Genomic DNA, 110,404 nt, shown 5'->3' on the forward strand with positions numbered 1-110,404 from the left:
CAATGTGTGCCGCCGTTTTGTTTTTTAAATAACCTGCACGTAAGTAAAATTATCACTATCATAATCTGCAGCAGTCTGCAGATAATCGAAATTGCGTTTATATAATAATAATAGTCGAACCGCAATTAAAATTTCATATAGTAATATTATACTATAAGTAAATGGTAGGTACACAATATTTTATAAACACAGTTTAGCTGTTATTATTAAACCATTAGTGGGTACCACCACCATTTTGACTTTGAAACAGTTGCGATAAAAATTGATAACTAATAATTTCAGTAGATTAAACGAAGTCTATTAATTATTATAATAAAGTATATTCTTAATATAATAAATAATTATCTACATATCATTCGTTCGCAATTGGTACGTGTTCCTCTGCTTTTTTATACATAGGTACTGTAATCAATTAAAATTATTGGAATAAATATCTACATTTCACTGTATAGAAATAGCTGATTATACAAGCTGGATTACGCGTTAGTATGTATAGAAACGCAATCACGACGCGTCGTTGAAAAAAATACAAAGTGTAATGATTACAAAATATTATTCCTGTCGAATGATAATCTCATCTATAACAATGTTATTTCTAAGCTGAAGTTGTCCATTTTTAAAATGGCCATTATTTTATATAGGAAAACAGTTATGGGACGTAATTATCAACTTCATTGGTTGCAGATAATGGAGGAATTAATAGTCCCATTAAAAAATATTTATTTTTTAAATTTAAATCATACATTCTATTACAAAATACACAACAAGTAGGTATACCTATCTGTTATAACTGATATCCGAGTGAATAACAATCATGACAAGAAATAAAATATTTGGCGATGAATTCTTGGCAATGACTCTTTATACACATTACGCGTATTTATTAATTATTAGGTACTTACCTATAGTTATTGTAGAAAAAGACGATGTATGGCACCATAATGTAGTAGGCATGATTACCATAAATATCCTATTTTTTTTTTTAATATGCTTGGAAGAGCCTATTATTAAAATTAAGACTAAGTCTAACTTTTTCAAACAGGTATAGGAGTTATATTCTTCTTAACTTTTAAAGAAAAGAAGCCATTTCCCAAATTGTTCACTCCCTCAACCCATAATTGTTGGGTCACGTCATGTTTACATACACTATTAATGATATTGCGCTAAAGCAGCCAGGCGTGACTGTGTTATGAACGTTAGTTTTATACTTTCGATTGATCGCTTACTTTTCGTACTCATATTGAGAAAGTTACTTGTAATTTAGTACTTACTAAATTTATAAATTTGCCATTTTTTGCATTAGACATTGAGTGCGCACTTCACGAGTATCAACTTGTGTTGCAGTGTCTCCATTTGTCTACTCCACGTAACAGGAGGAAACAGACTAATCTTACGTTTTTTTCTAAACTTATAAATGGCAAAGTCCATTCCCCTGATAAACTTTATTTATATTATCAACCCATAATTGTATACTATAAAGATATCATAATTGTGTTCTTTTGTTTCAAAATCAACGTCGAAGTCACTTAGTGCAACATTTTACAAATCTTGGCTATTGAAAAATGGAATTAAATTTGAATAGCAAATTGATTCAAAAATGTATGATCAAACGTTTGATCTTTAAATTTTGCAGAAAAAATACTGCTGTTTTAAAACCACATCCGACGCCAATCTTACGTTTTGCGTCCATCAAGACTGTGAACGTGACTACGGTCGATATCGTAGTGGATTCGACACATTTGTTGTTATAGGTGTAAACCACCGTTTTTATAAAAATTCATCATTCACGGACATGGCTGCTAATGGTGAAGTAGTCGTAGAATTTATTAAAGCCAAAGAAAACATTTAGCACAAGTATACAGCATTAAAACGCGGAAAAGTCGATATTCATTCACTGGTATCAGAAACTTATAGCCCGATTATCGAGCCATTAAATGAAATAAAAAATTATAATCCATAAAAATTCCAAGGTTCGCCCATTTTAACTGAAGACAAAAATATCCAAGATCCTATCAATGATGCAGACGAGCATCAAAATTCTGAAGTTATTGAAATAACCGAATTGATAGATTCTTTCAACAGAGACAAAACGTACGGGCCTAAACTTCAATCAAACGTTGCTGTAAATTTAAGCAAATAAGAAATTAAACTTATTGACAATAATTTAACAATTGAAAATACTTTATACCCGCTAACGTCAGGACTTGTTTATTTGATATTTTCAAAAAGTCCGAAATCATATACCGCGAACGATTTGAAAACATAGAAAACCATATTAACCAAGACATCAGCCCGCCTAAAAGCAAACGGAACAATTAAAAAGGTGGGAATAATTATAGTGATATAATCCTAAAACTATTTCTATCCGGTAGTGGATTATCTATGATATTACAAAAACATAATTTAGCATATTTGAATGATCCAAACGAGTTGGTTTGCCGTTTACAGTTACTTTTAGCATCAAAAGCAACTGGTAATACAGGCGTTTTCAACAAAATACTATCGATTTTCAAATAATTTAGTGAAGCAGAGATAATAAAACGTATTCCAATAATGTCGAACTATAAAAAATTTTACAAGACGTAGAGAAAACATATATACGGTATCATAGGTTTAAATTTTATGTTTTCACAGTTATTCGTTTTTGAATAACAACAAAATAAGAATATCGGTATAAGAGAAATTGAGTGAATATATCCAATGTTGTAATTCAACTGCTTATAAAAATTTAATTCGACTTTCCAGTAGATATTTTTATTTAATAATAATAGCTAAACAAACTTATGAAGAACCTATTGTAATGAATTTTTAAATCTTGGATTTAAAAAGATAAATTTTTACGAATTTCTAACTCAAAATCATTTGCAAATTTTCGTGATTTTTACGTATTTTGTCGAAATTCGAACTTTCAATGCTTATTGAAAATAATCATAACTATCTATTTTTAATATTTTTTTAACCGTTATTGTTACAATATAATGTGCCTTATGGAGCCTTGTATTAAATTTTGAAGCTTTTTTATTAAAAGGATAACATTTTATTGTCATTGAAAAAAAAAAGATCGAACAATTTAAATGTCTATAAATAACTTCAAAAGATTTGAAACATTTTGAAAGTGTTATCAAGTATATAAAATACCAGTATAAACAATCAGTGAAAATTGCAAGTGTCTACCGTTTACGGTAATTTGTTTTTAAGTGACATCAATATAAAAATTCGATTTTCTTAAAAATTTTCGTTTTTCCTTATATTTTTTTTCTGTTTTTCCCAGTACTTTTGACAACTACTGAGAAATTCAAAATTTGACCTCCCTAATGTACCAACTAGATTCACTTTCCAACTGAAATAGTTACTTAAGTTAAAAATCGAAGCATTATTTCGACAATTTATCGTTTACACAGACACACAAAAAAAAAAACACACACATTATTATAAAACCAATACAATCATCGCTCCGCTCAGAATCTGAAAATATAATAAATATATCAATAGGTTTGGTACTTTTTAAAGTTTATAATATAACATACATATACATAATTACGTACTAAAAAAATATACTAGGAATAATAAACACTGATATAATATTATAAAATTTAATTAATGAGTTTAATTTTTTATAAAGTTATAACATTGTCCATTATACAATTCGAACACAATAATTTTATATTTATCTTGTGGTTCGAATGATATATCAATATGTACAAACATACTATAGTGATGAAAAATATAAATTTTACTGTCGGTCCCGTTAACAGTGTAGACTGGAATGTGTCAATAATGGATTGGGATTCTGTATTTCTGCTAAATCGGATTTCACGATTCTTCGTACTGGGATGTCACCGAATTGTGATTCAATGAAGTGGGTATACACCTTAGAAACCATAAAAATATTATATTTACCGATAAAACTAATAAGAAAGGTTAACGACGGTTTTCTGGGGACGTACCTTTATGCTAAAATATTACTGAGTATAAGTATTCAGTTTATTCGGCTTTAAATTTATTGCAAAAAAATAATTATTATATACAGTGAAAACTCTGTATAACGAAACTCGTTATAACAAAAACTCTATATTACGTAAATAACATTAAGTTAACTTATAATGGTTGGTTTGATTTAAAACCTATTAATTACTCTCTATTACGAAAACTTTCAATAACGAAAAAAGTCACATGGTCCCTTCAGATTTGTTATAGAGAGTTTTCACTGTACTATTAATGGTTAAAAACCTTTTTTTCAGTCTAAATCAACAATATAATAACAGTACCTATACAGTATGATCACGATAAGTGGAAACGCTCAATAACTGTGTGAAGGCTTCATATTATATTCAATTCTGCTCTTTTGGCTAACTAATAAACATTATTATACACATTTTCAAATAATTAGACTATTTTTTTGGCAGTTAATTTTGCGCATGCTCACAACAACCATTTTTTTTAAATTACATGATTCATTTTTGACTACAAATCATTTTTTTTGTATTTTTTTTTGTATTTTTTTTTATGAATTTTAGTAGTTGAATTTAACGTAATAATGTGTAAAGTATTTAAATCAATAATGTTTTTATTTATGCATCATTGTTTCCTGACTTCGACGTTAGCACACCTCAATCTTGTATTATCACCAAAACATTTGAAGAAATTGCATTTAGATTTATTACATCCATAAGTCCCTGTTTAGATCAGAGAACAAACAGGTACTAGTTTCTCATCAAAAAACTAATAATAAGTTTTTATAATAGTAGTAAATATCAATATTCATTATTGTGTTATTATAAAACTAATTTAAAAAACAATCGTAAAACAATATAATTAATATGCGTATATAGCTTTAAATAATAACATCTTGTATCAAGCGTGAAATTTAAATTTTTTGTGATGGAATAATATTATAAACGAGTAAATATTAGGTACCTACTTAATACTTACGACACGTGGCTTATATTATTTATACGAGCTGTCGCAGAGCCAATAACAACGAGCCATGCACAATGCACATGCAACTGCACCAGTAATAGAGGTCCAGGCGGTGGTGGTGGCAGCGGTTAAATATGAAGCCGTAAAAATGTACCACCATCGTGGTGGCATCGCTAAGCCAAAAGAATTTTATAACCACCGCCAATGCACTGTGAAGGTAACATTGAAGAAATGAGAATATTTAAATCGCGTAGGAATTAATCAGTTTATTGTTACAGACAGGTAATGAAAAGTAACAAACAACAATAATAATATTATAATAATAATAATCATAATATAATGATGATGCGGTACGAGGCTATACACTTCTCCCACTATTTTATATCTCCGCCTCTAGACATACGCCTCTATACATTTGTCGCGTACACACACACGGGTGGGCCGTCCGTCCGTCTGCCAGTTATGTTAATTTAGATTTTAGATTTTGGTTATAACTTATAATTGTTTAGTATCGACTGCGCATCAGTGGCGTAATCAGGGATAGAGTTCTATTTTTTTTTTTTTTTTATTAAATTAAAGTGTTTCTGACATACAAGGTCATCTAACTTATTGATATAATAAGAGTTCTAGGGTTCTTAAACCCCCTGACATTTTTTCCTTTTAAATAAAATCTCATTAAACCAGCTTAGTCAATACACAGAATAGATTAATTGTTAGTCATTTTTATAGTTATAATATAAATTGTAAAATGGCAATAACATTGATAAACTGCATATCGTTTCAATTTTATTTCGGCTTATCAAGAACATTTTTAAACATTCAAAATTTACACACGGAACGCAAAATCACCGACATTCTCTCAAGTTTTATATAAAATTTAAACTCACTAATTAGTCCCCTTGTCTCCCTTCTTTCATCGGTCTTAACTGCACTCACAGCTAAGAGCATTCCATAATCTTATCGACCAGTATAATAAATAAATAAATAACCCAACCTTTAGTAAATAAATAAATAAAAATCTTATCTCCTTTCCTTTTTATATACTACTATTATTATCTTTCTCTAAAATAAGATATTCATTATTCTCATTCCACAACAACATCATTATTATTATTTTCTGTTAAGTGGACGTCGCACCCGCATGTGTTGTCTCCGTCTTACACACGTACGGCATAGGAAATGTTCGTTCGCTAGTTTCAACAGGGTATTGTCAGTTTTGATATTAGACCTATATCAAACTTTTAGGTAGCAACATTATCTGTGTTCTCTCGTTGGTTTTTTACGATATTTTAATTTTTAAGTGAGTTATGGGTATGTAAATTATGAATATTTTAAAATGTTCATAAGTCACTTAAAAATTAAAATATCGTAAAAAACCAACGAGAGAACACAGATAATGTTGCTACCTAAAAGTTTGATGGTAGGTGGATTCACTCTAATATCAAAACTGACAATTCTCTATTGAAACTAGCGAACGAACATTTCCTATGTCGTACGTGTGTAAGACGGAGACAACACATGCGGGTTAGACGTCCTCTTAACCGTATCATTATTATATAAATAATACCTTGTAATAACATGTAATATGTTGACACATTGTAAGTTTAATAAATAAAAAAAAAATTTTTTAAACATCTACCATAATTGTTATTGTCATAATAATATCAGATGAATAGTATCATCGATTATATAATCACGTGTATTGCGACCAGAAGGGGCTCTGCTGTAGACGACCTGGTTAAACTCTCTTAATGCCATACATTAAAATACTTAATTCAATACTAATTATGTAATTTGTTTTAACCAATTATTTCAAAACATTTTAGCAAAAGATAATGTAAAAGAGAGATTAACCACCGGTCTGATTAATATTATGTAAAACCCTAACCGAACTAAAATTGTTCGTACGTTACTGGTCGACACTATTGAATATCGTTGTCACGTCCGAGCATGGTCTGTTTGTATGAGTTTCAAGTAAAACTTTTGAGTTATATATCAGTATAAAAATATGTTTAAATAACCAATCTAAAAACATAATGCATTACCGACACAGGTCGCCATAACGCTTACAGTTAATATCAAATATTATTATACTTTATACTCGGTATATTTATGACCGTAGTCACTAATCTATGACAGAAACCCATTTTTAATTCTGTAATTTATAATTAAATGCCAACATAAATGTGTGTTGGATGTTGGATATAACAACAAACCTAAACAATTTTAGCACTGCCTAAGATGTTATATTAAAGTATTGGAAAAAAGTGAGCCGTTTCATTTGGCAGATGCAAAACATCGAAACTGTTTTGTATAGAAAATATGCATGCAAGTTGAAAATATGGTATACTAAAGGTAATAAACATTGCACAATCAAAAACAATGTATTCAGATTTTTCAAGAAAAATTATTCTTTATTTTGAAAGCGTATTCGGCGCTTAGCACGCGTGGCACAGTCGGTTTCATCAGTTACGTTATATATTTCTTTTGTCATAGTAGAATAAAATATCAAATTTATAATTTTTTTAAGATTATGATATTATTGATATCCAATAAAACCCTCCATGTATATAAAAAAAAAAAAAACTAAGTATAAAAATGTGATATAAGATAGAATCTAAATAAATAGTCTTATTTATAATCACTTATAATATATTCAATAATCATTAATCCAAATTGAATAGGAACAATTAGACTAATTTCAGTTAAAATAGCTCATGTAAAAGAAATACATATAAATAATTAATTTGCGGCTTTTATGAATTGACAAATATTGAATATATTTTATACACAAAACCATTTTATTAGATTCTATCTTATATTAGTTAGGTACGCATTTTATAAAGCAATTATTTTTATTTTTTGTTTTTTCCTTAGCGTGTATCATACGTCATTGACGAAGAGTCTTTGTTAGGATATAAATTAATAAATTATAATGTTTCGCCATGTATGTATTAGATCCATTGGTATATAAAAAAAAATCTATACACACGTATCACATTCTTCCTTCAATATTTCAAAAATTATATAGGCAGATATAAAAAAGTAAAAAATTTCAGTTTTTAAGTTGAGAGATTTTCAAAAATAATAGTTCCCAAAAAATTTAAAGGCACTTAGGTATATTACGTTATGGTGTTGCTTAAATTTTAGTCGCTGAATATATCTATCCACGGGATTGAATCTTATATATTTAAAGGGAGCTTAAGGATGAGCCGATAGAAATATTGATGAGTGACATATAATAATGTAATAAAATAAATATATAACTGAATGTATGCAATTTGATGTGGATCATGGGGGGGAAGGGGAAGATGATTTTTTTTTCAAAATAGCGTTTCCTTCATAATCAGATAATTTAATATGTGCAAATAGAAATAATATTCGAGTATATATATATATATATACACACAAGTATATAGATATACTGCCTATTTAAAAGCCATATGTTATCTGTGGGATACTCTTTACAAAATAAAAAAAACCTTCTTGGAAAGACCTTAATGAAATATTACGGATTCACGCAAAAATGTATAAATATGTAAAAGTGTATCTATAAAAATAAAATAGGTACCTATACTACATCATAATTATATAATATATGGTATTGCATACGAATAATGGCACTGTGAAGATGAAGTTTGACATCAAAACTGACAAAAAATTACTCTATGAATATGAGTATACATAGTTAAGTGCCAAGCGTTAGCTATAACTATATTATATGATTTAATAATATTGTGTACAATAATCATAATATCTAAATCACCAGTCGTTGTACTCGTTGTAGTTTGCAAAATTATTTTATGGAAAAAAATGCATGAACACCTGACCAGGTAAACTTAAATTCAACTTTAGCGACAAATAGGGTCTTCGTTTGCGGTACGCTGGGTACATATATTTACGTACCTAAAATTCTATATCATAATTTTTGGCTTCCTTGAAACACCCATGTCACAAAACAAAACAAAACTAATTAATAATATTTTTATTTTTATTTAGCTTCTAGCATAAGCTATTGTATAGCTCTACAACTAAAGTGACAATAATAGATGTACCTATATAGTTCGTGACAAATAAAATGTGTACACATAGTGTAGCTATACCTATATATTAATAAAGTATAGTATACTTACAAGCTAAATAAAATAAAATCTACAGTTTCTCCATGGCCATTCTTCTCATTACCGAGACGCCAGGAAGTAATTTTAAACAGATTACGGATAGGTCACACATGGGTGACCCATAAACACCTTATGAACAGATCAGATCCTGACCAATGTCAAACTTGCGGTGAAACTTCCACGGTTGAACATCTAATATGCCACTGCCGTAAATTCACCGACATCAGAACCAAGCTCAACATAGAAGATAATCTGGAAGAAGCTCTAAGTCCCCAGCCAAGCAACATTGAAAAATTAATCAGTTATCTAAAACAAACCAAAATATACCAAATTATTTAACCTAGATGTATCTCAATCCTTTTTTGTTCATATTATTACCTTTGTTTTGTATATATTATTGTTAATGACTTATTCTTGTTAAAAAAAAATATTTATGTTAAAGGCCAATAACCTTTGTTGTTGAGGCTCATTTAAAATTAAAAAAAAAAAGTATACTTACGTACAATTATTTAAATATCATCCCTCACCCGGGTATGGCAGAAACATACGGGTACTCACTAGACATTCTGTCAAACACTCATTGTTCCAAAAACCTACAGTCCCAATACCCAACAGTACCAACCAACCTACAGCTATAATGGCCTCACTTGCCGAAGCTTAAATACAAAAAAAAATATAATTTAAATAAGGTGTTTTAAGATAATAGATATGAATATAAAATAATGAAACTAATAATGTTAGCTAATAATTAAAATAAAACAATAACAATATTGATGGGAAGACGTACGACGGAATAGATAATAATGATTGACCTTTATGTAATTAAGTAGTTAACAAGGGCAGGACGGGCTTTATGATAGCAGACGGCAGTGAACTCAGAGATAAAAGAAAAAAATATGTTTCGATGCTTGAAGAAAAGTGGGGATGGTTTTGGTTATAGAAGAAGCCCCTCGAGCGTACAATTCTCTGGTTCAACAATTTATTATTTTTAAGAAATTATTCTTTAGAAAATACTCACGTCATCGCGACGTAACGTACTCGCGAGTACATTTATTTTAAATTCAAAAGTTATAACAGAAAAATGAGTAGGCTGTGTTTTTTAAGTCATTTACGTTTTTTTTTTTTGTTATATTAATGACCGAAAACAAACTATTATTGGTAAGTACTATAACTTAATTCTTACCACTTGTATATTTTTTTAATTTAATAAACTAAGAATATTTTAATGAGGTATTTACTATAATATTCATAACTGAAGCCCTAAATCTTTACTAAATAAAAATAATCTGACATCTAGTGCTTGATATTTGAATAGGTATGTTAGATTCTGCACTGCTTATCTCCTCATATTATTAGTAAAAAAATAATCTTTACACTGTCTATTTTTTATTTTAAAAGAGGTTAACAATTAATTATAACTGATTAATTATTACATTTTAAAATAATAGATGCTTTAATGTATTCCTTTTTTTAATGCATTTTTACATACAATCGAAATATAACGATCGTTAGACAATCATGCCGATGGGCCATAATGACGAGAAAAGACTTCTGATACCAAATTATTAGAATTCGTTGATATAATATTTATATTGAACCATTTTCATAAAATTGTATTCCTATACGCCTATACATTTTGTTTGAATATATAATGTTGACTATTTGAAATTTAAATTAAATACATTAAAATGTAGGCAAATCGACCTCAAGTAATAATGTTAAAAAAATTTAATTAGTTTTCAGAAGTCTTACATCTTATCTAATACATCTATAACATTGAAAAAAATAACAAACAAATGAGCATAATATTAAGTATTATTGTTTACCGTTCATGCTCGAAATGATGAAGTGGTATCTTGTACATGCACGTGGAGGAGCGCTTTGCTCTGCTATATTTTTTACGTACAAAAACACACACAGATACACATACTAATGATCATTTACAAGTTACTACGCAAACATTTCTAAGACCCTCATCCCGCATGCATGCGATTTGGAAATTGCCTACTTTGAACTCCTTAACAACTGTCCGTTTTTTCATTAAAACTTCCCTCTCTACTAATCAAGGTGAGTTGGAATCAATGCGTATTGTAATCTAGCCTCATATTAATTGTGCTAATAAAGCATTAATCGAGTTCAATATTTCGAAAAAAAAAAGGAAAAGGCGGCCTGCTCAATATTTATGCTTTCCAAAAATAAAAATAAAAACAATTGAAATTACAAGCCTGGGTACAAATGAACAAATTTTTAACAGAATTATCTGAAAAGTAAAATTACTTATTTTAATTAATATTTAAAAAGAAATGTGTAGACATTTGTAAGCGCACTACAACTATACTATATATATTTGTTTATTTTTAAGATGTTTATTTCAATTTTAAAAATTCTTTTTTTTTTAAATTTATATACCAACCACAAATGGTTTATTACGATAATTATTGTGAATTGCGTCAGGTGTATTTTATTACTACAGGTGAATTGCGCCCCTATCCCTGATTTGGCTTATTACCGTGATTTAGAAGACACCTCGAGGAGATCGGCCGCGTGCATACGCATACAAATCTTTATGACTATATTTATTTTTTCAAGTATTACCTAAAAATTATAAAATATTATTCGACGTATTAGTGTATATATAGTATTAATTAGTTTTTGTAAATAAGTAATCGTCAATCATTTATAAAAATAATAAAATACAGTACAAAGTCTATACGAAGAGTTGAAGCTTTGTTTACTGACTGCTATAGGTGATACTTTTTTTTTCTTTCAAAAAACCAGGAACAGGTGGGAAATGTTTAGCACAATACTGCCACCCGGTCCCGTATCGTGCTATTGGCGATGCTTATACAATTAGGTATCAAGTAGGAAACAATGCTCCGCTGAAGATATATAGTTTAGTGTTAATTTAAAAGAGAACACGATGATTATTGAACCAAACACCTACGTGAAACAAACGCGAGTATGGAAAGTAAATGAGTAGGTGGGAGGGCTTGGGTGGGCTCGGACCTCCTTAAATATACTCTGGCCTTAGATCAGCCGACCCACTTTTATAACTCCACCTCTTATCAATATGTTTTGAAGGAAAAATTACCGGTGGAATAAAAAAAGCAAGTACAATATTATTATAATTATACAATAAAAATTATATGTTAGAAAAATATAAAATACGTTTTTACAGAAATATAACCAGAAGATGTTTGTCTGACAATATTTTTTAGATATAACATGTACCTGGAGCTAGTGTTATATTATTATTCATAGAAAATAATTAAAATAACATAACAGCCAAAAATCAAGTTTTTACTGGTCACTGAACGGTCGTTACCATATTTCGGTAGACGTAAATACCAAAATCTGATTGTCGCGCCGGTCTGTCTGCTATTGATGGATCGTGCTGCAGCTACAGCGTCGTCTGTCCGCCACACGACGAGACACGACCAACGGGGGGCATTAAACGTCGCGTTCGGCAGTCTTGGGCGGTAAAAAAAACCGTTGTAAATAAAATCACCGGTTTATATTAAACCATGTATAGTTATTTATATTTTCGAATCGAAAAAAAGCGTGAAAGTTTTTCCAGATTTTATTCTTGTCACGGAGTTATATTATATACATGTATTTAATATAATATGAACAAATGTTTCTAGTAGTAACGAGTAAATAATTATAATTCAAATCGATTTGACTAGTAGTTATCACTTTGTTCAGCTACTGTCACACAAGATGAAAATATATTCGAGAGATTATGTGACAGGTATCTATGTTCGAATACTGTCTAGTCTAGATATCGTTTATACGGTTGCACCTGTTGGAATAGGTTGTGAGGAGGGTACTTGAATAGACATATAATATTATACATTATACATTATACATACAAAATTTATTTTCATATTCTATTATTTTAAATGTTTAGCCGTTTGCAAATTTTTTTTTTCATCAATTCAACGAGTTTTATTTTTCCATTAATTCGTATTTGTATAAATACAAATTTTGGATTGTAGGTATAGATAGGTTAGATATCTTTTAAGAAGTCCTAAACAATTTTGAATGACTGGCGTTAAAAAATTATTCAGTTAAAAGTGGAATGCCTTACAAATAATTGATGGTAATAATAACTAATCATCCAATTTTTGTAAAAATAAATTCAGCCCTTATTTTTGGGATCTGTGGTCTGTGTAGTCTGTTATATACCTATTATACATGTTTAGTTATAAATATTGTTTGAATGTATAACTAAATAGAACAAAATTAATAGCAAATATTTTTTAAAGATTCTTCCAAGACATATATATATAATAAAGGTGACGTAAAAAAAAAATTTTAATACTTAGGTACTACTTTTATAATTAAAAGTGTTGAAAACTTATTTTTTCCTCAGTAGCACACAAAGTGTCAATATGCCACATCATTCCTAATATTTTCAAATTCAATACTAGGCTCCTCGTAAGTTTATTTTGACGAACTTAGAAGAAGTTAAATTATTACATACATTTGAGTGATTGGATTAAAATTTTTGAAGACATGTCTTCTCGAGGTGGTTTTTGGTTCTTGCTCCGTTCAAGTTACATTTAACCCTAAAATTTTCAATGTATCATTCAAAAGCAACCATATCGATACAATAACTTATACTAACAATACTAACTGAAATAATATCGAACAGTAGTTTTATCAACATATTAATCGCGAAGATTTGATATTCTAGATTTCCGCGTAAAAATTAATATAAAATCTTGTTTACCAGTTAGTTTTTATTTCGCCTAATATACGTATAAATTAAATGTGTAAATCAAAAATACTATTCGATAGATTTGGATGAACAATATTAACGCGTACCTACGCGTTTAGCGGTATTTATAGAAATAACAAATATTATTTGTAATTAATACCACATTGCTATTTGTTACTGTTTCTACGCCTTTATTTTTAGTTAGACGTGAAAAGTTTTGATGATTTTTACGAAATATCGTCTATATGTATATTAAATAATTTATATATTTTATTTTCAAAGAACGTCGAACGTGCATGTTGATTGGGTAAAAACCGCTTGAGCTCTGCACCGTACATAGCGCAGTTCACAAATACCACAGACATTATAATATAGTTAGTCATATTGTTATTTCCCCCCTGTTGCGTATGAAAACGTTATGGCCCGACTATTCAGATATTTTATCTGGCCGCCATCCATAATTGAATGGTATTCATATAGCCTATCACGGATATTTATTACATAATATTATGGGACGTTTAAAGACTAATTATCATACCGATAAAAATAATATACCGTTCAAACATGAAACGGATTAATAATAATAACTGCACCGCCATTTAGCTACGTGATAATATTACACGTACCTACCTATAATGTATTATATTTGTTATTTACGTCAGAGTTTGGCATTTTATCGTCGCGCTAATGCTTCTGTAATAAACTCGTATTATATGGATATTTTGATATTATATATTCAAGATTAGTTACAATCACTTGCCTTCGTAAAATGGGTGCCTACGATATTATGTTATTGTTATATTATTGGTGGTCCGTTATTTCCGATATATTTACTATATTGTATAAATGGTGGAGATATAACAAACCAGTATGCTACCATGGTTGTAAAGCCAACAGAAATATCACGGATAACTTCCTGTACTGTGTTTGCTCAGCGAGTGTTTTTTAAACAATTATTTTGATTTGTACACGAAAGGAAAAAAATGAAGTTTTCACATTTTTTTTATTGCACTATACGAGACAAATAGTGATGTTCAAAGAGGCATAGTTTAGCTTTAGTTAACTTGGCTTCTTTCTAAAAAATCAAACACAATTCTTCTAATCAATTATTGAAGGAACTGCAGCCGCAGAGCGAATGATGGTTTTTAATCATCACGTGCTGTAATATATACCTTTATGGAACGTGTTATGGCCGGGGGTACGGGATCTAGGTACACATTTCTGAAGTACCCGCATAACTCACCGAAGGTTTATTATACCTTCGTCAACTGATAAAATTCCGGCATTCGACCCCTATTTAATAATATTGATCATGCGGGCGTATTGATATCTCATATGAATAGCGGTTTGGTCCGGTGCATTGATCTGAGAATATAATTTTCAACTAACAATAATTGTATTACACAGTGTCATGGAATTTATACTGTAAATTATATAATATACCTACTATACAACTAAATAACCTGCAGGCTTCCTCGTGTGCCGTTTTTTTTATTTAATCTGTAAATCAGGTTTTACATTACAGGTAGATAATTATATCGCCTTCAATCGCTTTAGGATGATTACAATTTATTAGATCACCGCTTGTTTTATCAAAAATAATGGTTTCTGTGGATATTTTTCTAAAACATTATATTATAGTAAGTTGTATTACTACATTGCTATATCATTATTACGTTATAGAGTTATAAATACGTGCTAAAATTTAAATTGTAATATTTTATTCCTACCTTTACCTCTTAATAAATATAGCGCTCGTGACAATGCCTTTTGGAACTGTAATAACAATAATATATTTAAATCGCGGGAACCTCTACAGGTCGCAGGTTGGATGTGGTTCGACGACGGCGCCGCAACGGCAAATCCTTTACCAAGTATATAAGTATAATGTTTTCACCCTTTTTTCCACCTTTCGAAATATCCAACCAAGAAAAGACGTTCTTTATTTTACACACTTTTTACAGTTTAGAACAATTTTTTCTCAGTGGGCATATCATCTAACGAAACTATTACTGACTAAATTTTATAGATACACACTTTAAGAGTGGTTCAGCAAAGCGACAATGATTTAGTCAGGAGATTATTATTTTATTTATATTTTAATATAATAAATTAATGACAAATATTATATAAATTGTAATTTGTTGTGATCGATCAAAGGATAGCGCACGTTATTAGTTAGTAAAATGTGTATGTAGGCACACTTTTTATTATGTTTTATTTGTATTTTTGACCGAGTCGGTCCAAAGTCAAGTACGACGGTCCAACAATAACCGACTAGGAATATTTTCCTTACGGCTCGTCCAGGCCCGTAAAGATCTCTAGTACACACCTATATAGTTTAGTTAGTATTATATTACATAATTGATTGTTTAAAAATTGATGACTATACATGCTCCGCGGTGGAAGTATTTCTGTACCAAAAAGTTTAACGACTTGGATGAAAAATCTAAGCGCCACAAAAAGTTATAGGTATCTATATAACATGTTCAACTGTGTATAGTGGTAGCTTAAATTTAAAAATTCGTGTACATGTAGGTACTTACATGAAATAATTAATTTTATAATATGATTTTGACAAAGCATTTTTTTTTTTTTTTAATATGACATTAAGTACCTAAGTAATATAAATTTGTTTTAATAATTATGGTTAATTTTATACCATGTTTATTTTCTTTGATGAACCATAAATTCAATGTCCATGCATATTTTTTTTTTTAAACAATATAATTTCGATGTTTCACATCTCGTGACGGCTGACGTTTAATTAAATTATACATCTAAAAGAAAATGTCTTAAGTACTCGAATTACTATGAACGATACCTATCATCATGATTATAAAAAAAAAACAATGGTAGAATTTACGCGTGTTCGAATTTTGTATGGACACAATACCTACGCGATAGACCATGACGAAATAACACGTTTTATGATCGCTGCAGTGTAATACGTAGCAATATCGAGGAAGAGGGGGGGGGAGACTTCCGGCGCATTTCATTGGATTTTGAAACTGTGGGCTACGATTTTATATTAATGTACAAATTAAAATATAAGCCGATCAAAAGACACGGAATTCTCCCACTTCCTTTATTCACAGAGTTACTGACTGAAATTCACTTCGCCGTGATGTAACCAGTTTGTTTCGTCATGTCACCGCCGACGTTCGTAATAAGCTACAGGTACTGGGCGTGGCTTAAACAGTGCTTGTCTCCAGGTCGATAAAACATACTAGTGTTGTATATTTATGTTCCGCTTTGGGTGTCGCGTCCGTGTCCGTTGAAGAGTATTTCTGATTTTGTGTTTTTATCATAGACATAATATTATAAAACAACTAGATAGCCGACTACGGGATAATATTGAAGTCGGCCGCCATTATGCCAACAGGGCAATGTTTACGAAATCGCATGGTTGATAAGAATATTTATTAATGATAACAAAATTAATATAAATATTTGTTCTGTAGTATATTATGTACTATTGTTACTACTTTATGTAATTTGATTTGTAGTTGACATTTTGACTATAGAATATGAAAAGAAATTCGTTTTTCCATTATTTGAATTATTATCACTTATTATCAATATAGGTATCTTATCTCTATTGAGTTTTTATGTAAACATTGCCCTGTTGGCATATGGCGGCCCGACTTCAACGTTCTTGTGGGAATGTAATTCACAGCCGGCTATCTAGTTGTTTTATATGTCTATGGTTTTTATCGATTTAATCTAGTTAAAGTTTAATGCTTTTCAGGTTGTTCTATTAGAGATTTAGAAACTATTTTCAAATTAAAAATAATATTTGGGTACCTGCAGATTTCATAGACAACGGCTCACACAACGTTAGGTATACTATTAGATATAGGTACTACCCATACCTACATCATATTTTAAATATTACGGAACAAAAACTTAAAAATTAATGCCACCATCAATTATAACATTGATTTTTATTTTTATTTTTGTTACTGAATTATTGCTGACGAAAATAAATCGTTGAATAAAACGTAAAACGAGTAGTATTTTTTATATTTAAAATATTATCTTCACTCTCTTACTTGGGAATTTTAATGCTCGCTACTAAAGTATACATACATAATAATAATAAAAATGGACGTGTGCTCAGTAAATATGCGCCACAGTGATTTAATTTAAATAAAGCACTTAATCATATAACGCGAAATATTTAACACGGAGAGATGTGCAGGCTGTCAATTTTCTGGTCTTAGGTATAGCTTTTACGTGATTGTTTTTGATCTCCACTGCAACCCAACAATAATTAAAAAATACTTCAATCCTCACGAAAATTTCCTGTTAAGTTACGTCTCGCAAAATATCGGTTGTATTATATAACTTATACTTTTTTCTCTGTAGGTTTATTATTTATGGACAAGACCTTTGGCCTTGGCATGGGTTTTACGCGAATCGCATTTGTACGGGAGTGGATCAGAACATGGTACCGGTCCAAAGGGTTGATAAAGTGGTAAGCATACATCACGGACAGACATAGATAGATAATATACTAGATTGCTAACTGCTCTTATCGGTAATGGGAAGATTTGAAGCCGGTGGCCGCCATTTTTTAAAAGGACAGCTAAACGTTAATAACACAGCCGAGTACAATGTCATATTAATTTATAATTATAATATTTATTAACATATTATTTTAGGTACTTATTCATATTTATAAGTAGATAGGTACATACGAAAAAATTGCACTTTGTCTCGCTTACCTCTATTAGAACCACCGAAAGCACAACATGAAGCTGGCATAATTAATTAAAAAAATTAAAACTTTGGAAAAAAATGGTATTTTACGATATAAAATGTTGATGTCCTCTTGACTTGACTTCGATTTATTATCACAGTTAGCAATCTAGTTTATTATCCATACCTGTGGTATTATACGCCATGTCAGTCATACAACACGGATGGTAATAATAGATAGGTGTCTATATTAAAATACTGTCATATTTATATTATATACTATTATCGCTTACCTATGCTATTTTTTTTCAAAAAAAGTTTAATCCATTTACACTCCAACACTTATTCTGGTGCCGATGCTTGAGCCGTTAAAAATTTTTACTAACGTGGCCTCGGAGGTATAGTACCTACTACCAAGGGGTGGGTGGCCGGACCTATAACGACCAGTTAAGACTCCAACATTAGTAGCCGAGACACTGCACGGTGGCCTATCTCCAAGTATGGTGTGAAAAAGGTCATTATATATTAATGAACGGATACCCATTATATATATATATTACATGTTAATATATAGGTTATGAACTAGTGACTACCTTTATATATTTATACAAATACTATACATATAGGTAATTGCTTGATTTGTGAACCTAAGTAGAAGTACCTACTGGGCGCAGAGACAGCGAAACAGCCGATTTTAAAAATATATTTTCCCAATAGTAATTAGGATAATAATTCTCACTCAATATTATTAGTTCAAAAACAACATTACGTCATTTATTAACATGGAACAGCGGAGTAGTGATGAACAACGTGGTTATGCGATAAGATCGTTTTACAAAAATAATAACATTTACGTAGCCGCACAGCGTTCATTTCGTCTTCATTTAAATCTTAAATGCCATGATTCGCAACCATCGGCTTCGGCCATTATAATATGGATAACTAACTTTGAAAAAACGAATTCAGCATTAAAAAAGAAGCCTGAACAAAAATAACTATTTACATTAATTTGCATATAATTATAGATAACTTTTTTATTAATTTCATTTGATTTTTCTGTTTTTCTATAATTTTTAGTATTTGAAATTTAATTTTTTATTATATTGGATTATCTTAGTTGCTTATTATGTATTTGATATATTTTATTCATGTATCTTTCTTGATATTTTTTGAATTTTTTTATTACTCTCTTTATCTTTTAGTCTATAGTTAATGTACAAACGGACTCAGTCCGTATATTATTCTAAAATAAAATAAAAAATTAATTGTGTCATTAAACTGCAACCACGTCTCCCGCTGTCTTAAATGTGATGGTGCGGAGCATCATAATAGCGAGTGCATCAAGGACCGGAAAACTCCAGCCAAGTGTGCACTCTGCTCCAGGGACCACACCATCAACTTCAGGGGATGCCCAGTTTTCAAAAGAGCTCAAAAAAAAAATAAGACCCTCAGAAGCAACTTCAGCCAAATTTCCGGAGTCAAACTCTCATTCCAGGCCAAAATCTTACGCTGGAGTCACTATAGGACTCAAGATTTTTCCACAGATCACTTTACTGTCATATTATCTAATTTTATCACTAACCTCAATCAGTCCAATAATTACTCTCCTCTCCTCTGTTCTTAATGCAATAATCTCCAAAACTTAATTATCTTCATTGCTATTTTCACAAAATTATCTCCATTGTTATATATAATAGTTTCATCTTAGGTCATATACAATATATTAAATTTTTAAAACAAAAGCAACATGTATGTAAAATATACATTGTATATATATCATATTATAATATATATTAAATATATTGTATCTCACTATTTTTACAAATATACCGATATTGTGTCTTTGTATCTGCCTAATAATAATAATAATAAGTTAGATATTTTTTTTTATCTCACGTATATATATAACAATAATATTATACCTAATTGTTGAGCTGTAATAGTTAAACTGAAAGCTAATAAAAAAATTAAAATTCATTAAACAATTCAATTAGCTACGTGTCCAGATAATTCAGAATGTTCTATGTAGGTACCTATTATAATATGATGCGTTAAAATTTTTTTTTTTTCTTATTATTATCATATTATTTTTAAGATTGTATGCAATAATATAATTTAATAAAGTGATACCTGGACACTCGAGTATAATAGGCAATAAAAAAGCTGATGAACAAGCGGCAATTGCCATCATTTATAATATAAAACTCACTTAACTAAAAAATTTCCAATGATTACTCGAAAAAAAAACACACGATTAAATGAAATAAGTAGAGAGACAAACCGATGGACAAGCCCATATCTCAACTCAAAGAATATAGTGTATTCAACACACTTCACATTGGTCATACCAGAAGCACCCACGGTTTCTTAATGGCTGGAGAGAAACCTCCCACTTGCCAAACACATGCCACATGTGAAACTGAACATTCCGTTAAAAATATTATAGCAGATGGCTGTTCAAATAATAGTCAAAACCGAATCGAGAAGTGCCATTGGCGCACACACCAGGGTGCCAGCGAGTGCTTAGCTTCCACCCCTAAATCTTAAATTAGCATCTGCAAATCATTTCGAGCTAAAAATATATTTTAAAGTGAAATTTTGAGTTTACGAGAATGAGTTAATTACACTTCATATTAGTAATTCACCAATTTTAACTTAACTTTATTCTTAGTGTTTATTACTGGAATACTTAAAAATATTTTGTATTTATATTCTATCTATCGGTATGATGGTTTGTTGATTTAAAATTAATGATATTATAATTATAAAAGTATTTAGTTTGATAATGTAGACATTTTAAACCATCTATTTTTATAGAATAGTATAGTGCAGTACTGTGAAACAAAAATAGTCGATTCATTAGTTTTTTAATATTGGGTATTCGAGTCAATGACAATATTAGGGTTTTATAAAATTACTTTATTTTATTATTCTTTAAATTTTTCAACACAATTAACATAAATTTATTATAAGTAATGGTGGGTATATAAAACAATTAGATAACCGACTAGATCTTATCATTGAAGCACGGCCCCCATATGCGAAGCTGACAATGTTTACATCATACTTACACTTTATCACAGAAAATATTCATATCATCATAATTCCTAAAAACAAACATTTTAAAATTAAATATTATGCCTTTACCACATACATAAAAAACAATATATTTTGGTTTTATTCTCATCTGTGGCCTTATTAGCTTTTTATGGTGACATTAATTTATGAATTTTAAATATTATAATCTATTTAATACGACATGGATATTTATAATGTTTATTACATATTAAAATTTAAAGTCAATGGTTTAGATCAGCGGTTCCCAAACTTTTTTTCCGCAGTGCCTTTTTTTGGACTATAAATACTACGGTTTCCTGTTGTGAATACCATGAAAGTCAGGACAAAAAAATACTCATTAATAATGAATTTTCAAAATATAATTCCATACATTTTAAATAATTTACTATAAGCTGATGACCGCGGTGCCCCTAAGGCACAGCGGTGCAGAGTTTGGGAACCTCTGGTTTAGATATCTAATTGATCTCAGCTACCTACTAATAAATATAGGTAGGTAGTCAACTTTTAAAAAACAATTCACTTTTTCGTACAAGTATTTGTATTTGTATTAATTTTTTGTTAATATATATATATTTTAATAAATGCAGAATCAGCTTATATCTTTGAGCACTACATCAAATGATAATAATCAATATATAATTTGTGGTCAAGAAATAAGAACTAAAATTTCATATTTCCATCTGACAAGTCTAAAATCGTTATTTATTAATTTATTATTTTAATATTTAACAATTTAACATTACGACATTACGCGTACATATCTATTCACGTTATCGATGTGCATTATCATTACAAAATATGTTCACATTGCCAGCGTATGGCGGCCATGATTCATTTCCACCAGTATATAGTTGCACAGAAAGTTGGCTATCTAGTTGTTTTATATATCTGTGAGTGTAGATGAGTGCGATATTTTATACCGCAAAATGCTTGTAGACTACTCTGATTACAATCCTTGTCCATCGAAGAATTATTTAATAATCGTAAAAAAAAAACGTTTTACTAAAAATCAGATTTATTAACTCGAGATTTTTAGTGTAGTAATTTCTAATTTTATTTGAAATGGTATATATTATAAATTTATAACCGTGTAGGTGGTATGGGGAAATCAAATCCTCCCACGAGTCATTTTTAGGTAAAACGTTTTAGCAGTTTAACACCTAATGGCGCCTATGAATTCCACTATCTGTGTCCTGAATTCTTTTTTATAGTTTTATACAGTATAATTTTAAACCAAGAAATAATTGCGCCGATTTCGAACACTGCAAGTTTTCACTTAACCTAGACTCCGCGCTGTGACCAATCTCGAACATAACTTTAACGTGATTAATTTTCTTAAGCGAACAAAATTATATAATTTAATTTAAACATATATGTATATTATACCTAAATCTATAATTATTTTATTAATTCGGCCGAATTCGTTTTTATATTAATAATATTAATATATAACTAATGGTTTTTGTCGGTGATTTTAAATTTATTTACCATCAATAAAAACAAATATATACACGTAAAGTCTTTTAAAACCTAAAAACTGTATAATTATCTGCTTTTTTATCTAGATAGTTTTCAATTAACTGCGTTTTCATATTTTACAGTTAACCTGACACTGCACTGTTAATAACATCACCTATACTTTAATACTTAACGTGACCAATGATCATACGTCCCACTTTTGAGATAAGTGTCCCGCTGTCCTCAAAGAACCTAAAATGTCCCGCTTTATGAAGAGTCGACTTGTGGAAGGTGTTTATTGATCACATATCACAATCATACATTTATACTTTTTTTTATTATTGAGAATAAGACTTCAACAGCTAGGTAGGTCATTAGCCCACGGTTGTAGATACAATATTATTAATGGATACCTTAGTTATGGTTGTACGTTTACATGATTACAGATTAAGTGATACAGTATTATACATATATTCACATTATATTTGGTATGCGTAGATTTAGTTTAATATTTAAATTTTTTTGTCGATGCCAATGGATTTGAAGAAGTTATGGATCAGGTGGGTGTTATATTTTACGTATACTGTAAAACACTAAAACCCTGCACAGCCCATAGATTGTTAGGATTCTATTATGATTAATATCATACCTATATTACCTGCGTTTTTCTGTTGTCATTTTTATACAAACAATTAATGGTTTTTTTTTTTTAAATGAAAAAATTAATATTTTATGGAAAATTTCAAAATTATATGGTTTTCTTATTAGAATGTACCAAAGTCCCGCTTTGAAGGGGAAAAATTATGGCCGCGTTACCCATAATAGGTTATGTTTATGATTACGGTATAATAATATCCACCCTATAATAGTGGTGATTCAAGATGTCTTTTTCGTGGCCTCGAAATCTATATAACTATACCAACTATACACTGTGAAATCTATTTATTTGATTCATATCAAAATTTGAAATAATTTAACGATTATACGGGAGGATTACGTCCAATTTAATGCAATAGTAAGCGATTGGATGTACTATGTACTCCCGTCGACCATTTTTAATGAAATAGGTGTTAAGTGGGGACAGTATAACTAGTATGGGTGTTATAAAAAAAATGTTCCATCCGAAAAGAGAAGATCTCGGCTAACCGGTTTTAGTCCATTACTGCGCATCTCGGTCGCTATAAACAAGTCATACAAGTTATATGGTACCTACGTTCGGCAACGTTGCCTTTGGGATCACCTGTAGTGCCGGATGTCAGCGGGAGGGAAACCTGTGGACACCCTCCCCCCACTTTGGATTTTCACCACCATTATACATTATTACAATATTGGCTACAAACATTGATATAAATAGATATTTAAATATTTATCTGCCGTTTGATTTTGCACGAACGTACAATATTATTTTTTTTCTCCTTGAAATTTCGCTATACAAGTGACTGATACCCCGTAGAATATCATTCTTAAGTCTGATAGCACGATTAAAAATAATGATGTTTATAGTTGGTGTCTGATGGTCATAATTATTGTTGTTTACGCGTAATAGTATCTCAGTTCTTGCATCTTGTATTCGTGTGTTACAGACTGTAACGCTGTTTTTAAACTATATATATATATATATATATATATATATATATATAGGTACCTACTGTAATACCACATTTATTAATATTTTTATCAGCGGTGGTCAAATTTGTACGTTTATGATCCATTAATATATACTTCACCTTTGAGGATCGACTTTCATAGAACATTTTTTTATTATTGAATAACTAAAATTATAAGCTACAATCTAGATTAATTTTCGTGCGCGTGTCTCTAAAATAAATTCTAACATAATCTACTTTGAAAATGTCCGCGATCGACCATTTGGCCACCCCTGGTATACATGTTATTTATATTTTTGTATTGATTTATAGTTATGTATTTCGAAATAAATAAAAAAAATTAGAGGAGTTGAACGTCATTATCTCTGTGGATTTAAAATTCACCCCCCGCCCCTCTGCCTCAGAACCTGAATATATCAGCCGCTGATCATCTGAGAAAATAGATGAATTATTTGCTGTAACTGTGAGACGCGATGTGAGATTAGTAGAAGAGTTCTACATGGATGTGGAACGTATACATTTCTTACAACGAAATTAATTCATCAATGCAAGATTTACCGAAAATCAATGAGATCAAAGAATTTTTAGTAAAGAGATTAAAATCAAAATAAATTAAGATAAAATATTTTTATTTTTATAGGTACCTACTTAAAATAATTATTGATTTATGAAGGTCGGTGAATACTAGATTGACAAAATATTTATATTAGCAAATACATGTCCTCTATACCTATTATTATATATTATTACAGATAGAATTTTTATTCTAAATACAATTTTTATTAGCAATTGCTTTTTCCTCCGCTTTATAAAGATAAAAAAATTAATTTTTTTAAAATTTTTTTCCAATCAATAAACAAAATAATATAAGTGTGTTTGATGTTTGATAAACATGGTTCATTGTTTGTATTAAATATTTTTGCCCTTTCCTACAACATTTTTTCTCAGTTCCGTCACTGACACTCTCTATTGGTCCGACTTCAAAAATATGAAAATCAGTCACCCATGAGAAGTAGGAGTGATCGACATCGTTTCAAAACGTGTTACGGGGTGTTCACGCCCTAAATATTACAGATGGGCGTGTTTCCGACACTGACTCAACCGATTTTTTACATATGTATTTCTGTCAGCATAATATGTTACTTTTACCACAGTAATAAATATAGAATCTAGTGTCTACCAATATTATTCTTGATTTGGCCTGTTTTAATTATAGGTACCACGATAAATCAAATCAAATAAAAAAGGTTTTAATACTTTTATTTTTGAGCATGAGGGTAATCTCACCAACATTATACTACCAGAACCATAACTGTATAGTTACCTTAACTACATTTTAATAAGAAAATGAAATCTAAAAGCATTAATGAACTTCGTAGAATATAAAATATTTCAATGAAAAAAATAATGTGTGTACAATTATAATTTTACATGGATTAATTACTACTGAAATTACCATATGTAGGTACTATTATTTCTTAGAAGAATTTTACGTACTGTGGAAGAAATTGGTGTGGTTAATGAGGTCTTAGCACTCATAAAAGTTGTAATTTGGCTTAAAATACAAAACGTTTACCCTTAGCTACATTTTAATAGTAGTTTTTCGAACTTAAAAATAAAATATATGAAGATAGTAATTCAATTTATTTGAAAAATGTTAATTAGCAGAATACTCGTAAAACCTTATAGTACGGTAGGTATCATATTTCAATATTCTTATACACTTTACAGTCATCTTTGTCTCTGCATTTGATCCCAACGTACCTTATATGTTAATTTTTAAATGGGGGTGAATTAATAAAAATATAATGATTATTCACCCACTGACCTTAAGTAATGTGATTCATTCTGCTACATGTGACCTAGAAGTTTGACTTTAAACGTGAACGCTGATGGCACATATAGATAAATAGTAAAAGGGGGATTTAATTCGTAACAAATTCACCTATGTATAAAAAATACAAATCCTTAAAAACTGCAAATGAGTTTTCTCGACATAAGTTCAATTTTGATATACATAAATCATAAGTCGGCTATTGGTGTTTAATTCTAAATTCACTTTGATTGAAGTATATATAATACTAGCTGATCCCGTGCACTTCGTTGCCCGTTAAATGTACTAAATTTATATGGCTCAAACTTTGTTCAATTCGTTATTTAATAATCGGTTTATGGTGTTCAAAACTTATCTTAACTTTTCATGTTACATGGAATAAAAATTCTGATTTGCAGAAGTATAATGTTATCAGGTAGGAAATCTACCTGCGGTAGATCGCGGACCTAGTGCTGTTTGTACGTAAGTGTATGATTTAACTCTAAGTATTAAAGTTATACCAAGTTTCCATTTTTACTGAATTCCACTAACGGTGAATTAATATAATCAATTAATACAAAATCCTTTTTTGTGTTACCTACTATTACTTTTATGTTATCATTTTTTTTTTATATTTATTACAGGCTGCTTTTAGATAAGTTGATCCTAGGTTGCCCATGTATTGTATAGAGGTTTCTGTAATATCTTTTAAAACTAATTAAGTTTTAACACCATAATGCATATAATAATGTTATAACGACGTTGTAAAACTTAATTAGTTTTAAAAGATATTACAGAAAAAGATAAATTTATATTGACATATTTTATTCATCTCAATATCTCTTTATAAACAGTATTGTTTGTACTGCCTTTTGTGGCTAATATAATCAAACTACTGGCAGAGCTAACTCTAACTAACTAACTCATTTAAGAATAATAATAATTATTATCCGTAATAATAAAGTAATAAATGTGTCAACACATAAATCAGGTTGTTATAGCAACCAATTATATACAAAATTTCCATCGTAAATCTCAAAATCCCAGTTTGAGCAACCCTTTAAAATGTGAATTTTGAAAAATCCCTCCTTATTGCACGGTGAAAATATGAGAAGAACCCCTATTCCAAATTTCAAGTCTGTACGTTGAGTAGTTTTTGAGATACAGTGATCAATGAGTGAGTGGTATTTGGATTTTATAAGTATAGATTATTTCACGTTTAAATTTTATCCTATTCACCAGGTCCTAAAGGATTCACCTATTCACCTGTATTTACATATTCATCAAATATTTGAATCAACTGTCTTTTTTATTTACAAGAATAATGTGATCTGAACGAAATGAAAATACAAGTCCAAAATTAATTTAATACAAATCTGATCACATATTTCACACAATTACATCTTAATGCAACGACGGATAATGAACGAATATATCAGCTAATTTTTTTACTATTATTGATTATATATAATATATACTAACATTATATAATATTGTACTCTCAGACAAGTTATAACAAACTGAGTTACATTTCAAAATCAAATAACTGTCTATCATTCATCATAATATATAATCAAATTAATTTTAAAATGTATTGTGGCCATAGGCGTGCGCAAACTTTGCAGGGGGAGTCCACATTAAAAAAGTCTGATCCAATTACCAAAGATTCTTGTACTAATCACTTACTATAGTATAGTTAAATAGTTAAATATTAAATTTTATATTTTATAAAGCACCTACCTATTTATTTAATTCAATTCATATGTAAATATAAAAGTAATTTAGTACCTTTTTTAGTATGATATCGATATCAGATATCTACGCATTCATTAAAGAAAAAGCCACATGAAAGACCGCGGCCTACCCCTCCACTCCATGCGTACGCCTATGATTGTACCTATTATTTATTGAAATAATATACTAAGGAAATATGCACTAGTTTAAAACTAGTATTTTTAACTTACTGAAGTTAATACTTTTTATATTAACATTAAATTTGCCAAGAGTCACTAATGACTAATGAGTGGCTGTTTAATCATACCATTCGTGCTGTTTCTTTTTTGTTTTGTTTTTTTCTATATTCTTATCAAAAAATAATCTTATTGTACAGATTGTTTAAGACAAAAAAAAACATTTAATTTATCATAGGTACATGTCATAGGTAATCATAAAAACTGTGTCTTCTACAATAACAATCGATAGAAAATGAATATATAATAAGTATAATTAGTAAAAATTTTTTTTAAAAATGAGTCAAGTATAATTATTATTGGAATTAAAAAATAAATTACACAGTAGCGGAACGACGTTTAAAAGAATTCATCTATTATGTGGGACCATGGCGGGCGATGCTTGCAATCGCCCGCATGTGCGTCATACCCGTCTGGCGAAAATATTAGATTGTAAATCGTTGTTAGGTCTGACTAAACGCAAATCTATGTGCAATTATATTACACCATACAATTATTATATCATATTATGTATAATATAATAATAATGCAGTTTATATTAATCTGTAATACGAAAGATTTATAATATTTTTTTCGGTTAGAAGAAGGAAGTGTTGATTTTTTTTTTACCATCGACAAACTCAAAATTCGCGAAAAATTCTCCAATTTAAAAAATAAAAACTAACAAAAAATTCAATACAGAAACTATGATAACTGTGCGAGCAAACCAACCATCTGTCATTTTCCGGTAAAGTATCTATTTTTGATCCTATATAGACATTATTATCCTGTATGATAAGTTCGTTTTTGAAATTTCAAGTAAAAAATAATTCCTACTATTATTATAATTTTAATGATAATGAATAAACAGATACGCCTTACACTAAAAAATAATTAATAATATAATCACTGGATATAGAAGACTAGGCAAACGCACCAAGGGGCAACAGACATCTCGAGGCTCCCAATTTATAACTTAAGATTTATTTTAAATCTTTATAAAATTATAGGTATTATAGTTGTATTTATTTTATTAAAATGTGAATTTTACGGTTTTTAAAATTAATGCAGTCGATACAAAATTAAATACAATCTTTAAGTATTCAAATATTAACTTTATGTTATAAGTTGACAAATTAATATAATGTAATAATTACATTCAGGCCACATATTATTTTAATATTTACATTTACAATTATTTTCAGAAATTTATCTTTTTGTTTTTGCGTCTTTTAAATCATTTATATTTGAAGAAATATTCATATTAATTGGTCTTTCTTTATCTAAACGTAGTACTCAGTGTAAAAAAATCTTTAACTTAAATAAATATATACATTAATTTTGAAAGATCTCAGTTTACATTGTATAATGTTTTCAAATGCCCAGTTTGTGCACGACTATTTATAGTTAGTATTATAAATAAATTTGTGATTTATGTCCATATTACACGTTTAATCAAAATACGATTGCAGATATTATTCTAAAACTACCTTTCAATGACGTTGATGGGAGAAGGCCCCTATATGCGGGTTAATAGACCTACCCGTATATTTTATTGTCAGTTCCGACTAATTTGTCTGGCAGTAGGCACGTGTTTTTACGCACATTTCAATTATGATTCGGTACATACCGGGTTTTCTAATTTTAATTTGTAAATTTTATGTCAACTTGATAATTCTGAAGTTGAACAAACCAATAATTTGAAATATTTGTAACTAGAACAACTGTGGAGAGTGTGGATATTATATAACATTGTTGGGTACTGAATTGTAAGCGGTTTAATATTTACAAGTTATAAATTATGGTTACTCATTTGGTGGGCCACTTTTATACATACATCATTCATATAAGGCTTCAGTATAATGCGTCCCTTAAGTCCCTTTTTATACACCACTGAATAACCCTTTTTTTTTAATTAGAAGACATCAATTTATTGACTATTTTTACAACAAGCACGTCTTGTAGATAGACAAACTAGTTGTCTTACGACCACAACACCGGGTCGTACACAATTGAATGGGCGACTCCTTTGAAACGTTATATGTACATACCGTTCTCCTAATTATCCTTTTCTTTTCTTTACACCAGTTAGTGAGCAGTAGAAGTAATTTCACGAAAATATTGTGTTCTGTTAGTCTTTAGAATACTAAAGAATTAATTCTATTTTTTCGCCTGTTAAATCAATCATCACTAAGTGGGATCTTAAAATTAATTACACAAAAAGTAAAATTTCTTAATAGTAAAGTATAATATACTTTAGTAGTTAACTTTAATTCACATTTAGTTATATCATGTGATTAAATTTTGCTATCAAAATATTACCTATAATAACTTGAGATAGTCAAGAAAATCTCATTATTTTTCTATTGTAGTTTACGACGGTAATTAATATATTCCTAAGACATCGATAACTCAAATATATACATATTATATATTTTTTTATTTAATTATTACAAAATTAGGCTGTTATTTTATTTTTTATTTGTTCTTATTATTTTTTATAAGACAAATATACACAAAACAATTAATGGCACAATAAGCATATGTGATGAAACTAGTTTTTTTTTAGATGAATAACTTAATAAGAAAGGTCATCAAATAGCAGAATTTAACTTGGAGGTCGAATGGCTTAGAACAAAATTATCTGTACCATTTCCTGTCTAGACGGTAATGGTGATTCTTTGGTAGTACCTAACTAGGTAACGAAATCCCTGATTATTAGGTTTTCGTAGTTAGCTAGATGTGAGTATAATCTCTTGTTTATTATACAGCAGATTTGTTTTCAATATTTTTGATGTGTAGCCGTGTAGATGATTGTGAAGTGTTAGATTTAAAATGTAAGGTGGAGCATAAGCAATTTAGCGTTAATTTGGATTTTGCTTATGTTTATTTTTTAACTGAGCTCCACAGTTGTAAGTCATAAATTCATAAGGGTTTTAGAAGACACGTATATTTTACCTATTAAGAGGTTTGGTTTTTAAACATGTAAATTATTTTATTGAGTCTTCCCCCCCCCCCCGTGGCCAATCACATAAATCACAAATTCAAAATAAATCATAATCGGCTATAGAAAATCATCTCATCTCATATAAACATTTATAAGAACATATGAAAATATTAAGCATGGAATTTTCGACTTAAGTTGAATTAATTATAGGCATATGCAATTTTCGATCATTATATTAGTTTTTTTTTTAAACTACCTAATATCGATAATAATAAAAGAAATACATAGTCACAATTTTTTTTTTACAAGCATTCAAAGTTTGAATTTTGACAAAATACGTAAAACTCACGAAAATTCGAAAATTATTTTAAGTTAGAAATATTCATAAAAATCTTCTTTTTAAATCGAAGATTTAATAATTTTTAATAATCTATATAATATATCCTAGACAGGTAAACCGTCTCCGCTCAGAATCGTTTTTCGTATACAATGATATAATATCATTGGATTCAAATTTAATTCCATCCATTACAGTAACCCACTTGTAACCTACTGTACAGCAGAGCGACATCCACGAATTAGCCGCTTTTTTGATTTGTAAACCAATAACTGATCGAAAATAAATATATTCCTGTAACTCGATCCTCCTCGACGAAAACCATGAATCTGGTAGCCAGCCACTGTAGCCAATATACCGCATTGGATAAATGTAGAAAAACACTATGAAATGAATATAATTTATGTTAACACTGTGTACCTTATAAGTTATAATTCTCGAGTATAGGTACTGTTTAGGAACACTATACGAGCATTGGCATCCTTTTTTTATTTAATCTTTTATCGGAATGCAAACATACCTATTATACAATGGCATTACAAATAGACAGAAAATATTCTTAAATTTATAGGTTTGAGTGCCTGCACACTATATTATATTGTCTTTAAGTGTGAGATAAAATTTCAAAAAAATTTCTTTCACATAATTATTAAATACATTTATTTTCCATTTAGCATGAATAAAAATCGTTTAAATTTGATTATAAAATGATTTCATGAACTTATAGATACACATAATATTTTAATAATAATTCATATGTGAATATTATTGGTTTAAAGAAAATTAAGTTAAAAAATGTCAGGTTTACAATCATATTAATAGTTAGTTACTCCTGAAATAAATGTAATAAATTAATATTCATATTGAAGTATCTGCATTCTGATCATACTGATTTCACTATAAAAAATATAACAAAATATTAATACTCGAGGTGAGGCATCTAAGATAGGAATTGTTAGCAAATCGTAATAATTATTTGATTATATTTTCATAATAATATGTTAAATGCACAACTATGTTATATTGGTCTCCTTGAAACGTGTATAGTATCGTCCCATAAAACATACAAAAAAAACATGTAAGTGGATAGGTATATAAGTGGTAGTGTTGTATATAATGTCTTTATAGATCAGTGGCGGATTTGAGGGGGGGGGGGGGTGACGTGGCGATTCCCCCCCCCCACACCACCCCCTGAGGAATTTTTTCACTTAAACTATAGCGCCGTATGATAAAAAGAATATAACATTTATAAGTCATAGCTATAACATTGAACTTATGAATAAATGACCCAAAAAAGGTATTTTTTTTAATATGAAAATCGGAAATGTGTATTCGGTTACGTCTTTGTTTTTACCTATCAATCTATGATACCAATTCGCCCCCTCATCAAATGATCTTCAGATCCACTACTGCTATAGAGTCACTATTTTCGATTCGCTATAAATATAAATTTACGATTATTGTATATGAAAAAAAAATTCTCATCGAAATTGATCTGTCAGTATATTAGATTATAATGTTGTGATTTAAGTAATTTATTTTACTATTAGGCATATTAGGCATAGATATTACAGAATTTTTGACAAAAAATTTCATTTGAAAATAAAAAGTAACAATGTACTCTAAACGTCTCAAGTACCCACGAATAATATTTTTAAATTACGTTAAATAACTAAAATCCATATTTTTGGTTTAATAATATGTAATATCCATTTAATTTGAACTTAAAATATGTATAAAATAAACTATGTTTACCTATGTATATTTATTTTTTTGGTTACAGTATGAATTAATTATGAGGAATTTTGTATTAAATTTTCAAGCTTTTAGACCCTACTAATACAATTTTATTGACATTATTTTATAGGATTAAAAAACTATAAAAATTCAAATTTCAAATTTCTATTTTACATATTTGAAAATGTACCTATATAAAATGATAAAATAAACATTTGATGAAAATTTCAAGTATCTTTGGATATTTTAATAATAGCAAAATAAGATAATCATTGTGTGAAGATTTATTAACTTCAAATGATCGAAAAAACAAATTTGTCTTTCCGGTAAACTTTTTTTTGTTGAAATTAAGAAAATTAAGAGGAATCTTGTTTTGGATTATCAAACCTTAGATATAAAAAAGAAAATTTTGCATGAATTTCAAAATCAAACATTTTTATAAATGTTCATGATGTTTACGAATTTTTTCAATATTCTACATTTAAACGCTCATAACTTAAAAAAAAAGCTAATGAAACTCGAAATTTTCTTATATGCTTATAAATAGGCAACACAAATATAACTGTAATATTTCGTAAATTTTATGGCGCATAAAAATCGCTAATATCAACATTCAAAGAAAATTTCATGTGTCAATTGTAATTTTTTTAGTTATACCAAACACCAAAATCGATTTGTTCTAAAAACGATTTTGCGTATAAAACTCAGTTTTTTGTTTATAATTTTTTCAGATGCTTTTGAAAACTATTCTGAATGTTTTATTCTTGCCACTCCCTCCACCACTTTACCGACTAGACTAACTTTCCTATCAGAAAAAATGTTATTGAAGCCATCCCAAAAGGTGATAAAAGACACAAAAAAATCAATACATTCTTTGATCTTCTCAGGATCTAAAATACATTCATTATTGTAAAATAATTTCATCTACCTAACCATATTTACCCAGGGCCTTGTACCCGATTTCACTCAAACCCCTACACCCATAAACACCTCTTAAAAAATCAAACACCGAAACCCATATAATCCGAATGATTCTGTTTTCAAAACACCCATATTAACCAAAACTCGAATAAATCATTCGGGTTAACCCGAAAATCGAATATATTTTTTTTTCAATCTTCATGTGACATATCATTTCGTATATTGTATTTCTTGTGATGAATTCGATTTTATAGAGTTAAATAATTAAAAATGATAATAACAGGAACAATCTTTCAATAAATCATATGTAAATTCAATAATCGTTTTCTTGAAAATAAAATCCATTAAAATATTTAATAATTTAATTGGTTCTCTTTCAAATATTAAGTATTAAACCAAATCGCCTAATACTTAAATATTTCTAATACCTATATTATATTATATAATGTATTGCTTTATTACTTAATCAGTATATTAGATTACATACTTCATAAAATAAATCCAAGTATAGCCAATAGCAATAGAAACTAGACATGGTATCCACAAAACTGAACGTACCTATTGACAGTCGGGACCAAAATACCAAACACTAACTTCCCAAGCGGTATTACTTATATCTAATTTAGTAATTCGAGTATCGTAATATTCGTGCCTTTATTTACCAGTTTTCAGGTAATCGCGAAATCATAATTTATATTTTATTTTATTTGTCCACGGCTCAACAGTCAACGCCCCTATTATGGCCACCTATTTTAAACATTTTAATATTTTATTATATCCATCGACTTGCAAGTAAGTGATAAATTGTACATTATTTTTTAATTTGTATCAAACTACGGTCTATGACGCACCTCTCACTACGTAGTCAATTGTCAATTTTATAATTAATTCATCGTACAATTTGTAAGTATATATTTTTTATATTACCTTTTAGTTATAATATAATAATATTATTCATAATATTTATAACGATTTAAAAAAGTCTTTTTAATTTTAAGTCATCATAAAATTATCAATATTCTGTCATATACATAATATTATGCAAAGTTAAAATATCAATCTGTTGTAACTTGTAACTGTTGATTTTGCAAAATGTATTCATTATGTTTTGGCTTTTCTTTTAAATGGGATGAGGCTCAAGCAAAAAAAAACTATTTTTTTTACTACAGGAAACCTTGTAAACATCATGATGAATATCATTATTGTTTGCTTATCAAATACAATTTTTTTAATAATTATAATTTTTTTTTAAATATGCGTGTATGTTATATAAGCCCAGCACTTATTTTGACATATCATAGTAAAAAGTTTAGTAATAATTAATTTAATATCAAGATTTGTTGTATTTTTAAGCTTTTCATTATTTTTTCAACAGTAATACGGTTAGGTACACATTAATTAAATCTATTGTTCTATATAAAATATAAGTACTTATATACTTTTAAATTATCATTTCACTGGTAAATGATCGTCATTATTAATTAATAAATATATACCTATTTTTTTTTTTTTTTTTTTTTTTTTTATTAAGAATAAACCCTCGGCGACATCGGCCATTGGGATTCCGTTATTTACATCTAAAATTTACAGTATTTACATTTGAATAAGTGTACTTTGTTTTTTTAAATTTTGTTTTGAAGTTCTGCCAAAGAAATAAAGTTGAATGTGACTGCGATTGAAGAGTTGTTGTGACCGAGTGATTCTGCCAGGTGTTCAGGAAGATTTGATTCCAGTCTTGAATCGGTATATGATAGACATTCAGTCATAATGTGTTTAACTGATAGGTACGTGCCGCAAGTTGTGCATATCGGGGGATCATTTTTACTCATTAAATAACTGTGAGTGATCTTGGTGTGGCCGATCCGTAGTCTTGTTAGTATAACTTCAAATTTTCTAGGAAGGTGTGTGGGATGAGGCCATGGGAAAACATCTTGTTTAATTTCGTGTAGTTTAGTGCGCGCGGAATTCCAGTTTGTCTGCCATAACTTGGTACAATGCTGGACAATTAAGGAAGTTAAATCTTGTTTGGACACGAGCTGAACTGCTGATGCTAAGGGGTTAGTAATTGCGTCTTTTGCTGCCTTATCGGCCATCTCATTTTCGATGATACCAGAATGACCCGGTATCCAATATACCTATTTTATATTAGTATACTTATCTATAAATAATTGTTGTATGGATGTGTCAATAATATTTGTATTAGGTATATTTTGATTGATTTAAATTAACTTATAGAAAACGCCAAGAGCTAAAAAATCACCGGTCAACAAATACTTTAAATTTAACATTCTTGTCTTTTTTAGTTTTTTATTCTATAAATATCGATAAAAATTTATTTGTTGGGTATAGAAAACCTTGAAAATTTAATTCAAGACACCTAACACATTGTTACAATAGCAGTTGAAAAATATTAAAATGTTCAAATTATCTTCGATAAAAATTCATAAAATTTTTTCTTTTTAAATCTAAGATTTGAAAATTTAATTCAAGATTCCTTATAAGTTTGAATACCTTTATCAACAAAAAAAAAAAATTTCAAACTGTTCAAATTGTGAACATTTAAACCTTGGGTTTGGATTTGAATAAATGACCTTCAAAGGTGGTCAAATATGGCTGATTTTTAAAAACGCGCTAGTATATTTCATTATAACTGTTAACTATTAATTATTAAAATTATAATTTATGATTATTAGATCTTCAACATTGAAAAATAATGTTATGAAAAGATCTATACTCTTAATCTCCTCTCCGTTTTACCACCACTGATGGCCTTGTTAATTCGTTTGTTCCAAGTTCAAATTTGTTGTTTTATCTCAAAAACGTATTTAACTGGAGTCATCGTAATTTCACAATATTCACCAATTTACATGTAGCTTTCAATAGATTTGAAATTGACAATTTACAAATAACTTACTATTCCATTTAATAGAAAAAAAAAAGTAAAACAAATCAAGTTTTGGTGATTTTATGATGCTTCCATAGTGTATGAAATCGTAATAAATTATTACCTGTATTAAATATTCAAAATTATTAAACGATGGCGGCGCTGTCAACAAAACATATGTTCAAAAAGTCCCTGCAGAAGCTTAGTCGATACTAAAAAAAAAAAAAGATGTTATGATGAAAAAATACAAAACATCAATTTTACACATTTTCGACTGTTTTTAAGTAATAAATACCCTATCTACAGGAACTGCACTACTCATCGGTATCGTGAACATAATATTCTAATGGAAATTTGTATTTAAATATTATTCGTTTGAAGAAATGTTATATTCAGGTTAAGAAGTTCATTACTCACTTTTCCGATTAATTAATTAATAATGATGGAATATTTATATTGATATTCAAGTACCTTCCTATCGTAATGATTCATTGCTGTATCATATAAATAGGTACTTTTTAACGGAAACCACGCTTTCAAGTGATTATTAGATAACTTTCGAGTGTTTTAAGTTACGGGTCTTTTCAATAAAATATCGTTTGTTATTCATTTAGGTAGGTACTCTCATTTCACATTTTGTTCAAATAACGTTTATAGTAATACAAATTATTTCAAACAAAATGATCGTTACAAAAAAAAATCTTCGACTTCTAGTAAATATTATTTTGGATTCCTTTTTTAAAATTTTAACTTTGGTTTTAATTATGTTTGTAATCGTAGGTCGGAGTATTAGTCATATACTGCTGTATTGAATCCACCGTCGGTGGATCAATTCGCATGATGAACGTGAACGAGCCGGTAATTAAACTTAAAATACCTATGCCGGGTTACATGAACAATCATTATAAATATTGAACGCATCGTTAGAATCTAATGGTGTCAATTGAACGCAATTCATTAGACCGCGATTGGTCCATTAAATGTTATTGAACCGTTAAATTAATAAATTGTTCATGCAACCAGGCCCTCTATGTTATTTTGTATATCATTGAAATCATAGACGCATAGAATAGGCCAGAAATCATATAAAATACGCTAAGCTAACTTGTCCACATAAATCCGTGTAAATCTGAGAAATTATCACAGACCGATCGGCAGATCGATTGATTGAGGATAATATTATAACTTAGAATATTATAAACATATATAATAGCCTTAAATTTTTCGTCTTTCGAGCACAAATGTTGGCTTCAAGGTGATACGCTTTACACGTAAACCGACTATATTATTCCTGATCTATTCTATTTATATGATATGTCTATGATTGAAATAATTTGTTTTTATCTCTCAGTATCCAAACCGCTGTAATTTTTAGTCATAAATTTAAAAATATTTTTCAAACTAACAATAGTTTAGACTTGTTTAGTACATTTGAATATTCTTATTAAACTAAATAAAATACATACCATTTATACGACTATGTAGGTATTTATAATATTACCATATATATTGGTGTCTATCTATTATTTTAAACAAATATTTATTATATTTAAGTTATTTAATAAATATATTATAATAATCAACTAACCATTTAAGAATTAGACAATTATACTGACATCAATACTAAAATATAAATGCAATGGGTTTAGAGTTTAGGGTTTATTCAATTCTATACGCATGTAGGTACCAAAATAAAATCTGACTCCTAAACCGTATTATGAGTTTATTACAATGATAACAATAGGTAACAATGGCATTACGTGTTTCAAAAATAGAATGACTATAATATTATAATAACTACGTTATGAACTATTTGAATATAATGGGACTATATTTCTTATGAATAATATTTATACTTAGGTACAATATCATATATATATTTATATGTTTGTAACATTTATGATAATATAAATGTCAGGAATTAATTAATGTAAGTTGAAAAATTTTCGTTTTAGTTTTGTAAGTATTTAAATAAGATTAGTGAAATATTTTTCATATTTAATGTCATTGATTATATTTTTATATACCTCGTCATTAGATGCAGTATCAAATACGATCACTAATCAGTGTCACTCTTATCACAAAACAGAGAGTATCAGTTATTTACCTTAGACAAAAGCGATTTTTAGTGCACACATGCACTTGAAGAAATAATAGAATGAGCAGGTGTTCACTTAGAATATAATTATAGTGGCCGGAGATATTATGACCTTGAAATGAATGATTTTGAAACTTGGTGTTTGTGTACCGTGTTATTTAAACAACAAGTCAGATACATTATCGGGTAGGTACTCATAGGCAGTTAATGATTTTTATGGAGAAAAAAATAGTTGAGTTGTTTATCAAGAATAATATTCTTAGTTACCATCAACGTGTTGCAATGGTATATTATTATACTTGGTGCATATTAGTTGTATAGTGTACTGTACAGAGTGCAATAGAAATTACTAACAGGTGTAATCAACACACTGTGAAACGACGACTTGTATTTTTGTTGAATTAAAATTTTTTTTTTTTTTGTACGCATATTATCATATACAGACCACAAGGAGTAACAGACAGACCTAATAGATAAAGATAAAAAAATTGATAGGTACTATATAGTTTGAAAAAAATTGTGAAAATTATACCTATGAGTTATGATAGTGATGAATAATTTTCAGTAATAAACGTATGTCGATAAATTCTCAAAAAGAATATTTTGAAAATAATAATTACGTTTAAAATCAATTTGCTCCAAACAATATATTGATATTTAAAAAATAAAATAAAAGAATTACTTACTTAACTTAAATCAACGTTTCTAGCATCAAAATTTTACTGAAAATAACATTCAAAGATAAGTTTACAACAAAAAGTGTATTTTAAGTACTTCCTACAAATAAATGTTCAAATATTGCAGGTTATTACAAAAGTTATTTCATTTTTCCTGTCTTTCTGTTACCCCTGTATGTATTATGATATGACTATTGCAGTCAATATTAAAATATGAAAAATGTAATGTTAGTGAACAAAAGTCAATAATACATCTTAGTTCATTATATTAGACAGCTATTAATGTTACACTCTGCGTATGATATATTTTATTATATTTATATGTTATAGGTAGGTAGGTTTATTGTAATTTGTAGGGATATGCGCATTGCACATACATAAACAACTCGAAACGAAATACCAGCTGTCAGCTGCAATATTGTGTTGTAGTTTTTTTATTACTCGAATTCTGCTTATCCTCAAGAAATAAATTGAGTTTATTAATTTATTAATTATTCGATTTACATTTTTAAGTATTACAAGTTTATTCACAATTGTAATTTAAAACGAAAATTCAACACTACTGCGCACGGCGTTGTCCAAGGCAAACCGTCGATATTTAATTTATACCGTGTACCTTGATTGAAAAAATGTTCAGTGTATTCGTGGCTTGGTGCCGACCTGATTGCGTTTATCTTAAATTATACCTACTTGGCGAGTCGGAGATAATAATATTATTTTATGTTAATTGACAAATACTAAATACCGAACAGTATCGTAAAACTATAATAAAACTGGCTTATAAACAATAACATTATAACGGAAAAATACTATGTACGCTTTACAATGTTACAACTGTAAGTGATAATAATAATTCCTAAAAATATTGAGATGAATGAAAAATTCGTTAGGTGTTTATTATAAGCCTAAGATTTTATATAATTATTTAAAGGTGCTGGGTAAGTTATAATGAGAATAATGAACTCGAGTTAAGTTTAGTTAGGACTTTAAGAGGATACATGATCGTTAAATTAAAAATTAACTAATTATAAATTTAATTCGAAAGTTAAAATAAATTAAATCTATTTTTTTTTTAAATTAATATGTGAATTGTGTAAAGAGTGACTGTGTAGATCTAATATAATGAAAAATTCATTTATCAAGTAAAAGAACAGAAATGTCTATGTTATAGGTATTATAACAGTATTGGATTATTTTAATTTTATATTAATGATTAGTGATTACGTATGACAGAAATATTTCAAAACGTTTGAATGATTTGTTTGATATGAATGATGGATTATTTTTAAATCAACTGAGAAACCCTAAGTTATTCCAACTGTCAATTAAAACTAGTTAAGTTCATAAGTTGATTAGGAAATAAACTAGCTAGATAAGTTTAAAAGTTAAAAAAATTAACTTTTTAACTTATTAATCCTCGCCTTTTTAATTACTATGGTATACATATTGTACCAGTGTACCACCATTATTGCTTATAAAACAAACGTACCTCTAACATAGATAAACGAGTAAACATGATGCTTCATATTTGTGACTAAAACCAAAACTAATCAAATTTGTTTAACAACAGAATGCTGATATGCCTGATACTGCATTTTCGCCTCAGGATGATCCCACTGAAACTAGCTCGCAAACTACGAAGAAAGTCCACACTTTTCCTACAATACCACATAGGTCAACGACTACAGAAAATTCATCGATGGCTTTGAAAGAGAGCCAATTGGTTGAGCTACATCAACTAAGTCTAAAACTGCTGAAAAACATCGATACAAATTAAAAAACAATTTATACAATATGTTACTATGAATATATATTATGTAAATTAAACCAAAATTGATTTCACTCAAAAATAAGAAGAAAATAAACATTTCGCGAACTTATATATTTTGTGCATCTCTATTCTCTACCTATGCTACGACAATCGATCCATAAAATGTTATATCAGTACTTTACTATACTGTCTTATTTCCTTGGTCCAAAAATAGTTTAAACTGTACTTACAGGGCCGCAGTGATGCATCTATATTTTATACTGGAAAGTTGTACCTATATGCAGTCGAGTAAAAAAAAAGCGGGTAAGTCGTAGATGTCGCTCCGCTGTACAGTAGGTTACAAGTGGGTTACTGTAATGGCTGGAATTAAATTTGAATCCAATGATATTATATTATTGTATACGAAAAACGATTCTGAGCGGAGACGGTTTACCTGTCTAGGATATATTATAGATTATTAAAAAATTTCAAATCTTAGATTTAAAAAGAAAATTTTTTATGAATTTCTAGCTTAAAATAATTTGCGAATCATCGTGATTTTTACGTATGTTGTCAAAATTCAAACTTTGAATGCTAGTAAAAAAAAAATGTGACTGTATTTCTTTTATTTTTATCGATATTAATTTTATAAAAAACTAATATAATGATCGAAAATTGCATATGCTTATAATTAGTTCAACTTAAGTCGAAATTTTTTGAAAATTACATGAGTGGATAGAATATACGTATATTAACATTCGGTGAAAATTTCATATATCTATGGTAATTTGTTTTAAAGTTACATCAAAAACCAAAATCGATTTTGTCGAAAACCGATTGTGCGTAAAATTTCTCGTTTTTTCCTTAATTTTTAGTTTGTTTATCCCGATAATTTAGAAAAATATTGAGAATTTTGATCCCCCCAAAAGTACCAACTAGATTCACTTTATGGTCGAACGAGGTACTGAAGTCGAAAATCGAAGCACTTTTACTACACCAAAACGTGATGACAGACTCAAAAAAAAAAAAAAAAACTCATCATGATAAAATAAATACATTCTTCGCTTCGCTCAGAATCTAAAATTTGAGTAAAATTCTTAACTTAAATATTATATCAGAATTGACTATAGTATAGACTATATTGACAATTTTTTACGCGTTTGCCTGATTCTACCTTTTTTAATCAGAATTTCTGAAAATACTAAAAACCAATGAACAAAAATTACAAATTACAACATAATAGAACGTATAATATTAACGGTATTTTCCTTTTTTTTTCTTGTGGGGCGGAAATCATAATATATACGCTATACATATATATTGGCTACAAAAATAGATACTCAATTATAGAGACATAGACTTTTATTACGTAATATTAAATAATGAATAAACTATGTTGCAGACATTCAGAGCCCTATATATTGTGATTTGCAGTGGTTGGGTAGAAAAGAAAAGGTTTCATACGACTGTGTATACAAAGGCCCTAGCCATTTTCCTCCAAAAAAATAAAAAATAATTCTTGACCATTTTTCTACAATAAATAAAATAATAAAATAGTTAACAAATAAAAATATTTGTTAGGTATTATGTTTAATACAAATAAAATATAGTTAGTCTCACTCAATGGTGCAATCATAATAATCGTCGACAATTTATTGATACACAATAATATAACATATTTAAGAGGACGCCACATCCTCATGTGTTTTCTTCGTCGTACAAGTGCGTAGCATAGCAAATTTTACGCTCAGCAAATCTCGTTTATCTCCTTCAATTTAAAATTTAGAGTGAATTGACCTATTATAAAAATTAAAGGCAAGATTATTACCGAGGGCATCTCATAGGCTTTTTATTATATTTTAATTTCAAACCGAGTTATGAGTATTTTTAGATATAAAAATAATTTTAAATTTTAAAATACTCATTACTTGCTTTAAAATTAAAATATAATAAAAAGCCTATGAGATGCCCTCGGTAATAATCTTGCCTTTAATTTTTATAATAGGTCAATTCACTCTAAATTTTAAATTTGCCATGCTACGCACTTGTACGACGGAGACAACACATGCGGGTGTGGCGTCCTCTTAAGTACATACGTATACATGCCCGTATGTTATAACTTATAAGACTTATTATGTAAGTATCTTTATTAGGCTTAATCGATAAATGATATAGATAGCCGACACCAGAATGTAATCATCAACTGATAGGCGAAAAATGTGGTTCTACTGATTCTAGCTTTACCTACTCTATATTTTTAAAACTGAACGTAATACTACGACAACAAATATTTGCTAAAATATAGGAGGAAAATAGACATAGCTTTAATCGAAAACATTATGGAGGAAAACGGTATCTGGATTTTGGAAGAAAATGGAACCGCCATATATAAATGTTCTTATAGGATTACCCTCTCCTATCAGTGGACCTATACCTAATGTTTTTGCAATTATGTGTACAAACCTGTTTTTTCAGTCAGTTTCTGTAATCACGTCTAAAAAAAGGAAATTTTCCATAATCTTATATTTTGAGATGGATTCAATTCGCTAATTTTATCATGATAACAAAGATTTTGTGGTTTTTTGTTGGAATTCACAATGAATTCACTGTAAAAATTCAAAATGATCACCATATATTTTGATTAGAATTTTCTAGACATAACATATTAAATATTTTCAAAATAGTTTAATTCATTTGACCTTCTTATAGATGTTACAAATTGTTTTGTTTTGTTTTTTTTTGTTTTTTTTGTTGATTTGCAATGATCTTGACAATTTTGATTCTCGTCAAAAATAATATTAACCGTATAGATTTTAATCTTTGATGCATTAACTATTATTTTCTTCGTTCAATACAATTTTCAAAATATTTAGACTAATTTTGAACTGTTTTGAAGCTGTTGTTATTCCACGGACCTATCCACACTAGGTGTTCTACATATCGTTGGTATTAACTTGTGAGTTGTAACTTATACGTGACGTTTTTGACAAAAATTAATGAAACTTACAGAATTAACAGAATACTAAAAATAGAAATAGAAATATATCTGATACAATGTAAAAGATAAATCATCTTCGGAAAGAAAATATGATGATTCACCAATCTCTTTCGCTAAAAACCGTTTTTCCTCTTACTCAGTGCAATTATCATCATTAAATTACAATTTATAACACATCCATGATTACGGCGTATTACTAGATAACTAATTGGTATTTAAAAGTTATAAATTTAAACTAAACAAAACATAATATATTGTAACATTCAATTGTTTTGTATTCCTTTATAATGCTAATAAACATATTACATGCCATGGAGACTATTATTTATAACGATAAAGGTGTGTATTCTGTCAAATACTATTGACTTGATAATCCCTATAAAACGTAGACTATAATATTTAAAATATATTTTAAACACAAATTCATCTACAATTAAAATTGTCTTGGAACAACCAAAATAACATGTATGGTAAGATAAATAGACGTCTTACACAATAGATTTTATGTACTATATATATATATATATAGCAGATAAACTATATATATTGTAGATCCATAACAAAGCATTAAGTGTGCGTTAAAAAAAAAAAAAAACAATTTTACACTAAATTGTTTTTAAGTAAAAATTAAGTTAAAAACTAAAAATAAATAATTATCGCAAATAGTGTTTAACATAGGATGGTCAATAATAATTGTAATCTTATTGTTTATTTGTACAACTAAAGGGTGCCACTCCAAAATTGGTATGCAATATGCATTATTAAATTAGTAATTGCAGTTTATTATAATTCATAATATATTCATAATTATCTGGTAAACAATAAAATATGTGATTATATTATTAATTATTATCTAAGTGTATTTCTCTGAAACCGTATAAATTTAATCACATTTCAAGACACGGTTTATCGGTTTATCGTTTTATAAACAATTGACGCGTATAAGAAATATATAACAATAAAGCGTTTTATAATAATTGATTAATAGGTACATAAGTATTTGCTCAGTAATTAAATTCCCATATTGTTTAGAAATTCTATACACACATTGTATTATATCAATCAATTTTCATGGACAACGATTGTCGATTAACCATATTTTGGTAATATACTTTTTAACAGGAGTGTAACGTGTAAGAACATATTTTGAAGTTAAAGTTAACACAGAAACGAAAAATATTGCGATATTATTCAAAACATTCCGTAGCAATGGTTTAATGACCTACAAGGATACTACGTATAAACAACACGCATATAGTTTTAACCGACCATAATATTAACACTATTTTTATTATTACATATAAATATATAATATATATATATATTTGAATGGCACCCTCCAACGAGTATTTTTCAGCAACACGATGAAACATCTCACTAATAATAACGGTTTTAGCAGATCATCTAATATTAATTATTTGTTCAGTGGTAATAACCGTTTTCTGCAAGTTCTTCATTGTCAATAATTGGTTTCCGGTCATCTTCGGATTTCACTCGTTTTCTAGATTTGTTTATAGCTCCCCACGGTGTCTTTCCCGCTTCAGAGGACGAAAGCAATACCGAATAAGATGTGACGTCGTTTTCTTTGCTGTGGTGCATTCCGTACAAGAAGTAAATCAAAAGACCTGTAACAACACATTATAGTCGAACATTTTTATTAAATATCATAAAATGTAAAAAAAATTGCGCACACGTACAATGAGCGTCGTTTATTTTATAACTTACCTATAACCATCCATATGAAAAACCGTATCCAAGTAAGCAAATTAAGATTAGTCATCAACACTATGTTACAAACAATGCTAAGCGATGGTATTAGAGGCACATGGGGTACCATAAACGGTAGTTCTGTTGAATTTTGCTCATGGGCTTCAATCAGGAGCAGACCTGAAACAATAATAAATAACGTTTGTATATAACCTATTTTGTTGTTGGTATCAGAACTATAACACTTATTTAATAATTTTTTCGTCGATTAAAGAAGGCCTTAATACTAATGGAAATTGATATTTTGATAAATAAATATATATAAAAATACTAATGCGTGAGTAAACGAATAAAAAATAATTTTTAATCCCTAATTATGGACTATGGTTTACTCTTTATAGTTAGATTTATATAGATATATATGTAATGCGATGTATTGCAATAATCTCATATATTTTATACGTACATAAAATTAAATCGGTGCCCAACATTGCCAACACAACGCCGTCGGTCCAACTCACATGTTCGATATTAAACCAGTATTGAATATAAACGCACAAGATGACGGTGGAACTTGTGAAGCAACCAATACTCACACAAACTATGTAACCAGGTTCGAATTCGCCAAAAAATGGTTCTAGAAACTTATAGGATGGTTTTAAGCGTCCTCCCATGTCCATTTCAAAAGACTGAAAATTGTAAATCAATAACAATAATCAATTCATGGCTATCCTGCAGAGTAAATTTAAAACTGTATATATAATACTATTATTTATATGCGTGCTTACGTCTGCCTGCGAAGTAGGAAGTTCTAAGAGACTACTAGAATCCCGTACTAGACCGCGGTTGGTAGGACGGTATCTTAATATTATTACTGAAGCACTGACAATAGTATAAGCCAACAATGTACCGATCGACATAAATTCAACTAATTTTTCCAAATCGAAGAATAAGGCTATCAATGCACACAAAAAGGCAGATATAGCCAAATTTATTATTGGTATCTGTAACATATTTTCGATTAGACAATAATGTAAACAATAAACAATTTTTTTATATTACACATTTATTACGATTGTAAAATTTAAAACGATATACTCACTAGAATATATTTTTAATCGTAAAAAGGATCTACCCATGCATGTGTTTTCCTCGTTTTACAAACGTAAAACAAATCAAATTTGAATTCAGCAAAACCAATTTACTGTTGTTAGCTATTTACCTTAATTATTAGAATGAATAAGCTTAAGTAGAATATTATCTTTCTTGAATATCAGCTTTTTCCGATATTTTAATTATGATATTTCACGTATAGTAGATACTCAAACGTATTTTCTATTTCAAACAGATTTTAACATGTACAAACTATTATGTACGTCAAACGGCATGTTTATTTATTGCTTGAAAGTTAAATTATCGAAAAAAATCTGACGCTTAAGCAGATTTTTTTATCTTAAAATTTGATAACAAGTGGATTCACTTTAATATTTAAGCAAGATCAGTTCCGTTGAACTCAAATTTGATATGGTTTACGTTTGAAAGACGTAAGTGACCCATTCTTGGATAGAGTCCTCTTAAGTATGAAAAATGTTATTCTTGTCAAATTCATATCGATGTTTGTATTTTATTAGAAATCAGATAAATACTAATACCAATTATATATATATTTCAATTTATGATTTGTTATTTGAAGTTAAAAATAATTGTATTTTTATTACTTTGCGTACTTGAGTTTTTTTGTTGACTTTGGCTAAGAATTTAAAAATCAATCCATCATCGGCCATCGCATAAATACATCTGGGCAACGAATAAAGAGATCCAAACAAAGTAGTAGTCATTCCACACAATGCTCCTACTGATACTAAATACTTAATCCAGTTCAAGTCTAATCCAGCAAATGCCGCCGGAAATGCTGCATCGGGAACGATGGACCAGTATGGGACCAAGAATGTTAATGCTCCGCTCACCAATACGTAACCTGTAAATAAATCGACGAAAATCGTTACGCGAATAGCTGTCAATCACTTTCTATATGTGAACCGTTAAATAGGATCGAACTATCTAAACAATAAAATAAAAGGTACCAAAGACAATGCCTATTATTATGATACAACATTATTATTGCTCTGACGGCTAATAGTATATAGGTACGTATAATATACTGTATTGAAACTCGGGAAGCATCATTATTAGTTCCGTATAATGGTAAATAATAATTTTATCAAAAATTTAAGTTTTTAGGATTCGTTTTTTAAATTATTATTTTGAAATCAAACACAACTAAACCTATATTATATACATACATAAACGGCAGACACACGCGCGAGTAAGTATAAACAAAAAACCGTGTATACGCATGTATAAATGTATTCAGGTGTGGCGACTCCGCGGTACGCGTGCCATTTTTGAAAAAAAAAACCAATTGTATATATTTTTATATTACAATATTCCTAAATATTATATAAAGTTGATAATGTTTTTTTTATATTATCATTATTCATTATATTTATCATGTTCTATTTAGTGTTTATACACTTTGCGAAAAATGTTCAAATCCTTGATTGCAAAATTTGGCACTTCAGACCCAAAAAAGGTTCGTCACGTCTGCCGTACCTATATATCTGCCGCGCGTATAATATATCCACAAATATATCAGTAACTTATACCAGTCGTGCAGTATCTTTCGCATATTTTTGAATTAATCTCGTGGGATAATAGAAACTATAGACTATTGGATCATATAAATATCTATGGATTATATATATATATATATATGATATATGAACAATATCATATTGGTGAATTCTAATAATTATTGTATTTTGCGCACGCGCAACAACGTTTTCTGTGTGTCCCGTGTTCGCGGGAACCATCCACCCGGTGATGTACCTATAATTATATACATCCAAACAAATCGGACGCCTACCGTAATCGGACGCGATACCAAACTATTGCAACCATAAGTATACCTGTGCAAACGACGCTCATCGCAATTATCGTGGCCACTGGAATCGAATAGGCCGGGTCCTTTGCTTCCTCGCCCGAGGTGGCGATGCTGTCGAAGCCGACGTAAGCGTAGAAACAGGTGGCTGCCCCGGCTATGATACCAGTCGTGCCGTACGGCATAAATCCGCCGTCACTGGACCAGTTGTCACTGTTCCCATAATAATATCCGGCCACTACGATCACGGCCATCACGCCGAGGTTGATCAGCGTCAAGAAGCTGTTCATGTACGACGAAGTTTTAACGCCTACCCCTGCGCCGACACAAGACGGTCTATATTATCATTATAACGAAACAACTGCAATAACTGCAGTATATAATAATATTATTATTATATTAAAATCCAGTTGTCGGGGATCGATACCACCGCAAATACAAATAATCATAATCTGTAAAAACTATATATCACCCGTCCTTACAAAAATAAAAAATTTAAATTTTTAGACAAATATTTTTTTTCATTTCATGGATTATTTTTTAAAGGATTTGCCAAGAATATTTTTATAATTTTGTCGTACAATCATATTCTATTTTATAGGACTTATATTATATAAATAATTCACTATAATTACAAATACTTAATTGTGATATTAACGTTATTTTTTTCAACAAAATTCTTTGTTTTAAAAATGATATATCGTAACATAACTTTAATGATAATTATATTATAAACGTGAAAAAATTTAAGTACCCATATTATATACCTACTTATAAGTATTAGAAATATTATATTATATAGAAGAATCATTGGAGGTCATAACTAATAATATTTATATAAATTAATAATCAGTGGAGTTAGTGGACCCTTTCTGCTATTTACTCTGCGATTAGGCACAATAATTATTATTTTAGTACTTAAATATCACTAAAAAAAATTAATAAAACAATATGCTTCATAATGGTGATGATGTTATGAGCGTATGACGTATTATATATACTCATACTGTTTCAACAATATAGAATCTACTAAATTAATCATCGGGCGTTATAACACTGGTACAATTTAATAACTAATAAGCAATAATTATAAACTTTTTATGATTTTTATCGTTTTGCATCCCACATGTGTTGTCTCCGTCTTACAAGTGCGTAACATGGTAAATTTTACGCTCAACAGAACACGCGTAGCTACGTTAATTTAAAATTTAGAGTGAATTAATCTCTAAAAAAATTTAAAGGTAAGATTATTTTTTTTTAGTAACACAAATTTACCCTCGGTGACACAGGCCATTATAGATTATAATTTTTTTTTTTTTAAATATTTATATCAACAAGTTTATTATTTATACAGTTTTTATAATTTGTTTTGCAGTTTTTCCTGTGCAGTGATAAGCTTTAAAGAGGCTGAGAGCAATGAACTGTTGAGGCCTAGTAATTCAGACAGGTATATTCAGGAAGATTTGAGGCCGATTTTGGCGGAGTATAATCGAAATTCGGTCTTTATGTGTTTAATTGTTAGATCGGTGCCGCATGTTGGACATTTTGGGGAGTCATTTTTACTCATTAGATGACTATGAGTTTAATTTGTGTGTGCCCGATCCGCAGTCTAGTTAGGACAACTTTGAACTTTCTAGGAAGATATGTGGGATTTGTCCATATGAACACATCTTGGTAAGATTATTATCTAGGGATTCTCATGTAGGCTTTTTATTATGTTTTAATTTTAAAGCGAGTTATGAGTTTTTTAAGATATACAAACAATTAACAATTTTAACTCGCTTTAAAATTAAAATATTAATAAAAAACCTATGAAAAGCCTTAGATAATAATCTTAATTTTAAATTTTATTAGAGGTCAATAGTTCACTTTAAATTTTAAACTAACAGAGCTACACGACGTGTTCTGCTGAGCGTGGAAATTGCTATGTTACGCACTTGTAAGACGGAGACAAAACATAAAGAATTTTACTTTGAATTCCTCGAAATAAAAAATTATGTATGTTCCTGCTGTAAAATCGCGTATATTTTAACACGCACTAAATACATAAACTATAAAAATTAAATAGGCACTTATAATATGATTTGTATAGTCCAAGAATTCTGCGTTTTGCCAATTAAATCGAGACAGGCTATCTAAGGTTTTAGACATTAACCGTGGTTTCACTTACCCAGGATACACGCGTGCAGCAAACACACGAAAAATGCAAACACGTCCGGATACTTGCCAAACAGTGTCTCGTGAAGTTCACCCAACACGGATATCGTCGTGTTTCTGATAACGTTGTCAAACATCGAATCGAAGAACCCACTCCATGCTCTGGCCACAGACGCAGCACCTAAGTAAATCAAACATGCAAAACAAATTATATTTATTATTATTATTATTTACGTGCTGATGCATTTTTAAATTTATTAAGTACCTAGGTATAAATGAGTGATTCGCAAATCATGCTCATGATTTTTTTTTTTTAACTATTTGGGTACAAAGGATATTAAGCCAATGATAATGGATAGTAAGATGGGTAGGCTATTATGGTTAGACAATTTTAATATAGGTAATTAATATTAATCTACCAAAATTGTATAATTTGTAAAAATTTACCGAGTGTAATAAATACTAGATCCAATATTACATATACCTATTTTAGATTTTGTTTAACCATTTTTAAGGACTATAATTATTTACCTCTTATAGTACATTTACCTATAGAGGTACGTTGGTAGGGACTACTACTCTGAATTTGATAACTTTAAAACTATTCGTTTGGATTTTTATTTAGATCCAAAAAAATTTTAAATAATCACCGGCCTCACAGTATAGACTAGAATTGTTGGTTCACATTTGGAAAAAAGAAGTTTGTAACACTGTTGGACACTCTTTAATAGCCACATAGGTGCAATTTAATAAAAATTATATATATATATATATATATATATATATATAATTATAACAGGTGATTAATCTCAACCACGTTCAGAGTTCACGAAGCTCAAAGCAAAAATATATAAGTAAAATTGTAGTAACACGTGATTGTACGATGTGTACGTCTATATTTTGTTAATAACTGCGTAGGTATTAATCTAATAATATATGTGTATGGTAAACTCGTTAGAAAACTTACTACACTCTTCAGTGTATATTATGCCACTAAACACATTACGGGATTCTGAAAATTGTTTTTTTAATGCGTCCCATGACAAATATTTACACCTGTATATACGATATCATTTTAAGCCCATTTTTTGAAAACTAGTAAAATATATTACATACATATTTTAATATTTATGATTTCAATCCACAATTTGACCATAAATCACCATTAGTACCTATTTAGCAGTGTTCCGGAGTAGTGCGCTAAGTGTTGCTAACAGTAGTAGCACGCTAGTTTGTTCGCATAACAATTAACGTAGTGTCGCTACAATAAAACAATAGAAATTAGCGAAATACTTTGGACATTTTCTATGAGCAAAGCGAAAACTACCAATATTTTGTCATTACCTTCAACCTATTTGGCGATACTTAAAGTAGTATACGATAACTATTGTTTTTATTTATTAACATTGTAATAATGAGGACTGTAATAGTGATTTATTTGATTTTAATGTTATAAAATTAACCCACGAAGTCAAATCTTGTCCAATTATCAAAATTGAAATCAGTATATTGTATAACTTACCAACTTTAGAATATTTTGAAAAAATATAGTGCGTTACATTTAAACAATAGCGTTGAAGCAGCGCACTACATAAAAAAAACTAGTTAAATAGCGATAGCTAGCTACTTTTTGGAGGAAGGAGGGGGTAGAATAAAATATCAGTAGCGCCCTGGCCACTGCTATTTAGGTTAAGTGAAATGTACGATAAATTATTTATGGATAATTATTATTATTGTTATTAAGTGTTTCTGACATACAAGGCCATCAAATTTATTCCTTTTAAATATCATACAATTTTGTAATTATATTTGTGCGAATTTAGTAATTATGATGGTAAGTACAAAGTATTTAAGTTAAATTTACTTAGTTTAGTATAGCGTAAGTATAGATAACTAAAGTGATCACGGGGTATAAGTCTAATGTGACTATGGTGAGTCGCATGAGATTGTTGTGATGACTAATGGCACAAGAATATTGGACTAGTGTTATTTTTTTAAAAATATTTTTCATTCGTTGACTTGCTTCCATTTGTCACATTACTTGACATAGAACTTCACACTGTGTATATTAATAGTGTATAAAACATCCAATACTGATAATTTATCAATAATTGCATTAAACGTTATAGGTTTTGCCGCATGAAAACCTCACAACCAGATTCATTTCTACTACATAAAAATAGTTCTGATGACGCCCAACTAATTCTCAAAACAGTTGATGTATAAAATATGACCGTTGTACACGTGTGTTCAAAAAAATAAATACTATCCTCATCGATCCATCATTCACCGAACGCACTGAAAACTTTAGAAAATACAGCATAACAAAATATATTGCTGGACAAATACGAACAAAAACAACACAAATCAAACCAAGAGAATAAACATAATACATTAGTTTGGATTTCCAAAGGTCGCAAAGTCAAATGAGAAGCCAGAAATCTAAAGTCAAAAAGACAACAAGACTAATTGATAGTGTAATACACCACTCTTAGAGGTAAAAACTTAACAGACACATCAAATCAAATTTGAAGACAAAATTGAAATTAAATTCAAAAATATCTACAAAAATAAATCTAAACTGTCTGAAACATAAAACACAACATATTAAACAATACTGAACTTACTACAAATCAAACTTATCAGAATTATACACCGCAGTTGGTTTCCTAATGGAAATCAAAGAAAATCCACTATAGATTATAATATGTGAAACCTATAACCTAACACTGAACATAACTACACCCACTGGCAGATGGCCACTAGATAACCATCGTCCATCATCAAAATATTTTAATCTCAAAAAAGAAACGTTTTAACGAAATTCCCCCCCAACAAAAATTTAAAATATAAATTTAAAACAAATAATTACCTATGGTGATTATTTTGTAATAATCTGATTAATATTTAAAAAAATAATGATAATAATTTAAATTGTTAGATTATAAATATGTGTTAAGAGAATATTGTACATTTCTTGTATAGATTGTTTATTTTTCTAATAAATATTAAAAAAAAAAAAAGATTATAAATATTACATTATACTTATTGAAAAATTACATTAATATCATAATATATATCAATATACCTAATAAGAAATAATCAAAAATTAAATGGCTTGGAAAATATTGGTAAGCAATATGTTGCAGGTACGATAGAATATAACTATTATAATATAATGCGTATTCAGTTCAATACCTAATTGAATAATTACCAATTAGTGTACATAGGTCATAGAGTAGGAATACATAATTAATATAATAGAATATTATGAAAATCAATAATAACGAATATATGTAAGAAATTTGTGTTCTCTACCCGTAAAGTATACTTATAAGTTCTCACTGGGAGAATATCAGCGCAATATTTATTGACAACATGGATAAAAGGCTTTGATCTAAAATCATTTCTTTTTTAAAGATTTTTCAGTAATTTTAGAGTGATATACAAAAACTATAGAAGGTAATATTTCCGATGATAGGACATATGGGTCTTATATTTTATTATTGTTTAATTTATTATATAAGACTTAAAAAAAAAAAATAAAAAATTTAAATTTAGACGATGTTTAAATTTTGTTGAGACGATATTCAGACAAATCAATATGTCATATACACTCAAAAATATTATTTTCTGTTGTTTTTGTAACTGATGGTTTTATTGTTAAGTTACTCAAAAACATAAAAAAAAATGATTCTGTGTAGATGCGTTTCGTGTCTAATGTTACGCGTAGGCCAGAAAGAAAACTAATTTATTATGGATAAACCTATTATTAAACCTCTGTAATGTCGGTAAAAATTTCGCTTTGATGTGTGATTGATTATCGACGGTAAAATTGATTTTGTTTTTTATTGCTATACACAACCATTAGATACTTGAAATGTTCACTCAAACGTTTTTAGCTTAAATTTAATTTTTCTAAACGTGGACTTATTTATGAAATATTTTTTGTAATTTTGTTCATTTCTGATTTTAGATTATTATTATTCGTATATAAACTGTACAAACAGATTATTTCATTACTGTCAGGTATATTAATTCAAGAACAAAAAAAAAAAGAAACAACGTTTTAATCCGTCGTGTCCAGTCAATAATTTCTTAGTTTACGGTACCTAACTTAAAGTTTCTATGAGCGGTGCTGCGGAACTCGGATGATCTACAAGTGATAGTAGAATTGATTAGATATATAAATACCTGTACTGTGTTGATAAAAAAATGTATTTATGTCCAATGATTTATGATAGCTTATGTATACATATAGATGATTTACATAGTAATCATACAACTTCGACGAACGTAAATATATTTAATTATGTTACTTAAAATCTAAGAATAATTGTTAATAGCTTATTTATGATGTTAGTTAAAACCCACGAATAAAATCCAGATTCAATAATAATAACGTATCCACATTGGCCACATTATCGGATATAATGTCCGCTTGGAAAGGGTGACGATATAGCGTGAATTCACAAAAATTATTTAAAAAAACATAGGAATGTACACTAAAAAGTTTTAAAATATATATGTTGCGTGCGACTCTGCCAGAGATCCAAAACGCATAGGTAATTGCATAATTGATAATAATAATAATACATAATAAAAATAAAAATACAACACATAATACACAATTGGTGATGTGTGAAATAAATAAATAAATGTGATGTAAATAGATACATGACATTTTCACCAAATGTTTATATTATAAATATATTCTATACACCATGCAATTTTCAAAAATTTTCGACTTAAGTTGAACTATTCATAGGCATTTGAAATTTTGGATCATTATTAGTATTTTTTAAATTAATATCGATAACAATTTATTTTTTGGGTAGAAGATCTTGAAAATTTAATACAAGGTTTTAAACATATTGTTAGAATAGCTGCAGGTGAAAAATAAAATAAATTCATAGTCACAATTTTTTTTTATAAGCATTTAAAGTTTGAACTTTGACAAAATACGTAAAAATCACGAAAATTCGCAAATTATTTTGAGCTAGAAATTCATAAAAAAATTTTTTTTTAAATCTAAGATTTGAAAATTTGATACAAGGCTCATAATGTATTTTTACAATAGCAATTGAAAAATAAAAGAAATATATAGTCACAATTTTGTTTTATAAGCATTTAAAGTTCAAATTTTGACTAAATAGGCTAAATTACGGCAATGTTCAGATTATCTTTGATAGAAATTCATAGAAATTTTCCTTTTATATCTAAGATTTGTGAATTTAATACAAGGCTCCTATCATATTTTTACAATAGCAGTTGAAAAATAAAAGAAACTAGAAATTCATAAAAAATTTTCTTTTTAAATCTAAGATTTGAAAATTTTTAATAATCTATAATATGTCCTAGACAGATAAACCGTCTTCGCTCAGAATCGTTTTTCGTATACAATGATATAATATCATTGGATTCAAATTTAAATCCATCCATTACAATTACCCACTTGTAACCTACTTTACAGCAGAGCGGCATCCATGACTTACCCGCCTTTTTTATTTTCTAATCTACATAATATTATTTTGGCACATATTTTTAGTGCATATAAATGCATATTTCCAGCTTTTAGTGCAAAGTGCAAAGTTATTTAAGCATTTTTTAGAGTCCTGGTTATTAAGTTATTGAATTTAAAAAATGAAAAAAAAACGAAAAAATTTATTCCGGTACCGGGAATCGAACCCGAGCCTCCTGGGTGAAAGCCAGGTATCCTAGCCACTAGACCATACCGGATTGATGAGTAGTGCTGATTAATCAGTTATATTTATAGATATGTTAATACAAATAAATTACTTTATTTAGTGACTATTTTTTAATTTGATAGTTTTATTTTTCATACAAGATACAACCATTACAATTAATACTATAATTAATAGGTAGCAGGTTCCTATTATTTAACACAAAATGTATTAAAATAACAAGGAACTATTGGTTTTACAATTATGTGTTTGTTTATCTAGGTAGATAAGACCTATCTATATCTTTTCAGAGCTAGAAAATTAAGCACTTAATAAATTGTTCCATCCAATTTTATAAGATGTTGAAAATAGGACTAGGGATAATTTGAAATGGCTATAGACACTTTTTTTTACTTAAAATAAAATAAGTTGAAGGTTATATAGGTACCTACTTATTCAAATTGTGGCCCATGAAAAATGTATTTTTTATCTTTTGACCCTTATTAGCATCAAAAAAGTCACCGAGCCCTTGATCTACACAATCATGAACTTCAAGCTTCAATAGCCATAATATATCAAAACAAATAAATGTGATAAAACTAAAAAATAACAACATACCTGCCTACTTCATTTTTTTTTGTTAATTACGAAATACCTATACAACTTACATATAGAACTATTAGAGCTGCACAGAAACTAGTTTTTTTGTAGAATGTTGTGCAGTATGTTTATGGGTCTGTTAAATTATATTAAGGTGTAATAAAAAATAAAATAAAAAAAGTAAAACGTAGTTTTCAAACAAGTTTGATGAATAATATTAATTGTTGAAAATTCTTTTAGGTAATACTTATATATAGTTCATTTTGAATAAAATCTCGTTAATTAGAATAATTTAATAATAATTTATCGTATATTGGTAGATATAATGCTATACCTAACCTTTATGGCTTATATCCGTATAATGTTCACTCCTTAACAAATTATCTTTGACAGAATTACAAAACTATTATAGATGCTAGTTATACGATACGAACACATAGTGTTTATACATTTATAAGCTTGTACATAAAATAGAAGTAAGAATTCTTATTAGGTGGATACTTTGTTTTTTCCTACAATAAGAAACTTCGATTCCTTAAACCTTGAAACGTTTCAAGAGGATTCATATTATAGCTGCAGCCTGCAGCCATCTCTGTTCTACTTTAACGCACACTTGATGTTTCAGTGTTTGTATATATATAGTTACCTATATTTTCTATATTGAGCATCATCCCATCTGAAAAAAACTACCTAAATACTTCAAAATTGCTGTGCGTTGGTGCAACTATGGGGTATCACCCCTAAGTCAAAATTAGCACCCTAAGAAATTGTTTAAAAAGTTAGGTACCATCACGTCACAAAAAATATCGGAGCTTAAACTCTCACTTGTTCAAATATCTAGTTGCTTCGATGTTGCGGCGCTTACAATAATTTGTTTGAATGTACATGAATTGTGAAACCTTTTAAACAATATAGGTATCGTATTAAAAAAACAACGTTCAAATATTGTCTATACACAGAAGAGTTCTCAATGTTTACATTCTCGATAAGGTTAGCATAATATATAATGGACATATATGGTTCCCTAATTTACTATATCATAAAATATATCTATAAATGTTCACATAAATGCAAGTTATACAGGATGCATTTTTTTGTGATATGAAACACTCATTGTCTCAAAAAATATTTACGCTATTGAAAACATGAACATGATATGTTACTGAAGTTACGACTAAACAACGTGTTTGAAAAAAATATAATTTTTTAGTATAATATAGATGCCTACTACGTTACCACATATGTTGTTCTCCACCATTCCGTACATCAATTTCTCAATCCATGAATATATTTATGTCTGACAAAAATCAATACCTATGACTAATATGATGATTTCACATTTCAAATTTTTTTTTTTACTTTAGATAGGCTCTTATAATTAACAAAGAAGGTATAGTAGAATACAGTAACTAAGATTATTGTGATATTTTTGAATTTATAGCCCAATAATTTTTGGGTTGATATAGACACCTATGAACCTAATCCCGCCATACAACTTTTTATGTTTTATACTTTCATGTAATTGCGGTATTATTCGCATTGCATAAAAAATTTTAAATTTAAAATAAATACTTTTTTAGCAGTCGTTGCAAAATTAAATGTTGTGTTATCGTTTAGTTATTGAATGTGTATTTTACGAGTTAATATAAATTGGGGTAATAATAATAAATAAATTTCGGTGAATAATTAAAATGAAAAAAATATATCAACGGTACTCTATCTGTTGCCGAACAGTCTTCGCCAGTAAGTATATTAACTACGATTGGTTAACAACTCGGTCTTCAGTGATCAGATGTATTTGATGTTGGTGTTATTAGCGATGTCTATTGCAAATTCCTGATTATTAAGGTACGATATTTCAATAGTAATCTGTTGAACAATCCAAAAACATGTACATTGATAATATTTTTATTTTTTACCTACTATAGACTACAATATCAAGTAATGACTGTGAACGATTGAACTGTGAACTTTTGAATGACCTACGAAACATAATATATACAAATAACAACTACTATCGACTGATATATTATTATTGAAATTTATAATGTCTAGATAATCTTTCGTGTGTTGGTAGCCAAGTAGATAGTAGTAGGCTTATAATAAATGTATAATAAATTAATAACTATAATAAAAGAAAACACATTTAACATAGGTGCTTAATTTAATCGATGACCTTCATATATAAATTATCAAAACTTAAACTATCAGTATAAAGTTTTGTTTTTTTTGAGATGTGCCTAAATGAACATGGAAATGATGAAAATAGTTAAGATGTTCAAAACATTTTAATTTAAAAACTTGTTTAGAACAAACGATTTATAAGGACATATGGTTATTCATTTAGGAATTCTCATAGAATCTATGTTTGGTTGAAAATTGCAGTAATAATTAATAATATATTACTTATTTGTAGTGTCTGTAATACCTTTTAAAAAAAAAAACTGTTTAAGTTATATCAGTTGCGCTAAGTTTTTTTAAAATTCTTTGTAATAGTTAATAATTTATTGTTAATAAACAAATTTTATAAAATTTAATAATAAGTACTTTGTAAATAGTTGTTTGTTTATTTTATTCGTTGCACCTAACCTCACTATCACACATCTCTAAAATATGTTATTCTTTATTATCAACCACAGTTATAGTGCTTAAGTATTTATATCTTTTATAATAAATTTATATCCAATCTTGTTATCAACTGGATAATATTGCACTAAAATTGTTAATTATCAGTTGAATATTAAACTACCAGGGTTAGGCGTTCCTGACACGCATTTTTACCACAAGAATAATAAATAACTGTATTGCACCTTTTTGTCCTTTTTTTTCCTATTTATTATTATACACACAATCTGTACCTCGTGGGTATAATAAGAGTATTAGCTGAGATAAATAAAGTACATGAACAAGCTTGATAAAAACAGCCACCCAGCGAGGACACTTATAATGTATTGCACCTAGGTAGCCATTTATTATTCCCAATATTTTTTGATATAATTTTATTATGTTATTTTGAGAAAAGAGATAATCATTTTTGAGATATTTGCTACTGTTAAACTTGGTTCTATTAAAGTTATATACAATATTCTGATATTACTATTATTTAGTTGTCAATTCAGTAATCTCAACGTACACACTCACTGAAAAATATAAACTAATGAATTTTATTTACATTTCAAACATTCTTATCTACACTTAACTACTACAGTATGGTGAAACCCGAAAGCGCAAATCAACCTTTTTCCCCCATAATTAAAAAGCATCAGACATCCACCTAATCTCTGGGCTGAGCCATCTTCGAACGAGTCGAGGACTACCAATGGTCCGGAATCATGTCACCGTCATTTGAAAGATCAATTTTATAAGTTATAACGCGCACTCATCTATTTATAATTTTATTGAAATGATTAAAGAACATCAAGCAGAAGTTTATTTAAAATTACAATCAAATGGTCAAAAATCTACGAATCGAAAATCTAAAGTCATCTCCAATATAAAAACTTGGACCTTGTATAAACAAAAAAAATTTCTAGATTGGAATACTTGAAAACAGTAGGTTTCAAGTTTCAAATTTAAGGCGTTCAAAGTTAGGTTAAAATAATACTTAAAATTATATTTTCTATTTTTACTGATTTTTTGTTGATACTTGTTTAAATAATTTAAAATTATATTTTGATTTTTTTGAACTAATTAATATCACTGTTAATGCTTATTTTAATATTAATAATAACTAAAATTTTAATTAAATACGCTTTTTTTATAAATTTGATTTGCGCTTATGGGTTATTTAAAAGGTAATTTTTTTTGCGCTTATGGGTAATTATTTTTGCACTTTTGGGTTGCGTTTGGGTCGTATTTTGCGCTTATGGGCTACAGCCTTAAAGAACACCAAGCAGAAGTGTATTTAAAATTGCAATCAAATGGTCGAAAAACAACGAATCGCAAATCTAAAGTCATTTCCAATACAAAAACTTAGACGTTGTTTAAAGAAAAAAAAATTTCTAGATACTTGAAGAGAGTGTGCTTCATATTTCAAATTTAATTTAAACGTACCTTCTCATTTTTATATTAGTTTAATATATTTATTTATTTATTCATGATACTAGTTTAACTAATTTAAAATAATACTCAAAATTATACTTTTTATTTTTTGAACTAACTTTAATATCATTATTGTAAATGATTAAATATTATTAATAATAACTCCAATTTTAATTAAAGACACATTTTTTATAAAATTGATTTGCGCTTATGGGTTACTAAAAAGGTAATTTTTTGCGCGTTTGGGTCATATTTTGCGCTTATTTGCTACAGCCATACAGTATATAAAAATGATTTCATTTTTTTTTCTTTATATAGATTTAAAAACTATCGGATGACTATCAATAAAAATTATATCAATAGATTCCTCATCAAGACTCACGAAAGTCCATTATTCTTTTGTTTAAATATAAGATTGCCGTTGGTTATATATATAATAAAATGGTTATATGTAGATTGGATATAATTGTCTGTGTTGTATAATATTTTGCCATTGAGACTATTTAACAAAGTTATTCTGTAAAATTGTAAAATTGAGTAACAGCGCTTATAAGAGGAAAATAATTGTATATGGTTGAAATTAGAATATAGAAATCTATGCTAAAAAAAAACTATAGATTTTAGATTTTAGACATAAACCAATTGACAACAATACAGAATTTCAACTGAAGCAAAGCGGAAACGATCAGTGGTTCACATGTTATTCAGTACATTGAGACTAGACTTTTCAAAGTTTCTACTGTTCGCATCGCAATCGTCACGTGTTTTTCTAGAAACATAAAAACCTGCATCGTTGTCATACTGCAGTATGCGACTAGCCGCCGTGCGTCCGTATATTAGACCATTGAATTTAGTTGTTTGACATTGCATAGCCCCGTGTAGTAATGATATTATTATTATTATTTATTAATGGTATTATACAAAAGTCACAAACTTGATTATAATATAATAAATTAAATTACAAGTTTTCAGTCTACCCAATGAATTTACTTGCGAGTCGCCACTGGAAACGATAAATAAATCTATTGTTATTTGTAATGGATAGTCGGCTAATATTACAGTCATATCTTATGAATTTAAAGTTTTTAACCAATTATTACTAAAATTAGCACACAAATTATTTGGGAACCAGGACAGATCATAAGCGTATTTAAATAAAAGCCAACACGGGTAACAATTATTACTAACAGCAATTATATTATATTAAAGGCCAAAGTGTGTATGGCTGAGGATAATTATAGAATAAAAAAACATAGATTTTAAAAATTCGAGGAAGAAGATTTATATACAGATTGAACCGGTTTTTTAGGGTGGTTTGCCCAATATTAATAATATTAAAATCATAACCACGTACCTATTATAACCCTTCAACTCTTTTAACTTGCAATTGGTTCACGTATGGGAAAAAATAGTGGTTTGATTTATCCTCGGGCAATGCCGTTGATAATACGGCTACCTAGTGCTTATATATTATTTGAGCTTGTAATTGTTAATTTATTTTCGAATTGAATACCTACCAATTTTTATTCTGCTTTCAAGCCATTTGAAAAATAATTAATATAAAGAGGCGTCAAAAGATTCAAACCGTTATTTTTTTTTTTGAGCAGAGAAATGAATATAGGTATATTAATTTTACAATGCTTTAGGTTCTTGGATTCTACATAAATTGAATGATGGTTTTTTTTTATCTAAACATGCTTAAGAAAACTTATTAATTAATCTATATTATACAGGATGATTCACCAAGCATGCTCACCCCCATTATTTCCTTTAATATTACATTTTTTTAAATTCTTGATATTTTTTGTGCTAATTGGCGATCAAAATTCTCAAAAAAATTATCCGCTAAATAATTTACAGTAAAAAATTGGGGTTCTCATTTGAAAAAACAAAAGTTTGCATCACCACAGGACCTTAAGTGGTATAAAAAAATCTCAAGAATTTTAAAATATAGTCTTCGAGTAGGTATATTTAAAAATTATAAAAATCAGATTTTAAATAATTGCATTATTAAAGAAAAAATGGGATGAGCATACGTGGTGAATCATCCTGTATATTTTTGATTTGTTCGATAAAACATCGTTTACTTGATCATACACTCAGAAACCTTCAAATAGTAATACAAGGTTCCACATAAATTGTTCAGATACCAATTAAAAAATATAGAAAAAATAAATACATAATTTTGTATTCAGAGTGTTCTACGGAATATTTTATAATTGACTCATAACTTAATATAACTACAATAATAACATAGGTAATAGCCCGAATAGGTATTATGTATCGTATACATAAATATATACAATATTAAATATACGTATAAAATACGAACATATTCATTGAGGCCCGTTACCTTCTTGAAGAATAAATTATAGTAAAATAAATAAAAAATAAATAAACTCAAGGTTATAAAATAATATCAAGTTTGCAGCAAATATCAATACAAAATACGGTATTTCTAATAGTAAAACAATTACTCTAGCCTACATAATAGCAATATATAATTAAATCATTAAATATATTTAGTTACACAGATTCCGTCATTGCTCAGAATTGTTTTTTGTATATAGCGATTTATCATTAAATACTTTAACACGTATATAACAGTTACCTACTCAACAACGACTGATGAGATTAACTCGATAAAACCCTTCTTATTCATAAAAAATTAATTAGGTATTCAATGTAAGAAACACCACTAATATATTAAACAACAATACAAAACGTCTAAAACTCGTTAATATTTGAGTACATAACTGATTTAATTTAAGTAAGTAAGTAACTGAAAAGTAAAAAAACATTTTAAAAATATCAGGGTTTTTCTAGAAATTATGCAGATACATATTTGCTGTTTTGTTTTTGTTGTTATTAAATTACCTGTTTGGGCTGTTTGATATAAAATCATTGGATGGAATATGTTAATTTTAAAAATAAATTATACACAGAATGTGTAATTCGTGTATCTATAGTATCCATCTTTTTAATTTTGAATATTTATATAATATATATATATGCGTTCGCGACTTCCCTTTCGACAAATCATAATAAACAACAATAGCTTGCAATTATAATAGGTACGTACTATAGGTATACATAAATATTTTTTATTTCATAATAATAATTATAATATTATAATAGTATGGATATGAATGCTGGGCGTCTGGGCCCCACTGAGAAAACTCGTTTCTTCACAAAACACAACCATCTACCCACCACTTACTATTCCGGCAGTTATTTTATAATTGACAAAACAATTTCTCAGTAGAGAACATTATACTACTCATAGAAAATCATCATGCAGTATTAGAGAAGAAAAATTGTTCAATCGATATGCAATTGTATTTTCATTTTTCAATTAAAAAGAGATAAAAGAGTGCAATCACTACATGGCATGTGCGTATGAGTTAAAACAGTGGTGACCAACATTTTTTAAAACAATAATATTATGAACCTAAACTCAACCGTTTAACGCTTTTAAATATACACTAGTTTTAGGTTTATTTTGTATCACTTTTAACCGATTCTAGTGTAACATGAGTTTAATTCAATTAAATGCGTAAGTCTGTGAAATATTATAAAATAAGTTAATATATTATAGACTTCCTTTGTATACAATATTGGCCAGACTTTGGTATGGTCAAGTGGCTAGGATATTAGGAGGTTTGGGTTTGATTCCCGGTTCTAGAATAATATTTTTTATGTTAATTCGTTATTTTTTTTTTATAAACCAATTGTAGGTATTCACTTTTTATTTTTACAATTTCGTATTCGACGTATTCAATCTGTTTCAATACAGTACAATAAGAACATCTGAGGTAATAGATAGTAATACAAATAAAACAAATAGATAGATAATATAACAGAGCGTATAGAAAACCTTTCAGTGAAGATACTACAATTGGGTATTCACTTAATTAAAATAACACATTTTTCAAAATTTTTCAAAAATAATTTCCTATTCTCATATTGTTTTTCGTTCAATATAGATCAGGAATCAAATTTAATAATTGCAAATACAATGAATGAGACATTGTTTTTCAACTTTCCCTAAGAGTCCCGCCACACCATGCGTTTTGGCGGGTCCGGGTAAAACGCATCCGGTCGACCGGAACAACAACTTGCATTGTTTCTAATCATAGGTGCTATATTAGAGCGTTTTGTCGGGACCGGTCGATTCCTGCCGCGAACCGACCGCAACATGTTGCGGTCGGGCGGGAAACGAATCGGCAGGACAAGTCATCAAAACACATTATTTTAAATCGTGTATGCCACACTGTGCGTTTTATCCGCTGCGTTTTTTGAATATTTTACCTGGACATATTTTTTAAATATTTAAATAAATATTTATATTTTGAAAAATGGTTTTTGATACCGATAAATTTATATCATGTATCCAAAATAACCCTTCCATATGGGAAATTGGATCCAAAGATTATATGGATAAGCATATAAAACAAAAAAGTTGGAATACGATTGGTGAGTACATGTTTGAAGATTGGAGTGAGCTTGAAGAACATGCAAAAGAAAGTAAAGGTAAGGATTCTAAGTTATATTTATATTTATTAAATTGCAGTATACAATTATTATATTATGATGTCATGTAAATTACATTATTTAATACATTTATTAAAATATTTTTAAATTTAAAAATAATTTTATTCTAAAACTTATATTTTTATTTAAAAATCAAATCATGTCATATTGAAAATCTACTGCTCCTGGGCCCATAAAGTAGTTGGCAAAGTAATCCCTCACTTCAACACCATGCGAACGAGTCCCTGTTCCACGAGCTTCAATATCTTCTAAGTTGTGCGTTTCAGCATCTTCATAATTTATACCATCTCTTTTACGAACAAAGTTGTGCAGTATGCAACATGCTTTTATAATGTCATCCGTGAAATCTGGCTCCACCTGAATGGCCGTATGTAAAACACGCCATTTATTCGCGAGTATTCCAAATGCACATTCGACTGTGCGCCTTGCTCTGGATAATCGGTAGTTGAACACTCTTCGGGAATCAGTAAGGTTACGTCCAGGGTACGGTCTAAGTAAGTTTGTATGTAAAGCAAACGCTTCATCCCCAATAAACACATATGGTTGTGGGTTGGAACTTGTATTTGGTAAAGTAACTGGTTCTGGTATGTTCAATTTACCTTCATATAATTGTTTACCAAATGCACACTCCTTGAACACATTGGAGTCCCCTTCACGACCATATGAACCAACATCGATTACAACAAAATTCAAATTTGCATCAACTATTGCCATCAAAACGATAGAGAAATACTTCTTATAATTAAAGTAGAACGAACCGGAGTTGTTGGGATTTCTACACCTAATATGTTTGCCGTCTATTGCTCCTAGACAATTTGGAAAATTTGTTTTAGAATAAAATATATTTGATATTTCCACCCAATCTTCTTTGGTCGGTTTAGGCATCTCTTTAGAATTTAAAATTGACCATATCACCTTACAAGTGTCTTTTACGATCACTCCAATCGTACTTCTTCCCACACAAAAATCAAATTTTAATGCAGCGAAGCACGTACCAGTAGATAAATATCTAATAAACAAAAAATACATTATTAACAAATACATTTTGATGGGTCGCTTTTTTTAGTTTTTACATTCTAGCGTAGCAATGAATGCATTAATTTTACAATGTGTATGTTTTTTTTTATTATTTTTTTTTTTTTTGTGTCAGTGTACACGATAAGATTTCGAAATAATGATTCCATATTTTCAACTTAAGTATTTTAGATTATTAATATTTTTTTTTTTTAAATGTATGTCGATAAAAAACTTTAAAATGTGTAATACAATAGGTTCCTTGCAAGGTTTACAAGGTTTCTAAATTTTGTTAGCTAAAATTAAAAAGAAAGTTGAACGTAAATCCACAATAACGTATATGAGCGTCTGAAGTTATGATTTTGACAAAATACGTAAAAATTACGAATATTTAATTTTTTAGATTCTATAAGCCGGAGCGATGAATGTATTGATTTTAAATAATGTGTATTTTTTTATATACCTATATTATATTTTATACTTTTATTCTTTTTTGTGTCTGTCATCACTTTTTAGGATAGTAAAAGTGCTTAGATTTTCTTCAACAGTATTTTTTCTGATAAAAAAGTGAATCTAGTTAATACTTTAGGGGGTCAAAAGTAAACATTTTCCAGTAGTTTTTAAAAGCGCTGTGAAAAACAAAAGAAAAATTAAGGAATAACGGGAATTTTTACTCAAAATCGATTTTGGTTTTTGGTGTAACTCTGACTGAATGTTTATATTAGCATTTTCTATACAGCATAATATTTTTAAAACATTTTGACTTATTTTGAGCTGTTTACGGATATTTGTAGTTTTTTATTCTATAAATATCAATACAATTTTTTTATTTGTTGGGTAAAAATGCGTGAAAATATAATACTAAGCTCTGGATATATTGTTACAATAGCAATTGAAAAATATTAAAAATACATAGGCTCAATTTTTTTTTATAAGCATTTAAACTTAGAATTTTGACAAAATTTATGAAATTTAAAATTTAATAATTATTTTGTAGTTAAAAATTTATAAAATGTTCAACATTTTTATCTAAGGATGAAAAATTTTAAACAAGGCTCCACGTAAATATTCAATTTTATACTGATTTGATTAATTATTTATAATATTATAAATTAATATTATTATAGTGACCGATCTGAAAGCCAAATGGAGACATATTAGAGACCACTATTCAAAATTTATGAATCAGGGTAAAAGTGGCGATAGTGCTAAAAGAAAAAAATATGTATACGCAGAATCACTTACGTTCTTGCAGCACATAATTAAAAAAAGAAGGTAATGAATATATAAATCTAAATTATAATCTTAAGTATATTTAATATAATAAAGATATTTATTACAAACATATTTATAATGCAATCAAACTCAAAAATTTTAGATTTTTAAAAATACTTTGAAACACAAAAATAATTTTTGAGTTTTGAATTTGAATTCAAAAATAATCACAGTTTTTGTTAAAAATTACCAAAAAAATTATTCCCCTAGATCAGACCACTGCGCTGTGACACATTTTGTACCTACATAATTTTTTTTTATAAATATTTCCGGTTACGCCCCTGCAGAGTACCTAGTTAGTTTTATTTGATAAGAAATTATAAAATTTTCATAATTTTCTAATTTTTAAAAATGATCATAACACAAAATATTCATAAAAACGTACATCACTATTCACTAGTAATGACAACTAGATGAATTATTTTTTATTTGCTCATAGGACGACAGGTAATTTCGATGAAAGTGTACAAGAACAAGTGGAAAATACCGGTGGAGAAGATTCATCCTACGAGTTGGTTTTAGATAGTGAAATGATACCACCTCAATCTGACAGATATTCAACTCCAAAAAGTAAAAAACAAAATAGTTCCAAGGTACAAAAGATGACACCATTTCAAAAAGAGTTACTAAGCAATTTAGCTACTTCCGAAGAAGATGTAACTTCTGATCCTGATAAGGCATTTTTATATTCCTTATTACCCGATTATAAAAGACTAAACTATGATCAAAAAACAGATTTTCGTCTCATGGCTCTACAATATTTTAGGAACGTATCATTAGGATCTAATCAAGTACCATCAACTCCACCATATTTTAACATTAGTCAAAACACTAGTCAGAATGTCTCTATTCCAACTCAATATTCAAATATATGTCCTTCATTCAATCCCGGCATGGGGAACAATGAAAATCATAATCTTATGCCACAACCCTTGCCAATATATTCATCTAATTTCAATCCAAATGCTAAACATTCCACACCATATCCTAAAAGCTCATATACTTATATATCTGATCAATCCCAACAACCTACTACTAGTGGAGAATTGTTTGAAAAATTTTAACAGTATATGATTAATAAGTAAAATTTAAATTATACTTATTGCAATAAGGTGCGTCATTTCAGTTTTTAAATTCAAACATGACATTTTTATTTTTTTTTTATAAATATTAAAATAACAAGGTTTTATTATACAGTAAAATATTATATGTCGCTTATTATGTATTAATGACGTTAAAAAAGAATGTAATTTTTAATTTTTTAAGAACAAGAAATTGTTTCATTTTTTATATTTTATAATTAAATAACGAAGATTGTTATATTTTAATGTTATAATTTATACTATACTGTTAAATATTATTTGATCTTTGAATAAAAATAAAGTATTACATTTTTTTTTCTTATAATATATACTGTTTGTCTGTGTATTTTCATAACCTAATACAGAAATTATTTTAAAAAATAAAAATTATTATTTTTAATTTTTGATAACAAATGATTAGTGATAACTTATTAACTATTAATAATCATATACATATATCACGTTGAAAAACTTAACTTTTATACGTAATATAAAAAAAAAACTTACCTTAAAGTAATTGTTAGACGTTCCTCAGCAGATATCGGATTACGAAATTCTGTGGTATTTTTCGTTATATGTGGCCGTAGAGTTTTTAGCAACTCATCAAAACTTGAAATTGACATACGGTAATACTCATAGAATTTATCAGGATATTGTCTAATATTTTCAAAAAATGTCGTAAACTGGCCTATTTTCTCACGATCCATATTTAATGGGTGTACCCAATACCTTCGTTTTGCTTTCGGTGGATCTAATAAGCCTAATGCTTCGGCTACAGCAACAACTTTAATTTTTTGACGATTCATTTTATCTATATTTAAATGTATTTAATATAAACTAATTATATAACTACGATTGAACACATTTATAAAATACAAGTATAGTATACTTATTTATGGAGTGTTCAAAAAATAAATTAAAAATACAAAAATGTAATAATTTTGACACACTTTAATTAGGTAGGTACCTATTTAAATATTATACTCGTACCTATAACGTTATAACTGACAAGTAATATAATAAAATACTTCTGCATAAATTACGTAAGTAATCTAGGTCTACCTCAGAGAGCGTAGAGACGTTGAATGTAATGACAATTTTGGCCGTAGGTGATTGACGAATTTGGGGACTAGTGGTGGCGTTTGGAACTTGGAATGCAGTGGCGGGAACAAAAACGCATAGATGTGACATAGGCAAAATCATCCGGTCAAAACGCATCCGGTTTACCCGGACCCGCTGAAACGCATGGTGTGGCGAGGCCCTAAACGTTGGGGAAAACTTCAGTTAACAGTCAAATATTTTTAAGAAATACACAATCTTCAACGATTGTTCAAATCTTTGTTTGAATTGAAGTCCGTTCAAAATTCACTTTAGAATATGTGGGGAAGAAGGTGATTGTAACCGAACATAGAGAATCTCAGACGAAAAATCCGGAGACAAAAGGTTGGACAAAAAGTTAACAAAAATACACAATATTCTATAAAATGTTCATTAATAATAATTATATAACAAATTATGTATGAGCCTATAAATATATGCCACCCGCGTGGCCTAAGCGTAAGTGTAAATAACGTCAGTAAAGTAGGTACCTATACATCATCATCCACGTTCGTGTACACACACACAACCTAAACATCGCTCTCATACAAACACACACCGTGTGACTAGCCAGCGCACTACCCAGTACAGCTGGTTCGTCAATAATGATCTTGTTCAGTTGCCGTCATTACCAATCATGTGCTCGAGTATGATGTTCCATCCAATAACGAATGCCCAAAACTCGCCGACGCTCACGTACGTGTAGATGTACGCAGAACCGGCTTTTGGTATGCGAGTACCGAATTCGGCGTAGCACAATGCAGCCAACATGGACGCTGCGCCAGCCAACATAAACGATAGTATGATCGCTGGACCAGCCATTTCCTTGGCGACCGTGCCGATCAGTACGTAAATCCCGGCACCCACCATGTGACCGATTCCTGTGCAACAGTAAAAAAAAAGTCAACTGATATTATTATTTACCTACATTGTAGTCATTGTACGTATCGAAAACAACGCGTTCGCTTACATTTCACAACAGTTCATATTACAATAATAATATTTCACAAATAACGCGCTTTCGTTATGATAGTTCATTATTAAAATCTATCATAAAACAATTATCGAATTGGTACTTAAAGGGGGGAGAGGGTAAAAAGTAAAAATAAAAACGACATTTTCATGCTGCAAAACTAGTTTTCGACAAAATCGATTTTGTAACTAGAAAAACAACCTTAGCTATGTAAATGATTTAGCATTTTCTGTACATAAAAAAAAAAAAAAATCAAAAATTGTTAACTGTTTTTAAACTAATTATAGACATGTTGATTTTATATTTTTGGCAGTGTTCGGGAGTAGCGCGCTAATTGTAGCGGCGCTTCATTAAATGCGTTAAAAATGTACAATAAGCGTATAGGTAGCGAAAATTATCATTATTTTGTCACTATCTACAATCTTTTTGATGATTATATTTGCTTATTTATATTATGATAATAATGAGTGTATTACTGAGGTTTTTTGGTTTAACCCACGTTTTTTACATTTATATTTTATAGTAAAAAAAAAACCAATTTTTAACTTAAGTTACTATTCTTAGCAAACTAAGTTCTAACTAAATGTCTAAATTATATGTTAACTTAGTTACTTTTTATATTAAAGTAACTTAAGTTTAATTAGTTGAAAAAAGTGACTAACTTGCCTAGCTTTGTCAAGGGGTGATATCCTGAGTCCCTTCTATATGTTATTTCCCATTGCTATGTATTTTAAAATGCAAAATATATTTATGTAAAAAATAGTAAAATCTTAAGCTCTAAGTGTAGCTAAGAAATCTGTCCCTTCGTAAATAATATGTTCTATGGATCTACGCCTCACGTATAGTTAAATCCTGTCCATACGTCCAATGACTAAATGTCAGATCAGTACAAACTACAAACTCTGGTTTTTAATAAGAACATTTTTTTTTTTTTTTAATGTAGTGAAAAGTATCGTACTACATTTAAACAATAGCGTTAGAAGTAGGGCACTACATTATTTTTAAAAAAAGTAGCGATAGCGAGCTACTTTTTAGGGAGAAGTATCTGTAGCGTTAGCGTGATAACAAAAAACATGTAGCGTCCCGATCACTGATTTTTGGTATAGGTGTATTTATTATTATGAAATATAATGGTAAAGTATTATTTTTGATTTACCAATAGTATATTTGACTGTAATTACAACACTTTAAGTCTTTAACATTAGTACACAAAAAATAAATACGCAGAGGAAATCTATATTTATATTTATACGACTATACCTACTAATGAGTAATGTATAATGAGATAAAACTTGTTCGTAAGTAAGTGGTACTTAATCTCTGTAACTAAAAGAAACTGATTCTAAAAATTATTTCACTCTTAGAAAGCTACACAATAACGAGTATCATAAATCTTATACTTAATATTTATAAATGTGTACGTTTATACTTTATCAATTCTTTTAAATTTTATTATAATACTGTTTAATCAAGATTTAGTTTTAAACATTTAAGTAGCAATACAAATGTACCACAGTAAATACTGCTGTCTGCTATAGCCTATAATGATATGTTGACAAAGTGTGCTATATTAACAAAGTTATATAGTTATTGATTGAGTAAAGGTTCTATCTACGCAAACAATTAAATTTATAAAAAAAGTTAACAATATTTTATTCAATACTCTTATTTATTTATATTAAATATTATTTTATTTGTAATTATTATGTATTAAAATGTGTTTTAGATTCTGAGTGGAGCAAATTTTCTAATTTTCTATGAATAAAAAAACTTGAAAGTTTAATTATATTTTTTAAAATGTTTATGAAATGTATTCGATAGGTAAAAAAAATTGAACATTGAATGCAATTCTCCTCACAAACTTTTTCAGTTGTAGTTTAAAAATATATTTTTTTAAAGATTATAAAGTTCAAATGTTGACAAAATTTATAAATTACTTTGCACTTTTTGGTGTAACTTTAAAACAAATTACCATAGATACATGACATTTTCACCGAATGTCTATATAAGTATATTCTATTCACCATGCAATTTCCGATCATTATTAGTTTTTTTTAAATTAATATCGATAAAAAATTATTTTTTGGGGAGAAAAGCTTGAAAATTTCATACAAGGCTCCTAACATATTTTTACAATAGAAGTTGAAAAATAAAAGAAATACATAGCCACAATTTTTTTTTACAAACATTCAATGTGTGAATTTTTACTGCATACGTAAAAATCACAAAAATTCGCCAATTATTTTAAGCTAAAAAATAATATATCCTAGACAGGTAAACCGTCTCCGCTCAGAATCGTTTTTCGTATACAATGATATTATAATATCATTGGATTCAAATTTAATTCCACCCATTACAGTATTACCCACCTGTAACCTACTGTACAGCAGAGCGATAACTACTTTCCCGCTTTTTTTTAATTTAATAAGTATAACTATGTGTATTCAATTGTATTATAATGTGCCTTCTTAAATATTATTGTACTTATCATATAAAAAAATGTATTATAATTTTGTATTATCAGTTACAGTTATTTTATAAATTATCTAAGAATTATCCAGATAACTATTTAATTATCTTTACCTAACATAGTTACACTGTTAATAATAGACTTACCTTATATGGTTGCATTCTACCACTTATACTATGAACAACAATAAATAGCTTCATCAGTAGGTACACACACGTTTAGGTATGTGTAACCATTAACCAACTAAAATTGGGGAATATCTACAGCTCAACAATAACAAGTACATGATAATATGTACAAACAGTTGAAGAGCAAAATTTTGCCAAAACTATGTTCACGTGATTATACTTATACACTGCTAGGGGTTAAAGTGGAGGGGGGCGCAGGAGGACTCAGTCCCCTTACCTCTGACGGCGGTTAAAAAGCGTCCCCTTTAACAAATTAGGATTTTATACATTAGACATTATACATAAAATTATATATGGAACGCTTAAAACTATATGGAGACATTAGTCCCCTCTGGAATTTTTTCCCACTTTAACCTCTGTATACACCTGCAGCAATAGTAGACACTATATAGACATTCGCAATTAAAGGTTAGACGCCTTAAAGAGTAATTTTATAATTATTGCTGACATTGCTTGAAGCACAGTATGTATATAATACGGTAAGGTAATTTCGATATAAAGATGTTATGTTAATATCACAGCTAAAATATAATATTGTGCATATCTTAATCCGAGGTTAATTGGTTAATATCATATAACACGATTGGTTGGGTGTACTTTCTAAAAGTGATCTTTAAGGTTGCCAAATATCCAATACAAAAAATAATTTAGTTGTAATGAGTTGTATTTTGCAACTAAATTCTAGTGGCTAAATTTCGTTGTATTAAATAAGAACATGCACTGACAACTGCCGATATTTACCATTTATTTCAATCATACCTACAACTAAACGAGTGTATATTACCTATTGGCTATTAATTATTAATATCAACTTATTATACATTAAATTATAGGCTATAATAGGTAAATCATATTATCAGATAGGTATTTTATATCTTCGAATATAATTTATTAAATAAAATTATTACTATTTTTATTATTGTTATAATAATTTATTTTACTAGCTGAATATTATTAAAACTTATCTATAAATAAATAACCAAATATAAATATTGAGTGATCAGTGATGTCATTACAACACTATGATATATTCAAATGTTCTGAAAAGTATAAATCAACACTTCTGACGTATAAAAGAATCATTACTTATTGATCAATGACAAATATTATTTATTTTTAGTCGATATAGTATGGTTACGCAATAGTTTATAAGGTGTATTGTTAAATGCCTAAATCTCAACCTAGAATTTAAAAAAACGGTATTAGGAAGAATTAAAAGGTTATAAAATATACATCATGAATGTACATAAAAAATAGATAGATGGAATTAATTGAATAAAATATGTATAGTGTAATACATATTTTATTCAATTAATTCCATCTATCTATTTTTTAAATTTAATATTGTAGAAGTGTTATGATTAAACCATTTATAAATAATTTATACATTTATATATTATAAAAATTATAGCAATGCCATTATAGCAAATTTAATCTAAAATAATGTTTCACCATTTCATACGTAGATTTTTATCCAACAAATGTTTTAAAAAATTAGTTTAAATTTGTGATGAAAGAAATAAACCAAGATGCTCTTGGGTAGTAATAATGAATAACTAATAACGAGTAATAAGCAACAGCTTATTTTCTGTGTAGCCAATGGCAACTACTAACCAGAAATAAACGAATAACCGGTTATATTTTTAATATTATTTTACTTAAGTCTGATACATTTTTATTCGAATTTTGGTTTTACGTTATTATTATACGCAATAATATATAATCAGTTTCCCAAAAATATGTGCATTTAAGTAGCAAACAATAAAATGTATATATCATTTTCTTTTATAAAAAAAAAAACACGGCAATACGTGGAAGATAATAAATGGAAATCTAATATATATAAATATTAAATACAAACAAATATTCGTTTTTTTGTGAGCCAAACATGAGAAGTCTGGGTTGAAAAACGAAGCTATAAACATTCCCCGAGTCTCAAGGCACTCTTTCTGAGCACCAAATTGGATGCCATTTAATTTAGTTTAAAAGTTAATGTATAATACAATAATAGTTAGATAATATTATATGGTATTTTGTTTTGATTTTTTTTAATTTGCGCTATGAATTTAGTACTTGATTTAAAATATCATAAAAAATCAGTTCAAGTTTGTCCAAATAATTTAATTTGAATATTGAATATTGTATATAACAAACTAAATTACAAATACAAAAATGTTGGAAGCTTTGTTATTATTTAAATATGAAAAACACTTAGGCATACCTAAAAGAGTTATGTCAAATGTTGTCAAACATCGTTTTAGTGGTGTTTCGATTGCTTGCGTCCCGATGTCCAATACTTTTGTACGGCCCATTTTTTCAGAAAAGCCACTGAACACATGGCTTAATATTTTGTGCCTTGAACCTGGCATGATGAATAGACTTGTTAATCTCTGAAAAATAAAAAAATAATAATTTAGTATGACGCTTAGAAGCTATTGTAAATGTTTGTATATTATTAAATATTTATTAATTATGAGATTTAAAAAGGGGGAAAGTGTAGACTGTAGATAACCATTATGCTGTACAGTAGGAAATTATCTATTGTATATCTCATCATTGAATTTAATTTATTTCTCTATAACAGATGTGTTAAATTTGATTCCAATGTTAAGTCATTACAGATGGTTTGTCAGCCAATAAATTATAATATATTAGTATTCATTAATATAGTGCCTAATTTATTTTACTATTCATAGCAATACTGAATACAATATAAATAGGTGATTGACTGATAGCATAAAATAATCTTAAGTGTACATGAATAATATTTTTAAACTACAATAAAATAGTTGAAATCGTTATTCTTCGTTTAATAATCACGTTGAAATTTGGACTTCAAAATGTTTAAAAGAAATTTTTAATTTTTTTGTGTTCTGTATAAACTACTTATAAGACCCTTGAATTAATTTCATCATTATTAGCTATAAAAGTTAAACATTGTATATACATATATTCAACTACTAATTAATTTGCAAATTTTCGTGTTTTTCTCGAATTTTACCGAAGATTGAACAAAATTTATAAAAAAAAAATCATGCCATGTATCTTTAAGATGTTTAAATAGCAAAAAATAAAAACTTATTGACTGAGTAAAAATGATGCATCGACAAACATTGAAAAAAAATCAAAAATTTCTCATGCAAATAAATAGCTCAAAAAGAATCAAAAACAAAACCAAACATTTTTTAGTTGAATTATTAGGTAAACATTTGAAATACCTACTATTATTAATTTTTGAATAACAATAAAATATCAAAATTTACTGAATTAGATTTACTTCTAATCGTTTTGATACTCTTTTTGCAACACATGACTAAGTTAAACCTTAATGTTAAACCGTTGGACAAAAAAATGAAGAAAACGAAAGCGTTAAAAATTAGAATATAATTTGTTTTCAATCCTCAAGAATAAATAATAACTTATCGTTATACCTTATACTATTGTACATAATATAGTTATTTTTTAATTGTTGGCTCTTTATAGTCTTATTGGATCAATTAATTTTTAAAATAACAGTAGGTGCATATTATGAGTTCCACGTAGCTATTATAATTATACCGACCGGCGTGGCGTAGAATGCTCAACATTAAAATCACATATTCACATATTATGGTCATTACTAGATAACATTGGATACTACAACTAAATTTATTACATAGAAATATAAATGATAATAGGTTGGAATTTTATGCTTCAATAAAAACGATTACCTATAATGTATCCGATATATAATCATGATTTAGTAGGAATTAAAAAAAAGTAAATACACCTAATATTATATTGCGTAGAGCATACATACATAATATAATTGATAGATAATAATGATTAATGAGTAACGTTCTTATACGTAGTTCAGATATAAGGTTAAGTTTTAGATATAATATTCTGGATAAAAAAACTAATTGATATATTTATTTTACTCATATTAATAGTACTGAATTATCTTAAATACTTTATAATAACACAGACAAGTATATTTTATCTCAATTAATGGTATAGGTAACTTTAAATATGAAACAAATACATATATAAATACATCAACAACGTCAGAAATATAATACATAGTTATAAGGTTTGTACCAGGAAATGATGAAATATTTAGGTGTTTTACACGTACGCATTCGATTTCAACTGATATAAAATATACTGTATCCATAATATGTTAATAATATAGTTCATATTAGCTGTATGAAGAAATAAATTACCTATATCTACTTAGGATAATAAATTTGACGTAGAATTTTAACTTCATGGCCTTTTTTGTTTATATAATTTGATAAAATTATTTTTATTTCATTCTATATTAAAATTGTTACATGTGTTTTATAATAAATATTATGAAACATGCTTGTATACGAGTATCGTCTAGGGTTACTTGATAGTATATAAGTCCCACACTCTCATAATTTTCATATTGCTAGAATAACTTGTTTAAATTAAACTATATAAAAAAAAAAACATTATATTGTTTCATTGATTATTATAACATATAAGGTAGTTTGACTTGGTAAATTGTATATACATTTTTTTTTTTTGTAGTAGGAAAATAAACTTATTTAAGGAACTCATCTAGAACATAAAATTAATGTTTGTTTGTTATTGTTTGTTTGTGCTCTAAAAACTCAAAAACTACAATAAAAAGTTATAATCAATAGATATCCCTTGAAAATCGAGAAGGGGTTGTACTTATTGTAGTTTCATTTTTCAACCCATCAATCAGTGAAAGTCAGTATAATGTGGCTCACAAAGTCACAAATGAATTTTCCACTGGTGACGGATAATAATAAGTTTTTTATTTTTAAATAGGATATCCACATGATATTTACATTATGATTGGACATAAATAAATTGGATTATATTTTGTCATTTAGGCCGTCAAAGCAATTCTAAATAAAATTAAAATTGAGTACCAGTGTTAATAATTATATACTAGCGGCAAAGATGCAAAGTGTATAGTTGAGGTTTATATAGTTTCTAAAAAACAACAATTGGAAGATTTTGACAAAAAATAAATGAGAATATTTTAACAGAAGAAAACGGAAGCGATCAATGAATAGATTATATAATTATGTATTATATACTATGCATTTGACTAATACGGACAATATTAGGTTATATCCAGACAAATTATGCACAGTTTTTGACCGATTTTTTTTGTACACGTAAAGAAAAGTACTCGATTCAAGTCGAGTACTCGCCTTGAATCCACCACTATTTTCTTTCATACTCAGAAGTCGAGTACTCGACTTTTTCTTAATCGAAATTTGTCGAGTACCTACCCGAATTTTGAATTCGACTCGACTTGAAATAATAAAACTCGACTCGACTCGAAATTAAAAAACAACACTCGCCCAACACTAGACTATTTTATGATATTAAATTATTTTCTATAATTATATCTGTTAATTTTTATTTTATATAATTGATTAAATCATCATACTTACCGTATAATTTTATATACTTCAGATTCTAAACACGTATACGATAACATTGTCTAATTTTCTTTTTTTATACAGAAAACATTTTTCTTTAGACAGTAGTAGTGCAATTTCAGTTATCTTTGGCGATAAAAGGTTTTAGGTGTTTGTAGTTTTTATATTTTTTTTTCTATTTGAATATTTTTATCAACCTATGATTTATTATTTATCATTGATCTTAAGTTTATAATTTAATAACGTAAAACTACCTTTAGCCGAAGTGGATATAGTATCTATTTGCTGAGAAGTTATGCCATTTTTAATATTTTTAATTTGGTATAATTACTCGTAAAAATAAAGAATGTAATAAAAGTTTAATCTATGCGAACATGATTTAATTCTCACTAAATTCTCATTCTATTTTATCATTAACTACATAGAATATATTTATATAAATACCTACCTATAATTATAGACTGTTCTTAGAATAATTTTGTAATGAATATCAAAAAAAGGCAAAAAATATAGGCTTAAAAATACTTAAATAAGTTAAAATTAATAAGAAAAAATATACTATATTTTATGAAAAACAAGAATTGCTATAGTACCTAATAATAAATAATATTTAATATGTTTTTATAGAAAAAAAAATTATGTTTGTGAAATTAATGGAGAATAATACATGCATCTAAAATCTCTTAACACAATATTGTGTTAAAATTCTAACCAACAAAAACATTTAAGACAGTTAGTATCAAGAATTAAGGGCATGGGCTATTGGGCTATGGCCAACCATTTAAGTTCATAATACTATATAAATAGCTAACCATTGCAAATCAATGTATAATTTGTTGTATTGCTTGGAATAAAAAAGTGTAGCTTTGCAGGATTCTTTAGTGTAAAATTATTTTATACTATGTAACATATGTATATTTAAATTTAAAGTAAAACATTAAATAAATTAGTGTAAAAACCATGGTTTTATTATATTGTTATTATACGTGTACTGTAGATATTTTAGATTCTAAACGGAACAATAAAAATGAATGTATTGATTTTACAATGATGTGTAGATGTGTTATATTTATTATTTTTTTTTTTTTTTGTGTCTGTCATAAAGTTCTGAAACACTGTCCTAAAGTTGCCTTCAGGGGCAGTAAAATGCTTTGGTTTTCTATATTTCAACATATTTTCTAAGTGAATCTAGTAGGTATTTGCCTCTTGGAAGGGGGGGGGAGGGTTCCAAAATAAAATTCACAATAGTTTCCAAAAGCTTCGGAAAAACCAACTTTTACAATAATAATATTTTTTTTTTTTTTATTGAGGGATAAGTAATGTTTGTTTTTTCAATTATTGTCGATTACTAATGTTTCAATAGGTCAAAAACATTAAAATAATTTAATAGGTACATACTTTTATGGTTCCTCATAAGTTTTTAGTGTAATTTTAAAAAAAATTGAGTGAAAATACACAATATTTTTATGGGCATGAGCATGTGAATTTATAATTTTGGAAATTTTTTTAAAAATCACAAAAATTAGCAAAATATTTTCAGTATAAGTATAATTCATAAAAATGTTCTTTTTATATCTTGTTTGGAATTTTTATGACATTGTATATTCACCTGCATGAGATGACGTTTCATTTGACGATTTTCTTATTTTGTTTTAATTAAAAACCAATAACGAACTAAAGATACTTGAAATTTTCCTTAAATTTTTATTTTATTTTTCCTATTATAAGTATATTATAATCTCAATAATATTTTTATTATTTTTAAACTATTTTTTGGCATGAGAAATTTTCAATTTTTTTTTTTTGATAATCGCAGATGAAGCATTTTTCAATCTGTCAAAAAGCTTGAAAATTCAAAAAATTAATACAATATTCCTTTTAAGTTTTTATTATAGCAATAAAATTTAAATTTAAAAGATACATAGGAACGATTTTTAAATATTTCGGAAATTCGGAAATTATTTCATAGTTAAAAATGTATAAAATATTTAATTTTTATAGCTAAAGATTGACAAGTAAATAAGATCCACTTCAATCCATAAACAAAAAATCTAAAAATAAATAAACTCAATTTTTTTTTAAAGCATTTTAAATTTAAATTTGAACGAAATAAGATATTTAAATAAAAAATAACTGTTTTAGTTATCTTTAGTAGTGAGATGTAGTGTAGATATTGCTTGAAATCTTTTAAATATATTTTTATATTGTACACATTCAATGAAATTTTCAAACTCGATTTTTTGGCAAAAATTAATTTGACCTAGATATTGTATCACTAATACTGAAATAAATTACTTAAATAGCAATAATATTATCAAATATACTTAGTATTATAGGCTAATAGACCATCTTCGCTCAGGCTCATTTTTCGTATACAATGATTTTATATCATTGATTCAAAGTTGACGCATGCATTACGAAACCTATAAGTACACATCAGATCGGTACCCATCATTTGCATATATTTTTTTGATCGAAAATGAAATCGATTTATAGCAGGTGCATCAGACTAAGTATATATATGTGCCTATTAAACATTTTTCGTACAAGCAATACCTACATTCAAGTTTGATACATTCAAGTTTTTTTGAGATTGTATTATACTTGTTACTAATAATATTAAATTTAGAACAAAATAAACTTTTAGATAGGTGTAAGGGGCTAAGTCCCCCGCCACCACAAGTCTGTCTAGCCTGGAAACTGATTGCAACCCTAACAATTTAGCTCGATTTACGTCACTAGTCTACGCGCAAAACGGCTAAAGTGATACCTTTAGATCCAACATTGGTGGCGTTCAAAATATATACATATCATCCGATCACCGATACCTAGCACACGTATTATGCCTTACACGAGGCATTGCCCCGGCCCAACGAAATATTTTCTTAAGACGTAACTCACAACTGTATTATTCATGTTCCAGATGGCCATCAAAAATTAAATTTATATTATTCAAAAATCAGCTCGGAACGGGTTTTATTCATGAGTAGCGCGAGTGGAGAGAAAATAAATCTTAAAATTACAGGAAAAAAAATCGTATAGGTATGGTATAATATATAAATTGTGTTTTTATCGATATGTACGTGCGTATATGTATACAGAGTGAATCATCTATAGAGTAGACATTATTTGAAACCAATTCTGTGAGAAATCGATAAATCTCCGGCTGCATCCTGTATATCTAGGTATATATATAGGTGCACACTGTGGTGAATAGCTTTACAGACGATCTAATATCCATATATACAATACCATATAATCCATATTTCATGCGAAGTGACCGTGTAATGTATATTGGTACGACGGATAGAAAAGGGTGAAAATTACTTACCAAACAACACTACGGTATAATAATGTTATGCGCGGTGTCAATGGTCAATGGAAATCGGCGGCATACATTTCGATTTGTAACTTTTTTTACTTTTTTTTTCTTTTCCGTACCTCTTGAAATCGCGGTCGCGTTGTCTGTCACTTACACTGTTTTGATTACTTATTAATTATTCATCGTATCGATCATCAGATAGCACAACATACTAATAATATCACATAATATTATAGCTAGGCATACTATTATTGTTATCGACGGTCGGTCGGTTTTTGTTTTACCGGTGGTGTTTTTTTTTTTACGTTGACGATTATTGTGTGGGTTTTTGTTTTGTTTTTAAACGACGACTACTAGACGGCGGCACGGACGCACTGCGTGACGTACTACTGTGGACCCGGAAAATCGATTTGCCAACGCAGCCGTCCGGGGGCCGCTCGTCGGTCGTATCGTTCATGCGCGGGTAAGTTTGCCAGCCATGTACCACGGTTATGGTGCTAACCGTAAGCAGGTTCATGGAATGACATCGTAATATTATAAGCCCGTATAATCGACAGCAGCTTAGCAGGACGTCTGCAGCTGCGGCCAACTACACTGTGCACAAAATAATATGCGACCTGCATTGTCGCACCAGGATTTTTTTCTAAGGGAGGGCAAAATTGGGTCCACCTCAATGTTGGTACGGCCGAATGAAAATATTTAGTGTTGTCACAACGACGTCTCGTCTTATCGATGGGGAGGTTTACGCGCTCACTTCACTAGTTAGTAGTTCGCCATAATACCCACGTTTAGGCACACATTAGGTACGTACTATATATACAAATGTCTGACACAAAAAAAGGTAGTTATACTCAGTGCTCGAATTGGGAAATTGAAAAAAAGGGAACTCAAGTATAAATTCAAAAAATAGCGTTCCAACTGAACATTTATTGAGTACTAACCCGCGGGGGGCTTTACCACAATATTTTTATTAGTTTATATATTTTATTTCTCTAAATGTTAATATTTAAAAATAATAATAATAATGCATTGAATAAAATAAAATTTTCCTACACTTACGAGTTTATTTTATTTTTTACAGTACTTATTTAATATTTTATAAGATTGAATAAATATAAAATAAAAATATTCATTGTCATTTGATACTGCAGCGTACGGCGTACCCGTGCGTTCTTTTAGGAAAATGTAGTATGGGAACGTTATTTAAAATCAAAAGAGCTGAGTTCCCATACGTCCCCCCGCCTCCCTATACGAGCATTGGGTATACTTGAGCATGAAAAAAATGTTTTAATATTTCTAGCCGAATAACAGTGATGAGACTATAAGAGCATTACATAAAATAATATAAAGCTTAAATGTTTTCAACTAATACATAAAATAGTACCTATTATACAGTTCCTGCAGAGTATATAGGATCACACATTCACCTATTCACCTAGCATGTTCACTCCTCCTAGTTCCCACTTATCTTTTAATAGTTATTTTCTATTAAATTCTAATTCGTCAAAAAACTCTTTGTAGATTACAATATTATATATTGTAAAAAAAAAAATCCTACTGAATTAATATTTCGAATCGGACACGCACAAACGGGAAATGATTATTATATTATATATAATACCTATAGATAGATAGGGTGCAATTATGGCCACATTATAGTGTATATTGTACAGTACACATTTTCCCATTATATTAGGTACTAATAATTCATGTACTCTACCCATATTATTATGAGATATGGAGATTGAAGCCGTTTATATAATTTAGTAAACATAATATTATATCTGTGTTGTCACGGTATTATTTTGATATTATTGAAATTATTGTTTGAAACCACGTGAATCTCTGGGAGTTTATTGATTTTTTAGAAAACATTTCATATCGAACATTATAGACTCGCAGAGTTGATTACAGCTATATGAACTACCTACTTAGTTGTTTCAAAACTTTTTAATATAATATTATGCAATATAGTTATATGTATTATAATATTATTATTATACATCATCAGATGTGAAACGAATACAATTCCGACAAATTAAAAACATCAAATTTTTTTATGAATTTATTATAAAAGTCAATAAAATATATGATTAAAAATCAATATCTAATAAAATACATAGGATATAATATATATTTTATTATTATTAACTATAAAAATAAAAAAACCTAATTATGGTTTTAATACTGACAAGAATAATTATAATACTTTTAAATTGAAAAACTTATTAGATAATTATTTAATCTTGTAGGAACATAATTTTCATAAATATAACGAATTCTTTCACCATCGTACTGATGATTGATGATCATTATTTTATCAATTATTTCTACGACAATAAGTATAATTCAGTAAAACATGGCATAATATTATGTCACATAATATTTAAATTGTTATATCGACTAAAGTTTAACAAAGTTTAATTTAGTCAAGTTTAATGTATTTAAACATAGATAGAGCACGTTATTCAATTTCGAAATTGACAAAAGAATTTCATTTTTAAAACCAAGACCCAATTCCTATCTTCACTTTCCTCAAAAGACCAGTGTAATATAACATTTCTATTTTTCATAAACATGCACTCAATAACTCATTACCTATTAATTCACAATCTTCATTCTCCGAATTATTACAGACTGACAGCAAATTATCATCGTTTGCTTGGTTTGATCATTATCAGTCTACAAATATAAATAGTGAAATGTATTGTTTTATTTAGATTTGATTTGTAATTATTATTTTTATGAACTGACATTTTAATATAAGAATAATATATATATTAGTAAATTGATAAAGTATTTAAAATACTTAATCTATAGATTTTTTTAAATAATTATTGTACATTACAGCAAGATATAATAGAAGGTGATCTCATTGATGGGTTTTTTCTTAATTTGACTTAAAATAGTAAAATACAATAATAATACATTAATACAAACTTCAATGTCATAAAATAAATAATTCTCAGAGAGACCGGTTAAATAAATGCAGTTGATAAAAGTATTTTTAATTATTTATTTATTTTCACATCATAAAGTGTTATTTATAACATGTTTTATTTTAAAATACAGTTTTTCTGTTTTATGGTAACTAATCGTTCATTATAAACCTAATCTAAGTTAACCTTGAAGATGGTATAATTATCGTCAGTGAATATATAATTAAGTATTAAATGTTTAATTTACTGCCGCCATATGTTCATCAAAACGTTTTAATATAGCTACATATATGTCATATTTGTGAGTGAATTTTTGATTTACAAATATTCAAAATAATTAGAAGTATTATAACATGTAATCATCCATAACTTATAATATATAATTAATACCATTATTATTTATCGTTATGAACTATATGTACAATAGTTGCATTTTAAATTTAAAGAGATATTGCAAACTGCAAAGTATTGCTATTTTAATGATTATTATTTTTTTTTTTTTAAATCTTTTCCGTGAACATTTGTTTTCTTCTATAGAACGAAAATGAGCATGGGTGGTACTTTAAATAGGTAAATTTTGGTTTTCTCAGCGTAATAAAAATTACAGTCAAGTGACAACCATCAAAAATGTTTGACACGTCAGCAACCATGATGATTTTTACCGAACGCCGGAATACAATTGTTTTGTTTTTTTAATCACGAAGTTTTCACTATTATCATTAAAATTAATATCAGAACACACATATTTATTAAACGAAGCGAGATAAGTTTCCATTTGAAATTAATTCTTCATATAGATAATATGAAGTAATAATAAATGTAATAATGATATATATATTTTCAATAAAAAAGTACAAGATTTTAGAGAAAAATAAAACAAACAAGTTGCAAGCTCATCCAATAAGCATAAAATGCTTGTGACGGATAAGAAAAGTTGATATTATAACTTATGAGCTATACAAAGAAAATGTGCATATCAATAAATTAAAAAACTTAAATATTAAAAGATAATTAAACAAAGCAATAAACATCAAAGTAAGTTAAGAACAAGAAAACATTTTGTTGATACATTTCTTCAGCTAAATTAGTATTATAAATGCGTAACAAAATAACTCCTTTTGTTTGAATTGTGCTCAAATAATCTACAATTTCATCTAAAAACGCTCAAACGACCGACTCGCATATCCGCTACGATTGCTTGGATTGTATTTTATCATTTGGATTATTGGATTACTATAGTAGCTAAGTTGCTGACGGGACAAACACGGTGAATACTAAATCATCCTGTATTAGTGTATTGTATCTACATGCCTATGTAAATAGACGCTGAATACGTATATTAACATAATTTTAACATAATATTATTATAACATATGCCGATAGGTGATAACCATTATAATTTATTGTAAATGTATTCAATAAAAAAAAAAAATCCATAAGGTAATACACAAAATATACATACAAAACGTATTTATGTTACACGTGTCCTCTAAAAGAATCAGTAATAGAATTGTATACGATATTTAAATACTGCAAAGTGTAAGAGTTAAACTATTATAGCTATTGACAAAAAACAAACTGCCTTGTGCAGTTGCAGTGTTCATATGGATAGAATTCATTTTCAGAACGCCAAATGTGATCTCACTCACTCGGGTAAACTGCGGTAGTCGGTGACAAGTGATGTTTATCAAATTTCAACTGCCGAGTTAATAATATAATAACGAAGATAATTCCATTGATTGGTGGACGGAGAGGACTTGTGCAGTTCAAAACGTAATTTTCGTATTTTGGGCGTATACCACCAAAACATTATACATACTATATACTATATATAGATATATATGTATGTGTTACATATTGGAGGGTATGGACAATTGGGAGTTTACCAATTGCGCTCTATACATTTTACATTACCTATAAGGAAAACTTATTAATTCGTTACTAACCGATTTTTTTGCGAGTAATGGTTTGGTAATCATGATGTTTGTATTTTGCATGTCTTAAGAATAATAATACATTTTTAAATATTAATTTGAGCATGTCATTATACAATTAAGAATAATATATTTGTTCACCACGGGAAATGGAGAATATAATCATAAATATATAACATGGCATATACAATAAAATAAATAATTTGGTCACCACGAGGTATAATAATAACATGCTGATTCAAAAAAATATATATACTCGTATAATAAAAAAAAATTAATAGGTACACTAACCAGTCGCAAGTTTGATCGTCAATTATTCAAAATTAAATCGTAATTATAAATATAATAAAAATATATATAAACACATAAATGATTTTTTGGAGCATTAATAGATACATAATAATATTATAAATTCATATTTAAACACTTTTACAATAATAATTACACACAATCTTTAAAAATTTTTTTCTATTAATTTCACCAAATTTCTATTTCTCGATATAAGAATTGATTGTTTATTTTTTTTATTAAAAATTGGTACAATACAATTGGTACACTAACCGTAAAATATAAGAGGCGCAATTGGTACAATGACCCTCAAGGCTTAAAATATATGCAGCGTAATTGGTATATTGACCTTAAAATATAAATTTTGTTTTAGGTGCAATTGGCCCATGCCCGGACAATTGATAGATATTGAAGCCGATTTAACAAGAGGTCGTAAAATACGAGTTATGAGTGAAGGGTCTCTGCGGGCACCCAAGATTCAGGAATAATATTATGTAGGCGCCAGGCGGTACTGTTGCCAAGATACTCTACGAACAAAAAGTAAGAAGAAGGAAAAAACCAAACCAATATTTTATTATAATATTACACCTATTATTTGACTGTTAATACATTGCAGTATTCGTACAATAATAACAACAACCTCTGCGTGTCATAATAATATAATAGAACCCGTATACAGTTTGGATTATATACATTTTCGTAAACAAATGTATTAAAACAGTATACTTATAACATTCTACAGGGCTTAAAATGTCAAACTGTGCATTTATTTCTTGGAACGCAGTGTAACTGGAGCACTGGGTATACATTTCCCTCCCACACCCGCTCCACGAACTCAAAATACGTATAGGTACATGGTACACAGGGCATGGCCGGTTTCGGCCAAATGTGTACCTTTTCCTTTTCTGTTGATTCACTTTTGTGCCAAAACTATACCTTTACGTTTTCCACCAAATTAAAAAAATTACGAATAATATTTTTAATTTTCATATTTATATTGAATGTTATAATAATTGTCTTTCAAATTTAAAAAAATAAAATAAAAAAAGTACATAGGTATACTATAATAATATTTATGTTTCATATTTTAATTGTATGTTATATATATATATATATATATATATATATATATATATTAAAAAGTTTCACAAAATTTGTGAAATTGAAATTATTTTCTGGTGTAAAAATCTATAAAGTACCGTAATTTCCAACCAACAATAAATTTAACTCTGATAATCTTGATTATTTTTCCAACGCTATTGATTGTGTTGCTAATCGTATTTGTTGTATTAATTATACGATATGTACGAAACCAATACCGTTAAAGTTACGACGCAGCCTAATCGTTGTCGATAAAGTATAGGTACTACCTAATAGTAAGTGTACGACTTTTGAACCGATTCGCATTGTCAACATTAAAATATTTAATATAATATTTTTGTAAAATAACATTTCACTATTTCAGTGTGTACTCGTATTTTGTTGATTTTTTTTCGTATTTTAAATTTCATTTTTGATTAGTGATTCATTTATAAAATAAACGTCGTAACAGAATGGTTGAATTAATTCATCGGCAGTAAACGTGGAAAACTGTTATTAGTCTTAAATAATTATAAATTTTGTATTGGATCAGTTAACGTATCCACTGGTTTAACTCGTTGGCGATGTATCTCAAAAGACTGCAAAGCAAAAGTGTACACTGAAAATAATGCTGTGGTACGTGATCATTGTGAATTAAATAATAATTCATAACCATAAACCTTATGTTCGGACGGTAATATCAAGACAAATATTGCTAATAATGCCTGTAAAAGAACAGCAGTCGATGATATAAGTAATAATCAAAAAAAAAAAAAAAAAAAAAATGATATTAAAAGAGATAGGAGAAAATAAAGAAGGTTCATAATTTACCATCACAGCAGACATTAAAAGGGTGAGGAAAAATATCTATGAAGCTCAACGAAAAGTTTTACCTGCCAATCCAAAAAATATACAAGAAGTCCACGAATATTTAGGAGCAATGGATTTAAAAACAAAGTAAGGTGAAGATTTGTTGTTAATTAATGATCAACAAAAAAATATTGTTATTTTTTCGTGTCACACGAATATTTTATTTCTTAAAGAAGATGACACATTACACATGGATGGGACATCCAAGTATTCAGCATGATTTTTTATCCAATTATTCACGATTCACGGGCTCAAAAATGTACACTATAGTATTAAAGGAATTTAATATTTTGTTTACTAACAACTAAAACTACAGAAATATATGCATGTGCTTTTTGATTAATTGTTGACAAATGTTCTACATTAGATGTGCAATTATTACCACAGTATATTACAACAGATTTCAAAAAATCTATAATTAATGCAATTCATGAAATTTGGCCACAAACACAAATTATTGGTTGTAGGTTTTACCTTACCCAAGCGTGGTATCGTCAAATTAAAAAATTAGGGTTATCCACTGCCTACCAAGACCAATCTTCAGAAGTAGGGAAATTGTTGCGTCATACTTTTGGCTTATTTTTCTTAGAACCGTATGAAGTTTTTGAACGATTCGTTGACAACTTTATTGCTTATCGTTCTACCGATGACTAAGTTAGTAAATAGTCAGACTATTTAGTAGACATTTATCTGACCGAAAATTGCGATTATCCTCCAACACTTTGGGCATCAGCAAGTTCAAGTTTAAGACGAACGACCAAAAATTGTGAGTCATTCCATGCAAATTTTAATAAACGTTTTTATAAAGAATCGCCGTCAATCAATACTTTGGTAAACGTTTTGATTAATGAAGCACAAACCGAAGTCTATGTTAAACTTAGAAGCACCCATCTACCAAATGTGGCACAAGATCGTCGAGTTCGAGATAAACAAAATCGAAATGAACAATTTATAACTCATTATAAAAAAGGATATATTGACAGGTAGTGTGACTATTTTAATTCGATATCAATATTTATGTATTTTATTTTTTTCTGAAATTTTCAGATATGACTTCGTAAAAGAAATATCATATAACTATAGTAACTTTTAAAAATATCAATAACAAAAATTATATTCATATTAGATGCAGTTGACACAATTTAATTCAAATGACATTTATAATATTTTATTTTATAATATTACAATCATTATATTCAATAAAAATATGAAACATAAATATTATGTGTATTTTTTTTTCATTTGGTGGAAAAGGTAAAGGTACATTTTTGGCGGAAACGGGTAACTCCCAGTACAAACCATACCCAAATAGGTTACTAGTTTTTTTTTAATACAGTAAAACCTGTGTAATATGGAAACAGTTGGGATATTTTTTCCATTTTAAACCGGTTTCCATTTATTACAGGTTGTAGAAAAAAAAAATCCCCGATACATCTTTATTACATGTAATTTATTATTTATTTATTTATTTCATATATTTTACATATTTATTATTGAATTTTACCTACTTTGTATGTTACATAATTATATACTCCAAAATTCATCCAATGTTTTTTGTTTTGTTATTTAACTTGCCACTTTCTTTAATACTAAATTTTTCAAGTTGAGAATTGATTCAAGAAGTTCATTTTCATTATTTTGATCCAATGCAAACATTTCTAATCATTTTATTTCACGGATAGCGTTTTAATATCATTGCCGTGCAATGGTACATTATAAGTTTCGTCATCGGAACTGGATTGTTCAACGTCTATTGCCGTGCAATTTGTAATATTATTAATAATATCACTATAATTATCAGTATTATTAATACATAAGTGCTTATCGATGTTAACATATTCATCACTATCTACTTTTTCATTTATTGTAGAACATAGCAATTTAAAATCGTTAATGTCATCTGTTGGCTGGTCCAAAACTAAATTAAACCCGGGTCTTATGAAACAATTCTTGACTATATCTGGTTTTAAGTTTACAGATTAATTCAACCAATAAATTGCATCTGGTACATTAATTTTATTCGACAATTCATTAACACTTTTTATGCTATCCATACTTACTAATAATGATTGTAAAATCATTTTACGATAGTTAACATTAATCGAATAAATAATTCTTTGGTCCATAGGCCGGGTAAGTGATGTCGTGTTAGCTGGAAGCCACGCTAAACGAACATTTGATAAATTAAAATGCGAATAACGTGTTGCATTATCGAAAAATAAAGTAATTCTTTTATTTTATTGTTGAATGTATGCGACCAATCTTCCATCATGCTTCCAGTCCACATGCTTATTATTGTTAGCTCGCCAAATTATGAGGAATTTTGTCGGATCTACATTTTGAAGCATCTGGGTTTTTGTGGTTTGCCTATAACTAGAGGTTTTTCAAATGCTCCTTCCATGGTAGCACATAAAAATAACCTTTCATTTTTAACATCGATACTATTTGACTCACCATACACTTGATGCCAAACAATATTATGTCGATTTTTAAAACTTTCGAAACAGCCATTTAATGCTTTAAATTCGGTGATCGAAATTTGTTCAGCAATTTGGCGTGCTTCAGACTGTATATAATTGGCCCAGAATTTTGCTCTAGCACTTACAAACCACTTCCAAGTTAAATTTCTTCATTAGCGTTGGTTTTTTAGTTTCCGTTTCATTCGCCCATTTCCTAAAATGAAAATTATACGTTTATGTATAGAATTTTGAATTTTACATTTTAAAGTTAAGCTTATTGCATACCAATAATCCATTGTTATTTTATTTCATTTTAGATTCCCAGTGGAGCGATGAATATATTGATTTTACTATGATGTGTGTTTTTATTTTATTTATTAATTTTTTTTTGTGTCTGTCATCACGTTTTGGGGCAGTAAAAGTGTAAAAGTGCTTCGATTTTTGACTTCAGTACCTCGTTCGATCAGAAAGTGAATCTAGTTGGTACTTTTGGGGATCAAAAGTAAAAAATTCTAAATATTTTTCTAAATAATCGGGATAAACAAACTAAAAATTAATGGAAAAACGGGAAATTTTACGCACAATCAATTTTCGACAAAATAAATTTTGGTTTTTGATGTAACTTTAAAACAAATGACTATAGATACATGAAATTTTCACTGAATGTGTATATAAGTATATTCTATCCACCATGCAATTTTCATAAATGTTCGACTTAAGTTGAACTATTCATAGGCATTTGAAATTTTCGATCATTATTAGTTTTTTTTAAATTAATATTGGTAAAAATTTATTTTTTGGGTAGAAGATCTTGAAAATGTAATACAAGGTTTTAAACATATCGTTACATTAGCTGCAGTTGAAAAATAAAATAAATTCATAGTGACAATTTTTTTTATAAGCATTCAAAGTTTGAACTTTGACAAAATACGTAAAAATCACGAAAATTCGCAAATTATTTTAAGCTAGAAATTCATAAAAAATTTTCTTTTTAAATCTAAGATTTGAAAATTGAATACAAGATTTGTTATAAGTTTGTCAGTCTTTATCACAAGAAAAATGTCCACCGGAAATTCAAGTTAAATTTTTATGAGCATTTGAAATTTAAATTTTTACAACATTGGATTTTCATTGGATTTCACATTTAGTGATTTTCTTATTTTGGCGTAACTCTAAAACAAATGACCGCAGATACTTGAAATTTTCACTGAATGTTTGGATATAGACATTTTCTATATTAATATATCAGATTTGTTTTGAGCTGTTTACTGACATTTTAATTTTCAACTTTTTGGTTTTTTTTTCAATAAATATCGTTAAAAATGTATTTGTTGGGTTTTCATAAAAATTTTCTCTTTATATCTAAGATTTGAAAATTTAGTATAAGGCTCCTAAAATATTTTTACAATAGCAATTGAAAAGTAAAAGAAATACATAGTCACAATTTTTTTTACCAGCATTCAAATTTTAATTTTGATAACATACGTAAAAATCACAAAAATTCGCAAATTATTTTAAGCTAGAAAATTCATAAAAAAATTACTTTTGAAATCTAAGATTTGAAAATTTATATTAATCTATAATATATCCTAGACAGATAAACCGTTTCCGCTCAGAATCGTTTTTCGTATACAATGATATATCATTGGATTCAAATTTAATTCCATCCATTACAGTAACCCACTTGTAACCTACTGTACAGCAGGGCGACATCCACGAATTACCCGTTTTTTTTTTTTTAATGAAAATAAATAAATAAATAATAATAATACATAATAGATTAAATTTGTATAACCTGCGTGTTAAGTGGTAAGTCAACTTAAATTGATCACTATATTCGTCGTCTATTGAGGTACTTCTAGAAAATCTCCCCAAAATATTATTGTTTATCCAATCTGCATTTAGCTGCCATCATTGAATTAATAATCAAACACATCCAAAATACAATAGGCTCCGTCTGTTACTCTACTGTCCCTATTGAGTTCCTCGAGAAATTAATTCAATATAAACATTGATAAACTATTCTATAACCTGCGATACAAATAAATATTAACATTATTTTTGCCGCTTTTAATCATTACTTTATCATCGTTGAGGTAGACCAAAACGCAAAAATCGAAAAATCTGGGTGTAGCAAACGAACACAAAAGCCATATCCTTACATAATATAAATAATAAAAAATCATTCTCAATAATAATTCCTTCAAGTCCAACAGTATGGTCCATCTCCCCTAGAAAAATCCAATTATGACTGACGTGACAAAGTATTATGTTTAGATGGTACATTTTTTTATTTTTTTTTAATACAAAAAATATATCGTTATAAAATGGTCATTGAGCTTAAAATAAATATCAACAATGTATAAATTCAATGACTCATTTGGCGTACCTACTTGGTTATATTACCAGAAAAAAAAAATATATATTGATGGGAACATGAAGTGCATTTATGATGCATATCGTAACATTTATAATTTCATGAAACTCATGGTTTTATTCAACATTAAGTATTTAAGTGTCTTTTATAAAAAATTTTATGAAAATTAGAACCACATGATGTGTTTTATGACTCCTAATATTCTAAGCACGTTTTTCAGAACAATTTAATAAGTAGTACCTAACCTAACCTAACCTAACCTAATGCAATGATTTAATAATATAATCACTTTAAAATTTAGATCTTTAGCAATAATTATGTTCTGAAATATTAGAATAAATAAAATAATTTAAACTCGTTTATACACCTCTACTTAGTCTTTATTGCAAACTACAGCTATATGCATGTACTGATATACATAATACATTAATAATATAACAAATACAATTTAATTACAAATAAATTATGCATTTTCGCTAATCCACATTCCGTTTCTATATGACAACAAATACACGCAAAAATTATAACAAGGTCCACAACCAGACTAACTTGAATAAAGGTCAATCAGAACCTGTGAATTTTAGAACGATGCTTTACTAATAAAAATAAAAAATAAAAACTAAAATCTAAAAGGTATCAAACTTCGTGCTTTATATAACTGTATTTTTGGCCCGGATTTGAATCAACACTTATTTTCGAGTGTAAAATTATTGGAAAATAATCGATGAGAAAGTCGAGAACAATAAATAGCAATTAAGAATCTAATTTTAGAGTAGAATTTTTCAAAAAAAACACTTCGATGCTTCAATTATTACAATCATTGCTCCGCTCAGAATCTAAAATGGAAAAAATTATTCAACAATACGATAAGAACACTATTACGAGTGCTGAATATGTGAAGATGATGGCTCATAATTACTATGCAGATAACTTATAAATATATTTTAGATTCTGAGCGGAGCGATGAATGTATTGATTTTACAATGATTTGTGTCTGTGCACACATCAGGTTGTCAAAATAATTAAATAAATAATAAAAATGTATCATTTTAAATCTAAAATTTGAAAATTCAATACAAGATTCTTCATGAGTTTGTATAATATTTTATCAAATAAAAAATTATACTGGAAGGTCAAATTAAATTATTATGAGCGTTTGAAATACAACATTGGATATTCACTCAATTTCTCTTGTAATGATATTCTTATTTTTTTGTCATTCAAAAACGAATAACTGTAAAAACTTAAAATTTACACCTAATGTTTATTTTATCGATCGCTATACTTGATAAAATTGTCAAAATATTCAACTTTTTTAAAGTTATTTATAGACAATTGAAATTTTATGTTCTTTTTAGTTTTTTATTCTATAAATGTCAATAAAATTTTATTCATTGGATCAAAAAACTTTAAAATATTAAACAAGGTTCCTCATAAGTTGTTATAGTAGCAGTTGGAAAATATCAAAAATATGCAGGCTCTTTTTTTTTCGTGTAAAGTTCAAATTTTGACAAAATTTACTTAATTGTAAATTTACAAATTCTTTGGTTGTTAAAATTTTTAAAACGTTTAACTTTTATAGCTAAAGATTGAAAATTTAAAACAAGGTTCCACATAATAATAATATAGTCAATTCTGCGAAAAAAAATCTTAAAACTATACTAACGCAGTTTTTTTTTATAGTTATTTTAAGTTTAAATTTTGGTATTATAACATATTAATAACCAAGAATAACAATTTTAGTTATACCTATTGTTGTAATTTAAAAATATTATTCGTGGGTACCTGAAATTTCTAGAGTAATCTTTATATTCTAATTATAATAGGTGATCTTATCAATGTCTAAGTGAGTCGAGTACATAATGAATCTGATTTGATTAATTTGGAATTTATTTTATAGGTACCTACATTTTTTTTTTGAAAAATATAAACATAATAAATACAGCATAAAATACCCTAGACTGACAAACCGTCTCCACTCAGAATCGTTTTTCGTATACAATTGAATTCAAATTTAATATCACCCATTATAGCAACCCACTTGTAAACTACTGTACGACAGAGCGACATCCACTTAGCCGCTTTTTTTATTATTAACATTTTTAATCTAACAAAAGAAAAAAGAAATATAAAACTATAATTAATACCATAATATAAAAAAAAAATTAATTTTTCTATTTTTATTAACTAACCGAGTATACCAAAAAAACATTTTTGGAGCGCAGTGATAGCCGCCTCATCGGAGTTTCCTCTGGGCAATTCTAAATAACCATCATAAAATAAAATTTCTATTGGACAATTTACTACACAGAAATTTTAACTGAAAAATACTATCTAGCGAAATTTACAAATTTTTCCCTTCGTAAGGCGCAATAATTTACGTTTATTGGTCGTTTGTATATAGTTAATTTTGTTTAATTCGTCGTAGCCGATATTTCGTTCTAATCACAATAGGTATCCTTGCTGACACCTGTAAACATAATATTCTTTCCAATCCATAAACCTTCGTCTCCTCACAAACGCCCCATGGTATGTAAGTAACAGATCCCTACATCATGATAATTAACATCATAACTTGAATAATTACTTTTATTGGGATAATCAAAGATACATTTTCAGCAAATCATTGTATTTATTCGAGGATAGATATTGAAAAAAATTACTTATAAAACGAGTTAAAAGACCTTCAGTGTTTACCTACCTCTTATTCTTCAGTATATTATATGAGATATAATTTATAATCATAAATATAACCGCGTACTCAAAAATTATGATAATATGTAGGTTCGCTTAAATTATTTTATTTTATCAACAAAATACTTCTAGTTTTCACGTATACGTATATACACAACAAGTTATATTTTGTGCGATCTTATCGAGGAAAAAAAATGATTATTCTCACATGCACAATCACATACACGCACGTTTCCTTATTCCATAACATGTTATGATTTGAAACATTTTAAGGCATATAGTACAATATTAGAATATATTAAATATACTTATTACTTACTATATATACCTACAAATAATTAATAAATTGTATATTAATTTTGCAACTATATCCATAACGGTCTTTAAAACTAAAGCTGTTTAACGTAGCGATATAAAATATAAAACCAATCCACTAAACATTTAAAATTTTTTATACATATCACCAATACTGTTAATGCAAGGCCGAGATACTATTTTATTATGCTGTTTTAAATAAAAATGGAATATGTTTCTGGACTTAATTAGACTGGGATGTTTATTTTTTTTACATATCATAATTTATAATCAGTTGTGTCGGCTTCCTTTCAACCATAATGTAACTAATAACTATATGTATAATAATAGTTGCCATCGATCTCCATAATAATAATAATAGTGAATTTAAATGTCTCATTTAAAAGAAATATATTGAGTTCTCTAGGCTCTAGTGCACCAATAAGCACTTTATTAATTATTGTGTTTAGATGTTTAACTAAATAAAAATTATATTTAATTTTTTAGATAATTTACAACGCTACGTTATAATATATAGTTATTAGTTTTCTACCATATAAATAGCATCTATAGAACAGTGGTAGGACATATACCATGCATTGATTTTACTATAATTTAGGTATTTTATAGATTCTGAGCGGAGCGTTGAATTAATTGATTTTACTATGATGTGTTTTTTAATTTTTGTTTTGTATTTATCTAAACATTTATCGATATAATTATTCGATTTTCAACTTCAGTCCTTATATCTTTTCCGATGGGAAAAAGAATTAAGTTGATATAATATATGGGAGATCAAAATTCTCAGTAGTTTTAAAAAGTGCCTGGAAAAAAAATGAAGGAAGAACTGCTGAAATGTTTACGCAAAATCGGTATTCCATAAAATCGATTTTAATTTTTGGTCTAACTCTTTAAAAGACTACCGTAGACACGTGCATTTTAATTGAATGGTTATTTTAGTAATTATTCCTATACCTAAACCATACAACTTTCAAAACAAATTGACTCTTATGAAATTATCGATTTTCTATTAGTTTTTTTTAAATTTATGTCTATAAAAAATGTTTGCTTGGTCAAAAAACCTTGGAAATGTAATAGAAGGTTCCTCGCAAGTTGTTATAAGCGTAAATTAAAAATTGAGCGTAAATCCACAATAATTTTTTACTCAGGAAAATTTGCAAAATATTATATTACATAGTAATGAAGTGAAATATTTTGAGTGATTCTATACGTATAAATGATGAAATTCGGTATTAGGTAATATCCAATTAAAAACTATAAACTTAAAGCATTATGCTTATAAACAGTACTTTTCGATACTTTGATTATTTAATATAACTGTAGTTGTACATAACCAAACTTCCTACGTCTTATTATAATTATATGATCATTCATTGATTGGGTTGTTAATTATAAAACCGGCATGATAAAAGGCCGTTTTGATCTTGAAAATGTATTTCATTCTTTGAAAACAAATTACTTACGGGTTAATAATTGCAAATTTATAGACAATAATAATACATTACTTACAACGATAAAAGTATTAAAACATTAATTTATACATAATATAGTTAGCTATAACATTAAGCTTATCAGCTATCATAATTAAAATTATAACATTATATTAAATTCTTTTTAAACTGTTTCACTGAAACAAACTGTATTTTTTCCTAACACTGAAAATTGAATTAGTGGGTTGTAGATTCTATTTTACCCAAGTTGGTGGTGAAACATATATAAAAATTTGGATTATCTGTAGATTATAATGATACTTCGTCAGAAATATGACAATGAATTATTATACACACTTTTGGATTATTGTTTCTAGACAAACATATCATACAAAGTATCAGAATGTTTTGTAAATGATTTTTTCTGTCCTGATGACGAAAGATTAAAAAAATGTTGTGCTTACTTGACCGACAATGTTATGAATGAATAAAGTTTTATTTCCACCTCAATATTGGGCTGTTGCATTGGCAAGTTTGGCTAGAACAACTAACGATGGTCGGGACTCCTTCCACTCCTCTTTTAATCAAACATTTTAAAAGCCTACTCTATTATTCTTTTTTTTTTATTTAAGAGGACGCTACACCTGCATGTGTTGTCTCCGTCTTATAAGTGCGTAACATTGCAAAAACTGTTTCGCGCGGGAAAGAACCGAGAAAGCTACAGTTATAACTATGAAACGAAATTTTTCCCACATAAAAAGGAGAATTTTGTCTGTGCAATATCGTTTTTATTTTTTCGATAACAGAACTACAAAAAAAGTTATTCATGCTTAAAAAACACAAAATTAATGTATTATAAAACAATAAGAAATTTTTTTGTAGTTCTGTTATCGAAAAAATAAAAACGATATTGCATTGACAAAATTCTCCTTTTTATGTGGTGAAAATTTCGTTTCTTAGTTATAACTGTAGCTTTCTCGGTTCTTTCTCGCGCGAAACAGTTTTTGCAATGTTACGCACTTGTAAGATTGAGACAACACATGCGGGTGTAACGTCCTCCTCAACACCGGGGTTTTATTGGCGTTTCAAAATACATTCTATTATTATTTATTTCTTTCTACTGTACCATTATATATATATATATATTTATCGATGTAGATTCCTGAAATTTCTGTAAATATTGTAATTAATTACGCTTACCAATTGTCTAAATGTTAAATACTGTTATTATTTTATTTTTATTTTAATAAGGTTGATGATCATGATGTTTATCAGGAACAGCTTATAATATCTATAAAATAAATCCTATTACTCTTTCCATGGTTAACTGTTCTTATTAATATGGAGTTTAAATAGATATTAGCATAAAAATTAAATAGGTATATCAAAATTTTAAGAACGCCTCGTGATTCAAAAAATGTGGAATGCCAACTTTTTTTTAATGTTCACTAAACCTTTTTTTAAATTTTGTGTTAAGCCAATTATGTGTTTAAATATTTAACTTTCGGTTTACATTAAAAACATCGTTGATTTTTTAATTAACATTATTTAATAATATTGGATATTATTTTTTGCTTAACTTTTACCTTGAAATGCTTTCAAATAATTTCAGGTTGAGCTGTATAGACCTATAACGCCGTCGCGGAGCAAACCGGATATTTTGGAAACTGGAACACAAACGAAATAATCGACTACGTTTCGACCATGGTTATACCTTATACAGACGGTCAAGTCTAAACAAATATGTTTATTATCTTGCAGAAATAAATATAAACGCATAAATATATATATATATATATATTTGAGTATAAGGTAACTGAAAAAGTGGCTTTACTGGAAGCCTCTTTAATCCGTCTTTTTATCAATAAATTCATCCATATTTTAGATTCTGAGCGGAGCGATGAATGTATTGATTTTACCATGATGTGTGTTTTTTTTTTTTTTTTTTTTTTTGTGTCTGTAATCACGTTTAGGGGCAGTAAAAATGCTTCGATTTTTGACTTCAGTACCTCGTTCGATCAGAAAGTGAATCTAGTTGGTACTTTGGGGGGTCAAAAGTAAAAAATTCTTAATACTTTTCTAAATAATTGAGAAAAACAAACTAAAAATTAAGGGAAAAACGGGAAATTTTACGCACACTCATTTTTCGACAAAATCGATTTTGGTTTTTGATGTAACTTTAAAACAAATGACCATAGATACATGAAATTTTCACCTAATGTTTATATAAGTATATTCTATCCACCATGCAATTTTCAAAAAATTTCGACTTAAGTTGAACTATTCATAGGCATTTCAAATTTTCGATCATTATTAGTTTTTTTTTAAAATTAATATCGATAAAAATTTATTTGTAAGGCAGAAAAGCTTGAAAATTTAATACAAGGCTCTTACATATTGTTACAATAGCAGTTGAAAAATAAAAGAAATTCATAGTCACAATTTTTTTTTATAATCATTCAAAGTTTGAATTTTGACAAAATACGTAAAAATCACGAAAATTCACAAATTATTTTAAGCTAGAAATTCATAAAAAAATTTCTTTTTAAATCTAAGATTTAAAAATTTAATACAAGATTCCATACAAGTTTTTCAATCTTTATCACAAATAAAAATTCCACCTGTAATTCAAATTAAATTTGTATGAGCATTTGAAATTTAAATTTTTACAACATCGGATTTTCACTTTTAGCGATTTCCTTATTTTGGTGTAACTCTAAAACAAATTACCACAGATACTTGAAATTTTGACTGAATGTTTATATAGGCGTGTTATATATTTGATAAAATTTTCAAAATATTTAGATTTGTTTTGAGCTGTTTACTGACATTTTAATTTTTCAACTTTATTAGTTTTTTTTTCTATAAATATCGATTAAAATTTATTTGTTCGGTAGAAAAGCTTGAAAATTTAATACAAGGCTTCTAACACATTTTAACAATAGAAGTTAAAAAATATTAAAAATTCGTAGGCACAATTTTTTTTTATAAGCATTTAAAGTTCAAATTTTGACTAAATACGTAAAAATTACGGCAATATTCAAATTATCTTAGATAGAAATTCATAAAAGTTTTCCTTTTTAATTCTAAGATTTGAAAATTTAATACAAGGCTCCTAACATATTTTTACAATAGCAGTTGCAAAATAAAAGGAATACATAGTCACAATTTTTTTTTTAAGCATTTAAAGTTTGAGTTTTGACAACATATTATGTAAAAATCACGAAAATACAGAAATTATTTTAAGCTAGAAATTCATAAAAAATTTTCTTTTTATATCTAAGATTTGAAAATTTAATACAAGGCTCATAATATATTTTTACAATAAAAATTGAAAAATAAAAGAAATGCATAGCCACAATTTTTTTTTTACAAGCATTCAAAGTTTGAATTTTGACAACATATGTAAAAATCACGAAAATTCGCAAATTATTTCAAACTAGAAATTCATAAAAAATTTTCTTTTTAAAACTAAGATTTGAAAATTTTTAATAATCTATAATATATCCTAGAAAGATAAACCGTCTTCGCTCAGAATCGTTTTTCGTATACAATGATATAATATCATTGGATTCAAATTTAATTCCATCCATTACAGTAACCCACTTGTAACCTACTGTACACCAGAGCGACATACACGACTTACCCGCTTTTTTTACTTATTGTTCTATACCTATTAGTTATTACCTAATTAGTAACAGATTGTAAATTTAAATTGTAAAAAACAAATATTGCAGAAAAAATTGTATAAATGTGATGAATGCATGCATGCCATGCCATGGGTGGTCCAAAAGAACGCAGTCTGCAGATGTCGCCGACTTTAGTGAGCTATCTAAAAACATCTGATGGGTAGCCGGGTGGGTACATGATATCGTGCATGTATTGAACATGGATACAACATATGTCTATTTACAATAAATATATAAATTCAATTTTGTTTATAAATTAATTGATTTTGATTTTTTAAATGAACACTTAATAATTGGGTATACTACATTCATATTATCAAACACTATATTCAGAATATAATTGTACCTATAACCTATGTATAGTAGTGACTTACATAAAGATGCCCAAACTATTTACTTTTTTACATTTTTTTATGAATGTCTACAAAGAGATTTCTTATTTGCCGATTTTTTTTCCCAGTGTGTGAGTTTAAGTTTATAATTTAGTAGGTACACACTTAAATATACGTAATACAATACTGGTATTAACTATTTTATTATACATTAACCAAAAAATCTGATTTGCATTTAAGACGAGAGGACGGATATATAGGGTTAGATGGCTAGACTTTATCGTTTTAGAACACTTAACACCAATTATTATTAGGTATAAAGGTATAATGGTTCTTTTATGTTGTTAGAACCATTTTTATAGTGGATATTGATAAATAGTCTCCAGCACGGGATAATCGGATTCTTCGGGTTAGATTTTGAAGGTTTTACTGTTTTAGAATCTATAGTCGCGATGTATGGACTTACGTAAGTCTGACTATATAGGTATACAAAGACTTCGTGATAGAATAATACTGACCGGCCCGCCATGATTGCAATTAATGAACGCACCATCCGGTTACAGTAGGTATACCAGGATACGAAATAATATTAGGCTGCGGGAAACATAATATAGGTACCTACCTACTGTATAATATATTACTGCTGCCGAGGTCCCTAACCGTTTCCAACTTGAGCTTAAACTGAAATGCCTATAGTGAGTTACACTGATTAGTGAACGTAGGTATACCTATTCAGAATATGACTTGTGTATAGGTGCTACAGACGCGGATTTTCGCTCCAGTTCACCGCGGACATTTAATAGCGATACATTTTTAATCACGAACCGTGATGAAGTTTTTCATAAAATATTATAATATTTTAAATAAAATACTATGCTCTAAAACAGTGGTTCTTAACCAGTGTTCCGCGAAAGCTTAAAATCGCAAGAGAGAGAGAGAGACCGCTGGCGGCTGGTACTCTAAAGATAATTTTCTAAGGGGTTCCGCATGAAAAAAATATTATTATTTGGTGTTCCGTGGTATCAAAAAGGTTGAGAAACACTGCTCTAAAATATTATGTTTATATATTTTACAGTACACTACCTATAATACTATATAATAAGAGCATCGGTTAGAATGAGATACAGATAAGTCTACTGATTACAACGACCAAGCAGGTAGGTCCCGTCTCTCAGCATATATTATGGTTGTATATGTAAAAATATGTACAGTAATATTATGTTGTTTTTTTTTTTTTTTTTTTTTTTTTTTATTAAAGTAGAAAAAAAGAAAAAATATACAATCTGTATAATATAAATACAATAAGTAATTTGGATAACAATTTTTACCAGACTGGACGGCTTGAGGGAATGGAGAGTCCATTGACACTACTTCCAATATGAACTTAATTTAAATTTAATTTAATTGTATAAAATATATGTATTTATAATATATAATTTCGGTTAGAAAATCACGTGGCTATTTTCGTTTGAGACGACGGGGAGGGTTGTCAGGTAGTGTTCTAGATGCTAGCCTGGCGACTAGGGGATTAGGATGATTTAGGACGTTTTTGTAAAAGTTATTATAGTTATGCAAAGCTAGTGCAGATATCGTTGGATCGTTGAGATCATGAATAATTATTAAAGCATCACGATTATGTTGATCTCTCAAATTGAATGAATCAACTGGTTCCGATTATGGACAGTAATCAATGGTAACTTTCTTTAAGTTAAACTATTTAATTATAAAAAATTATAAATAAATTATGAACAAAAATGTATGATGAAATATATACTTTCGTCGTCGATCATGATTCATGATGGGATATGACAAGGTATTGAATGTTTATATTAATTAATGTTTATATAATCCGTTAATTATTTCAGTTGCCAATCGCAATTGACTTATATAGATTCTGAGGAACGTATTTATTTTAAATACCTAACAATGTAAACTTATTTCCCTAAACGGCTTCAATCTACAACTTTAGTTCTGGTTAGCAAACACCATAAGATAACTGGTAATATTTGTAGCCATCATAATATGTCGGAAATTCTCATAATTTTTAATAATTTGGATTTGAGATTAATAAACATAAAATCACAGGTATTTACACCATTAGTTTTCGAAAAAATGTATGATTTAAACTTATAATGAAATTATACTTATTAATTTGAAATTTTTTATAAAAAGTAAATAACATGAAATATTTTAACGATAAAATGTATAAACATTAATAAAACTAAAAGTATATATATTTTTTCTTAGATTATATTTTACCATCTTTCAAAATTTCAAAATTCTCATTATTATTACTGTCATTTTATAGGATATTACCACTCCCAATTATTTGTCAAATATGTCAAAACTACTCTTGTGCAAAGAATATGTATAGGTTGTAGATTTATTTCAATAAAAAAAAAAGATTATGTTTCGTCATGACTTCAAATTATTTAAACGAAATAATTTCGAAAACGGTTATACTTTTTTAGATTAATTAATTATTATACCTATTGTTAACAATAAATTAACATAATCATCCAGTATAGTGGCAACGCGTGTCTTAGACGGCATTTGGTGAACATACTAAGAGATGGTGTAAAAATAAACACCAATCAAAATATAAGAGTTAATCCCCTCCGTTATTGCTTTGTTAATAATTCTACACTTTCAAATGGCTTTTCTTAAGCAACTAAATATTTGTATGAGTGTAAAATATGTTAATTAACATAATGTCATAATATGCCGAGAATGAGCATTAACAAGTCGAACCTAAATTAAATTGTAATATGACTAGGTATATAAATTCAGTCTTAAATTTAATAAATAAATATTTCAAAAACATGAAATCCAACTTTATTTAGTACATGGAAATTTACAGATGGAAATTTAGGCAATTTAACTCATTGAAGACCACATTTGTATGAAATTGAACATTTAAATTATAATAATAACGATTTTATTATTTTGCTACGATTCAAAAGATTATTAATATACCTATAGTAATACTAGGCTAGTATTAGTGGTATTAAATTTTCTAGTAATTACGTACATTTTTATTTTGTATGTATGATGCAAATTTTAAAATATATTAATTAACTTTCAGCTCTAAATACTTTTAATTATACCCATGAACCTATTAACAACATTCTTGCTATGCGGTACTACTGAAAAATAACAATGATGCATATGATTTACGTATAAACAGTATTAAAGATACAAAAATATAAAAAAAATATTACATTAATATAATAATAACTAATAAAATTACGACTTAATACTCAATGTTTTTTGATAAAAATTTATTAAATGCATCGTATTAAATTAAATAAAATAACTGACGGTAGAATAACTAAACTATACATAATACTACATACCTAAATTGAAAATATTTTTGATAATAGATAAGCCGTGAACCTTTGGAATCGTTTTTTGTATTGTATGATTATTATCTAATTATTCAAATTTAATACATTCATATCAGTGACCTAGACCAAGCCAAACACTTAGTCAATAACAAGGTATATTTCTATTTTATAGTAGAGGCATACAGCTGTTCGACTTCTCCTGTTTTCTCCGTCAAAATTAATTGTAAATTAAGTTGCAGCCTATCCCAAATATATTTATGATCGACACGTCTAATTAAAAATTATTATTAGAACAACATAATTCTTTATCACTTTATAATTTTTAGATTCTGAACGAAGTGATGAATGTATTGATTTTACAATGATGTGTGTGTTTTTTTTTGTCTGTGTACAGCATAACTAGTCGAAATAATGCTTCGATTTCAAACTTTGGGGGTGGTTTCCGATGTAAAAGTGAATATCCTTGGTGCATTATAGAGGTCAAAAGTAAATATTTTCCAACAGTTTTCAAAATAATCGAGAAAAACAAAAAAAAAGTGACAGAAAAACTGGAATTTTTACTCAAAACCAGATTTCGACCAAATCGATTTATTAATATGGTTGTAATTCAAAAACTTATCACTGTAAATACTTGAAATTTTCACCAAATGTTTATGTTAGTGTTCTCTATATACAGTTTAATTTTCAAAAATTTTTGACTTTTTTTGAGTTATTTATAGACCACTGAAATTTACACTTTTTTTGAGAATTTTTTTTTGAAGTGTCGGTAAAAAAATGTTGGACGATCAAAAAAACTTGAAAATTTAATACAAAGTTCCTTATGAGTTGTTCTTATTGTAGCTAAAAAAAATTAAATATCGTTAATCACAATTTCTTTTTATAAGCGTTATAGTTCAAATTTTTACGAAATCTGTCGAAAACGCGAAAATTTGCAAGTAATTTCGAAGTTGAAAAATCATAAAATTTTTTGTGTTTATAACTAAGGATTAAAAACACAACACTAAGTTTTCCGTAAGTTTTCCTTCAAGTAGCTATAGAGAAAACTCGAAGCATCATTATAGGAAAAATTTTAAGTGCGTCTGAATTTTAAATTTTTACTAAATAGCGTAACGATAACGATTTATCCTCAAACGATTTTAAATATTTGTTATTATTCAAAAAGTATAAGTCATAGATACTTGAAAATTTTACCAGTTATTTAGATTGGAATTTTCTTTACATGATTTAATTTTCAATATATTCTGACTTTTTTGAGGTATTTAAAGACAACTGAAATTTTCAATTTTTCTGAAAATTTTTTTTTGAAGTGTCGATAAAATTTTTTCGGTCCTATCAAAATACTTGAAATTTTAATACAAAGTTTCTCATAAGTTATTTTTATAGTGATTAAAAAATTATAAGAATACATAGGCACAATTTTTTTTTTTATGAGCATTCGAAGTTCAAATATTGACAAAAATTCATCAAAACCATGAATATTTGCAAATTATTTTGTAGTTCAAAATTCATAAAATTGTTTGTATTTATATCTAAGGTTAAAAAATTCAACACTAAGTTTTACATAAGTTCTGCTTCAAATAGCTATAGAGAAAATTTGAAGCGTCATTATAGGAAAATTTTTTTGAGCGTTTGAGTTTTAAATTTTTATGAAATCAGGTATATGTATATCTATGATAATATAAGGTATTATGAATTGTGATAACTACATGCAATGTTTTTGGAAAAATTGATTAACCATGCATTATTCAAAATGCGTCCTATTTGAAAAATAATATATTTGTTTCAAAATAGAATATATGACAATATTTAAATATATGATATCCTAGACTGACAAATAATCTCCGTTCAGAATCGTTTTTCGTATACAATGATACATATCATTGCATTCAAATCTAACCTACCTTACTCAGAGATCCACCCCACCACCTAATGTACAGCAGAGCGACATCCACACTTAACCGCTTTTTTTTTTTTTTTTACATTAAAATTTTACGAAAATGTAAATACTTTATATAGAATATAGATAATACGCATAATATGAAGTTATATACATTGAAGAAGTATGATAGACGATTTATTAGGTACATTGAGACCCTATTTAATAACCTTAGAAAAATACACCTATTAAAAGTTAAATACATATGAATTGATTGATGCTTATTGCGTTCACTAACGAGAGTAATAACTATAGAACAGAAAAAAAAACAATTTTAAAATAATACCAAGTACATTGTAGATATTTTATAAAATTTTAATAGATTGTACGAGTAGTGAGCAAAAAACAACATTAACGTTAATACATATTTTACAGTCACGTTTGACTTAAGCGTCGATGTGAGTTTGAAGTGAATACAACGCAGAAAAATAGTATTATTCATTACAAAAATTGCTCAAAAATGAAACATTATTATTGAACAGTTTTAATACTATTTCAGTAAAAATCAACAAACTGCCACGGCGCATTTGATCGTAGAACATAAACAACATCAAAATTTTTAGCCATCAAATAATGTAATTCTGATTTGATATATTATACCGGGTGATTCTTTTATCATTGAACACTCATTTCAAAAATTAGTAATGTTTTTGAAAATATTTTTTTACATAGCTTCAAGTTGTTCAAAAACCAACGTTTTTATTAAAAAATTTTATTTTTAAATATTTTTTATCCTTATGATTTTTTAAGTTTTTTACTTTTTAGAGTGACAACATAGAGTTTTAATTTCATATTCCAAAGCAGAATATTTTTCTAAGTATTTTGATTGATAAAAATCAAATTTAGGACGAGTAGTTTATGAGTTATAAGTATTTAAAGTTTAGATTGGCAGAGTGGAGTGGTACTGGGTTACCCCGCAAAATATTTGTCCACTACTCCGCTCGTCTAAACTTGAAATACTTATAATTCATAAACTACTCGTCCTAAATTCGATTTTTATGAATCAAAATACTTAGAAAAATATTCTGCTTTGGAATATGAAATTAAAACTCTATGTTGTCATTCAAAAAAGTGAAAAACTTTTAAAATCATAAGGATAAAAAATATTTAAAAATATAATTTTTTAATAAAAACGTTGGTTTTTTTAACAACTTTCAACAAGGTATGTAAAATAATATTTTCAAAAACATTAATAATTTTTGTAATAATGAGTGTTCAATGATAAAATAATCACCAGGTATAGGTAATATAGAATCTTCAACAGTGCTTGAATATAATTCGCATCCATTAAAAATTTGAAGTCAGCGAATAGGTAGTATACCACGAAATAGATAGGTAATCGAAATGACGAAATGTGATTTTCGTTATGGCTGGTCGACTATCGCGTTTATCATTGTACGTCATTCCGTCGATCGCGATTATGTTATGATGTTATGGACGTGATACCCACATGT

At 28.0% G+C, this 110,404-nt stretch overlaps 3 protein-coding genes, 1 long non-coding RNA gene and 1 other non-coding gene across 6 annotated transcripts; 2 read left to right on the top strand and 3 right to left on the bottom strand.

Annotated features, from left to right (window-relative positions):
* Positions 1–8,984: 8,984 nt before the first annotated feature.
* LOC149059004 (uncharacterized) lies at positions 8,985–37,607 on the bottom strand. The gene is made up of 3 exons (XR_016190518.1): positions 37,495–37,607; positions 37,324–37,411; positions 8,985–9,347 (listed from the first exon to the last, which is right to left on the bottom strand). It is a non-coding gene; the product is annotated as an uncharacterized LOC149059004 (long non-coding RNA).
* Positions 37,608–37,752: 145 nt separating this feature from the next.
* On the top strand, positions 37,753–41,854 carry LOC149059005 (uncharacterized). The gene is made up of 3 exons (XM_089221073.1): positions 37,753–37,912; positions 37,980–38,057; positions 41,545–41,854. The coding sequence occupies exons 1-3, from the start codon at positions 37,880–37,882 to the stop codon at positions 41,749–41,751; spliced, it is 318 nt and encodes a 105-aa protein (XP_089077199.1). The 5' UTR covers positions 37,753–37,879; the 3' UTR covers positions 41,752–41,854.
* Positions 41,855–44,974: 3,120 nt separating this feature from the next.
* LOC107173421 (cationic amino acid transporter 4) lies at positions 44,975–83,655 on the bottom strand. 2 transcript variants are annotated; one of them, XM_015523958.2, is made up of 10 exons: positions 83,270–83,655; positions 76,728–76,896; positions 71,508–71,756; positions 51,541–51,708; positions 49,399–49,686; positions 48,157–48,407; positions 47,218–47,433; positions 46,896–47,118; positions 46,448–46,609; positions 44,975–46,347 (listed from the first exon to the last, which is right to left on the bottom strand). In XM_015523958.2, exons 2-10 carry the CDS (start codon positions 76,873–76,875, stop codon positions 46,145–46,147), a joined length of 1,908 nt encoding a protein of 635 aa, XP_015379444.2. In that variant the 5' UTR covers positions 76,876–76,896; positions 83,270–83,655; the 3' UTR covers positions 44,975–46,144. The 2 variants fall into 2 exon arrangements, with proteins under 2 accessions (XP_015379444.2, XP_089074923.1); XM_089218797.1 differs by having other exon boundaries at positions 48,148–48,407.
* TRNAE-UUC (transfer RNA glutamic acid (anticodon UUC)) lies at positions 57,195–57,266 on the bottom strand. The gene has a single exon. It is a non-coding gene; the product is annotated as a tRNA-Glu (tRNA).
* LOC149059007 (uncharacterized) lies at positions 65,990–70,102 on the top strand. Its single transcript, XM_089218798.1, has 3 exons — positions 65,990–66,385; positions 68,548–68,695; positions 69,135–70,102. The coding sequence occupies exons 1-3, from the start codon at positions 66,211–66,213 to the stop codon at positions 69,757–69,759; spliced, it is 948 nt and encodes a 315-aa protein (XP_089074924.1). The 5' UTR covers positions 65,990–66,210; the 3' UTR covers positions 69,760–70,102.
* Positions 83,656–110,404: the final 26,749 nt, after the last annotated feature.

Source organism: Diuraphis noxia, unplaced genomic scaffold (assembly GCF_037042655.1).
Source record: "Diuraphis noxia isolate RWA-SAM2 unplaced genomic scaffold, SU_Dnox_SAM2 contig0002, whole genome shotgun sequence".
NCBI lineage: Eukaryota > Metazoa > Arthropoda > Insecta > Hemiptera > Aphididae > Diuraphis > Diuraphis noxia.

Coding starts and splice junctions, on each gene's coding strand:
- LOC149059005 (XM_089221073.1), top strand. CDS start 37,880: ATGATCGTTACAAAAAAAAATCTTCGACTTCTA. Junction 37,913..37,979: donor AAAAAAATCTTCGACTTCTA/GTAAATATTATT, acceptor TTGTAATCGTAG/GTCGGAGTATTAGTCATATA. Junction 38,058..41,544: donor TGATGAACGTGAACGAGCCG/GTAATTAAACTT, acceptor GTTTAACAACAG/AATGCTGATATGCCTGATAC.
- LOC149059007 (XM_089218798.1), top strand. CDS start 66,211: ATGGTTTTTGATACCGATAAATTTATATCATGTATCCAAAATAACCCT. Junction 66,386..68,547: donor ACATGCAAAAGAAAGTAAAG/GTAAGGATTCTA, acceptor ATATTATTATAG/TGACCGATCTGAAAGCCAAA. Junction 68,696..69,134: donor CACATAATTAAAAAAAGAAG/GTAATGAATATA, acceptor ATTTGCTCATAG/GACGACAGGTAATTTCGATG.
- LOC107173421 (XM_089218797.1), bottom strand. CDS start 76,875: ATGCCAGGTTCAAGGCACAAAATATTAAGCCATGTGTTCAGTGGCTTT. Junction 51,709..71,507: donor CATACTCGAGCACATGATTG/GTAATGACGGCA, acceptor TGATTTACTTAG/GTGCTGCGTCTGTGGCCAGA. Junction 49,687..51,540: donor GCTGCACGCGTGTATCCTGG/GTAAGTGAAACC, acceptor GTGTCGGCGCAG/GGGTAGGCGTTAAAACTTCG.